The sequence below is a fragment of the Esox lucius genome, chromosome 19, assembly GCF_011004845.1.
Source record: "Esox lucius isolate fEsoLuc1 chromosome 19, fEsoLuc1.pri, whole genome shotgun sequence".
In the NCBI taxonomy this organism is placed as follows: Eukaryota; Metazoa; Chordata; class Actinopteri; order Esociformes; family Esocidae; genus Esox; species Esox lucius.
In genome coordinates this window covers 38,465,549-38,601,181 of record NC_047587.1, presented here as the reverse complement: position 1 = coordinate 38,601,181, position 135,633 = coordinate 38,465,549, and the positions used below count along the sequence as shown (strand labels likewise).

At 42.1% G+C, this 135,633-nt stretch overlaps 6 protein-coding genes across 9 annotated transcripts in view; 3 read left to right on the top strand and 3 right to left on the bottom strand.

Annotated features, from left to right (window-relative positions):
- Positions 1 to 3,069, bottom strand: part of coro2bb (coronin, actin binding protein, 2Bb) — a 21,119-nt gene extending 18,050 nt beyond the window's left edge. The window contains exon 1 of the mRNA XM_010884269.5: positions 2,917 to 3,069. The gene's annotated coding sequence lies outside the window, so the exon portion shown is untranslated. The remainder of the gene's footprint in view (positions 1 to 2,916) is intronic.
- Positions 3,070 to 13,993: 10,924 nt separating this feature from the next.
- On the top strand, positions 13,994 to 48,513 carry itga11b (integrin, alpha 11b). 3 transcript variants are annotated; one of them, XM_010884268.3, is made up of 30 exons: positions 13,994 to 14,071; positions 20,179 to 20,290; positions 23,668 to 23,777; positions 24,121 to 24,212; positions 24,310 to 24,424; positions 24,524 to 24,651; positions 24,957 to 25,105; positions 25,364 to 25,508; positions 25,722 to 25,887; positions 26,157 to 26,227; positions 30,619 to 30,763; positions 30,858 to 31,006; positions 31,807 to 31,950; positions 32,105 to 32,308; positions 33,796 to 33,926; positions 34,037 to 34,200; positions 38,574 to 38,716; positions 39,671 to 39,781; positions 40,124 to 40,209; positions 40,833 to 41,040; positions 41,400 to 41,495; positions 42,847 to 42,923; positions 43,800 to 43,883; positions 43,964 to 44,054; positions 44,173 to 44,286; positions 45,266 to 45,349; positions 45,593 to 45,703; positions 45,887 to 45,982; positions 47,163 to 47,276; positions 47,707 to 48,513. In XM_010884268.3, exons 1-30 carry the CDS (start codon positions 14,023 to 14,025, stop codon positions 47,785 to 47,787), a joined length of 3,570 nt encoding a protein of 1,189 aa, XP_010882570.1. In that variant the 5' UTR covers positions 13,994 to 14,022; the 3' UTR covers positions 47,788 to 48,513. The 3 variants fall into 3 exon arrangements, with proteins under 3 accessions (XP_010882570.1, XP_019896108.1, XP_019896109.1); XM_020040549.2 differs by lacking the exon at positions 13,994 to 14,071 and adding an exon at positions 20,027 to 20,072; XM_020040550.2 differs by lacking the exons at positions 13,994 to 14,071; positions 20,179 to 20,290 and having other exon boundaries at positions 23,712 to 23,796.
- Positions 48,514 to 49,274: 761 nt separating this feature from the next.
- Positions 49,275 to 53,709, bottom strand: fem1b (fem-1 homolog b). The gene is made up of 2 exons (XM_010884267.4): positions 52,874 to 53,709; positions 49,275 to 52,748 (listed from the first exon to the last, which is right to left on the bottom strand). The coding sequence occupies exons 1-2, from the start codon at positions 53,119 to 53,121 to the stop codon at positions 51,113 to 51,115; spliced, it is 1,884 nt and encodes a 627-aa protein (XP_010882569.1). The 5' UTR covers positions 53,122 to 53,709; the 3' UTR covers positions 49,275 to 51,112.
- Positions 53,710 to 55,534: 1,825 nt separating this feature from the next.
- cln6b (CLN6 transmembrane ER protein b) lies at positions 55,535 to 63,861 on the top strand. Its single transcript, XM_010884292.3, has 8 exons — positions 55,535 to 55,933; positions 57,752 to 57,866; positions 58,290 to 58,388; positions 59,155 to 59,343; positions 59,879 to 59,934; positions 60,172 to 60,291; positions 62,936 to 63,064; positions 63,370 to 63,861. The coding sequence occupies exons 1-8, from the start codon at positions 55,875 to 55,877 to the stop codon at positions 63,518 to 63,520; spliced, it is 918 nt and encodes a 305-aa protein (XP_010882594.1). The 5' UTR covers positions 55,535 to 55,874; the 3' UTR covers positions 63,521 to 63,861.
- A 2,018-nt stretch (positions 63,862 to 65,879) lies between these two features.
- On the top strand, positions 65,880 to 96,470 carry calml4b (calmodulin-like 4b). 2 transcript variants are annotated; one of them, XM_034288107.1, is made up of 5 exons: positions 65,880 to 66,017; positions 66,129 to 66,159; positions 67,117 to 67,257; positions 67,369 to 67,557; positions 94,698 to 96,470. In XM_034288107.1, the coding sequence occupies exons 1-5, from the start codon at positions 66,015 to 66,017 to the stop codon at positions 94,829 to 94,831; spliced, it is 498 nt and encodes a 165-aa protein (XP_034143998.1). In that variant the 5' UTR covers positions 65,880 to 66,014; the 3' UTR covers positions 94,832 to 96,470. The 2 variants fall into 2 exon arrangements, with proteins under 2 accessions (XP_034143998.1, XP_010882568.1); XM_010884266.3 differs by lacking the exon at positions 94,698 to 96,470 and adding an exon at positions 70,268 to 71,414.
- rxfp3.3b (relaxin family peptide receptor 3.3b) lies at positions 72,834 to 74,860 on the bottom strand. Its single transcript, XM_010884265.3, has one exon. The coding sequence runs from the start codon at positions 74,748 to 74,750 to the stop codon at positions 73,533 to 73,535; it is 1,218 nt and encodes a 405-aa protein (XP_010882567.1). The 5' UTR covers positions 74,751 to 74,860; the 3' UTR covers positions 72,834 to 73,532.
- Positions 96,471 to 135,633: the final 39,163 nt, after the last annotated feature.

Here is a 135,633-nt window from a genome sequence, read left to right as displayed (position 1 = left end):
AACGGACCTCTCACTGAGCCACTTCTCTACCCTCCCTCACCTCTGGAGGTCCTTTAATATGCCTTTAATGGGTCACTTCCTGCTCTACCTCAACCTGTGAACCCTTTGACATTTCAATCCGTGTGTCTGGGGTAAAGTGAGGCGACAGATGTTCCCAGTGATCCAGACCTTCACCCTTTCTAAAGCCCCCAAAGGTTGTCAATTGGTCTTATTTTGACAGCTCTAAGGTAGATTGAGCATTTCATTAGTCACCAAATGGACGCAAACAGGGTTTGAACCCCCGGAACTGTCCAATGAGAAATATTCCTTTCAGTTTTCTTAGCAAACATTATGAAACCCATTTTGATTGCTTGCCCAAATGAATACAACCCAACGGATTCCCACTGTGCCCATTGTGGGGTCAGTCCAGCCCTGTCTTCTAGGCACACCTATGGCTTGAAATGCTCACATTCAGTGTTAACACACACACATACACCAGACCTGCAGTCCAAGTATACTAGACACTTTAAGTCAGTGGTCAGTCAGCAGAACAGTGACCATCTCCACCGTTTTCATGGTTTGGCCAGGGTTTGGTCACGGTTTATACCCCGGGATAGGTCAAGTATGTTCTGTGTATTTCCTGGTTGATGTCATGCCATTGTTGCAAATATTTTCAGTTGGACAATAGCCTTTTGTCCAACTAGCTCTGTGGATTTCCTGGTCTTCCTCCCCAGATGCTGCAGGCCAGACTTTAACCTCCTAGTAACTTCTGAGGGAGTCGAACACAATGGTCACACAAACTCCGTTCCAAATTAAAGCCTAATGACCAGGACTGAGCCAAGGTAACAGTTAACCCAAAAGCAGTTTTCCTCTTTGAATTAAACTTGAAAGGGAAACTCCAAATACAGAAAATATGTGTTTGTGGACATCTCATAATATTTCGTAATGATTAATAAAATTTTCCTCCAAGAGATTGATTAATACTGCTTCTGCATCACTGAGTTGTCATAGACAATTCTGATAAGATTCAGCATCAGGTCATCAATGCTGTCCTATATCTTTTCCTGCTTCGCTTGGACAGTTTGGAATATAATGGCAGCTCCCTTTCCATTCAAATTAGCCTGTGTCTCTTTCCTGTGGTACCATGTCCCTGACAGCGATCCAGACCCAAAGTCTGTTAGACAGCAAGGTCACTGAGTACTGAGTGAGGACGACCTGATCTCCACTGTTTATATCAGCCCAAACAGTACATGCTTTTCTCTCCAGAGGGCAGGCCTGCCATTTAACCAAGACAGAACTCTCAACTGTTATATGGGTGCGGCCAGGGAACTGGTTAGTATTACGGATGACGGGCGGCAGGGAACTGACGGCCAGGGAACTGGTTAGTATTATGGATGACTGGCAGCAGGGAACTGACGGCCAGGGAACTGGTTAGTATTATGGATGACTGGCAGCAGGGAACTGACGGCCAGGGAACTGGTTAGTATTATGGATGACGAGCGGCAGGGAACGGACGGCCAGGGAACTGGTTAGTATTATGGATGACGGGCAGCAGGGAACTGACGGCCAGGGAACTGGTTAGTATTACGGATGACGGGCGGCAGGGATCTGGTGGCCAGGGAACTGGTTAGTATTTTGGATGACGGGTGGCAGGGAACTGGCGGTCAGGGAACTGGTTAGTATTACGGATGACGGGCGGCAGGGAATGGACGGCCAGGGAACTGGTTAGTATTATGGATAACGGGCGGCAGGGATCTGGCGGCCAGGGAACTGGTTAGTATTACGGATGACGGGCGGCAGGGAACGGACGGCCAGGGAACTGGTTAGTATTTTGGATGACGGGTGGCAGGGAACTGACGGCCAGGGAACTGGTTAGTATTATGGATGACGGGTGGCAGGGAACTGACGGCCAGGGAACTGGTTAGTATTATGGATGACTGGTGGCAGCCCTGGCTGCGTGGCTAAACACCTGCACTCATCCTTCTGTACTCCACACTGCCTTCTCATCTTATATTTATTTTCTATCTCCCTACCTCTCTGCTCTCTCTCTCACTCACTCCACTTTTCTTTCATGTCTATTTCTGTCTCTTCATCGTGTATTCATTCCCCCCTCCCTGTTCCACTCTTTTTTTGGCTGAATACTGCTGCTCGTTTCAATTTCACAAACCCGCTCAAATGTTTTGTGCTGTTGAGTGTCTCTCTGTGTGTGATGAATATGTTTATGTGTCATTGCACGAAGCTGATGGGGATTTTGTTTCTCACTTTAAACGATCTGTCTTGCAATAATTTCTTTAAGGGGACTAAAACTGCTGTGAAACAGCTGGTAGTGTACATGGACAAAATATAAACCTGTTCAGTAGTCCCCTCAGCCTGACAACTTTGGGGAAGAAAATACCCTGTAGTAATGTAACATCTGAGTGTCAATGTGGCTACAGAAGAGAGCCTGCTTGCACATGAAAATATATGACCTCACTACAGTAAGTCAATGGATTAGAGTCAGCTAAAAGTCTTCAGTGTAAATACCAAACTGATACAATGACACACATGTTATACAGTAAAAAAACACTTGTGATAAAAAAGTGATAAACCTAAAACCCCCCACCAGCCCCCTTGTAACTACAAGGACACCTGTCAGCCTGGTGTCCATGACAGCCTGCTATTTAATCTTTCAGGCAATTTCATGCTTATTGAAAAAGTTGTGGGAAAGACATAGAGAATGTTTCGATAAAAAGGCCTTGGGCAGGATTTAAACCCCTGTTGCAGCGGCGCAGAGGTGCCTTCCGTTGCTGGACTACCCCAGGCCTCCTGACTGAGCCTGACATTCACACTGCACTCCCCGGGAGCTGTTTCCTCCCTGACTCCTATCGATGCGCCTTGACTAAAACAGTGAGCGCTTTCCCTTCCCCAAGCCTCTCCTCTGACCGGTCTGCTGCTCACCTTGGGTCCCGTGGAGGCGCCGTGCTGGGATCCACCACCGTGCTCTTATTCCACCAGGAGTCCTTTCACTCAGACGGATGCTCCAGCCACACGACGACAGAGAGAGAGAAAGGGGAGCAGGAGAAGCCTGGCTGGGGGGGGGGGGGGGGGGCACTGATGTTGCGCTTTCCCTGGCTGTGTCAACGGAGCCAATAGCTGCTGCTGTTGTGACTATACCGCTGGCCGCCCGCGACTGCTGCACTGAGGAAGGAGGCACACGTGGTCACTACAACAGGAAGAGGTCCCCCTCATCTCCTCCCCTCTCTCATCCACTCATCCTAATCTCCTCTCTCACAGCCTTACTGTAGCTCTGCCCTTCACTGGCTTTTGGAGGAGAGAGGAGAAGAGAGGAGAAGAGAGGAGAAGAGAGGAGAAGAGAGGAGAAGAGAGGAGAAGAGAGTAGAAGAGAGGGGAGTGAAGAGGAGAGATGGGAGGATGTCTAACGATGTGGGAGTATATGGGAAGGTGAGATAAAGTGAGGATTGGACAGCAGAGAAGAGTCTTCTCTATCTCCCTACCTCTCAGCTCTAGGGAGGGAGGGAGATTGGACAGTGTCTTTCAGTGAAATGGTAATATTGTGAGTAGTTTTGGCTTGCAAGCGGTGGGCCGTTGTTCAGTTTTCCGTTGGCATGAAGAGCACTACAGTACTTCCCCAAGCCTTCCTGAACTGACAACTGAATGGCCACTGGCAAGCGACACACAACCCACTCTCTCGCACGTAATCCACAAGTCCTCTCACTCCTCTGGTGCCTCACTTTTTGTGACGGTGTTCTTTTTTAAATTAAAATATTCTGTCATATTTAAGAACTTCATTATGATGACATTATTAAGATAAAATACGAATCCAATAATTTTATTAAATACTTAGTTAAAAAAAGTATACCAGAAAGGAGAATTTCAGCATGAGATGTAATGCGTTGGGTGTGGAATTGCTTTTAAGAGACTGTATTTCATTATGTTTTGAAAACTTGTGATCCTACAGGCAAAATGTGATGTTATGATGCCGCCCTGTGGTGGTTTTATGAACAACAGGCATTCTCATTTGCAAAAAAGTCTTAATACTCTGATAAGTACCTCTGTTACCGGAGACTTGACCCACTCTAAAAATTACACAAGACATGGTGCTGCTTTCTTTGCGTCAATGGTTGTAATGACATAACAGTACAGAAATATATATTCAGTATATCGAGTTACATTAATCTATTAGTGATGTTTAGAGAGATTACACTCAATTTAGTTACAATTTATATACAACAATACACATGAATTACATCCTCTTTCCAATACAAATCCCTTAAAATTACTAAATTCTGTTGAACTCATCCCAACTGCAGGTTATCAAGATATTACTCTTAGTATGCAATAATAGACATTCCTTTGTTAACACCATCTCTTTTTCTATCCTCACTCAAATTAATGGATCACTTCACTCATTTCTGAATGTGTATTAACTAACTAATTGGTAACATTCCAAAAAATTAAGATATTCACATTATTGTGCACAAACATTTGTACTTAGCTAGCTAACATTTACTCATGCTGCTTGTTCTGAGAAACACGCTAAGTGAAAATTAGCATAAAACACCAGCAGCTGGGATTAGCCCACTTCAAACAATTCATTTTAACATGACTTTGTCAAATTAATTTACTCAATCTAATGGTTAACTTACAGTTACTATGGCTAGTTACCAATGATAGCACTTTTGTTCATCAACAATCCTACTCCCAAAATATTTACCCCGTATTAAACATGTGAAACCATCAATGAGGACAGTCAAAGTGTGACCAGAAGGGTCAGACTCACTACAGCACCAGTGTCAACACACAAACTGGAGATTGTTTGCCATTCAGGCCACCCTAGACTCCCATATGGACACTGAAACATATGCTTCTTCCATTCTGGATTACATTAACATCTGCATCAACAATGTCACCACTCATAACCTAATAAAGACCATCCCCAACCAGAAGCTGTGGATGAACAGAGAAGTCCAACAACTGCTGAAGGCACTATCACACTTCAAGCTCGGAGGTGGACCCAGATTGACACAGGCGACTTGTTTCAAGTTAACAATGATTTATTTTTTGGTGAAGAAAACACACAAACACACAAGACGAACTGGCACAGGATGAACACAGACCTACTGGCTAAATAACCAAGTGATTAATGGACAGATGGGAGAGACCTGGAGCGGGTGGGGCAAGACAAAACAGGTGAATATATTCAGGCCGTGACTGACCCTAACCCTGCGACGGCAGGAGTCAGCCAAGACATAGGAGTTTCCCAGCTGCTTCTCTGCCGGATACAGGGGAATTGAAAACCTGTCTCAATTCAGTGGTCAAATCCTCATAACAGTGGCAGATGGAGGATTGTTGTTCCCAAATCGCTGCAGCCCATGCTCTCGCCCTTCCCGACATCAATGTGACGAGAGACGCTGTTCTGGAGCGCTCTGTTGGAAACATAGATGGCTGCAGCTCAAAGATTAGGGAGAACTGCGAGAGAAACGAACGACAGGTCCCAGGATCACCGTCATAACGCTCTGGAGGTGGTAAGCGAGGCCCTCTGGGAGCAGTCGGGGGGAGGTGCTGTCAGAAACCGAGGTGCTAGGGGTGACCGGAGGAGCTGTGGTGGTCTAGCAGTGTCTGAAATTGTTACAGTAGAGAGTTGAGGTCCTGGTCATGATGTTCTTCAGTTTTTCCATGACCCCCTGAAGGAGTTCTTGCCTCCCAATGGTGGCTCCCTGGAGACAAACAGCGTTGCGTAGCTGCTCTGAGTCTGCTGGGTCTGTCATGAACAGATCATACTATCACGCTTCAAGCTCGGAGGTGGACCCAGATTCAGACACAGGCGACTTGTTTCAAGTCAGCACAGGTACAGGCAACCAGGCAACCAGGCAACCAGGCAACCAGGCAACCAGGTGTCTCCCATCTGGGGAGATGGGAGACATCTGGATTGGGTGGGGCAAGACAAAACAGATGAACACAATCAGGATGTGACAGGCACGCGACACTGCTTTCAGAACCAGTGATGCGGAGGCCTACTGCTCATCCAGGGCCAACCTGAAAAGGGGCATCAGGATGGCGAAAAATGACCACAAACTGCGGATTGAAGAGCACTTCAACAACAACAACTTCAATGCATATGGCAGGGCATCCAAGCCATCACAGACTCCCGGCCAAAGAATCCTACCCCCACAGCCGACAAGTTAAACAGGTTCTACTCTCGCTTGGACAGGGACAACCAAGATCCAGCCATTAAAGCTGAGCTCCCCCCAGACGACCTCCGCTTCAGACTATCCATCGCAGATGTGTCGTCTGCACTGAGCAGGGTGAACGCACGCAATTCTGCTGGTCCTGAAGGCGTCTCCGGGCGTGTGATCAGAGCATGTGCTGGGCAGCTGGCTGAGGTCTTTACTGACATTTTCAGCCTGCCACTGGCCCAGGCTGTTGTCCCCACATGCTTCAAGGCCGCAACCATTGTGCCAGAGCCGAAGCAGTCGACTGCGTCAAGCCTGAGTGACGTCCGACCTGACGAGTCAGCCTACAGGGAGGAGGTCAAGTGCCTGGGGGCATTGTGCACTAACAACAACCTGGCCCTCAACGCAAAGAAAACCAATGAGCTTATTATGAATTACAGGAAGTCTAAAGGCTGCAGCGTGTGTCCAGATTCAATTTCCTGGGTGTCCACATCTCTGAGGACCTCTCCTGGTCCCTCAACACCTCAACCGTGTTTAAAAAGGCGCAGCAACGCAAGTATTTTTTGAGGAGACTGAAGAAGGTCCGTCTGTCTCCCAATATCCTTGTGAACCTTTACCGCTGCTCAATCAAGAGCATTCTGACTAACTGTGCCACAGTGTGGTTTGGTGGATGCTCTGTGGTCAGCCGGAAGGCCCTGCAACGGGTGTTGAAAACTGCCCAGCACATCACTGGTGCCCAGCTCATAGCCCTCCAGCACAAGCAATGTCTGCGTAGGGCGCGTGGCATCACAGGGACCCTTCACACCCATGCCACAAACTGTTTGCCCTCCTTCCATCAGACAGGTGATACAGGTCTCTTCGTTCCTGCACCAGCAGGCCCAAGAACTGTTTCTTTCCAGCTACTGTAACCCTGCTGAACTCAGCAATAACCAAACCCACCCGCCCACTGCTTAGTACTGCCTCTCAGGGACCTTGTTGCACTACTCTCCTTGCACTATTCACTGTTACTGCTGGACTCTGACATTGCTTTTCAAAGTCCGATCAGGACGTTTTCAATTGTTACATGATCACATCCACCTCGGGAACCTCACTGCTGCATTTCTGTTGCACATGCTACCTTGCACCATCAATTGCCTTCACTGCACATTTAGAATAACCATTTGTACTATTTGCCTTCATTGCACATTTATAGATCCCACCTATAACAAACATTGTTTGTAATCATTTCACTTGTACATTTTCTGACCTCCTCTATTTGCACTTCTGGTTAGATGCTAACTGCATTTCATTGTACTGTACTTGTACTGTTTAATGACAATAAAGTTGAATCTAATCTAATTGAAAATGTAACTGGTGACAGTAGGGTGAATTAGAATGGGAGATGAAGAGTATTCTGATATCTACAATAACATATTTTCTGCTCAGAAACAGTTGAATATCTCAAAACCCATTAGACAGCACTTCAACTTGCAACAGGGCAATGACCCCAAACACACTGCTAAAGCAACCAATAAGCTTTTCTGGGTTAAAAAGTATTTTGCATGTGTTTAACTTGACATGTTTTATTTGCTGAAGACAAATGCAAAAATGCTACAAAATAAACAGGTTCTGAAGGTGGCTTCAATATAGGCCTAATAGAGCATCATCAGGGAAGATACTCAACATCTGGTGATGTTTATAGATCACAGACTTCAGGCAGTCATCTAATGCAAAGGATTTGTAACCAAATAATAGATATGATGAATTTATTATTAACAATATTTCAATTTGTCCAATTACTTTTGCTCCCCTAAAATTGGGGGTAGGTGTAATTTCTACCAGGTTAATGGTTTATAGATGTAAATACCCTGTGTAGCTGACAGTCAGCACTTTAACGTCTTAGACATTATTTAATTTCATGTCTTGGAGTACAGAGCCACAACAATGAAACTTAGGTCACTGTCTAAATACTTACGGACTGCATATATTTACTTTTATGTACTTTTCTTATTTTTATACTGCAACCTTACTGTAGTCCACATGGAGGCTCTGGTCTCTCTCTTTCTCTCTCTCACTCTGTGCTAACCTGAAACAAAATATCCCGTTTTCTGGGACAAACTGCAGCACAATATTTCACATGTGGTAGCAATTAGGAACCATCTCTTATTAATGCAAAATAAAATAAAATTACTTGAATGTATTTTGATATGTCCTTCACTTCTGCCCTGTTATAAAAACATATTTTATCAGTAATATTTATTTGAGAGGTTTTCCTTCTGTTCTAGGATTACATATTTGCAGAATAAAGAAAAAAGAGTTATAGATAACTTGAACCAGATATTGTTCCACAGGTTTTCATAATAAAAGACAGGGCACAACTACATTATTTATGTGGATACAAATTCTCATATTCTATTGGTTTTCTCAGTTTGACTCTGGTAAGGAAAGTATTTCTAGTTTGTGCCATTGCTTATTGACTGGCACAACATCAGTTAGGCCAACCTCTATCCTAACATCTCTCTTGCTTTGGGCATACATGCCTACCTCACACAACATCCTTAGACACAAAGTCTCCTTGGTAGCAGTCGAAAGGCTTATTGCAGAGAAACCTACTTAAGAGGAAATAAATTTGGTCCTAACTGGCTTATCATATTATGACAGAAAACCAGTGAACATTTTATGCTCTCTCTTGAAACATGGCTTTTTCTCATGTAGGAATTTTCTGATTTCTCCCTAATTTCATCACATCCCATTCATATTTATGACTCTGCTTCATTGCAGCAACTCCCAACGGTGTGGTCCAGATGTGTGTCATCCAAAGCACTTACAATGTCGTTCCAGTTCTTATCACACTGCTTGCTGTACCAGGAAGTCCACAGGAGTATCCAAACCAAGGACAGAGCTGGCCAATTGCGCCAGCCTCAATTGGATTCCTGGCTAATCCACTTTTCAGATTCATAGTGCGGAATTAAACATTAGAATATTTTTAGTAGTCCCCCTCACACATCTAAATGTCCTCATAGTATATTAGTCATCTTTCGCATACATGGATCAATCAAAAGTTTCAGGGAGACCATCCTCCATTTTAATACTCTACCTGCATGGTGAAGTTCAGACCAAGATCTTCTTCTTACGTGACGTCAAGCAAGACTCCAGATCAGAAAGGAGCATGTTATTCATTCACAACAGGGCTGGAGTCCGAGGTAGTCACACGTTGAGAGGAACCTCTTATCAGAAGCAGCTGTGATGGGAAGATTTTTGGTCCAAGTTAGCAGGCTGCATACGGATTCCATGTCTTTAAGCCAAGATTGATGACTATCCGGAGTGTCTAGATTTATATAGGAATTGAAGTTCAGAGTTACTGATTTAGATTTTGGATCAATGTTACAAATGACATTGCTACAAGCAAGAATGCTAATTTAGCAATGGGCAAGATTTAAGATTTAGCTCTTATACAGTAACATTCAACAACAGCCTATATTTGATTCCTGCTTTTACAGTGTGGTGGCCACGGGACCAATCTTAAGGGACTCAGACACAAATACAGTGTCATTTAACGCTATCCTATGCATGCATCAACCAAGTACGCGTGCAGCAATACACATTCACCCTTTGCTACCATTTCTGCAAGACCGTTTATGCATGGAATGTGATGTATATGATGATGAATCCTGATTGGAGTAAGAAAGAACAAATTACATTTCCCCACCTCTGTTGTTCATTTAAATAAAGGCTTGTTTTTATATTCAGTGATCAAATCCAGGCTTGCCAAAGTCAGCTCATTTGCTTATAAACCAGCACACAGATTCATATTGCACTTTGAACTGATTTATGGCCTCATGGAGCGTCAGATTCCAATCCGATGTAACAGTGGCATTCCAGTCACTCACTGTAAGACTAGGAGCTGGCCAGTCTCTCACCTAGCCCACCATCGCTGGGCCAGCATCTCTACCTTTCCTTAAATCTTAAAGCCTCACATGTGATCAGCCTTTCCTGGCTAAACATACCCAGGCAAGGACGCCAGCTGTTTGGCAGGGTCATCCAGTGAGAAAGCCAACGTTTTTGACTGTGTCCCATTTCAGAGCAGTTGGTTCAGGTTACACTGCTTTTCTCTGTCCTGGGACTTTGTTTTTAAGAGGGCATAATGAATAACTCTTTATTTGAAGGTCTGTGACAGTCATTAACTGGGTTTATAGTTTTTACTTGGAATATTTGCCCTGTTTTGATTGTGGTTATCATGACCTCAGGCCATTTAGTAAGATGGTACTGTCCTACACTTTGGCTGTTTTTTTTTCTCTTGGCTGTTGTGTTGTCACAGAGACTGTGAAGTATATTTCTCAAATTACATGGTGCAAAAGCTATTATGCTTTGTCTCTGACTACAGCTTAATGTTCAGTATGTCCAAAAATGGTGACAGGCAAATGGATCAGTGTGGGACGTGTGTTCCAAAATCTATGGGTTGTAGTAAAGGACCCCATGTTTCCATGACAATGTGTCCTATTTCTCAATCTCGTCAACTGGCCTTTTAATTGGACTGATTTTCTGTCATTGGTGTAAATGTTCGAAATGCATGTGTTTAGTCATTTAGTAGTAGTAAGTCAAGATTCAGGCTCATCCGTCTGGGATGTCTCTTCTAACTCTGTCTGGGTCTGTAGCCAGGTGTCTGTGAAGGAAGAGATAACTCTGTGTGTTCAGACTGAGCTCATTCTTCCATTCCTCTAATACTTATACTCACTTCCTCCCTGGGTTTTGGCAAAGCAATGCACTGGAACATTTATCACAAGATCATTTGTGGATTTCTATGACTATAGTCAACGCTGACGCTTAATAGGACACATTTCGATCTTGTTCTTTCAAGCACCTGCTCTGGACTTGAGGAAGGTACAAAATAACAATTATGTTTCATTAGGGTGATTTTACCAGGTGTGTGTAAGAACACATACAGATTCATAAGAACACATACAGATTCATAAGAACACATACAGATTCATAAGAACACATACAGATTCATAAGAACACATACAGATTCATAAGAACACATACAGATTCATAAGAACACACTCACAATTTCAGTTTGTACAATTTGGGTTAATTGCCTTCCTCAGGGACAGAACACCAGCCTTTTCACATTGCTGGCCAGGGAACCAGCAACATTTTATTTACTGGCCCAATGGTCTTGACCACTAGGCTACCATACTGCCCTAAAATTGGACATCAAAAAATTATGAGGGGAGAATAAAAGGGGAAGACAAAAACAAATAAAACAAACACATTAAAAAATGATTGTATTGTTATGAAGTTGGCCATATGGTTGATTTAAAATGCAATTCTATATCTGTAGTAGCCCACATGTTTCAGATAATCATACTTTGGAATTCTACACTCCCATTTGTGGCATTGTAGCATTTCCACTGCTATTTCCAAGAGAATGACACCGTTTTCCATTCATTTTCTAGATCAGACGAGTTGTGAAACTAACCTTTTGTCTGAGCGTTAGAAGGATTTTAAGCCAGAACATTTTGTCATAATTTGTCGATGTTGACTAGAGAACTCAAAGGACATGATTATCAATCAGAGATGAGCTAACCCTGGAGTCCAAAGTTGTTGGCCTGCTCTTCACACTGAGATAGAAACACAGCACAGAAGCACCATGCTTACTGATCTCTAGAAACACCAAACTCAAAGCGTTTTGAATATTACCAAAAAAAACAGATCCATATTTGTCCATTAATTTAAAAAAATTGGGGGATGCAGATCAGGTAAGACCGTCAACCTGCCGTTGTTCCCTTTTTACCAACCCTTTTTTATATTGCTCTGATGGTACAGTACACTGCCTGAAAAGGTGCCAGTACTTCCTTCAAGCATGCACGATGTGGCCAGATGCGTGACTGTGCCTGTCTTAGGTTGTCCCAGAATCACAGTTAGAGATGAGTAAGATCCTAATCAGCCCTCCACACTGGCCACACTTCAGGACTCGTAGTGGGAAAGGTTGGAGGATGAACCATTGTTAAAGTGACATCCCCCAGACATCCCCCAGACATCCCCCAAAGCATATGTCCATTCGTTAAAAGTAGCCTATGTTTCCTTATTTAACAGAACACAATACAGTACCACAACTTACAAATGAATAAAAGAATGAGAAGTGGGACAGTAATTTCAGGTAATTGTTTTCTCTTCTCCCAAAGAAGCCTTAACCCAGTGCTGGCTTTCCACTTGTGAAATTGAAATTGGCACACACAAAGAAATGTAAGGGCATAATGAAACATGTTTGGTCAATACAGCTGGAATCCTTAATTTTCCTTATTGCACTGTTGCACCTAAATATAAATTCAGTTCTGGGCATTTTGTTGCATATGCAAATAAAGTGGTCACATGATGGAGCCCTGGTGATGGGTACCAGAGGTTGCTGTGAGTGGTGTTAAAAAAGGGAGTAGTAGGATTATTGAAACAAGGGTATTCAAATCTTAATCAACTGTTGTTTTTGTTCTTCCTCATCATTATTGCATACACCTGGTGTCCCAGTTCTAAATCAGTTTGTCTTTTTACATCTGGAACAGGACAGCATCCTTGAAAGAAACTCTGAAACCTTCATGTGTGCTTCACTGCTTTTCTCTGCACGTGTGCTTGTATCAAACTAGCTCCGCACGGCTCCAGGGTGTAAGTTAAGGACCTTCTGAAATATGGCCTCAAAAACAGTGGCGGTAAAAGTCATGAAACGTCCTCCTGCCTCTGGGAGAATTGGTGCTCCTTTGTTTTCCGAGCAGTTAAATGTCAGAGAGACACGCCACATTGACGTTAATAGGCCTGTTTGTGATGAGCGGCGTCAGCTTGTGTTTTGGTTGCTTGAAGTCACATTTGTAGACCAGACATCTAATCAGAGAAGATTACTTTGCAGAATGACTTTTTTCAGCTAGATCTGCTTTGTCAGTCGGGTTGTTTATGTCAATGAACCATAAACATCTTTAGTCCGTGTTTCGTCCCTGTTACTGGCCTACATTTCAGTGGATTCTCAGTCTCATTGCGTTCCAATCTTGATTTCCACTGGGGAATGTGGAGAGCTGCTGTAATGAATGCAACTATTTTCCAACAGCCCTTGAAGATCTCATTATTTATGCTAGTAAGACAGACAGACTATTTAAAAAGTTGTTCCTTGAGTCACAGTTTACATTTCAATGCCTACATACTGCTTTCAGTGTCGTTGCCCCTCTAGCGGGCAGCACTGTCAAGTCCATTTTGTTGTCCTAGATGGTGCATTATCGTTTATACTTGACCTTCAGATCTGTGGCCAGTACTGCCACTTACCCCCACATCTGGACTGTATTTCCCAGCATTCATTCATTCAATGTGAAAAGAGAAAGAAGAAAGAGAGGGAGGTATTCACACTAGGACCAGTCCTATGAAGTTGCAGCCACAATAAAGGTAGTAAAATGAAGAAAAGGGTGTCAGAGCACAATAAAATCTCAGTTGAGACCACAGACCTCCATCTTTATTAGGCACCTATGGACGGAGATATTTTTAAAAGACACTTTCAGACTGTAAACATGTGATGTTTGTGTGTGTCCCAGTGCGTATCTTGTCTGTGTGAGTGACGTATCGTTCAGTCCTTGTCAATAGTTTTTATAAAGCAAAAGTGTACGTGTGGGCAGGAATCTAAGAGTTTATCCGTGGCTATATGTGTGTGTGTGTATGTGTATGTGTGTGCGTCCACATTGATTATTGAGGAAGAAATGCATCGAGCTGTAAGTGCACCTCTTCAGCTGTGCCCCAGCAATCCAAAGACAGTCCCCTCCTACTTCCCTCAGATATAGCCAGGCTGTGGAGCAGCAGTGGAGTCAAAAAGAACAGGAGACTGGAAAGGAGAGCACGGAACCGTTCCCCTAAACATACACACATGGAATACTGCTTCATTCTGCTGCTGTGGACCTGGGTCCTGCTACCAGGTGTGTGACTTAGGTTCTGAGTGATTGGTTGAGTGGGTGGGTGGGAGGGTGGTTTAGGTTCTAAGTGATTGGTTGAGTGGGTGGATGGGTGAGTGAATGGGTGGGAGTTTGAATGGTTGAGTGGGTTGTTGAGTGGTTGAGTGGGTAGTTCAGTGAGTGAGTGGTTGAGTAGGTGGATGGGTGGGTGGTTGAGTGGGTGGGTGGGTGGTTGAGTGGTTGAATGGGTGGTTGAATGAATGGGTGGGAGTTTGAGTGGTTGAGTGGGTGGTTGAATGGGTGGTTGAGTGAGTAGGTGGGAGTTTGATTGAGTGGGTGGGTGTTTGAGTGGTTGAGTGGGTGGTTGAGTGACTTGAGTGGGTGGTTGAGTGGTTGAGTGAGTGGTTGAGTGTTTAAATGGGTGGGTGGGTGGTTGAATGTGTGGTTGAGTGGGTGGTTGAGTGGTTGAGTGGGTGGTTGAGTGGGTGGTTGAGTGAGTGAGTGGGTGGTTGAGCAAATGAGTGGGTGGTTGAGTGAGTGAGTGGGTGGTTGAGTGGGTGGTTGAGTGGTTGAGTGGGTGAGTGGGTGGTTGAGTGGTTGAGTGTGTGAGTGGGTGGTTGAGTAAATGAATGGGTGGTTGAGTGAGTGAGTGAGTGGGTGGTTGAGTGGTTGAGTGGGTGGGAGTTTGAGTGGTTGAGTGGGTGGTTGAGTGACTTGAGTGGGTGGTTGAGTGGTTGAGTGAGTGGTTGAGTGTTTAAATGGGTGGGTGGGTGGTTGAATGTGTGGTTGAGTGGGTGGTTGAGTGGTTGAGTGGGTGGTTGAGTGGGTGGTTGAGTGAGTGAGTGGGTGGTTGAGCAAATGAGTGGGTGGTTGAGTGAGTGAGTGGGTGGTTGAGTGGGTGGTTGAGTGGTTGAGTGGGTGAGTGGGTGGTTGAGTGGTTGAGTGTGTGAGTGGGTGGTTGAGTAAATGAATGGGTGGTTGAGTGAGTGAGTGAGTGGGTGGTTGAGTGGTTGAGTGGGTGGGAGTTTGAGTGGTTGAGTGGGTGGTTGAGTGACTTGAGTGGGTGGTTGAGTGGTTGAGTGAGTGGTTGAGTGTTTAAATGGGTGGGTGGGTGGTTGAATGTGTGGTTGAGTGGGTGGTTGAGTGGTTGAGTGGGTGGTTGAGTGGGTGGTTGAGTGAGTGAGTGGGTGGTTGAGCAAATGAGTGGGTGGTTGAGTGAGTGAGTGGGTGGTTGAGTGGGTGGTTGAGTGGTTGAGTGGGTGAGTGGGTGGTTGAGTGGTTGAGTGTGTGAGTGGGTGGTTGAGAAAATGAATGGGTGGTTGAGTGAGTGAGTGAGTGGGTGGTTGAGTGGTTGAGTGGGTGGTTGAGTGGTTGAGTGGGTGGTTGAGTGGGTGGTTGAGTGGTTGAGTGGGTGAGTGGGTGGTTGAGTGGTTGAGTGTGTGAGTGGGTGGTTGAGTGGTTGAGTGGGTGAGTGGGTGGTTGAGTAAATGAATGGGTGGTTGAATGAGTGAGTGGGTGGTTGAGTGGTTTAGTGGGTGGTTGAGTGGGTGAGTGGGTGGTTGAGTGGTTGAGTGTGTGAGTGGGTGGTTGAGTGAGTGAGTGAGTGGGTGGTTGAGTCAGTGGGTGGGTGGTTGACTGAGTCTATAAATATAAATAACAGATGAATGTAGAGCAATGTGTCAGAGAACAAAGAGTGACAAGGACTTAGTTGCTACTAGCAACACGTGTTCGGACACAGGTTTGTGCGTGTGACTGTTGGAGTCAGGAAGAAGGCATATGAGTGGCAGGTTTGTAATTCTGCGAGCGATAGTGAGAGAAACGTCTATGTGGGTGTTTCCTGTCAAACAGATGAGCAGGTGGGATTGTTTTGTGCTCTTCCCCAACTGAAAAGTTAACAGGCGGTACGGATGGCAGCAGTAAAAGAGTGTGCGAAGCAGCGTGCACACGTTTCCACCTGCTTTCCTCTAGAGAAAACCATGTGAGATGAGCCAACAGCATGATGCACTAATCTGGCAACTATTGCACTCTTGAGAGCCTCTGTCTGTCAGGCTCCACTCTAGGCATCCCATTGGGATTATGCAAGGAGGAATGATGCTTTCTTATCCAAGCGCAACTCTCAGAGTTTCCACTCAGTATCGAGATCTGGCTTTTCGTTTGATTGTTAGTCGACGAGTTCTGTAGAGTCACACGCTTCTCAATCGACGTGTTGTGAGTAGGAAAACAGCACAGCTCGATCCCGGTTACATCATTAGGGTGCCTGTACATTTATTGGCAGCTAGTAGGTAATTAGCTAACATGGCTAATCTGGACAATTATAGGGAACACAATCCACTTGTAATGCATGTATGTAATTAGGCACTGAACAGAGTGGGCTATGCGTGCCACTAGTAATATATATTTAATGGTTTGTTTTAAGCATGATATTTACCTGCTCTAGTATGTGCTTTCCATGTTTTGTCCCGAGTGTGCTTTTTCCCCTCATTCTGAATAGATTTTTGCTGAACGTGTTCTCACAGACAGCAGTGTCTGTTGGAAATCACAAGAGACTTTGCAACACAACTCATTCCAATAACCTGTTGACCAGAGCTCCACTGAGGTGATTAAATGTGGTCCTTAGCATTCAAGCAGAAGGAGTTCACTGCCGTAATGAATGCGGGTTGATTACTGGGGGAAAGGGGGAACAAGGTCAAAATCCCCTGACTGCATACAGGTTTTAGAAAAAAAATAAAAGCTGTTAGTTTCTATTGACCCAGAGACAGGGAAAAATAATGTTTAGGGGTTGGACCCATCTCAATCAGGCTATGCCTCTTTTTAACAATGTTACTTTATTTTTTTAATGAACTCACATCTCTACAGTAAAGCCACGTTTGGAATAATGGGCAATACTGTGATGCATAAAGACCAAGGAATCCAATAACTCCTAACTAAGCCGGTAGAGGGAGTGCAGTAGATGCCTTATTGTTTACCTACAAAATGTTCTTACTGATTGGCTAGAAGCTATGGTAAATCAGACGGGATAACACAAATTACTTGTTTACTCTTCTTAGTAAATTGGTAGCTAATGTATAATAACCGTAAGGCACTTCAGGGGTTTGTGGTATAGCAACATACCACAGCTATGGGTTTTATCCAGTCCCTCTGCAATTTGTCTCGCATAAGAACAGCTTTAGCTGTAGTATATTGGCTATATACTGTATGTGGTTTATTTTCTCATGTAAGAAATGGTTGTACTCACTTTATAGCTTATTACTGAACTTCTGAAAATGGGTTCTGAATGAGATGCATTCCTCACTCATACAGGTGTGTTCCATCCTATCAGAGACGGGTGCCGAGGACGAAGTACCTGCCAATGAAAACTGATACTTATTGGCAGTCTTCATTTTACTTCTCTGTATGCTCCTGTCATCGATAAGGAGGCCATGCTCTACTGATCGGGTTGGGGCAGGTCTTGGCGGATAATCGTATTAGTTTGTGTTCCTTTTTCCTGGTGACTTGCTGGATTCAAATCCAGGATTTAAACAATAACTGAGCTCAAGTCCAAGCCTGAATCCAAGGAAGCAAATTGATTCTTCTTTGTTTAGAGCAGGTTCATCATGTCAGTGTGGTTTACCGAACAGCATCCATGACACCTGGGGAAGGGGGGAGGTCACCACAGGTCACTGTTGTCTGTGTACGGCTGCTGTGAGTGATGCTGTACCAGCTGTCTGGGTCCTGGTTTTACTGTCCGTCCGAAAGTGACTGAGCCTGGGTTTAATTATGAAGGTTCACTGTCTTGTGATATTACTGACAGAAATATAAAGAATATGTCCCATCACTCTGTCTCTCGGTCTCATTCTCTTTCGCTTTCTTTCTCTAGCATCCATTTAGAGGAGAAAGTATCTGACATGAAGCTGAGTATCTTGCGAAAATACAATTGCAAGATAAGGAGTTTCCACCTGGGGCTATTTATGTTTCTCCATATCGCAATGTAATGTTACCAAGCACAACTGCCAATTAAATGTCTTTAAATAATTGCATCACATTGTGACAGCCTGGCAACATTTAGAAAAGTATGCAATTATGAGAATGAAAAAACTACAGAAAAACTTGAGACAGCTTCTAAAAAAGGATTACAAATGTATAAACACTTTTCAGAGCCAGTCAGCATCATTCAAATGTCTGACTGCTAAAGTTAGTAGACAAACTGCCTTGCATTGAAAGGTATTCTTTGTGGGAGTCAAGCCATTACTTCTACAGACTTTCTTAGGTCCAATATCTAGTCTGGACCTTACCAAGGTTTCGCCACAGTGCCAAGTTCCCCAGACAGCTCAGATAAATTAAATTCCTTCATACAGAAGCACATTTTTCTCTGGCATTACCACACACAACCTCAGAGCACAGAGTACCTAGAAATCATCTCGTTTCCCCCCATGTTTATTTCCCCAGGCAGCCAAACTGATCAGAGCTTCCATCGTTGGCGACCATGCAAGACACAGTTAACTGTGTTTTTTTAAACAATCAGGTCATTTGTACAGCTGGGTGGGTAGAGACCAAGGACCTCACTGTGGTGAGTATATCAGGGGCCAGATGTCTGTATCTCTACTCATCATACGGGACCCATAGCTCAAGTTCATTTTCCTAACCATACTCCGCTACGGTTCCTCCGCTGCCAACTATTCAAACCGGGGCAGGAAAACATCCCATTTATCCCTCGGTGCTGAAGGCTCAGTTGAGAGAAGTCTCACATTCCCATTTTTGTTGTTGATACTCTCAGCAAGTCACACTGTGAAGCAAAAAGGACAACAAGGTAGGTTTCGTGTTGGATTATGATCCTCTACGGTTAACGTGATGAATTTCAGGACACCAGCCTGAGTTCTGAGTGAATTTGAATTTTTTCCTGAATAATTGGATAGTATTGTCTTGTTTCTGCCCGAGGAGGGACTTCTCTGTTTGATTAAGCATGATTACTTTTCAAGCTGTTTCTCTCCTTCGTTCACTCTCGTTCTTTCCCTCCTTTTAGAGTTGCCAACAGCCTGTAATTTCTGTCACTCTAGTGAGTGATGATACAATTTGTTCCCATCTATAAATTCGGACATAGACGGCAAGAGAACAACATTGCCCAGCTCTGTGCTGTGTGCCTTTTTAGCAGTTAAAGTTGTCTGTACATTTTAATGTGCTCTTGTGAAAAACCTACTCTGTTTTATTTACACAATTCAAGTGTCGTCAGGACGACACTGTCTGGCCCAGGTTGTCTTGCTGGACCCATCCATAACACACTATTCTCACTTAAGAATCCTGCAGCACTCAGATGCTAGGAGAGTCACATAAGAATGAATAGAGGCAGAGGGCAATTGAAAGGAAGTCAGATCACTTTGACCCTCTTACTGTTTGCCAAGGGGATGTTCTTTTCTTCTACACCATATATTTCTACTTTTTACCATTTCCTGCAGTGGAAATTTAAACTTAAAAGACCAAGTGACAAAATCATTCTAATGGTCCTTTTCTGTTTGGCTTGGCTGGGGAAAAAAAACGAATAGTTTTTCTCTCTTTTTTCTCTCTTTCAAGTGACCTTTCCTGATAAACATTTTAATTAAAACCTGCTGCTACTGTCCCAGTGTGTGGCGTGTGCCTATCCAGAGCTGAAAAAGAGAAAAGTTAAAGGAGGAGAGAAGAGAGGACGAGAAGCAGTCTCTTCAATGAACAGTCTGTTCCTTGATCAAATTTAAAACGGGGGAGGGGGTATTTCCTCCTGTATTCCCTTCAACGCACTGTAATGACTTTAGCTTGTCTATCGATACGCATGCCTCTTGGCTGATCATTACCAGATGTTAATCAGAAGACCTCCGCTTGATTACCAGTGGTCAGGTTGTATTCTGTCACAAATATACATCAAAAATATCATATACAGGAGCAGTAATTAAAGTGCTAACTGACATTACAGCTGCTGGGGCTACCTTTGGCTCTGTGTAATAAGTGTAAATAACTTGAAGGCAATGACTGAGCCTCCTTGCAATTTTCACTTTGCTAATTTTGCTGCCAGTGACCGGTAAGCCCATTGAGAGCAAAATGTGGTTCAAAAGCCAAGCAATTACACTAATTCAGTGTGCTTTGTGTGTTTGTAATGCTTATTCAATGCTCTGTGTGTGTTTTAGGCATGCAGCACTGCTTCAATTTTGACACAAAGAAGTATAAGATCATTGAAGGTTCCAAGGAGGCCCAGTTTGGCTACACCGTGCAGCAGCATGAGGCAGGAGGACAGAAGTGGTAAGATATACACATCCCCTCTCTTTCCCTGTCTCTAATGTGGTTACCATGCTGTCGGAATATATATGTTTCATGGCAAATTAATGTTTTTTTTTAAAAACAAGTTCTCAAACTTTTTGTGGGGATCTCAACACTTATCTCACAATTTGATTGTAGGCTTAAACTAGCGTAACTGAAACAAGTATAACTGGTAGGAAAGCTGATTCAGATTTGCTAGCTTTGGAACCCATCTAATCCATGGAATGGCTAAGCCTTGAGACTGGTGGAACCAGCCTCTCCTTGATGCTAGGATAACAGAGTCCTTTTTGAAACTTGTGACACCCAGCTTTTTTTATTTAAAGATTATCGAAATTTCACACCGCCCCTCATCACTGGATTTCTTCTAACATTACAATGAAAAGTGTCTAGAATAATAATCTAAGATATAATGTAATATTTAATTACATTAAAAAAGTATACAATTATGTAACTATGGTAATACTAAGGGAATGATCTCTTGGAAATGTCTGCCCACTGCTAGAAATGTTAATGACCCAAAGAGGCACTTCTCTAAAGTTGTGGGAAGGTAACTTATCTTTTTTAGGTAACTTACATAGCAGGCATTCAAAAGAACTTGAAACATTGTAAGTGCAAGATGTCCCCGCATTAAAGATGATTTATGGTTGTTTCTCGCTGAGAGACGATGTTCGTATTGGAAGTAACCCGGTCCATGTCCCAATAGCTAAATTTTTTCCGTGCTTCATCAAACGCGATACACATGCATGAATGCTGGCACACACACACACACTTCAAACACACCTTCACTGTGTCTCTATGGCACTGAGAGGTTTGTGGTTAGTATGGATCCTTGGCACCTCTTCACATCTGCTGTCAGGGAGGAATAAGTTAAGCCTGACAGGATAGCACATCTCTCATCTTAATGGCTCTCAACTGCTGCTACTTTCCATGGGAATGGACTTCATGTCCCTTACCTAAGATAAGTGAGCTCATGATTTTAAACCATGTCCAGCTGGATTTTATTCTTACACTATTATAGTGATACATTATGATTTGTCAACCTAATAGTTTAAAAGCTGCAAGCTTCATCTTAAGTCAGTGGTCTTGGAAGAGTGGATTTGATCGTTCATATAGTCGAAATAGCCTCATGTCCCCGGTCCTTTTCCTGTTTTCAGACTAGGTTTCAACATTTTCAGACTGGAAGTCTTTCCGCCATGAGAAATATCTTGTGGTTGTTCCAGGAATGCAAACTATTTGGCCCTTTGAAGTAACAGGTAAATAAGTGGAACGTTTTTGCCTTGGTCTAGCAACCTGTTCACAAGAATCCCTGAGGCCGTTGATGACTCTGGAAAGTATGCGTTGTGGTCGTTCATTCCCAAGCCCCCTTCTGTGCATCCCATCACCGGCCGATTAGTAAAGGGAGAAAAACAAACTGCTCAGAGCAATGGCAAGGAGTCGTTACTCCACAAGCAAAGCCTGGATTTTCAATGGAGCTTGAGGAATATAAAAAACATTATCTTGTCATAAAAAGTATGAGTCAACTTATGCATATTTCTTCTAAGCAGACATGGAATTTATCTTTAAAGCTTTGACCTTTATTTGGCCCTCTGTAAATGGCAGAGAGGAACATATACAGACTTGTTTCCTCTATAATTTGCACAGCATGTAAACCTGAATGGTCTCTCCTCACACTTTTATGGAGTTTATCCGTAAAATATTTTTTAAATATTAAAGAAAATACCATTGGCCCTTAACAAGCTTCTAGTCATCTTTCTATCTGACTGACATTTGGGTTGTTAATTACGGACGATGCCAGACTTTCAGAAAACTCTGAGGGATGAACAAAAATAAGCCTGTAAACTCCTACCTGCTATTTCAGATCAGAAACCAAACGCAGCAGAGTAGACATACTGTAAACATTGTTTAACAGGGTCAGGTGGCTTTGATCCGCTAACTCAAGTCAAAAGGATGGTCACATGGGGAGGTGGCCATGGGTTCAGCGCTGCAAGAGTGTTTGTTAAGTTTGTTGACCTGGATCTGTGTTTGTTTTGGTTCTGTGAGTTAGTGGGTTTTGTCTGGAAGTGGGTTTGTGTTTTGTCTCTTTTTTCACTTTTGTCACAGTGAGAAAGATAACTACAAGAGCCAAACTCAGGTTTGACATATTGCTGCAAGTTCAAAGCTTCATCCCAGAAACCCATAGCAGGGAAGGCTACTGCATTCACATTTGAGACTAGCACAAGTGTCGTAGTCTGGGAATGGTTATCATGAAAATTGTTACATGAGGTTGATCAAAGGATTACACCACCAAGACCAACACTGGAATATGACAGTGGATTTATCACATGGGACAGAATTAAACGTGAAGTCCAGTAATATCAAATCAAGAAAAACCAAAGCAAGACATCTTTCACCAACTCTGAGCTACTGAACACCAAATGCATTCGGTTTCTGTTTAGCCATTCTGACCAGAATTGTGAATTACTCACACTGTGGGGGGAATGAGGATTAACACACGAGCGAACAAATCAATCTTAAATGGGTTAGCAAAATCTATATATTTTGTTTTATGTGAAAACTGCAACACATTTTGTATAAACAGAATGCACACAACCCATTATGAGGTTTAGGATGTGGTTTGTCATTGCTCCGCAGCCGTTTGATGTGAATGTGAAATACATTAGCTGATGAGGGGTTATGGCTTCTTTGGTATGCCATCAAAAACGTGATTCAGGCATTTCTCAGCACTACAGTGCCCAAGGCCCTTTCTGTTATGTTTACTTCCATTTAGCACTATTCCCCTTTTGACACATGGCCTGGGTTTTCACAGCTCCTCTGGAAAGTGTGGAATGCTGAACAAACCCTTGATGCCACTAGATAAGGCCTTTCATGTGGCAGTACGTAATAACTGCCACTTAATGATCGACTCCAAGATATGCCATCCAATGGTCTTAATAACAGTCATATTGAAAGTAAATGTTGACAGGGTGACCTAAAATGACACACAGTAGTAAAAACACTATTCTCAGTCTATTCTCTTTTGTTGATAAAAGATCAGCCCTCATCCTTGGCTATTTCCAGAGTCTGTCTGAATATTTCAATGGATGAATTTTTAAACTTCGAAATGGCCGTCCATTTAGTTTCTTCAGCAACACGTGACCAGGGGGCCCTGCGAGCTATTGTATATGGCTGAGGAGCTGGTTTGAGATTCCTAGAATATATGAATCGGGGCCTACTTCCATCCTCCATCAGTCCTCCAATGCATAAGGAATCGAGGAAAGAATTGAGAATGTCCCACACACTTTCCCCTGTACTGTATATTCCCTCTTTTATCATATAACAAATGATCAGGAGACATGCTTTGTTTATTTTTGTCATTCCAGGCTACTAGTTGGAGCTCCCTTTGAAACCAGTGGCCAACACCAGACAGGCGATGTGTACAAATGCCCAATGAACATGCGTGCCAAAACCAACTGCACTCGACTCAACCTAGGTATGACTAAGGCAGGCAGGTAGGCAGACAGACAGAAAGACAACACATTGAATTGATTCTCCAAATCAGAACACACATACACACATACTGTAAAGGATTTCCTGCCAGTTCCGACCAGGTGTTTCATTGGATTAGAAACACCTGGCAGGAGATTTCAGATTGAGAGCTCTCACATGGTTGACAAGTCCAGCACATACAAAATACACCTCTACTACCTGAAATACCCACTGGGTGTTATGTATGATGAATTTGCAATATAGGCCTTCCAAAGAAGCATTAATCATATTTACTAGATAATTAATTGATTGTGATATTTATTTTCATTTATATTAAATCCTTGAAGGAAAGGTATCCCTGAACAATGTGTCAGAGCGCAAGGATAAAATGAGGCTGGGCATGACATTGACCTCCAACCCTACGGACCACAGCTTTGTGGTGGGTGATTGATCTTCACTGTTGAAAATATTGATTTGACAGTGGATCTATGGTAAACCAAGGTTAAATGTTGTTTACCAATTGCTTTGGCCTCCAGACCTGTGGTCCTCTGTGGTCGTACGAGTGTGGGAGCTCCTACTACAGCACTGGCATCTGCTCAAGGGTGAATGAAGGTTTCAAGTTCTCCAGAACCATCGCGCCAGCCTTTCAGAGTAAAGAAGCCTACTTATCACCACCATTCACTCACATACAACTCATAAGACCATAGTTACTGAAAGTTACTAAATTAATTATTCCATTATTTCTTTCAGGGTGTGAGACCTACATGGATATAGTGATTGTTCTAGATGGGTCCAACTCCATCTACCCTTGGTACGAGGTTCGGGACTTCCTTGTCAACATTCTGCAGAAGTTCTACATTGGTCCAGGTCAGATCCAGGTGTGTTATCTGAGATTCTGGTGATGAACAGTGTGTGTATACAGTACATCTAAGAGTAGGTAGGAGTACAAATGGATGGCATTTAGGGGCCATGTAAGGGCGGCAGACAGCCTAACAGGTGATATCATTGGTCTTGCAACTGAATAAGAAGCATGGCACTTAACCTTTATTGCTGCTGTGACTTGCATTGCTGTACAAATCTAAGATTAGCTTTTTTCCTCAAATCTCATCAGTGGGGGAAAATGGTACTTGACTTAAGATCAGCACCCAAGGGCAAGTTAATAATGGAACTCCTATCTTTACAGGTCGGAGTGGTGCAGTATGGGTCAAGGGTGGTCCATGAGTTCGCCTTGAATGACTTTCGCACTGTGGAAGAGGTGGTCGAAGCAGCCAAGACCATTGACCAGCGGGGAGGGGAGGAGACGCGCACTGCCCTGGGTATCAGCGTGGCACGGTATGGCGAGCTGGCCGGCTGTAATGTTAATTCTCATCCCAAGACTCTCAGTATCACTTTCTGTAGTGTTGCCTTTCAAGCATTGAGAGCTCAGTTGTTTTTAGCAACCAAAGGTTTCCAAATGAATTTTGTTGGGGTTGTGAGTAAGGTTTATTCATGATAACCAAATGGATCCTGTACCTGTTAAAGGTTACTGAGCAACCGTTAACGAGCCTGGTCATCCAGGTTAATGACTGAAAAAACACAACCTGTTCACAGGACAGAGGGATTTAAACGTGGAGGTCGGAAAGGGGCCAAGAAAGTGATGCTTGTGATTACGGACGGTGAATCCCACGACAGCCCCGACCTGCAGAAGGTCATGGAAGATTGCAATGCGGATAACATTACCACATATGCCATTGCTGTAAGTCAGTCACTCATCACATTCCCCTGGAACACTAAACATCCATTCTCTGTTCCTCCCATGTCCATTATATGTCATACAGACAAATCAATTTCTGCATCCATTTTCTGCTATTCCATGGTTTTTCCAGATCATGTGTTCGGTATTCTATTAACACTGGATGGTATTTCCTGGCTCTGTTTGGTATGAACATTTCATATTATTTCCCACCAGGTCCTGGGCTACTACAATCGGCGGGGGATAAACCCAGAAGCCTTCTTGAAAGAGATAAAATATATCGCCAGCGATCCTGACGAGAAACACTTCTTCAATGTGACAGATGAATCTGCACTGAAGGACATAGTTGACGCTCTGGGAGAGAGGATCTTCAGTCTAGAGGGTATTGCCCTTTTATTAAAGTTTGTTGTCAAAGGATTGTGATCTAAGAAGGAAACTTTTGCACCTCAGAACAAGATGCATTCCCTCCCCGTATCTCAGATTGAAGACAATCCCTGAAAAATGATTACGATGGCATTCAAAAATGTGTCTAATGCTGGTTTTCCTCTTGAATGACTGAAGAAATCCGCTCTAGATGACTCTCCATTTCAGCATTCGATATTGCAAATCTGTGTGTAGAAATACGGTCTGTTACACATCTGTTCTCCACAGGAATGAACCCTAACGGGACGGGGTTCGGCCTGCAGATGTCTCAGGCAGGCTTCTCATCACACATTGTGGAGGTGAGTTTCTGAAGTTAGTCATTCCAGGGCAACCGTCTGACATGGGATCTGGTGTTGTGTTATCTGACTCTTACTCTATGCATCTGAGTCGTGCTATTAATGGAATGGATAGAAAACTGGTTTGAAGGGTTTTCATTCCACATTCTTCCCCGGATAATATCACGGCTGGGAAAATTTGAGGAAGCAAAATGAAATTCAAATGATTTTCACAGCTTTTCAATGAGGAAACATTTAAATTTAAACTGGATTTGGTTAACTTTTTGAATTCACTCCAAATCTGGTTGAAGGAAGGAGGAATTAGTCAGTAGTTGGAGTACGTTAAAGATCTTTTGGAACAAGAAAAGGAACCAGGCAAACCTAGTTCAGTCGGCCCGCGAATGAAAGGGATGTTGCTGCCAGCACTGGATTTATACCTGGGTCTCCCGTGTGAGAGGTTGTGTCTTTAATCACCACACCACGAAGCAATGACACTGCGTGTCAGTATAGCGTCTCGACATTAGATAATTCTGTTAAGCATTAAAATCACGCCAAGTTTGAATATTTAGCTAGACACCATTAAGCATTGTGTTAAAGTGACTAACGTTTCTTGTTAAGTTTACCTCCACCACAAACAGCGTCTATGAACTGTACGGCTTTTGACACTGGCCATTTTAACAACTTTTTAGCCAATAGTAGGTTTACTAGTGTCTATTAACTTACTACTTGGAATAGTAATAAGAATTTAACAATTGCTAGTGAGACTGAAGATGAACTTTACACTGCCAAATCTATTTCATTTCATGGCACAACAACACTTGTTTTTCCTTTCATTCATTACTCCAAAAAGCATGCACGGATGCGTACTTTGAAAATCCATCAGAAATAGTTGCAATATAACTGTAAATAATTGTATTTTAGTCTTACTATAACATAGCTTCTGATGGTTGTGGCCAGTTTTGTCTATCCTGAACAAATCCTAATGCATAATTTGCTTTGACTGATGAAAGGCTCGAACACCAGAGAGCTGTATGTAATAGAACAGTGGTTCCCAACCAGGGGTACTAGGACCCCTGGGGGTACTTGGCCTCTCCACAGGGGGTACTTGAAAAAAAAATTTACAGCAGGAAAATAATTAGTCTGAAATAAGTTTAAATTGCTTCTTAAACCGTTTGAAACCTGAAATACAATAAACTTATTGCATTTCTTGGATTACAGGAAGGTTGTCTTGCAAAAGGGGATCAAATGAAAAGATTTTACACCAGTTTATCTGGGTATAGGAGCTAAGATGGACCGTGTTGTACAAATTATTTTTGTTTAAAATAGCATGGAGCACAGCAGTGGATACTGGAGAAAACAATATCACTGGGAAAAAGAACATAATACTTCACTTTTTTGGATTTTAGCACCAATGGCAATTTGAGAATCAGGGGTTTATAATGTTGTGGAAAGTTTAAGAAAGGAAAAACAGTTCAGTGACTACAGATGGGTTTAGTTGAAAGCAGAGCTTGCCAGATAAACACACATGCACATTGTTGTCTTGTCTTCTTCAATGTCAGATCTGATGTACATGCTTAAACAGCAGTTAAATGTATCAAATTAAATGACTGCACATGTGTGCATACACACATGCATTAACACTCTCATGCACATAGGTACAAAAACCTTAACAAGCCCACACATCAGCACAGGCACACACAGCAATTGTTTTGAGATTGTATTTGGAATGTCGTTGTGATGGACCTATAGGTTTGAGATCCTAGTATGTTCTAAGTATGTGCTTTAGTACAACTCAACTTAATAGAAAACATGGACTTGGCTGACATGAATAATATTGGATATTGTCTCTTGATTACCAATCTACTCTTTAGGTGCCTCTCTAAATCAATAAACCATATTAATAGCATCTATATGATAATATTTTTTTTATTATGTACTTTTCAAACCTTCCGAATCTCGAAGACACTTCAAAAACCTAAAAAGAAAACATTTGGCAGTGGCAGGTGTTGACATAGATCATGGTCTTCCACAGACGACAGGGTGTTGACATAGATCATGGTCTTCCACAGACGACAGGGTGTTGACATAGATCATGGTCTTCCACAGACGACAGGGTGTTGACATAGATCATGGTCTTCCACAGACGACAGGGTGTTGACATAGATCATGGTCTTCCACAGACGACAGGGTGTTGACATAGATCATGGTCTTCCACAGACGACCGGGTGTTGACATAGATCATGGTCTTCCACAGACGACAGGGTGTTGACATAGATCATGGTCTTCCACAGACGACAGGGTGTTGACATAGATCATGGTCTTCCACAGACGACAGGGTGTTGACATAGATCATGGTCTTCCACAGACGACAGGGTGTTGACATAGATCATGGTCTTCCACAGACGACAGGGTGTTGACATAGATCATGGTCTTCCACAGACGACAGGGTGTTGACATAGATCATGGTCTTCCACAGACGACAGGGTGTTGACATAGATCATGGTCTTCCACAGACGACAGGGTGTTAAGCAGTTGTAGGCTAAGCTCAGTGGCTGAACGCATTTTCAGTTTCAAGCAGTACATTCAACCTATGAGACGAGCTGGATCCTGTCAGACCTCTGCATCTCCTCACACCACAGTAATCTCCAGAAACTGGAGTGAGTGGAAAGATACTAGTTTAGAAGCCTCTCTGTGCAGTGTGATCTGTTGATGCATGATTAAAACTTTTGCAAAATAATTGCTAACCTATCCAACGAAATAGGTTCAGGACCACAACATATATTTTAGCTCAGTAAAACCATTATTGAAAAAAGTGTATTACAGAATTCCACAGTATGTCAATACATCGTGGAACTCCACAAACATAGCTTTATGTTTGCCATTTTCCTTTGTTTCCTCATCTGTTTTACTACTTTCTTGTTTCTACTTTGGCCATTGTGTTCCCTTCTCAGAAGAACATTAATTCCCCGTCACAACTTGGGCTGTGTCTTAATACATTAATACCTGTTAAATCCTCTCTGCTTGTTTGCTGAATTCCATTTAAAGTTTATTACAGGTCTGTGAAAGGGAGATTAGATTATCCTCTTCCATGCTCTTTGAAAAGAATCTAAGAAATAGGACAGACAAAACAAGGATAAGATGGCTAAAAACCTATAAAATTGCAGCCAGTCAAACAGTCCACGTCGACAGCCTAGTGATGAATGAGTGAGAGAATACTTGGACAGCTTTGTTGCTGTCTTGATTTAGCCTTGACTGTAGAATTGGCTGAAGTCTGTCTACGGGCATGTTGTCAATCTTTCAAGTTTTATTAGTAATTTCACATGGGCGTGTGCAGCCCTGTGGAACCCTGTTGAACCCATTTACTCTTAATCTTTTACTTTTTTCTCTCTTCCAAAGTATTAGCTTTGATTTATCCTAATGTGACAAATAGTTTTCCTGCTTTAATCAATTTACTCAATTTAAGGGAATGGCTTTAGATAACTTTCATTGTAACCTTCTACAGTGAGAACTACGCTATTGCCAGTTGAAAAAGTATATTTACTTCGGTGACTACTAGGTTTAGGCTGGAAACACTGTAGCTGTTGAAGGGTTTTATAGGTTGTTGAGGAGATGAGATAATATGAGGTCAGCTTTAAATCTGTGGTCAGTATTTAGTGTTTTGCGTTGGTTCTTCAGGGTTCCTTATCTACTGAACCAGAATCCCTTACTATAGTATGATACCTACAGTCTGGCCTAGTCCCAGGTCTGATTTTGTCACTTTGCCAAAGGTCATATTCAAGCCACATGAGCATTAAAGTCAAACAGATCGAGGATTGGGTGAACATAAAGCACAGTGACAGTGGTGAAAGCATTACTGAAGACTGAGACAATAATAAAACAGGACATTTAAACAGATCTGTGGATCGGACACCCATGCCTTCCACAGCAAAAGAGTTTGGCAGGGCTCAGTGAACATTCCCATTCGTCATGAAGTCTAAAGGAGCTCAGCACACACTACCAGGGATTTGATCATTGGCCATGAACCTTAGTTTAACTTGCCCTGTGAGAACTTACGATTTGATGACTGTGACCTCTGTATGTGAACGTATAATGTTGAGTTTGCTCTAGTTCATAACCATCTGTATATGGTGTATATAGCTCATTCACAATCAACTGTGATGTGTGTGCAAGTGTTAGTATTGCAAAGGTATAGCCATGATGGCAATGCATACGACAGTGGAAACATTTAACGCTGACTTTTTGTTTTATTGCCCAGTGCTTTAGGCCAATGGTTTTGTCATTTTACTCTGAAAAAACAGGTTAGGAAGTGGAGAATTGTTATGATATATTTATCTGTCCATCGTTATCAGAGTGTTTGATCCCTCTGTATGGTTGCTAAAGGCTCAGTTGGAGAGTGACAACAGGTTTCTCTTTAGGATGGCATCTTGGTTGGGGCTGTGGGGGCTTATGACTGGAACGGTGCGGTCCTGAAAGAGACCCGCCATGGAAAGGTAATCCCATCTAAGTCCTCCTACCTAGAAGAGTTCCCAGAAGAACTGAAAAACCATGGGGCTTACTTGGGTAAGTGAATGAGAGAATGGCATAGGCTGATGAAAAATTGATGGACAAATGGAAAGACGCACAATACTGTAGTGTCCTTGTGTCCATTGCCCAGGTTACACAGTTAACAGTGTGGTGTCGGCAAAAGGCAAGCGGATATATTTGTCTGGAGCCCCCCGATTCAACCACACAGGGAAAGTCATTGTGTTCATTCTGAAAAACAACGGGAATCTCACCATCCTGCAGTCACTCAAGGGCTACCAGGTGATACACACACACAGTTTAGTTGAATACAAGTGCAACAATGAAAAAACCTTGGCTGACAGGGAAATTATTGAGTTGATTTGCCCGAAGTCTCTGAACAAACATACACTGGCATGACACACCGACACGCACACGCTGGCTCTACATGACAAGTTTGTGAGCACACGTGCGTAACACATGGGAGGTTCTGTTACAATAAGTTCTAGACTGGCCCGTCTAGATGGTCTTCCTCTCACTGGCTCATGTGCTTCTCATCTGCATGCATCCAATCACAAACAGGGTTACTACTGGGCGCAGACGCATCGCCCCAGGGCAACGGGCTCCCAGTAAACCTGGGCTAAATACACCATGTTAGACCAGACTGTTGCTTGGGGAGAAAGATAGAGAGAGGAGGGGGAGTCCCTGCTGTGCATTCCAAAGGGGACATTAGCACTGCAGCACTCCTGTGGGATTAACTGTGGCTGCCGTGGTCTTTTCTGTGGTAGCCTGGAGCCACAGGAGCTAGATTTACTGTAAGCCAGTGCGGCTGGGATGTGTTAGGATATGCATCCTGTCTCAGTTGGGACCCCCTCTCTTACTCTCCTTCCTGTCTGGGGGGGTCCATGGGCTAAAATAAGATCAGCGATTTGACACAAAGGGTTTTTTTCTTTCCCTGGATACTACGGGCAGTAATTGTTAGTTAACCTTTTTCTGAGTGTGATGTGGTTGAGGTTGAATGTGAACATAGATGTAAATGAATCCTTTTGATGCACCTTTAGACGGCATTTGTGGTTTGACTCTGTGATGTGGCGTGTCTGCAGATTGGCTCCTACTACGGCAGTGAGCTAGCTCCTTTGGACATTGACGGGGATGGTGTGACAGACTATCTCCTGGTGGCAGCGCCCATGTTCTTCAGTAAGGGCTGGGAGAGGGGCAATGTCTACATCTACAAAATGACAAAAAGGGTAAAGACCAGGAGAAGTGACTGGGAGTGCCATGTCATGTAAACATGAGCAAATGTACAGAATTTCCACGTCCCTATAAATGTACAGCTGTGTGTAAATGTTGTATATGTATTCAGAAGACACCCATGTGTCTCTCTGTTTCTTCTGTCTCCAGACCCTTTTTATTTTGGAAGGGTCCCTTGAAATTTCAGACCAGAACCAGAACTCTCGTTTCGGCTCGGCAATGGCAGTCATCCCTGATATGAATGGTGACGCGTACAGGGAGGTGGTGGTGGGGGCCCCACTGGAGGACAACCACCAGGGGGCCATTTACCTTTTCTACGGGCAGCTCAGTGGCATACAACCCAAATACAGACAGGTGAACTCAGTAATTATTATTTGCTCTGTAGGAGGTTGGTCTGCATGACTTGAAGGAAGGGAAGTGAGTGTCATTCTGCTGGAAACAACTTACGTACATCCATTTCAGTAAATTACATACATTTTCCAAACCATGCAATGATAGTGATTTACTTCTGTGTTGGGGTTTACTTAGTCCATAGGGAGGTCAAATTATTCGTATACAGTATGTGATTAAGGTTCTGATTCCTCAGAGCAACTCTTAGCAGATTGGGGACAGTTGATATTATTGGAGCAAAATGTCTTCTAAAGCACATTTTGAATCTCACTGAAGCAGGAACTCTAGATTGGAATCCTTATGCACCAGAAGAAATGCAATCTCTAATCTTCTACTTTAATTAAGCTCACAGGGGCCCAAGCCCCCACAAGGAGTCACTAGAGCACAATGAGGCAAGGCAACCATATTTGATTGCTAACCCCCAAATCCATACACAGCAGGTCAAATGCAATGTCCTACACAGCACCCCTCAACAGAGCGCCCCTCAACAGAGCACCCCTCAACAGAGCACCCCTCAACAGAGCCCCCCTCAACAGAGCACCCCTCAACAGAGCAAATCAATGGTTGTAACAATGTCAACGCTTAAGACTAGATTCTTCTAGATTCTTCAACAGTAAAGTAATCCATTCTTCTTGAAAATTGTCCTCCATCAGTGGCTTTCATTTTAATTGTAGTTAAATTCTTGGGGATGAGTCACTGTTGAACACCCACGGAACAGAGACACATATTTTTCAACAAAAGATCACCACAAGTGCATAGTATAAAAAAAAAATTTCTCCGTATTCAGTTGTAAACGATAACTCTCCATGGTATCCTAGTAATCCTTTCATCTCAATTCGATTCATGCGGAAATACATTTAGATATACTTCAGACAATAAGTACAGCCTAGACCTGGTCACAAACTCATAACCTGGATACACAGACAGTTGCGCTGACCACTGAGCTACAAAATTACACGTTTTCTATATAAAACTATGTAAGCACACATGTTAATGGACCTCTCAGGTCTCTGCATGTGCAAATCAAAGTAATTTTGAAAGTGGTGGTTCTCAACAGTAGGACACATCATTCATTCAAGTTTTGCCAAAATATGCATAGTAGGGCCAGAGAAATCACCAGTGACAAACCTGTGAATTAGCAAATGAATAGACTGAACCTGTAACACCCCCTTTTGATTGCACTGGAGCGGGACAATAAGCTAAAGTTGACACCACGGTCCTCAGTAAACCTTTCCAGTCAAATGAGATTAAAACATCCTGAAACCCTGACAAACAACACAAAATACCAGCAGTGAGACAAAGGGAAGACTTCCACTATTCCTGCAGGGGATTCATTCAAGGAAGCATTACTCTGTATTCCTCTGACTAAGTCTTCATTTTCATTGTCTCACTAACTGGCCTTTTCTCTTAACTTTTATTCATTTTCTCTCATTCCAATTTTGCTCACTCAGAGAATTTCTGCAGCAGGCCTCTCTGCTGGTCTGCAGTATTTTGGCCGTAGCATTCATGGGATGATGGATGTTAATGAAGACGGGCTGGTGGACTTGGCTGTGGGTGCATTCGGAGCAGCAGTACTGATCTGGTTTGTTCAGCAAACTTCAGCACACTCCCATGATACTACTGCAGTCTCATCTCTCTCACTAACACACACACTCACTGATAATGGCCGACATGCTCCCTCTCGCCTCTCAGGTCTCGCAGCGTAGTGCGCATCCAAACCAAAATTACCTTTGAACCGGAAAAGATCAACACATTCAACAAGGACTGCCGCAGGGGAGGCAAAGACGTCACCTGCATGTCTTCCATTGTGTGTCTCGGCCTGGACGCCAGGACTCCGTTGCAGAGTCACAGAGTTGGTACGTTCTGTCAATGTGGACTTCATTTACAGAACCAAACCTTTCGGAATGAGGTTGCGCACGTGGCTTCATCTAGATTTCGTCTGGAGATCTAGTTTGTGTTTATTGTGCTTTCTGAATGTTTCCAACCGTTTTTCACATTAAACATTGTGGGGCGCAGTGAGACCAACCGAATGCCAAGTACAAGAGTACAAGAGGAGTGTTGTTTGCATAAAGACCACCTAATTCTCTCTGTTACACATTGGGATTTGTAATAGGTAATATGATGTGACTTGAGATATTGAGATAATGGGAAGTAATGAAACTTTAATCAGTCAGCTGAGTTACCAAAGCTCTCAAATCAAAACACCATTATGAAAGAAACAGTATGGTTTGCATTTGGACAGTACAGTGCTTTTCAGTAGATTTGTGTGCTCTGTGTTTGCATGGTGAAACTTACCAAATCAACCACGTGTGGCTCCATCACCACTGCGGTGAGTGTTAATGGCAGAATTCACCCCTTTGGATTAAAAATCTGCCTTAAATCGCATGTATTCTCTGTGTGAACAATTAGGAATCTGCATTGATTTTGAATCGCTTAGTTGAGGTAGTTGAGGAACCCACCCCAGTATAAATATGTTTGTATTGTAAAAATCTGGTCTTTAATTATGTTGCAGTCTACTACAACAGTATGATTCACAGGTAACAAAAGTGTAAGATTAAATGCATTATGTAGACATGTGAGTTGGTTAGAGTATATAATATATGGGCAGGTTTGCATCTTGTTTCTTGACTGAGGGCCTAGAGATTGGCTACTTTCTGAAGCAGTGAATAATGTTACATACAATAGCTGCCCACCTGCACTTTGACCTTTGATCTCTATTAGCGCTTTTAACTGCTGCACACAGGTGTTTAGCACTTTCCCTGATTTATAAACATGTTCATAGGTTCGCCCAAATAGCTCAGATGTGAAGTCACTGCCACACGGTTTAGTTGGGTCTTTGCAGACAGGGGTTCAAATCCTAGTTAAGGGACACCAACAACCCCCAGTAACCTTACATGTGACAAAGGGTACTGGGATGTTGGTGTTGGACAAGTGTTGCCTTGCTTTTTTTTTGTTTTCTAGTGAGTGTTGTTGGTAGGGCTTGCTGTGAATGTGCTGTGAATGTGTTGTCCTCCAAATGCATAGGTGCTGACGAGAGCAGCGTGATTTGAAGCAGAACAACTTAGAAGGGTGTGCTTCAGAGGAGAAATGTCTCGATATTAGACAATTTAGCATGCCAGGACATGCTGAGATGGAGTTGGGAGAACATAAAAACGTGCATATGATGTATTGTAACAGCAGTAAATCTGCCAGTCGGTTAGTGCCGTGGCCGATGCTGATAGCATTTCAAACTGATGTCGCTGTAAGACTAAGTAGTTACAGCAAGAACCGCAACTTTTGTGAGGCAATGGTAATGATGCTTTGTGGGGGGTTATGTCCATTGCATTCAGAGGATTGCTGGTTTGAACCCCACTTGGGGCAGTCAGAACAAAACTGTTGCATTGCTGTGGTTACCCAGATCACCCAGTTTGTGCTCTGCCAACCTGTGGGGGTTGCTGTGGAGAAGCAGGAGGTCAAAAGGGGTTGAGTGTAAAAGTGTGAAACAGCTCGGTATTTGACACTGGTAGCATTTCAATCAGTTATGTCACTCGCTAGTAATTGTTGCCATTGTGTTCTGAGGGTAGATGGTTTAAGCCTGCAGTCGAAGCAAAACTGTTAAGGTAGTAAAGTAAAAATAATAATGTTGATTTATTACTTTCTAAAAACCTCTTTGAGAGACATCTAGATAGAGATAGAGGATGCGACTGTTTAGGGTTAGCGGTCATTGTCGTGTCTGTGTGTAATTTCTACCAGATGTGTGGCTTGGGTCAGTCAGTTTTCACCATGGAAACCATTTTGCCTAATTTGCTAAGCCCAGCTTGAGGGAACTCTTTAAAGTGCGTCAGTCAGCAGTGCAAAGCCCCGGAGAGGAGCTTAGAGTGTGTCAGTCTCCCTGTTCCCTCCCATCCCTGCCCCCCTCTGCCCTCCCCTCGTCTGGTTCCTATCAGACATTAGTGCATGCATGCACACACAAACACTATCTCTACATAAGTAGTGGTAGAGCAGTGTAGCCCCTGATTTATGTCAGGGCTACAGTTGCATGCTTTCAAACCTACTTTTAGATGAAAGCAGCACCTGACAGAGACAATCCACAGTCTTCACTTCTCCTCCTCAGAATTCTCCCTCCCGTCTCTGGAGAAAGGAGAAACATGTCGTTCATGCACATACATACAACTAACGTCACAAAGTTATCACACATCATATTCTCCAGTGGTAATTCAACACTGATGTTGAATTCAAAACAGGGACAATGTTTACATTGTCACATTTACTGTGGTAAAGAGGGATAATTTTACACTTTGTTAGTGTTAATGGAAATAACACCAATGCCTAAGCTCCCTATATGCTATTGCTAGCTTGCATACTATTTGTAGAGCAGGAATGAAAAGTAAACTGTTTCACTGGTAATTTCTTTACCTGGAGACTCAATAAGGTGGGAATAGATGTCCAGGTAGGACACCTCTGGCCATAGAGTGGGGTTATTGCACCACTTTAATGCTGGGAGACTGAATGGACAAGGGTTCAAAATAATTTCCAAAGCATTAGATATACCATGGAACACAGTGAAGACTGTCATTATCAAGTGGAAAAAATATGGCACAACAGAGACATTACCAAGAACTGGACGTCCCTCCAAAATGGATGAAAAGACGAAATGAAAACTGGTCAGGGAGGCTTCGAAGAGGCCTACAGCAACATTAAAGGAACTGCAGGAATTTCTGGTAAGTACTGGCTATGTGCTACATGTGACAACAATCTCCCGTATTCTTCATATGAATGGGCTATGGGGTAGGGTGGCAAGACGAAAGCCTTTTCTTACAAAGAAAAGCATTCAAGCCTGGCTGAAGTTTGCAAAAACAAACATCAAGTCTCCCAAAAGAACATGGGAAAATGTGTTATGGTCTGATGAAACCAAGGTTGAACTAATTCCAAAAGGTATGTTTGGCGCAAAAACAACACTGCACATCACCCTAAGAACACCATACCCACAGTGAAGCATGGTGGTGGCATCATCATGCTTTGGGGCTATTTTTCTTCAGCTGGAACTGGGGCCTTAGTCAAGGTGGAGGGAATTATGAACAGTTCCAAATACCAGGCAATTTTGGCACAAAACCTTCAGGCATCCATTAGAAAGCTGAAGATAAAGCGGAAGTTCACATTTCAGCACAAAAGCGACCCAAAGCAGACATCCAAATCCACAAAAGCATGGCTTCACCAGAAGAAAGTTAATGTTTTGAATGGCCCAGCCAGAGCCCAGACCTGAATCCAATTGAAAATCTGTGGGATGATCTGAAGAGGGCTGTGCACAGGAGTTGCCCTCACAATCTGACAGATTTGGAGCACTTTTGCAAAGAAGAGTGGACAAATATTGCCACGTCAAAATGTGCCATGCTAATAGACTGCTACACAAAAAAGACAGAGCGCTGTAATAAAATCAAAAGGTGCTTCAACAAAGTATAAGTTAAAGCGTGCACACACCCTGCAACCAGGTTATTGTGAGTTTTTTATTTTTCCCCCTCAAATATTTCAGTTTGTTTTTCAATTGAATTGTTCACGTTATAGGTCACATTAAAGGTGGAAAAAGTCCTCACATGATTTATCTTTGTCTCATTCTTTTTCTCATTCACAAGAACCTAGCATTTTAACAGGGGTGTGTAGACTTTTTATATCCACTGTATCTTGTGCGTTCTATGGCAGGCTTTGAGGACATATATTGAGTTGACATTGATATTTTTGAGTCATTTATGTACTCATTTTATTCTGATGGTTCTCTATTAGTGTTGTTTCATACTGCTATTTTACATGAAGGTCTATGGCTGTTTGTTGTCCGCCAAGGGGCGGGAAGTTGTTGCAAGCCCAAGCTCCCGGATATTCCGGTCTGATGTATACTGACATTCTCACATTCAACCCTGGTTAACACACACTGTGATTCTTTTACACAAATAATTGCTAAATTAGTACTCAGAGTTAATTCAACACCAAAATCAAAAACAGACTTACGATTCATCTGGGTTCTTCTTGTTATTTGTCAGACTTATACCGTGATGAATTTCACGGAAAGATATTGTGTACACCTATTGTATTCAGAGCATGTGGTAAGTAGAATTATATTATACAGCTGTCTCCGGTTGATGAGATTCAAAGTTGGATTCCCTGTGTGCCATTAACTTACATAAACCTGCTAGGACTTGGCTCAGGCTGGTGAGTCAATACAACTGTTCTGTTTCAGACTCTCTTTCTCTTTGGTCAGGTGTGTGGTTCAGTGTGCTGATAGATGAGAGGAGGTACCCTCCCAGAGCCTCTCTGAATGACAATGACAGACAGCAGCAGACCAGGAACCTGACACTCTGGCGCAAAGAGGAGTCCTGCGAAAACATCCAGTTCTATGCACAGGTGACGACACTGCCTCAGGCAAAGCACCTGCAAGTACAATTTGTTAATCAACAATCAAGCTTTAGTTCTACATGAGATTTTTTGGGAAAATGTAAAACTACTTGCGCAGACTTCTGCACCTGGCGGCTTTATTAAAGCTACCATACCATAAATGTACGGAATTTACATATCAACTACATGCAGGTGATTTTAGCGTGGGTATTGAATGATGTTTGACAGTGGTATAGCCTACATATGCCATATGAGCGAGTGGTATGAATAAATAGTGCATTGCCTCGTGTTAAGTTGATTTAGAACATTATCCAGGCTTTGATTGTGTTGGCTTTTAATGTAGCCTTAAAATTTTGCTGATGGATCTTTGAGGCTTTTTGAAAACCCCCTAAAGTGAACTTCATGTTGTTACAATGACTTGCTAGCTGGCACTATTAAAATCAGAGGCGGTATAATTATTTCAGCACAGTAATACAGTTTAGTTGTTTACAAGACGGTGAGGGGGAAAGGGTGTACCATGTGACTGTGATATAACCAATTAGATCCCAGGAACCTCCTGCTGCCATTTTTGACATTTCTGATTAGTGAGGAGAAAATACAAAAAAATCTAATGTATTCCATTATTATTATTATTTTTTTAAATCTATGCATTAAGCCAGCCTCATTGGGTGAGTCAGTAATCAATCTGAATATCTGCACATATGCTGAGTGTCTGCGCATATGCTTGTCGGCATTCATTGCACAAGTTTCTTAACACCATCCCAGGTGCGTTGTCAGCTTACAAAACAGACAGGGCTAACCAAAAGAACATCCAAGACTCGGATCTGGGTTCGCCCCTGAAACTGCATACATTTTAATGAAGACCTACACGTTTTTTTTTCCCTACTAGAAATAGAAATACTACAAGGGACAAAACCTGTGTGTAATTCAGTTTCTATGGTTCTGTTCACCTTAATCCAACAGGAAACTACAGACTACGGTCATCCCATAGTGTTTGTGGTGGAGGTTGGACTGCAGAGTCTAGATGAAGGCCCAGTTCTGGACCATAGCTGGCCCACCACCTTTAGGACTGAGGTGAGTGGTAATTGAATATAGAGCAACAGTGCTTAGAGCTAAAGTACCACGGGATAGCACATAGAGCTACATTACACAGAGCTAAAACCACCTAGAACTGAAGTAAATACAATTATTGTGCATACCAATACAGTACATAAAACTTCAGTACATATAACTACAGTATCCATATTGCACATGCAGATGTCTATGAGATAATCCTATATTGCTTTACTGCGGTAGACTTTTTGCACATTTTGCAACAGAGAACAGATGTTTCTGATACATACATTTGCTGAGGACAGGACCTGCTGTTTGGCTTTGGACCAGTCTATGACATTATATTTCCTACTACCACTGTAGCTCCCCTTCTGGAATGGATGTGAAGGAGATGAGAGCTGTGTCCCTGATCTTGTCCTGCAGAGTCACACGGACCTTCTAGACATTAGGTGACTTTAAGCCCTTTAGAAACACACACACAATTCAGTAGTACTAATCAAGTAGGAACACAAACAAAAATTCCATCTTCCTGAATCCTAACGCTAACCCTAACCGTAATAACCAAACCGTTATGATTAAACTTAACCTAGCCTTAATGTCAAATCCTAATCCGTTATGACTAAACTTAACCTAGCTGTAATGCCTAACCCTAATTGGAAGTTTCACCCTAAGCCTAATCCTTCACCCTAAACCTAACCCTTTAAGCCAGAAAATCATGTTTTTCCTAGTGTGGACATCAACATGTGGACAATTTTTCTTGTTTTACTTACTTTCTGGACGTTCACAGAAGGTATGTAAAACATGCTTACAAACACAAGACACAGACACTTGGTGACACTCTGACATGGTGTCTGTATGTCCAATCCTAAATCACTGTCATGTCCCATCTAGTTTACACTCAGTTGTAATAGGTGGAGTTTTCACCATAGTGTGCCCACTCATCTGATGCTTTCAGATGACAGTGGAATGCTCTGGCATCCCATAGTCTTTGAATCATTTTACAAAGAACGTCATTCTCTGGATCAGACCATTTTGCACAAGTGTTCATGTCTGTCCTCCTGTATGGTCAAAGGCAGTTCTGTGAGCTGAGAGAACGGGCTATGTGGGCGCTCTGTCGCCACCAGGGGACTTTGGTGGGCTCGACGGAAGGCGTTGTGGAGTCGTCCCGCAGGAGGCTGGTGGTAGATGCTCGACTGGACAACCGAGGAGAGAATGCTTACGGCACCACCCTCAACATCTCCCACTCCAACAACTTGCTCTTCTCCAGTCTTATAGTGAAGGTAGGAGTAAAATGATTGACCGTGTTTTGCTTTTGTGTACTGTCACTTCAAGGTTCAAATCACTTCAGTGACAGGAGAGGTGAAACACTAATCCTTGGATTATCTAGAACTACGGTCACCTAAGGGAAGACTGAGGTCTGACACTAATGGGTTTGAGTCACGCACCAAAAAAAAAAAAATCCTGAACATGTACCTGAACAAGGCTAAAATAAGCAGCAAGCTTCAAACCCAGTAGCGTTGTACTGAGTTATCAACCACTGGAGTTTGGTAAGGCACGTTATGATACATCTATCTGAAGACAGAAAGGATAACCGCTTGGTGATCAAACAGGTCTTAGTCAGCACTCTTTCTTCCTGCAGGACTCTGACGCCCAGATTGAATGTCGTGCTGAGGACAGGGAGAGGAACGAGAGGATCTGCAATGTCAGCTCACCCTTTATGAGGTCACTGGCCCAGGTAGCGCACCTGATCCACAGTGTTACTGGCTCCTGCCCCTTCAGTTTATTTCCCTCACTGCGTGGCCTTGCCAACTCAAGAAGTTACGCAAGGCTCTGTCACACTTACTGTTACCCTGCCAGCCGTTTAGCTAGCAGCATCTAAACGTGGTTTAGCCAACGCTGTTATTCAGCTGCATAGGGACAGATTTATCCTCTTGACAGGGGATTTAAACCAGGTACCTTGCAGTTACAGGCCTTATGCTCTAAACACTTGGCTAATTGGGAGCTACAGCAGTTGTGCCAGTTGTTAACATTGTTTGGTACAAGAGTAAAGACAGAACTTTAGCATATACATTGTACCAGGGAAGGGTAATAAACAAAAAACGGATGCAAAAACAATACAGTTAACAGGTAAAGTCCCCTGAACAAAAGGGTATAAAATTGCCAGTTTGAATTCTCTGCCCAACACTTAGTCATAGTGTTGCAGTGGTGATATAGTGTTCCATGGTGTTATTACAACTTCTTTTACCGGATTCATTCTGTGTTCTGGCTGTGAGCTGAAATGGCCATTGTACTGCAGGATGTTGCTTCCTAGAAATCCCTAACGCTCTATTCCGAATTCCTCAGAATTTCCTACTGTGCCGAGGCTCAATGGAATATGTTGCCATTCGTGACTGAGATTGGGAGATACAATGAATGAGTCATCAGCGATATGCAGGGAAAATAAACAGCTTGTAGAAGAATGAGGTTATTAGTGATGTTTCGGTCAAAGAACAAGTAATGGAAATACCATTTTCCATCACGATGCTTCAGGTGATAAACATGCTTTTTATGGTGATATTTTGTTAAAGCCCTTTTTTCTCCAAGGGACTCTACAGGAAAGCATCAGAGACGGTAGTGGCCCCGGTATAGTGCCTGAAGCACCTCTTTGGAGATCTGAAAGGAACTAATTGCCTTATTGTTGTGTAGGTTCCCGCTGGCTCTCCTTTGTATAGCCGTATCAGGTGGAATTTGACTGGAGGCCAAGACAAAAAACTGAGATGCAGCTTGTTGCTAGTAAGACCTTAATCTAACAGGCGTTCAATGGGATGCCTGAAACTAAATCTCCCACAATATGATGAGAATAACAAAACCATTAAATTCAGAAAATAGGAAGAGTTAAGATGAAATCTCGCTTTGTTAAGGTTCAAAGACAGAAACTGCGTGTCTGCTCTCTTCCGGGACAGCAGAGGGTGGAAAGCTTTTAACGTTTCTTAGTCTATATTTGCCTATATGTGTAACTCAGTTTGTCAAGCTCCCCATAGTAAAATGGGTGTATGGAGGGGTAATCACTCATTGTATACTATGTGTATTTTGTATGTTTGTCCCAGGTGTCTTTCCGGCTGGAGTTTGAATTGAGTCACTCTGTCTTCCTGGACCATGTGAGGGTTGTCCTGGACGCTGCCAGGTGTTATACCTACATAGTACATTAGTATATTCATAGACATACATACTGCTTATTTACATATACAAATATTTTTAAAATATTTTTAATGTAATATATACACCATCATTTAAAAATGTGTATTGAAATGTATGTACATCGGTAAGCGGTAAAGTGACAGAGGTTAAAAAAGTTGGGAAGTTAATGCTAAAAACTCCTACATGTGTTCAACTGTCTGTATAAGAGCAGTATAGGAACATACTTTATTACTACATCCTTTTAAGCTTTTGTTGCACACCTAAATGGTCAGGAGTTCATCCTACAGCAAGATAATGACCCAAAACATTCCTCCTGGCTATGTCAGAACTACCATAGAAGAATAGAACAAGACAGTAGGCTTCAAATTCTCTGGAATTAAACCCCATTGAGCTGGTTTGAGATGAAGGGTGAAAGCAAAGCAGCCTACAAGTGCACAATTTTTGGGAAGCTCAGCAACAGTGTTGGGAACTTTCCAAACAATATTTGACTTCCATAGTAGAAAGAATGCCATAAGTGCGTTTGGCTGTTATATCTGTAAAAGGTGGCTAACGTGTTAAAATTGTTGATTACATTTCATTTAACAAAACGATTCCATGATTTATTTTTTGTCTCCAATTGTTTGTTCTATGCTTTAATTTCAGAGCACAATAAGATATGAAACTGTGTGAATTTCTACAAGAACTGGAAACATTTTGGTTTTACCAGTAGTGTGTATCTGAATCACCTCCTCTTATAATAAGTGATATGTATAACATGGTTAGGGACAATTTCATTTAAGTCAAGTCCATTTGGACAATAAAGTGAAATAAATGGAGTTATTAAAAAAAAGTTAATTATTTCATGATGATTCATACTTTATAGCGACGGGGAGGAGAAGAACCCGGACGACAACAGAAACAACATCTTCCATCCACTGAAGTATGAGGTGGACCTCCTGTTCACAAGGTGGCTTTTGAAGACCTTCTGAGGTTAATTAAGTTATTATATAAAGATATTTTAAATCATCCACCACTTTTCTCTCCAAGGGACTCCAAGCCTCCACGTTTTGAGATCAACACAGACCCCTCCTGGAAGAAAGTTGACAGCAGTGGACAAACGTTTAACCTTACTTATCATGTGAGTTCCCCACACTCTGCCTTACAAAGGACACACCCACCAAGTGCCGGTTAAAGCTACTGTTTTGGCTGTGATTTACAATTCAGTGTTTTTACCTTTTTCTTGTATCAATGTACAGATCCAGAATCTGGGTTTCTTCCCAGTTTCAGACTTACAGTTAACTGTTGACGTGTTTGCCGTTACCATGGGTGGTAACCATCTACTCCAGATTACCAATATCGACATTGACCGGGTGAGGGGACGTTCATTTAAATATTTATTAGTATTGTCGCAGTGTGTCAACAGTTAGTATGCTCTCCACAAACCCAATGTCATCTGGTGAGTCGACAGACTTTTCACAGATGTTGACTATGATTTCCCTTTCTGAGATAGAGTTAACTTGAGTCCCTTTTTGACAAACTGTAAAACGTGTTTATTAAGGGATTTTTACCTCAGCAGTCTTTACAAGCACCTCAAACCACAAAGAGCATAAATCCTGCAATGCACAGGCAGAAGCTTAACGGATAGGAACAACTCCAAGGCAGGAACCTAGAGAGCAGTGCACATTTGCCATTTCTTCATTAGACACCGTTCCTCACAGCAGGAAACCCCGTCAGAAACAGGAAATGTGAATTATTAGATTAGAGTTAATGGATATTTTTGAGGGCCTGGACACATTTTTCATTTGTGAAAATAGTGTGTAGAGGGGATGTGAGTCCTCTTCTATCTGTATCTGCTGTAGGTCTGCCTGTGTCTGTACCTGCTGTAGGTCTGCCTGTGTCTGTACCTGCTGTAGGTCTGCCTGTGTCTGTACCTGCTGTAAGTCTGCCTGGGTCTGTACCTGCTGTAGGTCTGCACCTGCTGTAGGTCTGCCTGTGTCTGTACCTGCTGTAGGTCTGCCTGTGTCTGTGCCTGCTGTAGGTCTGCCTGTGTCTGTGCCTGCTGTAGGTCTGCACCTGCTGTAGGTCTGCCTGTGTCTGTACCTGCTGTAGGTCTGCCTGTGTCTGTACCTGCTGTAGGTCTGCCTGTGTCTGTACCTGCTGTAGGTCTGCCTGTGTCTGTGCCTGCTGTAGGTCTGCCTGTGTCTGTACCTGCTGTAGGTCTGCCTGTGTCTGTGCCTGCTGTAGGTCTGCCTGTGTCTGTACCTGCTGTAGGTCTGCCTGTGTCTGTACCTGCTGTAGGTCTGCCTGTGTCTGTGCCAAACTATGACAGATTAACGCTCTCCTCACCAGGCGGTCAGCTCTGACTGTGTCCTACCGAGCAGCACAACTCCGAACCACGTTTCTCCTGAAGATCTCTCACACATCCCACAACTGGTAAGTCTTCCTCATGTCTCGTCTGCTGTGGTAGTGTACACTCAAGTACCGCGGCAGATCGCCCTGGATATGAGCGTCTCCCAAATGACTGAAATGTCATTCATTCCAGAAACCGGTTAAAAATCCCATGAGTATGGTGTTATTTTAGTCAGTTTTGTGACTGGTTATAGTCCATCTGTGTATGCAGCATGTTGGCTGTCAGGACAATGTAATGTTGACCAGAACCTGTTTGGTGTTGTACAGAATCAGTCCAACAGCAGGCCACTGCCAGTCCACTGCAGTCTCGCCCTGCCTGCATACAAGCAAGTCCGAGTGACAGTCAGCGGGTTGTGGCACCTCCAAGCTCTCCTCGCCGTGAGTTTCACCTCACGTCTGCACTCCACTGGCATTCACAACAATACTCATCTTTCTCAATAAATAAATGGCTCCCTAGCCTTCCCAAAGTAAAGGACTGTCAGATCCAATCTTTAACTTGACTTTTGAGGTATTTGTTTATTGCAGTGGCAGTTCTTTCATTGTCAAACTCTTTCCTGCTAGGTGAGGTTTAAAACTCTGACATTGGTTACAGCAGCCTCTGTTGAGCTGAGTCCGTCCAGTCCCATGTTCCTTCATGAGGAGAAACCAACAAGACACGTAAGACTCCGACATTCCAACTAACACTTCATTAAAGCTTGTTGAAGTTGTCTGGTTTGAGTGCGATGTGAAGTCTACTTATAGTAGGTCAGGGTTCAATTCGATCTTGGATTATAGACATAGAGACTTTCAAGAGGCAATTGTTGATGTAACCAGCATAAACAGCATTTACTCTAACCAGTATGTCTGCAAATGAGGAAAATTGCCTTTAAAAGCTGCAGTAGCTCTAACTTGGGATCAGATTTATTCCTGGCTGTAGTCTCCAGGTTGTATGTGATGTTTGGCCCACAATTGTTTGGCTTGTCAGTGCAGTGAGGCCTTACAACCTAGAGGACCAGGAGACTGGAATGTTTGCGGTTCAGATATATGTGGTTATGGTGCCACCTTCTGACAAAAAGGGATTACTAATTACATTGCTGTTGTTTGCCTTTCATTGGCAAGGTAAAAAATGTAGGCCACATTGAACCACAGGTTTAAACTTATCACCGGTGTTGTGGTGAGTTTGTTTTATATTCTTATATACCAAACACAATACTTAGAATAATGCAGTGGTTCCCAACCTGGGGCCCGAGGACCCCTGGGGTTACCTGAACAATTCACAGGGGGTTCTTGAGAACTGTCATGACACCACATGCGTAGTAAAATTAACATGTGGGGGTACTCAACCGAGCAAAGTTTTGTTGGTGGTACAGTAACTGAAAAAGGTGGGGAACCACATTTATATCCAAAGCAATTTAAAGAAAAAGGTTCATTGTGAAGATTTATTGGTAGCATGTCATATTCAAAATAATCCCTCCTTCTGAACCTTCGCCATTCAGCCCACATATGTTGAGTTCCTCATGAATGCAGTCTTGGTGAACACAGTTGGTTCCGTTGAAAGGTGCACTGCCAAGCACAACGGGGTACCAAGTTCTTCCTAGGCCAAGAGCATTCCCTAAAGACGTTGTGAGTCCTAAGAGGGTCGGAAAGATAATGGACTGAGCAGAGGGGACGTTCAGTGAGATTAGTGAAAATGTGTGCTGGTATGACCTATACTCATGACATGTCCCTTTAAAATCCTCCTGTTTTTAGACCACCTTAGAATACAAAAGAATTTCAGACCACATTGACCTTTACACCTGCTCCGCAAAGTCAACCCAGCCCAGACCAGTCCCTGAGTCCGTTTTCATTTGCCCTCTAGATAATCCTGGAGATGAGAAAAGAGGAAGATTACAGGATTCCTGTCTGGATTATAGTGGGAAGCACGCTGGGCGGTCTGTTGCTGCTCGCCCTGCTCGTCTTGGCCCTGTGGAAGGTAGGGATGAATCAACACCACCCTGCACAAATCAGCAATCTCAAACTAGCTACCGTGGGTCATCATGAAATGGATGACCTGCTTCCTCCAGTTTCACGGCTGTTTGAAATCGCCTAGGCATTTGTAAAGGTACTTTTCTATGTCTAATGTATGGGGTCTGCCATCGGCCACCATGATGGTCCCAGACACCTAGTGAAGTGTTCTGATTTTACTCTTTAAAAAAAGACATTATGATCATTTCTCAGTATGGTTAAGAAATAACATTATTTTAAAATTCTGTCTATGGGATTATTTGGGTAACAATTGGATGTGTATGAAATATTTTTTACATTGTTTTAGCCGCCCTGACAAACATTGATCCGTGGTTCAAATCTAGTTGCCTGGGGTAGTGGCTCCCAATTTGGTTTCACTTTTTTCTCCGTCTTCCCAGTTGGGATTCTTCAACAGGCAAAAACAGCAGAAGGACGAGGGGGGGCAGGTAGCCAATGGGAAGATGGCAGAGGAGCGGTAACCGTGGCGACAGTGCAGACCCAAGTCAGCACCATCACTCAGGGACCCCACCCCCGCCCAGGCACCCCCAGACTGTCGTCCGCTTGACAAATGCCTGAACAGTACCTGTCTTGCACTGCTGAGCACTCTCACTCACTGGTTTGAGATCCACGCATCTCCCGCTGAAGAACCTGGATCAACTGACCCCCTCCGGGCCAGATTGAAAGAGGTCCTGGTTACCAGTTGACCCCTTAGAACCATTGTCTTTAACATCGCAAAGCCAAATGAATATCTGCCTAAACCAGACCAGTGACCACAGAAAGTGTGCGGTCTTCTGTGTGTTTGTGTGTAGATATGCCTATTAAGAAAACAGGCAACGTGTTGAGGACACAGAAAGACCTTTATTAGCTGAGGATGTCCTTATTTTGACCTTTGTTATTGCGCTCCTCAGATATTCGACAGCAACTCGCCACTCATTTATTTTGGGGGGAGAAAATGTTGCTCACAGATATTTTATATTTTATTAGCAAATGGCATGTTCTATAGCTGATGCACTTTGTTGTATAAAGAGAAACTTGAATTTTGTACATAACCAACTGCCTTCACAGCCTACTTAAGTTGTCGAAGACTATCACAAAACATGGCATTACTATAGAATTACATAGTAGTTACAATGTTGTCTGTATGTACACCAGTATGAGGCCGCTTGAAAATGTGGATAGCCACATGTGGACAATCTGAGCACAAGATCTCCAGGAAGATGCAATAATGGCCATGTAAAATAATAAATATATTAAAGCATGCCATGTGGTTTAAAGAATTTAAGCTCTCTGTCATCTACTGAAATGTGTTTATGTTGTGAGCTAACCCGGTCAATACCGTCACCCCTGAAAAAGACACAATGGTGCCTTCAACCAGCCAGGTATCGCTTGATTTCACGTCTAACTGAAAACCCATAAGGGCAGAGAAATACCAATACTGGAAACAGGACGAATTGGTCAGCTTTCACGTGCAATGACGTGCGTGCGTGTCTGTGTACCTCAGGGGAATCATCTGTTTTGGAGAAGATTTAAGCCCACCGCGGCACTGAATCAATTCCGAGGCCATCTGGTGCAGCTGCTATGTAGGTCACTGCATGCAACAGGGGGAACATTTTGGAACTACCCACTCGGGTCGCCGCCGCCGCCACATCACACTCCCTCTGGAGACTGTAGTGGACAAATGTTAACACCTTTGGTAGTGTGCTGGGAAGATGAGCCCAGTTTAAAGCAGTTCTGTTGTCATATTAATAAAGGGAGATATTACACCTCTGTAAAAAAAGCAGTTTGTATTAACTGAAAACATTAATTGCAAGTAGAAAAGGAAAGTGTCATATAAAAAAGTACAACAATGAAAACCATTCCAGTCCAACGTAATTCATGATATAAATAGCTTTGCTTGAACTTGGATGGCTCCATTTGATTACAAACATATAAAATCATCTTTACTGTAAAATGAGAATGAAAAATCTCAAGAGGTCATACATTTATTGGGAAACAGAGCTTTAAGAACACAGTCTTTGCAGCAAGTGTACAATGGCAACATCTTTAATGTCTTCAACACATGAATGTGCAAGTCCTTCCAACAGACAAATGTAAACTGATGAGGAAAGAAACAGTTAAACTGTCTTTGGGTTCAATTGCATCCACAAGTCCCCTACTCAGCCCAAATACAAAATATTAAAATAGAAATTCCTGTTATATACATTCTCCACTCATGAGACAAAAAAAATAAAAATAAGTAAAACATACTATCATACAGTTAACTTCAAATATGATCAAATCAATAGATAGTTTAAAGACTCAGCAATACCCTTCTAGTAGAAAGCAGACTGAATGATGACGCCACTATCACAGTATTACTTGGATGAAACGGGCAGATATCCCCTTTCGTCCTCAGCTTTAATCTCTGACCATCTGAAACCCGAACCAGCGACAGACATGATCATTGGTTATTACAGACAAATGGTTACGTGCATTATGGGCTGTAGACCTACACAACTCAACGGGACACTCTGGTCCTTCCCTCTTTCTCTCAGCATGCGTACACTCACACCCACACAAGACCAAGAGGATGGAAGACATGCTCAAAATGTCATTACCAGCAGCATCCATTTTAAAGCCCAACGTGGCGATGCTCAAGCAAAAGTCTCCACACACAGAGCTGCCGATAATACATCCTCACACTGAATCAATGCAAGTAAGGATGTCCAACCACCCAAATGTGTTGGCTGAAAGGAGATATCTAGGCCGGCTTATTCCAAAAGGCTAAATCAAAATACAACAGTGTTACAGCGAGTTACAGAGACATCATCAACCAGTCATCATTTGTGTAAAAGAAAGCTCATTTTACATCCGTTTCTGGAGATGTTGCTTTTTTCATTAAAAATATATCTTCAAATATTCCCTCTTAAATAAACATATAAGATTGGTAATTGTGTGTGTGTGTGTGTAGGGGGGGGGGGGGTTTCTCCGGTTGAGTATAAAGTGCGGTCCAGCAGTTGTCTTTCTAAGTTGTGTGTTTTACAGAAGAATCCCATTATTATGAATCAATTATCCATCTTCAGTTGGGAATTAAACATCGGAAAACAATCAGGCAATGCAACTAGAAATGACAATCACAAGGCCAAACAACATCAGAATACAGACATCAGTGGAGCCAACAAAAAGTCACAGGAAGTCAATCATGGTCTAACAAACTTTGACTGGCTGCTTTCCAAAGATGTGCTGTTCTAAGATACACTCTGTTACATAGATTTTAAATACTACCTTCTCCAGGGCCTTTATCTCACTGGTGCTCATTCACTCGGTAACGCACGCACGCACGCACGCACCCCCCATAATCAATGTAACGTAGCGTTAAAACAACACAGCACCTTAATAAGGCGGGGAGTCTGGGACACGTGGATCCATGCAGTACAAGCAGCCAGACACTCCTGTTGTGGCTGATGTGTGGATGCTCGGCTGTGCCAAGTATTCTCTTTGGAACACTCTGGTCAAGTGAAAGCGCCAAGCGGGCGGACAATTTACCCAGTCTGCCAGTGAACACCTGAAATGACAGCAGGTGATGTGCAAGGGGGAGTATACGGGACTGCTGCTGGCACTGGCAACTCATACTTACCATGGCAAAACAGGAACCGTTGTTAAGAGGAAAACAAAACAAGTGTTTGAGATATTCATAATCACCGTAATCATCCCCAGCCAGCACCGTTAGAATTTCTCAGAAAACAACTTTGAAAAGTAAACTGGAACAAGTGATTGTTTTTTTTTCTTTGAATTGTTTTAAAAAGCCTCCTCCAGTCAGGTGGATCAGTGGAACTCCACAAACTCTTCCAGGGTTTTGGGGATCTGGTTGCGGTAGGTGATTCGATGCCGGCGCACGGCTCGCGCCGCCAGGCACTTCAAGCTCATCTTCATCTGGGTCTTGAGCAGGATTTCCGACACGCCCGTTGTGGTCTTGTCCAGCGGCGTCTTCATCTGCTTGTTGGTCATGTCCGTGTGGGCGCCCGCCTCCACCAGGCTGATGATGATGGCGTGCAGCGTCAGGAAGTCGCTGATGGGCCGGTTGTACTGCACGATGACGTGCAGCGGGCTGTTGCCCTCGTTGTCCACCGCGTTGGCCTGCGCGCCACACTCCAGCAGCAGCTTGGCAACCTGCGCATTCGGGAAGCTGCACACATCGTTGGTGTGGAAGTCGTCCACTGGCGTGCTGGAGCTGGTGGCCAGGTGCAGCAGGGACGAGCCGTCCCGGGAGCGCGGGTCCAGCCGGATCAGGTTGTAGATCTGCTTGTTGACACGGGCACGCTCCTCGTCGCCGCAGGTCGTCTTGGTGCTGATGCACGCCAGGTAGAGGAACGTAAACACGTTGGACTCATAGTTGTCCAGGGCCGCCGGCAGCTCGGCCTCGGGCGCAGTCTCCACCCTGGCCATGCTCCGCTGGATCTCCAGCACGCTGCAGCGCAGCACCTGCTCCACCGGCTCGGCCCCCACCGGCTCCTTCAGGTGCACCATCTGGGAGAAGACCTGGGCGAAGCGCAGCAGGTCCTTGTGCGTGTTCCGGTTGCCCTTCTGGCGAAGGCGCAGTGCGTGCAGCCACAGCCGTATGCACCGGTCGAACTCCATGTTGTCTGCGTACACCGCGCCGCGGTAGATGATGGGGTGCGACACGTCGATGTTGTCTGAGCCCAGGATGCGCTCGCGAGCCATCAGGCCCTCCATGTGCAACGCGTCGCGGTCCCCCCGGATGGCCTCCAGCTCACGCGGGCTGCGGCACTCGCTCCGGCCGCCGTAGGCCTCAACGGGCGGCGTGTGCTCCTTGGTGATGACGGCGCCGGGGTCTCGGTAGCGCTCCAGCATGGCCAGGTACAGGTAGTGGTAAGTCTTGAGGATGTCGTAGTTCTCCCGGTCGTTGGCGAACGACGCGCCCAGCAGCTCCAGGGCCTCGATGCGGCTGCGCGGGTCACAGTCGGCGTGCAACAGCAGCAGCTCCACCACATCGGCCTTGCAGCTCTCTGCCGCCACCTTGAGGGGTGTCATACCGTGGCCGTTGACCACCATGGCCGCCTGGCAGCGCACCAGCTCCTTGACAATGTCCAGGTGGCCAGCCTCAGCGGCAAAGTGCAGGGCGGTGGCCCCGCAGTGGGCCTTGGCGTTCGGATCGGCGCCGCGCTCCAGCAGGAAGCCCACCACGTCGGTGTGGCCCTTGTAGGCGGCAATCATCAGGCATGTGTTGTCGTACTTGTTGGCGATACCGATGTTGGCCTGGTGCTCCACCAGGTACTTCACGATGTCCAGGCGCCCGTCGAAGCAAGCCGCCCTCAGGGGTGTGGAGTTAGTGACAGTGGTGTGGTTGACGTTGGCCTTGTGACACACTAGCTGGCGGACAACCTCAAAGTGCCCAGCACCAGCTGCACACCACAATGCGGTGGCCCCGTCGATGACATACCTGTAGAAGAGATGGGTGGAATTTACTGACAAATTAATTCTTATTAAAAACAATGGCAGCAGGGGAAAAAGGAGCAAACGTACGAAACCAAATGGTGAGCAATAACTTAATTAATGAATACAAACCCGTCAAATCTGACTGTACCAGTCTGTTCAGTATCCACCCTGTAGTGATCCAGCAGCAACCTCACAACTTTGTCATGTCCGTTTCGAGCTGCGATTATGAGCGGGGTTGACCTTTGACCGGCGAGGTGGGTCACGTAACTAAGTAAATATCGTGTCTCGGCCTCGGAGTGATTGAGAAGCAGGGCAGCTAGCGTAAGGACTCGACCCTCAGCGGCCGCTTTGTAGACGTACCCGGCAAGCGACTCCATCCAAGCCCAGCAGGTCGCCGGCACCTCCGCCTTCTTCGCAAGTCCTGCCCACTAGATGCACTCCAACGCAGTCCGCCTCCCATTAAAATAGCGAAACAAGCTTCAGCGTTCACATGAAACACTCAACTAAGCGTGGTTGATAATTCGTTCGACAAAAACCCATTATATCAATGCGCCAAAACAAGCCAAATAAATATTAGTTTGTTTTGTTCATCTTGGGTAACTTTTAGATTCAAAAATCTACTTCACTGTCCCTCTTTTCCGGTGGGACCGAGCAAGGTAGAGCTGCGAGCTAGCTAACGTTAATGCATCAGTTTAGGCTGATAGCTAGAACAGAGTTACGCTATTTAGCTTAGCCAGCTAACATGCTAACGTTCAAGTATTAGAATTTGAATATCACCAACTTCATGCTGTTGATTCTAACTTGTCTTTAATTATTTTTTTCAGCAATTTAAAGTAAGCGAGGTCAACAACCAAAGTTATCGTATAAATGCCACAAATGTAAATGATTTGAAATCAGAGCACAGCTACCTTTAACCTTTGCCAACCAAAATACTTGCGAAGTGACTGTTCCCTCTCAAATGTATCCGACCAGAAACGATAAACTACTATGTTAAACAATCCGGGTTTGCTCTTAAGGCGTTTATTGCTTTTCTTGCAAGCAGGCTGCAAATATGGTGCACATTTAAGCGTATTTGATTGGGTTTTAGATTATCATACATATAATTATGTTTTAAATATAATTTTAAATAACAGGTCAGTGATGAGGACAGCATTTATTGTGTTTTGGGTTTTACAGGTGTGTTTGAGTTTAGTAAACTCAGTCTATACATGCTAATGGTCTTATCCTTTGTTCGAAGAAAACACGGGGTGAAGTCAGATTTATATAAAAGATTCAGACTTTTATCGTCAATACCTCGTCAATGAAACATGTCAGAATAAAAAAAAAAAAAGGTTTTCCAATCTCCTCACGATAGCGAACAGGAAACTAAATGTTTTCATAACGGTGACATATTGACGTTTTAGAGAAGAAAAAATGGTAAAACCCAGCTTTACTTCGCTGTCAACTGTTTTAAGGGACCGTATTAAATGTGCAACTTTATTTGTTGCCTGTCGATGAAAAACGGCAATAGCTCTGATCCATTACAACTTTCATCTATATAAACAATTATACACACTATATGGCCAAAAATATATTGACATCCCTGCTAATATTTGAATTCAGGAGTTTCATCCACATCAATTGCTCATAGGCAGGGGTGTAGCACAGAATTCTGGGCCCTGTACATTTATTCAAGATTCAAAAATGTTCAAGGGCGCCTCAACACAAGCTCTTCCTTTCCAGTAATGTTGTCTTCTTTCTAGATTGATTTAAAAGGCTTGTTATATTTCTTTGTTTTATATTTATATTTGTTTGAATCTCATTTTTATTTAAATTGCTTTTTGTTGAAAGTCGGTTTCCTCATCACAAATACAATGCAGCACCCAAAAGGGATCTTTTCAATAAATATTGGAGGGTGAAAACTATCTGCTCTGAGAAATTACTTCTCTGAATATAGACATGTGCAAAATACAGTTTGGCTATATTCCATAGTGTGTTTAAAAGTGTTTAAAATTCTTAGTACTGTTAATATAGTTGGGAAACTGTAACAATTCACTTTCCGATGACTGAAAAAACAAAATAATATCATGAATATATCTTCCATACCACATCATTTTGTTCAGGAATGGATTTAAGGTGATAATAAATTGCCAAATTCTAAAGACAAAATGTAAAATGATATTGATTGTAGGGTGATGGTCCCTGAATTTATGAGCTGGTTGTATTGCTGAAAGTTGTTTGTATTACTCTATATTTATATTTAAGTTATATTGCGTTCAAGCCATTGACAATTATTGGTGGAGAAATGCAATTAAAACTATTGACTTGAATAAAAGCCAAAAGCTGTAGACATGTATTTGAATAAACGTCAATAAAATTATTATTAACTTGACAAATTACAATACTGAAAAAAATGTTGACGGTAGGGCACATAACCACGAACTCATCATTGCTGTTTAGAGATATGTCTTTGTTTTTTGGTTGCAAAGCAATTGGCGTTTTTCAATTAACGCTACAATCATAATACTATTCTCAGTTACGGTCCGTAACTGAGAATACAGGGAGAATCAGCCATGGAAATTAATGTGTCGTCTTTTGAAAAATGAACGCTAAAGACAAAAAGCAATGTCAGCATATTTAGAAATGTAATGGTTGTCCTCCTGGCAGGTTTTGTTGATATTGGTTATCAAATCCGGATCTTTAATAATAGCTAACTTTAAACAAAAGTGATAAAAATATGTTTGTACGAATTATCTACGGGACTTTATATACACCGAGGATTCAACTACTCTTTCGTCCTACATAAGTAGATTATAAGCAATTATTGATAATTTTAATATTTGGACCGCTCTGCAAGGCATTATCTGTTATACTCAGCCAAAGTCAGAGATTAGGTTATGTCCCTAATACAAAGGGGAGGGAAAATAGATTAACAGTTTAGCTGCATAAGCAGGGACCATTTCATTTGAATTTACACACGCAAAGAACTGGAATATGCGTTTTTAAATATTTTTGCGTGAACTATTGGAAGGTGTGGGACATAGTATTTCCTGTGAGATATCGACTATCATCATCCAATTGAATCAACGGTGCCTGTCATCTGGAGTAGTCGGTCGGAAAGTGAACAGAGAATCTTCACGGCTCAAGTGAGATGCACGCATCAATGCGGAAACGGCAGAACGCTATGTCGTCGTCGTTCTTTCTTCCTAGGTTTGAAAACACAATTTTATTATTATCGGGTGGTTCAAATCCTGAATCCTGATTGGCTGACATCACACCACTTACTGATCTAATTGTATTGACAACCGCGGTTTATAATAGTAAAGAATCTCAGCGTTTAACAGCACCCCTTGTGCCTTATTGCTTAATTATAGCATTAGAAAAAGTTAATTATAAAGTAATGTCTTAACTCATATTCAAGTTAATTGCCTGCCATTTGGTTTTCCCAACTCGTGACCCCAGACATCTATTGACATTACAAAGAAATCTCCTCCATGAATGTCTGGATTAAACATTAATGTAGCCTATTATTCATTATTTAAAAAATATTTATATTAATGGGCTTGTCTGCTGCAATTGATTTTAGTGGGAATTCCATTCCTTCAGTGGGATTGCCAGGGCCACATCTAGTGATCCCTGGATCTGAAAGATCATCTCAGGGTTATAGCCGAGTATACAGGTTAATAAGTGTAGTTGGACCACAACTCTAGCATGAAATACTTCAGTTTTTTTCAAAAACCCACATTGCTAGGAGAGACCATTCCTTGCCAGTGCTACTGCTGCCTTTCCTCTGCATCTCAGAATATTTGACCTGCCTGCCTTGTGCTGATGAAACTGGCGTGCAGGAGTCTATTCATTCACCATTTGAAACTGACAAGTCGAATGAGAATAGAGTTGAATCTCCTGGTAGCGCCAGGGTTGGAATGGGGAGATCATGTCACAGAATAAAGGCAGGCCCTCATCTGTCACCCAAACCCCTGCTTGTCTCCAGCAGGAAAAAGGGCACATACAGTGTTCACAGAGCCCTCTGTAACCACAGTCTTCCAACAACCGCCGCTGAATGTCCCCTAAAGCCAAATGGGTTCAGCATGTGATGGCATGCGTGGAGCAGGCAGTGGGTCTCTCCCTCCACTTCATTGGCCGAATTAAGAAACTAAACCTGGGGGAGATGACAGCAGTTTTGTTGTTTTGCTGTGTTCTTGGACATGTTTATGTTGGGGCCAGGAGGAACGGATGTGATTAATAAACGGTCATATGATCGGCCTGATATATGAAGGAGGAAGCGCCTTTGCAGACCTGTAGATAGAACCCAGCCAGGTGTATTATAGGCTATACCCCCTCCCTATGAACTCCCCTTTACATCTGTTACTTTCAACAACCTCTTTCTGCCAAGTTAACACTGACTCTAATCCATACAGCCTTCCTTTAAAGGCCCAGTGCAGTCAAAAAAGTTATTTCTACAATACGCTATTGAAATAACAAAAAATGTAAAATGATTACAAAAACCCTTTTTGCATGTCCTTTGAAAATGACTGTTTGGGTGGGATCTGGCCAAATGAAGTCACAGGCTGATATCATTAAAATAGATGAATTGCTGTTTAGACCAACCTATCATCAGACTTAGTCTATGGCCCTTGTAGGCACAGTTATTTATTAGACTTAAAGTTGTCCATCTGATTTGGATTCTGTCTAAAGACTAGCCATCAGAGTTATGTTAAGGACATGCATCCCACAGGAAATTTGTGCACATAGCTTATTGGATATACATTATTGGAAAAGATGATGACCTCCATTTAAAGCATTATCGCATTAAGTCCACATAATCCAGATTAAATTGTAAATTTACTTTTATGTAAGCCCTTGTTAAAGGGCAAAAACATGAACATTTGAAACACTTTATACTCTCAGTTCACTCAGCAATTGAACAAGGCTGTATAAGGTTTAGCTCCTGAGCCAAAAAGGGTTGGAAAACAATATTGTCACTGTACTATTGATAAAGACCGTATTTGTTCTTCTAACACACAACAGGCCTGGATCCAGAGACATGGAATCCTGTCGGCTGAAGCCCCAGTTCCACCTGGACCTGTGGGTCGGTTTCACTATCCAGAACTGGTTGCTGGACTTTGGGAGGCCCATTATCATGGTGAGTGGATGACGTGCAGTAAAAGCTTCAGTGACTCGAATAAGAATGCCTGTCTTGCTATTCCATTTATAGGGTAGATGACCTTTCAGGACTCAAACGGTTCCATAACATAGGCCTATTTCATCCGCATCATCCATGCTGGCACTGGAACAGTATCTGAACACTCAGCGAGTACACTCAACGAGTACATTATAGTAACTCTGAACCAAATATGGATCACATGGTACTTTTAGTGTCATATATCAGGTGTTTGTTTCAATGAGACCCCCTCAAAGCACACAAATGCGTAGACTATTACCATATAGCTATTGTTTCACCATGTCATTTCTGGTGACACAATAAATGAATACAATGCTTATTACATGTCCCGGTGGTGTATGAATAGCTTTCTACTCCTCTAATTTATACACTGGATATTCTCAGATGATCCTCCCTCTTGATTGGTTCCCGCTGAACAGGCCCAGTGCTGGGGACTACTTCCACATGGCCTACAACATCACCACTCCGTTCCTCCTTCTCAAGGTAACTTATCGTGGCACACAGTGAACAGGGATGTGTTCAGTTGGCACACAGTGAACAGGGATGTGTTCAGTTGGCACACAGTGAACAGGGATGTGTTCAGTTGGCACACAGTGAACAGGGATGTGTTCAGTTGGCACACAGTGAACAGGGATGTGTTCAGTTGGCACACAGTAGCGACAACGTTTCAAAACAGACAGGAAAACAAGGGTTTATTTGAATCTGAGTGATGAGGGAACACTACTCAAACAATGGCTTCTGGTCAGACACTTTTTTTGATTACAAGGAATGCTATAAATTTACTGAGATGAGCTTGCCTAAGCAGATGCCAGCTCCATTCGGTCAGATCAGTTACTGACATTTGCAGTCGTATGTGTCTAATGGGAAGATATGTCCCATCTGAAATTCAACTCATTCACAAGTGCCGCTGATCGAGCTGAAATAGCACAGCCAATCGGTATTGGGATAAAGTGTCCTGAAGAAGAGGTGGGCAGGACAGTTGGGTATTGAGCAAGGCTGTTAAATTGAACCAGAAGCTAACCTGTATGTACCTTCAGGTCTCCCATTTCCTTGTCTAAACTGTCTCCAGAAGAAGAATTTCACAGTAGTATTTCCTGTGTAAGCAGTTCCATGTGGAAAACAGATGAAGCGAGACTGGGTCCAATTGGTTGTAAATTAAAGTACTTGTGTTTGTTTGTGTCTGCGAGTTCGTTCGTCCGTCCATGTCCAGTCTGTCTGTCTGTTGTAACCCTTTCCCATCCCTTTCTAGCTGATGGAGCGTAGCCCCAAGACCCTGCCCTGTTCCGCCGTGTATCTGTGCATCATCACCTTTGTGATGGGTGCCAGCATCCACCTGGTGGGCGACTCCATCAACCACCGTCTCCTGCTGAGTGGCTACCAGCTCCACCTGTCTGTCAGAGAGAATCCAATCATTAAGGACCTCAAGCCTGCCTCACTGGTACTCCATCATGACACTGCCTCTCAATATCTCCTGCCATACTAAATTATTAATTGTACCATTATGAGCAGTTGAGGATGTATTGTGGTATTATGTCATTTTTATCCTTTCTTCCCATGATGTTATAAAGAGGTTGTAGCGACCGAATTTCATGGCGTTTTATCTCTTAATGGTTACAAGGAGTTTTGTCCACACCCATAACCCACACAATAACATACAGTGTGGCCTACAATTTTTTTTTTTACCTTTGAGTCATTTAGCAGACACTCCTATCTAGAGTAACTTACGGGAACAATTAGGGTTTAATTGTGTTGCATGAGGACTGAATGATCTAACCATTAACCTATCTGCCATTTGCCCATTGTGTATTTTCAGTGAAATACAGCAATAATTATAGTCTGTGTAACCTTTGACATTGTGTTTACTAATTTGATAGACTTCTTCTTAAAGGAAGGCGAAAATTAAATATCAGTAGTCATTAGCATGACTTGAATGAATACAGATATGATATATTTTCTGTCCCTGTCTTCCACAGATAGATTCATTTGAGTTGCTATACTACTATGATGAAAAGATTGGCCATTCAATGTGGTAAGTAACATGAATATACCACTCTGCTGTGTGCTCAATAGCATCTTCACTGTATAGCACCCAAAGCTGTGACTTTCAGATTAAGATGAAATACTGCAGATGTTAAAATGAGTCATGAATGCAGTGACATGATGTGTTAGCTGATTATCAGCATTTTAATCACCTAGTTAGCCTTCCTCAGGGAAAAAAAACACTTAATGTGATTGAAAATTGACCCTAATCTGTTCTGTTTGCCAGGTATGTTCCCTACTTCCTCGTTCTCTTCCTCTATTTCACCGGCTGTTTTACATACATCAAGGAGGAGAGGATGCCGCTCACTGCCTGCCTTCTCCTCGCTCCCAGCGCCGTCTACTATTGGTCAGCCTCCTACCCATATCTAGTGTCACATGATACAGCCTGTAATGCTTCAATGTTGGTTTTCTTTCCTCATCCACTGTGGTTTAAAACAATGACTTAGCCCTGGGCACAAGGTGGGGCACCTGTCGCATGTGTGGCTGTGTGTGTGAGACAGAGAGAGAGACAGAGAGATGGAGAGAGCAAGGGAGGGAGGATTCACTGTGTGTTCTGTCTCCTCTCTTGTGCATTATTCACCATGGCAAAGCTAACTCCTTGAGGCTTACCCTCTAGATTTAGAATTATTTATGGACTGAATTCACAAAGTCCCTCTGCTGCTGTAGTTTTGTCTCTTTGCTTGTCGCCCAAATGCTGCTCGAAAGTCACACCCTGGAAGTGTTAGACAACATTTTATCCAAAGTCCAAATCAAAGGCATGAAAAGAATTTCAAAGGCATTGAATGTTGTAAGTGCAAAAGTGTCCAAAGGCACGTATAATATGGTATATATTACATGTTTTTAGTGACATTTTAAATGACTTTTTTATTCTTTGTGTATTTGAAGGGTGATTTCAAGGACATATTAAAATTTAAAATTAAAAACAAGTCCTGGGTTAATAAAATAACACAGTGAAGAATCTGGAGAGCAAATTTTCAACCCCATGACTATGGACTTGGTAAGTGTCTGAGAGACCCCTAAGGTGAAAATATAAACCATGTGGTTTATACACTGAATGCTCAGTTGCTGTTTCGTATATGAGACTGTATACCATAGGTATGACAGAAAGTTACTTCGGTAACACTTTCAGATAAGGGTACATGAACTACCATTAAGGAATACAGTAGTTAACATGGATGAATGATGAACAAAGACCTAAACAAACGGTTAATAATGATAACCCCTACTTTAATAATGATTTACAAATGCATTAACTAACAGTGTGTTGTCATTTGATAATGTTGATACAGAACATGAACTCATGTCGTTAGTTAGTGATTATCAATGTATGATAATTCATCAGTTTACTTAAGGGGACACAAAAGAATTAACTAATGGTGAAATATCAGTTATTAAGGGTTTATAGCTACCAATGGTAATTAGTTAGTGATTGTTAATGTAGAAAAATTAATCACTTTCCTTAAGGGGACAAAAAAGAATTAACTAATAGTGAGGTATCCTTTATTAATGCTTTAAACAATACAATTACTAAATTAAATTATATTAATCCTAGGGATACTGTCAGGAGTGTTATTTTAGAAAATAAAATGTTCATACTGTACTGTAACAAATTTGTTTTTTTTCATAGGAAGGAACCACCATCTTACATTCAACATGGGTTTTCTGTCTAGCTCATAGTTATAAAATTACTATGCTTTTCCAACTCTCTACATACACTTTAACAGGCAAGTATCGAAATGTCCAGTGTACTTTTGTACATTACCAACCTGGATAACAGGATAAACTATGAGAAATAAAACATGGCTTTTCCTTCAAGAGTTAACAGAACGCGCAGGTGTTTGTTTGGATCGAATTCAGTCCCAAAGCAAAGCGATCACGTCTCTCTGCCCCCTACTGGCCAACCATAGTAAGTGTCCTTTAATATATGTAATGCATCCCCATTTTAAACAATACATAACCCTAAATGCGACCATACATTTTGTGCGCGTCACACCTATTTGAAGTATCCAGCCTACCTTAGTAATAATGGTTGCCGCACTGTAATCATATTAACAAATTGAATTATCTTATTAATAATGTATAGTACTTAACCTATTCATGCAAACAACTAGCTACATGAATGCATGTCCTGCATCAATATTAAACAATTACAGTACAAACTGTTTGTTCCTGCAAAAAAAATAGTTCATGTCCTGTGTCAACATGAAAAAATGACACTACACACTGTTTTTTAATGCATTTGTAAATCATTAAAAAAGTAGGGTTTATCATTCTTAACTGTTCATGTCATTGTTCATCATTCGTTCATGTTAACTACTGTATTCGTTAATGGTTATAAATGTACCCTTATCGGAAAGTGTTACCGTTATTTCTTTATGGCTCTAAATGCATTGGTAAATTGTTTATAATTGCAATAAGGCACCTCAGGAATTGATGATTCATGCCCAACATACCCCAGCGAAGAGCTGTATCCGATCACTCCACATTGTGTCATTCATAAGAACAGGCATTAGCCATGGTACCGATCAGCCATAACATTATGACCACTGACAGGTGATGTGAATAACACTGATAATCTCATCATCATGGCACCTGTCAGAGGGTGGGATATATTAGGCAGCAAGTGAACATTCTGTCCTCAAAGTTGATGTGTTTGAAGCAGGAAACATTGGCAAGCATAAGGATCTGAGCAACATTGACAAGGGCCAAATTATGATGGCTAGACAACTGGGTCAGAGCATCTCCAAAACTGCAGCCCTTGTGGGGTGTTCCCGATCTTCAGTGGTCAGTACCTATCAAAAGTGGTCTAAATAAGGAAAAGCGGAGAACCGTCGACAGGGTCATGGACCTCCACTCCAGACATATGCTCTGCAGAGTTTCAAACAAAAGAAACCTAAATGTAACATTGAGGGACTTCCTGCACCTCTCTGATAAGAACCACACCACTTTGTTTCCTATCGCCCTAATGAACACAGTCCTGTTCTTTTCAGGTACCTGATCACAGAAGGCCAGATCTTCATACTCTTCATCTTCACCTTCTTCGCCATGACAGCCACAGTGATGCACCAGAAACGTAAAGGCTTTGTCCCTGACAGCAATGGCCTCTTCCTGCTCTGCAGGTATGAAACAGTGTTTTCCTTGCATAATTCTGTTTCCCCAAATAATAAGTAACTAAATGCATTTCATAGGGTTTAGCATGATTTGGACAACAAATAAAAATAATTGTGTTGATATTTATTTGCATTGGTTTTGAGCTTCAAACACTTAACAGTTCCAGGGGGGAAAAACACTAAGCCTTGATTTATGTCCTTCCTTGTCCATGTTTATGGAATAAGGAAACTAACATGTAACTTGTTTAAAGGGATTGTTCACCCAAAATGAGAGACCTTGGAAAAATTCACTTTGAATAAACTTGACTCTACAGTTTCTCCATCGCCCTGGGTCTGGTCTGTGTCTGGGTGGCTTGTCTCTGGAGTGACCAGGTCCTCCGCAAGAAATATCGTGGGGTCATCTACATTCCGGAGCCTTGGGCCTTTTACACTCTGCACATCAGAGACAAGGGGGTATCAGTTTAAGCAAGAAGAGGCAATAAATTGCTTCTCTTGATCATCCATATTAAAATGAGCACCTACTTGGAATGCAAGGGCATTTGTGGATCAGTGACCCAGTCCGACTGCTGTGATGTCAAACTTAAACACGCGCAAGTGTGGGCTTGTGTGGGTGATAAACAGGAATAGAATGTGAGTTTATTATGCATAACATAAATAAATATGAGGTACTTTTGGAACTGTGCCGCAAATCTTTTTTTCCTGCCAATGTACATAACATTTATTTTTTAGCACATGAAAGAGCAAATATGTAATGCAATTCCTTTGTAAAATACAGTATTTTTCAGAGTGGAGACAGGGTGATTTAATCACAGGAAGTAGTTCATTGTTATTTGATTGATTGTAAGTCTTACAATAGTAGGAAGAGCTAAGCCAGACTGACATTGGTTGGGCTTAATACTATTTTGTGGTAATTTGTTATTCTGAATTCCATATTAAGTAAATTTGGGAAACAAACTAAAATACACATTCAGAAATTGAAAAGGCTCAAAGTGTCATTCAGATTCATCAAGGATCTGAGTTTGTCTTATGATTTTCACCACCAACACTATAGACCTAAGGACATTTAGATGAAATGTTTTAATTATTGACTTGACTAATTCAGAATATTTTGAAAATGTTTTTCCTTCTAATACTCTTATTTTATCCAACAGTTCCAACTGTTTTGTTTTTGTAGAATTTAAGAAACATGTTTCTTCGTTATTTTCCTATATTTCAATCAACTGCATATTTTAAACTGTATTGTCTTTGTATATACAATATATGAATGACTTCAGTGTCTGTGTTGTTTGCGCAATCCCAAGTACTAGATATTTGAATTGGGAAGCCTGAACCTGGTAGCCTCAAACTGTTAGAGAAAGGATATTTTCTAAATCTTACTATATTTGTAATTCCCATTCAAATGTATTAATAATCTGGAGTTCACTTTATAGGCAAATAGTGTATGTAACAACAATATACACTCACCTAAAACATTATTAGGAACACCTGTTCAATTTCTCATTAATGCAATTGTCTAATCAACCAATCACATGACAGTTGCTTCAATGCATTTAGGGGTGTGGTCCTGGTCAAGACTATCTCCTGAATTCCAAACTGAATGTCAGAATGGGAAAGAAAGGTGATTTAAGCAATTTTGAGCGTGGCATGGTTGTTGGTGCCATACGGGCCGGTCTGAATATTTCACAATCTGCTCAGTTACTGGGATTTTAACGCACAACCATTTCTAGGGTTTACAAAGAATGGTGTGAAAAGGGAAAAACATCCAGTATGTGGCAGTCCTGTGGGCGAAAATGCCTTGTTGATGCTAGAGGTCAGAGGAGAATGGGCCGACTGATTCAAGCTGACAGAAGAGCAACTTTGACTGAAATAACCACTTGTTACAACCGAGGTATGAAGCAAAGCATTTGTAAAGCCATAACACGCACAACCTTGAGGCGGATGGGCTACAACAACAGAAGACCCCACCGGGTACCACTCATCTCCACTACAAATAGGAAAAAGAGGCTACAATTTGCACGAGCTCATCAAAATTGGACAGTTGAAGACTGGAAGAATGTTGCCTGGTCTGATGAGTCTCGATTTCTGTTGAGACATTCAGATGGTAGAGTCAGAATTTGGCGTAAACTGAATGAGAACATAGATCCATTATGCTTTGTTAGCACTGTGCAGGCTGGTGGTGGTGATGTAATGGTGTGGGGGATGTTTTCTTGGCACACTTTAGGCCCCTTAGTGCCAATTGGGCATCGTTTAAATGCCATGGCCTACCTGAGCATTGTTTCTGACCATGTCAATCCCTTTATGACCACCATGTACCCATCCTCTGATGGCTACTTCCCGCAGGATAATGCACCATGTCACAAAGCTAGAATCATTTCAAATTGGTTTCTTGAACATGACAATGAGTTCACTGTACTGAAATGGTCCCCACAGTCACCAGATCTCAACCCAATAGAGCACCTTTGGGATGTGGTGGAACGGGAGCTTCGTGCCCTGGATGTGCATCCCACAAATCTCCATCAACTACAAGATGCTATCCTATCAATATGGGCCAACATTTCTAAAGAATGCTTTCAGCACCTTGTTGAATCAATGCCACGTAGAATTACGGCAGTTCTGAAGGCGAAAGGGGGTCAAACACAGTATTAGTATGGTGTTCCTAATAATCCTTTAGGTGAGTGTACAGTATACGCTTATACATGTCTATAGCTCTCTTAGAACTAGTAGGCTACATTTGTCCAGCTCTACAGCAAACCAAGTGGAGGGTATGCCGTTTAGCCAAAACGAATTAAGAACTGTGCCTTTATTGTGACTGTCCGACCTCTGATGGTGAACCGAGGTACAGTGGTAGTTGGTGCGGTGTCTAGTTCACGGTACGTGCTGGTGGTGACATGGTAACACTGTATCAGTTTCGCGAAGCTGTATCTGATACGGTAAGTATTCCCGAGAAGCAGCAACCACGATGGTGAGTTGTTCCGGTATAATTGTTGATGTACAATATAAGTATAATTGTAATGCAGCCGGCTCCAGGCATTTTTACATAAAGAAGTGAAGTGCTTTTGTTACTTTGTTTCAGGCAAAATTCCTGACGCAAGATCAAATAAATGGTAAGGCGCGCGTTGGTATGGCAAGTCTTGCGCACGCGACGTTGACTCGGATAAAAGTTAGAATTGTAGGCGATGTGGCACAGAGCACGATTATCACTTGTTTGAATCGTATTTTTTATTAAATAAATATTGACAATCTATTTATGATAACACTTCAGAGTGTCGCCGATCTTTGTAATTCAATACTGGATTGCCTGGAATCTCATAAATTGTTAAGGAAACTGCAATCTTTTGTTGTTTTGCCGTAGCTTTACCAGGGCTACTTTGCTGAATGTTGATGTGAATGGAGGTTGATTCGAAGTAATTTTCCGTGTGCCTGCCACAACACAATGCACCATTTGTGCCACTGTTACTGCTGAATAGACACACAATGCTCAGTTTATCACCATTCCATAATTTCTTATTTTGTGCAGCCATGTTGTCAAATGTCTACTTTTAAATATTTTAAACAGTTGAAAATATTTTGAGTTGTGGAGGTCTAGTGTGTATACCAACACATACTTGATGCCTCCCTAGGTAAAGCACATCTATGTTCTTCTGTGTTTGCCTTTAAGTAGGCAGCATGTGCTTCTCTGTGAGATCAGAGCAGATCCTGACCGCAGTAATCCCTAATAAAAGATTAGCTAGCGGTGACTGCAGATACGGCCTCGATTAAGGCTAGCCTGTATCTCTCTACGAAGCTTATTACAACCTAGTTCAGTCATATGTGTAACAAGGTTATAGTTTAACCCATATAATTAGAATAATTAAAACTGTCAAAGCATTGACTATTGACATTTGACAGGCTTAAAATGGCAGACACTCCATCTGTTCCGGCATGATTTACCTCAATCGGGATTTCTACTCATTATATTTCTATTTCACCTCTAGGCAAAATCCATTAAATGCCTAGACAGAATTACCTATGGAAAAGGCGATAACAGGTTTTTGAGGAAATGGCAAACTTCTTTTTCACAGAATTCAAAGAATGCTTCTCACTCTATGACAAGAAGCACAAGGGAAAAATTGAGGCCAAGGACCTGATCACAGCAATGCGCTGCCTTGGCGTCAGCCCCACTTTCATCGAAGTGGACAGACATCTGCAGACCTACAAGATAGGTAACACGTCGCCTGTCTGTCGGACTGCTAAACCCTTACAATCAATCTATTTACCAACCAACCAATGAGTGCATAAATCGATCAAAGACTCTCCCTGTTATGTACCATTAGATAAGAACGGGGAGCTGGACTTCTCCACGTTCCTGACTATCATGCACCGCCAAATTCAGCAAGAGGACCCCAGGGCAGAGATCTTGGAGGCCATGAGGATGACGGACAAGCAGAAGAAGGGCTACATTCTTGCCTCAGAGCTCCGGGCCAAGCTCACCGGGTTAGGAGAGAAGCTCACTGATAAAGAAGGTAAGGGTCATTAACACTAAAGTTAATATGCAGGGGAGTCATGGAGGACAAGTGGTCAGTAGTGTTTGCTCTAAAGGGTTCTAAAGGGTTATGATGCCCGAGCTACAAAGGTGGAAAACCCTGTTTTTGTATTCCTGAGCACAATCGTTAACCCTAATTGAATAAAATAGTCGATGTATCATAACCCCCATAAAACCTAGCAACAAAATATGACACAGTTTCTTTTCACATTTCACCATTCATTGATCCCATCACACATTTTGGAATATCTTTAAATATAGTGTGTGTTTTATTTAGGCTTGCACCAGCTCTTTATTATTGATAACCATGTATATCTTGTGGTGACGTTTGTCAACATACGTTTGTCAACATACTTGCTTCAATTAGCTCTCTGTATATATTTATAAAATATTAAGAGACCACTGCAAAATTATCAGTTTCTCTTGTTTTACTATTCATAGGTTTGTGTTTGAGTAAAATTCACAGTTTTATTCTATAAACTACTGACAACATTACTCCCAAATTCCAAATAAAAATATTGTCATTTAGAGTATTTATTTGTAGAAAATAACCAAGAAAAGATGCATTGTTTTCAGACCTCAAATAACTCAATGAAAACGAATTCCTTTTTCAACAACAAAATTCAGAAATCAATATTTGGTGGAATAATCCTCATTTATAATCACTGCTTTCATACGTCTTGGCATGCCCTCCACCAGTCTGTCACATTGCTGTTGGGTGACTTTCAAATAGCTTGGCTTTGTTTTTATGACTTGTGACCATCCATCTTCCTCTTGATCAAATTCTAGAGATTTTCAATGGGGTTCAGGTCTGGAGATTGGGCTGGCCATGACAGGGTCTTGATCTGGTAGTCCTCCATTAACAGCTTGATTGACCTGGCTGTGTGGCATGGATCATTGTCCTGCTGGAAAAACGATTCTCAGAGTTGTGGAACATTGTCAGAGCAGAAGGAAGCAGGTGTTCTTCCAGAATAACCTTGTACTTGATTCATGCAGCCTTCACAAAGACAAATCTGCCTGATTCCAGCCTTGCTAAAGCATCCCCAAATCATCACAGATCCTCCACCAAGTTTCACAGTGGGTGCGAGACACTGTGGCTTGTAGGCCTCTCCAGGTCTTTGTCTAACCATTAGATGACCAGGTGTTGGATAAAGCTGAAAATTGGACTCGTCAGAGAAGATGACCTAACTCCATTCCTCTATGGTTCAATCCTTTTGCAAACTTCAGCCTGGCTCTTCTTTGCTTCTCGTTGATGAAGGGCTTTTTGCTAGCTTTGCATGACTTCAGCCCTGACACTAGGAGCCTGTTTTGAACCGTCCTCGCCGTGCACTTCACCCCAGCTGCTGTTTGCCATTCTTTTTGTAGGTCAACGGTTGTTGAGTGACATTTGAATTAGTTAACGGTCATCTCGGTCAGTGGACAGTTGTTTTCGCCCTCTGCCAGTCTGTAACTTTGTTGTCCTCAATGTCTGTTGCTTGATATTGTTCTTATGTCATTTTAGACATTTTCAGGATGAAAGCAACTTGATGCTCACTGTATCCCTCTGCCAGTATAGCCAGAATTTAACCCTTCCTTTCCTCACTCAAAGCTTTTCTTTTCAACTCTTTTGTCATGCTGAATAGTTATTATTCTATTCAAATTGCCTTTGAGGTACTACTTGCACTGTTTTTCCCATCCAGCTGGTCCTATTGCAATAGGATAGTGATGATCACGGCAGTGGTTTTTATACTTTTCCTCGTTAAATTAGATTTGGTTCAGGTAATCACCTAATCACTACCTCATTACGTAAAATGAGGTGTGCCTGTGTTGGAATTTAACAGACACTGGAATGGAATGGCTGCCATACATGTAGAGATGCTGATTTAAGAAAAATTAGGAGTGGTCTCTTCATCTTTTTCAGAGCTGTATTTGCTTATATTTAGCCAATATTGATAAATGTGAATTTACATGGTTATCAAAATAGCAAGGTAGTGTAAACCAACGAAGCACAAAACACAGACCACATTTGAAGTGGATCTAAAAATCCCCTATGGAAAACAGTGTAAGAACGCAAGAGACGCTTTTCCAGTTCTGAAAGGCATTATGGGGATTATGACTCTTTTAGTTAATTGCTCCCAGATTGTAGCTGTAAATATGCTCTCTTAGCATACTTACCTGGTAAAATAACTGTAAAATAAACAAACACACCACACGAGTTCAGAGCATAATGATGTCCTTTATGGTTGTTTGATTAGATCCCACAAATCCAAAATGACAGGTGTTTATTACCAACTTGACGTTAATACACATGCTCTGTTTACATACTTGAAAAACACTTCAAATTTGACATAGCAGATGTAGATATAATGTGTGAAGTCATTCAAAGGCCGTTGATGAAAGAACCAGATTTGATTAGTTAATTATTAGTTAATGAGTTTATTCTTGTTTCAGTTATCATTGAACATCCATTAAAAGCTTAAGGTTACAGAAACCACTAGTTAGAAACAGCCATTAAAATCTTAAGCGTCCACTAGTTAGAAATCAATTGAAGTAAATAGGGTGTGTGATCATGTTTAAAAATAACATCTCCAGATCATCTAAATCAAGTAAATATTTGTTTTGATGTTTCTTTTGATTAGAGCATAAAAAACAATAAACATAAGTGAAATGCTCCTTAAAAGTTGTATGGGTGTTTGCTCACTTCCCGCCAGTTGACGAATTGCTGAAAGAGGCTGGTGTGGGACCAGATGGACATGTTCACTATGAGAAGTTTGCCAAAACCATTTGTCTTCCTTCATCAAACTACTGAGCAGCCTTCCAAGCCACTCACAATCGTACTGTATTGCAAAAATGCACTGTCTCAGACCCACTGTCTGCTGCCCACTAACCTGTTGAGTTTCAAACCCATTTCTACTTTTTAATTCATAAGCTGTCTGATAAATGTTTCTGTTGTTTTTATTTTTTATTTTGTTTACAGTTTTATTTCACATGTATAGACTTGAATGTTAAGGGAAACACTGGTGTGCCTGGTTGAAAGTTCAGACAAATACTAAGTAACGTTGTAGCTCATCACTTATTGAGGAAGGACATTTTGACTGACACAGCAGGAACTCATTTTATAGATATTTACTCATGTAAATGTGTAATATTTCTATGTGAAAAAGCTTTTGGCTTTTGATCAAAGATATGAACAGTGATGCCATCTTGTGGCTCACTGTGTGTAATAAAAGTGCATTTAGATCTCCAAGCCACCTAGGCAGATTCCCTGCAAAATACAACATGAATTTCAGACAATGTTCTCAATTGCAGTGGTTGAAAAGTTATTATTTTAATGCTGAAATATATAATAACAATTATTATTATGATAATTATGGTCAATAATTGGAAAAGAAGATATGGTATGTTTTCAGTTACTTTTATTGCGCATCTATTGTGTATCTGTTGTATCTTGCTTGATTTGCTTTTTTAGTAATTAGGGAAGTATAGCACCTATGAGACTTCAATCTCAACATTTGTTTTCCATTTTAACCTAATAGATTACTTCTTTCTGATCAAGTGCTCTTCTCTCCAATGGCTGTTATTATGGCAATGCAAACTGCCAATACTCGGAAGTGTGTGTGTGTGTTTGTGCATAGCCCTGAGGAGCCCTTAACGTCATTGAACGTTTTCAATAGTTCCCAACCTCCCCCATGTCTCCACTTCACTAACACCATATGGTTAAATATGGCATGTACTTTCAAATATCCAATTTCTGCAGATCTTTTCTATACTTATCGATGGAAGCAATTTTGCATGTGGCAGAGCACTAATGTTATGACATTTTACTGAGTAGAGATTAAAGACTTGACTTGCTGCTTAGTTTGTTTTATGATTGATTTATTCACCACAGTGGCCCCTCAGTAGACCCACTTGGTTTTGGAGCTACTCTCCTAATGTATTTGGACAGTGAACATTTTGTTAATGTGGTACTCCATTTTGGATATAAGATGAGCTGTTCATATGCGGGGACAGAACACAATGTCACATTTTATATTAAAAAAATATATAAGTATCTCTTTTACCATTTAAAATGAAAGCACTGTGCCAGGTCCCTGGTTTAAAGAAGTCATTTGGACAAATTCTTTTTTCAAACAGTAGTATCTTGTTCCATATGCATTTCACACAATGACTGCATCAAAATCATGATGCTAGGTGGCTGTATTTAAAGCTTGTTTAGGTTTTGCTTTTTGCATGATGTAAATGAATGGTAAATAATGTGAAGTTTTTCACTAACGTTTACATTTTACATTTATATAAATTCACTGATGGTTTAATCCAGAGCAATTTAAAAGTACAGAGTATACTGCACATATTTTCATACTTTGTCATATTCACTGTTTGTCTTCTGTAAGAAAGCTTTCTAAACACAACCACTACACACTATTACATGTATGTGGATGCTTGCATGATTAAGGGTAATCATAAATTAATTGTATAGTAAATGGTGATGAGTCAGAAAGTTACAGAGGGACAAAAACCCCCACCACAACAAATGATATAGTCTGATAAATCTAAACGGTTAGAAATGTTTTTCCGATGCTTCAGTAACAACTTTCTCATTTATCGTAATTTGTGATTAATGTATAGATTTTTTTGCAGGGTTGTATTTATATGGGGTCAAAAACATTGCATATTTAACCATTCAGTTACTGTTGGGAAAGACATAACCCATAAGAAACTGCGAACTTGTGGGGTTACAAGCTTGGATTCAATCATTGCATGTTAGGAATACAGGTTGAAATACTATACTGATGACTACTTTGATATTAAGCCAATTAAAGTGATTGTATAAATTACATTATTAACACTTCATATACATTTAATTGAGGTCAAAATAATGTGCTATGAACACCATCAGGCAATTCACATGTAGGCTAATTAAATGATTATGTGGATATTGGACAAGCCTACATTACATACTGTGTATGAATGCATATTAGAATCAGTAATATTTTGCTTGAATAGAAATTATTGCTTCTAAATCTCCGGCCTGCAGGAGCTACTCCTACTCTCCTAATGTATAGAGTATCCTGAAGAAATGTGATGCATTCACCTGTGTTTTCAGGATGTTTTATTAGGTTTTGAAACAATCCTATAGTACTGTTATTGGCGTTTTCATATTATATGTCTACTTATTTTTTTACAGCAATCAATCTTAAAAATGTAGTCAATTATACAATTTCCACTAGACTACCTTCACATTATTTAATTGGAAATAAGAATCTGTTTCCAGTTCTAGCTTATTTTGCTTTGGTGCCAGAGTGGCTAACATATTAAATGAGACAACCATGAGAAATAATTTTAATGCAGATTTCTTGTGGACATGTCAGTCGTTACATTCAGTTAGTGAAGAGTGCACGTATTTCACAAGCATCAGTCACAGCAATCTTTACAATATACATAACATATGTTATCCTTGGTATAGTTACTCTAATGACAATAGGAAATCACAGTCTTGCAATAGCATCTCTCATTCTGTGAACTACTCAAAATATCTGTACACTTGCATTGTCCTTTCCAAATTGGAGATACAATTACTTTTCAAAATAAACATACAGTATATCAGACTTTTTACAACAAAGAGCCATGGCACAAGCAAACATTCTGGATTTGAAAAATGAAAAAGCACTATATAATTACACTGTAGCATTGATATCAAAGATCCAGTTAAATGTATTTGTTTAACGTAGAATGTACACGAATAGAAGGCAACCTTGAAAGAGACATATTTGCATGGGTCAGTTGGAGTCTAATGCGCAGTTTGGCACATGCACAGTTAAACCTCATAAACAAAGAATCCTTTGAATCTTTTAAGTTTATAAATGTCAATAAACAACTATTTATCACACGTATTGAGTCGCGGATAATACATGTAACACGACTCTCGATAAATAAAGAGCCTCTATCGTTTATACGCAGGGTCGTTGGTTTTACTCGTTAAGATACCTTTGGTTGGTTGTCCGAGAATGTGTCACATTGCACATCTACAATGGATAGTCGACATAGGTCGGTGTTTATGACTTCCAAAGGGATTACTACTTGGGTGTCATCGTGGATATTGGCTTTTATTGTTGCAGAAATGGCACGTATTTGGCAGCTGTTCGCAGGTGAGGAAACCCGCCAGAATAAATCCTTCAACATTTTCCTAAACTCTCTTCGCATGAGGCAATATAAAACCGGATTCAAGCAACTATTGGCATGTGCCAGGCACACAGTCACAGGGAAGACATATGTGTGAACCATGTAGTAAGACTTGTCCCAGTTCACTAAATTGAATTTGACCAGGACGCCCCAGAAAGTAATGGCGTGATTTGGCATCCAACACAAAAAGAACGAAAGAACCACAATAGTGACTGATTTTGTGACTCTGTTACTCCGTTTGGAATGGTTATTGTTCATACTCCTAAGGCGAACAAATCGTAAGAGCATCAAATAGCATATGGTTACAATTAGCATGGGGAAAACAAATGCAATTAGAATTTTTTGTAGGTGATATAAAGCCAGCCAGTGATGGCCCTCGGGGAACCGCAAAAGGCAGAGCTTTTCCCCAGCGATGATTGTCACATTAGAGAATATAGCCGTTGGCGCAGTGGCCACAGTGGCAGAGACCCAAAGTACTGCGCTTACCCATCTAACCGAACAATATCTGTGTCTTGTCCGGTCCTTCAGGGCTGAGGCTACGGACCAGTAGCGCGTCACACTCATAGCGGTGAGAAAGAACACGCTCGCATACATGTTCATAACAGTAACGGATAGAATGATCTTGCACATCGCGTTCCCAAACGGCCAGCTGAAGTCCAGAGCGATGTCCACCGCCCAGAAAGGCAGTGTTAGGACAAACTGAAAGTCCGTCATGGCCAGATTAAGAACGAAAAAGTTTATGGTGGACCTTTTTCTCCCCCGTCTCACTTTCATCAAGAAAACTACTAGCAAATTCCCAACTAAACCCGCCGCGCAAACGACGGAATATACGATTGATATCATAATTCGGAGCGCCGGGTTGCCGTCCGCGGTCACATCAATATCCTCCAGGCTGCTGAAGCGGTCCGGGTCTGTGGAGGACCGGTTATAAGAGCTGATGTTACTGTTCCAGATCTCCCCCATTCTGGGCAGTTCAGGTGCCTTTACGAGCACCAATCTAAGTGCCGGTTGCATATCAACCGTTTTGTTCCAGTAAAATATATTTAAAACCAGTTAATGATATATAGTTGCAAACATCGCATGGTCGCGCAAACGTTAGATAGGTCCAAATTATATATTTTAAATTCTGCATCTTCTCAAGTTGTGATGATCCGTGCGCCCCAACCGCACACTGGCTTTTAAATAGGCAACAGTGCCAGAGGAAGCGCCACCCTACTAGACCACGATTGGTTAACGTTCCTCAGATTGACATGGATGTTTCATGCCCACTATTAAAAGGGTCTGCAATTGAAACAATATATTACAGTTGACCTGTGAAAATGAACTCAATCGACTGAATAGGCCAAGTTTATGGAGAACGATTTGCCTAATTTAAGTTAACACTTATTAAATTATATACCGTTCTAAAATTGACCAGACGATTGACAGTGTATAAATGAAAATTGCAACAGCAGTCACATGATCATCCATTTGAAATATCCGTCACTAAAAAGTCCAACCTCGCAAACCAGTCATCGGTTGAGAGTACAAAATGAGAAACAAACGATTCCCCTCTATTAAAACGAGTACACCCCCCTCCCCGAGCGACCCATCGGGTGCACTCCTGAACCTCATTTTGGCTGGAATGCCGGGAGACGGTCAGGTTACTGTTAGACAGTGTGAACTATTTTTTTAATGTATTTTTGGAGGAGCTTGGCCATTTGAATGGAGAGATCTTGTGACTGTTGTTTCCCAATCAGATCAACTGTGGCGCTTGTCCGTCAACCTGTTGAAATGTAATCTGATAGGCAATGGAACTGTTCACTTCTGAACTCCCACCCTCTCGCATTTCATCTAACCCAGGGGTGTCAAACTGGTTCCACGGAGGGCCGAGTGTCTGCAGGGTTTTGGTTTTTCCTTTAGACTGGTTCCCGGTTCAGACCTAAACAACCAGGTGAGGGTAGAAACTAAGCAATTACTGACCTAATTAATCAATCAGGTACAAAATGAGAGCGAAAACCTGCAGACACTCGACCCTCCATGGCACCAGTTTGACACTTCTGATCTAAACCTTTGTCGACCAGTAGCCGGGATTACATTTGCGATTAAACAGGTACATATAAGTACTACGACATTGATTGAGCACACTTTAAAAGGGCATATGGATCGACTAGATATTAATAAGAGCAATTAAATTGACTAAATTGTGACGCTAATATATCCTCTCCATTTACTACAAGTGTTTTTCCCTTCTCTGTCGCAAACAGGTGCTGAAAGGACATCGATGCGCAACACCTCAGTGTTCAGATGATCACATTTGCAATTATACGTTTGTTAAAATCACGAAACAGTGGAAGGCTACAGTATCGGCATTAAGTAAAAAAAAGGTTCTGTTGGAAACAAATAATTTTTAAAAGCAGCAACAACCTTTTTTGTTGAAGCATATAATTAGCCCCACAGCTGTGACGGGTGGATTAGTCTCCCCAGTGGGTGTGCTATCTCCCGTTTTAATTTCACATTTTAACTTCCTACGCCTAAAAAAAAATCAAGATATGCAAATATAACAGCTGTCATATTTGGGGTTATTCAAACATTAGCCCACCACTCTATCAAGCTGCAGATGACAGGTCGTAGTAACTCTTGTATTCCCTGAAATAAAACAATTGTCATAATTATATGGGAACATTATGTACAATACATGGGAGGTTGTGTCATGGTACCCTGGACATCATATATACTTCTCTTGTTTGCTGGGTAGCTGCAACAGCCTAGCTACCATTTATTTAATATATTTTATCAACCAATTATTTCTGCAGGTTATTTAACTCAACATCGGCACTGTACCCTCGATTCCTTTAAGTGCCTAATGGGCTGCAGTAAGGGCCTGGATTGGCTTTTAGCGTATTTACACCATAATGACATCTAAGGTTGTAGAGATTAAAAAAATGAGGATTTAATAGTTCACGATGAGATCCAGGTGCTGCCCAATCATGAGCCTGTTGTGTTGTAGCCATGTGAAAAGCATTATTCTTAGATCTTTTAATATTCCATCAATAGTTCCATATTAATCCATTCATGTTTGTAAAGAAAATATAAATTTTGTATGTGCCAATTCATCACAAACACTCATGCCCCTGGAGTGTATGAATTACAACTGCACGCAATGTTTTATTTACCAGGATTTTAGAGATCTACTACTGATATGATCATTTGAAATATCCTTAATACTGAAGATTCCCATCTTGCAAATCCATGATTGGTTTACAAGACCAAATATGAGTTACAGGGATTATATCCTACGGAAACAAAGAGAGCAAAAATAATCTACCCACACCTTATAATCAAATATTATTCAGCATATAAACACTCTTAATAGAAGTCAATGACTGCTTCCCTTCATTCTGCGTGAATGTGTGCATACTCATTGTTTTATTAATATTCCACAGCTAAGAGCTCTTCTTAGGCACAATGCTGCACAATGCATTGTGCCTAAAACCAGCTCTTAGCTGTGGTATATTGACAATATACCACAAAGTCTCGAGATGCCTTATTGTTATTATAAACCTGTTACAGTCTTAATTAGAGCAGTCAAAATTAATGTAATATCTGTGGTATACGGTCTCAAATAGCATGGCTATCAACCAATCAGCATTCAAAATTCAAACCACCCGGTTTATAATACAATACATACAGAATATTGTTCTGGCCCAATCTAGATACAAAAAATTATAAAGATCAGATAATTTCGAAATGTTTTCTCTTTACTTGAATGAAATACTTCATTCTCTCAAAAGGCCAACTTTGACTGGCGGTTTTATGGATAATGACCATCTTCAAGTCTAAGTCACGGACCAGCTGCCATTCAATGTTTTTCCCTTTCCTGAGCTGGCACACCTGATTCAGCTTGTGTACTTACAGTATTATCGCTCCCTAGGTTAGTTGAGTTAGATGAGCAAGTTCAGGGGGTAAAAATGTGAAACATCTGCCTTTTCCAGAGGAGAGATTTGAGAACTGCTGGTCTAAGTCACTGCCTAGCAGAACAGCTGCGTCATGGGTGGCCAGGTGTTTGAAACCTTGTCTCAGCACACCAACAGCGCCAGCAGGGGGCAGTGCAGATTTTCTTGTCACTCTTACGACTCCTTGCGTTAGGACGGGACCTGGGAGCTCAATCATGGTTATTGACTGGGGAATCGATTACCACCAGCATGTGTGACATTAGTGTTAACAGAAGTAGAACCTGTTAAGATTTACATCAGAGAACATGTCTTGAACGGGATCTAGGACATCAGAAAATGGGACAGGAGAGAAAAATCTGTAAAAGAAATATATACGGAATATCAGACAGTGTGATATGTTTAGTACCATGTTGAAACCAGGTGTCAAGCATTAACATACCAAACACAAGTTAAGTGATGCATTTCATTATTGTATGAAATATCCTGCATGTATTGGAATGGGTAATAGATTATATTATATGGACAGTATCTCTTAGAGCTTAATGAATATAAAAGGACATGACCATGGTGCCTGCCTGAGGTGTGAAGGAAGCCTTACCAAAAGTTTTCATTCTGATCTTTGGGATGACTAAAAGGTCTGTGCAGTATGACAGGCTTTTACATGAAGACTAAGTAAAAAAAGAAATGCCTTTCTAGGCTTCTATTTTTGACGAATGACTGTAAACAGCATACTCCAATGTGAAAAGCCTTTGTTTAATTATGCTCCTTTGGCAAATGTATTGCGCTCATCTCTGTGATGATGTTATGTATTCTATATAATGTCAACAGAAATGCTGATGACATGTAATTAATATTTAGTCTTCAAATGGTTATTGAAAGCAGTTGCACAATGAGCCCTTGTTGTTTCTTGAATACATTGGATGGGTTCATTGTAGCTAGATCATTTTAATGAATTAGCTGTCCAGAAAACACGACATAGCCTTCTACCTCATTAATAGACACATCATTTTAAACTGTCTTTTCACAATGACAATTACACTGAATGAACCACACTTAAATGCACATCAATAAGTCTAGGAAAAATAGGTGAACATGGGAATTTTGTATAGCCACAAGCAACCAAGGGGAAAGTGAATTAGTTTGTCTAGAAATCTAGAGCGTAACCAAAAACTCAACAGGAAAGAAAAGATGAATAACAATAAAGTCAACAAAGAGTTGAATAAGAGTCCAGACCAACTTTGACCTTGTTATTTCTGTGCAAGATGACGCTTGTGGTAGCCTTGTTTATGCTTCTGAGGAATCATGGCATCAACTGTATAGGTCTGAAACAGTGTGAAATGGAAATCTCATGTGTCAAACCTCATTTGTCTGTATTGATTTAAAGTAACCTACCAGATTTCCATTCGAGACACCGGAATTGGCTGTCACCTTAAGATTCTTCAGCACATTCCAATACGACATTCCAATTTTGAGAGCTAATAATCCTAAACTTGCACGTGTAAAATTTGCTTGGCCCACAGAAATCAGCTTGGCAACCCTGATGGGGTCCCTACCTATTGACGCTAATTCTCTGTCAGTCTATAGTATTTGCTTAGTGAGTCCATGTCAATGTTGCAGGTAGGCTGCATCTATTACACGAAGGACAATGTTGTAGCATGTGAAAGTTGAAGGGGACAGCTTCAAATAAAAGCCCTCAGGCCAAAAACATAAAGGACAGAATAAAGCTGTAAATAAAGTCAATTTTTCCAGGCCTAGTCCAGTGGAGATTGGCAGCGCAACCCCATACAACCCTCCTTCTGCAGGGGAAGATCATTCCTGTAGACCAGAAACAGAGGCAGGAGAGGGGGAACAAGGAGACAAACTCATATCCTCACAAAAACGTGACAACCAACGTAAAATTGTTTTATGATTCATGTAACTATGGGAATGGAAAATGCATTATGATACTGGCCAGTATAATTAATGATAAACATAGAAACTGGATTTACGAGTTATTGGATTGGAATAACTATTCATTTTGCCCATTGGCACTGTAGTTAAAACTGCACTAGGTAGGACTTTTTCAGTAAAAAAAAAAAAAAACATTACAGCATTTTGCAATTACTCACCTGAATGAAGTTCATAAATCCTAGACAATTGTAATGAACAGATATGCAACCAAATACTAATAATAAATGCTTATGGTTAGGGGCACTATGAATAAAAAATCTTACAGTCTGTACTTCAACCTCATTGTTGTTTGATTTCAAATAAAAAGTTCTGGAATATAAAGCCAGAAGAAGATCAGTACATTTCCTAATATGTACACAGGGCATTTTCCAAATGGCTACACACTAGGTAGATACTGTATTTCTTTCATTAATGCAACACCAGTTTTATGAATGATCTGATGTTATATAGTCTCATTTGGTTCTGTCACGGTTATGTGGCAGGACATGAGGTGCAGAGCTGTTGTAAGGCAACATTCCTTTTAGTCATTCTTTAAAACCAACAAAAGGCGCAGTAAACCGCGAACTGAAAGCATACAAACAATGATCCACACCAAGGGTGGACAGAACTGGACAGAACTGAACAGGATCCCCAATTAGAGGCAACACAGGGCAGCTGCCTCTAATTGGGGACAAATGAAACCAAACCTAGAGGCACCCCTGCTGTCAAGCCCTGACTATCATACCTAGACCAACATAGAGATAGCTAGGGGTATCCCAATAGACAGGACCTGACAGTTTCCATTTATATCCTGTACCATTAGGCCCTGATACACAGATTATCTCTGGTTTAATCCCATTAACAGCCTTTATTCGCAATTCCAGGCTTATTTTCAATTTGTTTGTAACGGTCTCGTCATATAAACCCCAAGGTCCCCTAATGAGCCCTGCCTAGGGACGGCTTCACTGGTGCACCTGCAGCAAGTGAAGGGATAAGTGCTATGGCCAGGCTCCAGATTTTTGTGTCCATGTTGCTTCACAGTCATTTTAAATCTTGGAAGCCAGGCTTATGCGACTTGCCAAAAGGATTTGGAACAATATTTTAACCTTTCAGGTTTACCTGACCCTGGTACTGAACACAGATACTTCAGGTATGAGGCGAACAGACAGTCTGGTTTGTGGCAGCACGGTGCCATGGGAGAGGGCAACAGAGTGGTCAAACCCAGTTGCTGTGTGTGGCATATCAAGGACATCTTCCCTGATCTGCATGGAAATGATGTGGGCTTTGCTCATGTCTGGATCTTTGACATTGTGCAATACTTTTTTTTTCTAGAATGTAAATTAATAGATAAAACTGTTGTTTTTACTCATTTTGATATTCTATTTGTTGTATTTTTTGTCACTAGTTTGAATCTTCAATTTGTTTTAGGTTTTGAGTTATTTTATTCATAGCTATTAGGGGTGTAACGGTACTCAAAAGTCACGGGTACCAAAAATATTAAGTAATGGTTCTGTACGATTTTGGTACAGTGGAAAAAGACATGCAAATATAATTTTTTTTACAATTTATTACGAAGTTATAAACTTTGCCCATTGTCACTGTGGTTAAAGCTACACTAGGTAGGACTTTTTAGGAAAAAAAAAAAATTAGGCCTACAGCATTTTACAATTACTCACCGGTCAGAAAGCAGTTCTGCCCCAATACCCGATAGAGAATGAAGTTCCAAATAATAACATGCAAAATAGAATGACCTGTTCCAAAAAAGTGCTAACTCAGAGTTCGACATTATTTTTAGCCTTGCTAACGTTAGCCTAAGGTTCCTGGTTGCTAGCGATAGATAGCTAGTCTAATTCTTCTTTCGTTTCTTTGCAGTTTTCGTAGTGTATGCTATAGTAGACAGTTTGAGTCTCCAGCTGCCATTATACTTTCTTACAGTAAGTACGCTCCCTATGGCGTACTTATGCTATACATATCATCCCGATAAAATGTGAGGTCACAAAATAAGCCAAGAAGGAAAGCTCGCCTCACAAAAGGCGATTGGCTGGAATGGGATTGCTGGAACAGAATTGTCTGGAAATTAGCTGCAGGCTCCAAAAATTATAAATTGACTTTTCACTGGCACTGTACTGTCTGTGTTGCTAAACAACTTTTAGAGGGCCTTGTCACCTTACACAACATGTTTATATGGGAGAAAACCTGAGTTTATTTACTGAACAAATCCTACTGTACCTAGTGGAGATTTAATTGGAAAGCCAAACGGGAGACCTGAAGGATACGGGAGGTTCCTCAAGCGCTGGCTGGTCGTTTGTGTTCGCCATATTTATTTAAGAGGCTGCTACTTCTTTTGCTAAGTTACAGCTCCAAGATCCATCTCCAGGGGGAAACTCTGAGTTTAAAATGTTAGTATCGAACCCAAAAATTATGTGTGTGACTATATGTGACTTTCGGATTACAATGCATACAGAAGCAAATGTCCTGTACTGAACAGTATGGTACAAATAAGTGTACTGTTACACCACTAATAGCTATGTACTACATACATTAACTAAACTCTGAGCAATACCGGTTTAATTTAGTTTCACAGTTTTTCTGTTTAACTTCATTTCCACTGAATAAATCAGGTAATTGATTATACTGTCTCTCAAGAATTTGAACTTAAATGCAATTTCATTTCTACGTTTGGGAATTTACAGCAAGATAACAAGTTCAGAGGCTCATGGACCAGGGAACGCCCTCCATCTCCTAGATTATGAGGGAACAGTGCTGGCTCCTGCATGGACACCACCTCTGCAAATCCGTCCATCATTTCGCAAACGCCCTTTTGAAATATTCAGTCAGAGCCTAAAATGGATGCTGCGGCGAGAGATGACTGAGGATAACCACATTTGGGAACTGATACATTCCTACATGCTGTGTGCAAGATTCCCCAGGCCTCTACTGGCTTCTGGCCATTTAAACTTCTATGCGGCCGAAGTCCCTGGTGCCTACTCACCGTCGCCAAAGAGGCCTGGGAACAGCAGCCATCACCTTACCGATTTGTCATCGAGCATGATGGTGAGGATGGCAGCACATAGACGAAGCACAAAGCTACCAATTAACGACTTACAACCGGCCAACCCGCCTCTGTGAGTTCCAGCCAGGGGACAGAGCACTCTTGGTGCTGTAAGCTGTAAGTTCTTGGCTTGTGGCATGTTCACAGATGGTCACAGATCACAGAGGGCCAGTGAACTACTGGGTTTGGAAACCAGGGTAGCAACACCCTGAGCAGGTATACCTCGTTAGCCTGTTGAAGCAATGTCAGGGGCCACCGTTCAATTTCTCTGCCCTTTGAAAAATCATTTTTAAATAAAAAAAAAAATTCTTGATGATGTAACTGTTATATTTCCAGGCAAGATGGTTATAGTCAAATACAATACATTCATATAATAATGAATGTACATTTTCTGAAGAAAAAAATTCTTTTTTATACTTCTGTTCTCTTTTTCTTACATTCTCTGATATGATCGTCATTATCCACCTTCGAGTCTCAGGGAAAATATATTAAATATACCACAGTTTTGCCTAGAAAACAATGAATGGATCAATCATTTACTTGAATGGTCTCTCCAGCTCTATTCATTGTATTTGTATGAGTTTTGCTATCTAATAGGTGTAATCTAACAACTAAAGAAACAGTAAGAAAGTGCCAACTACCAGCTGTAAATTCCTGTCTTTGTGGCATGTCATCACGAAGGGTGTGTGCTGAAATTACACTGGGACAGAATCAGAGGAATTCTGCAGCAGTATAAGGTATGTTTAGAGGCAGTGACTAAGTCCGTGGCACCAGCCTAGGCCAAGGAAGTAGCCATGGATGACAGGCACAACTTGTAGCAAGGCAAAATAAAATAGTGACCGGACAAGGATTTTCAGATTTCACTGGGTGTAATTTCACAGACAGTGTCAAACGGCAGGTCAATCATGAAGAGGCTGACAAAAGGATACAGTTACATTTCAGGAAGTTCGGTGGCCATGAACAACTGACTGATCCTCATGTGTAGAGGCACATCATGCCACTTCTGTTGCAATGCTATCCTATATATAATCTTCCACTTGTCAGGGGAGGTTATCTGAAGACTGGTCATCTGAAGACTGGGAACATGTTGTAACCAAAGGGTGGCAAACTGCTCCCTGTTTGCTGTTGAAAAGAAAGGTGCTTTCATCAGGTTGATGATCCGTTTGGGATCGAAATGTTGTCAATCTGTGCATTTTATCTTCCTAAATGTCTTTGTTGGAGCATTATCAGAGTTGCGGACTCTCTTCTATCATTACCAATATTTGTCTGTCCTGCACCTGACGAGTTGGATGTGCATGTTTACACCTTTCAATGTTTTCATAGTCACATGTTAAAATAAGGGTTAATAGGTATATGCATGGGCTCGTCAAAGTAGTCTGGTTATATGCAGCCTTTACTGACAAGGTTTTCTCTTTCCAGAAATAAACGTGTTAACTTTGTTACATATGGATGTAAGATTAAAGGAGTAGAACTGCGACATGCACATGCTTAAAAAAAGGTTTTAAGTGCACATTTGTCTGTGGATGAGATGGGATCAATATGGTTGCGGAGTAAGCTCATTATTGCAAAGGTGACGTTTCCCCTTTCACCACAAATTAACTTAAATCTAGAACATGCTATTCAAAGGAGGTGTTCTATTCATGTCACATTTTTTTTGATTAAATTTTTTTTGATTACACTATGAAAAATTTAATAGGATTAAAGATTTCAGGGGACTCTCCTGAACATTAAAGTTGGCCCTACCAGTGATGTTCATAGATGACGCTACAGGGTGTGTCAGAGATTTTGCAATGTTCATGAACATAAATTACCTGTTCTGGGAACCTTAGAACATTACTAAGGCAACACTTTTGCAACATCAAAGGTGTTGTATAACTGTATCATTGTACAATCATCACCACAATTGGACAGTTTGTGTTATAACAATGTTTGCTGCAACCTATGTGAACTACACTATATAAATCAAAATGTTACTTGTTGATGCAGTTCGTCCATGGCAATACCGTAAACAGTTTTACTTAAGGGTTACTATAATGTAGTAACTGTTTGTAATCAGCTAATTTTTTGCCTATCCTTTACAAATTCGAATGCCTACTTTGTTTGGTCCGTGGCGAGGATCAAATCCCAGGCAACTACAGTGGGGAGAACAAGTATTTGATACACTGCCGATTTTGCAGGTTTTCCCTCTTACAAAGCATGTAGAAGTCTAATTTTTATCATATGTACTCTTCAACTGTGAGTGAGGGAATCTAAAACGAAAATCTAGAAAATCACATTGTATGATTTTTTCTATAATTAATTTGCATTTTATTGCATGACATAAGTATTTAATACATCAGAAAAGCTTAATATTTGATACAGAAACCTTTGTTTGCACTTACAGAGATTATACGTTTCCTGTAGTTCTTACAGAGATATCTGTTCATATGTTTGACCAGGTTTGCACACACTGCAGCAGTGATTTTGGCCCACTCCTCCATACAGACCTTCTCCAGATCCATCAGGTTTCGGGCCTGTCGCTGGGCAATACAGACTTTCAGCTCCCTCCAAAGATTTTCTATTGGGTTCAGGTCTGGAGACTGGCTAGGCCACTCCAGACCTTGAGATGCTTCTTACGGAGCCACTACTTAGTTGCCTTGGCTGTGTGTTTCAGGTCGTTGTCATGCTGGAAGACCCAGCCACTACCCATGACCAGATGGTCATTGGCAAACTTCAGACGGGCCTGGAAATGCGCTGGCTTGAGCAGGGGGAACTTGCGTGCGCTGCAGGATTTTAATCCATGACAGCGTAGTGTGTTACTAATGGTTTTCTTTGAGACTGTGGTCCCAGCTCTCTTCAGCTCATTGACCAGGTCCTGCCGTGTAGTTCTGGGCTGATCCCTCACCTTCCTCATTATCATTGATGCCCCACGAGGTGAGATCTTACATGGAGCCCCAGACCAAGGGAGATTGACCGTCATCTTGAACTTCTTTCATTTTCTAATAATTGCGCCAACAGTTGTTGCCTTCTCACCAAGCTGCTTGCCTATTGTCCTGTAGCCCATCCCAGCCTTGTACAGGTCTACAATTTTATCCCTGATGTCCTTACACAGGTCTCTGGTCTTGGCCATTGTGGAGAGGTTGGAGGCTGTTTGACTGAGTGTGTGGACAGGTGTCTTTTATACAGGTAATGAGTGGAGAACAGGAGGGCTTCTTAAAGAAAAACTAACAGGTCTGTGAGAGACGGAATTCTTACTGGTTGGTAGGTGATGAAATACTTATGTCATGCAATAAAATGCAAAGTTTTTTTTTTAAATCATACAATGTGATTTTCTGGATTTTTCAAATACTTGTTCTCCCCACTGTCTCTAACCACTATGTTTCTTAATAATGTGTAGTCAGTCAGTCAGGCACTCCCTCACTTAGCAAGTGACAATCGCTCTTCTTGGCTGGCTCCGATTACACTTTCCTGAAAAAATTCACAGACCTCAAGGCATAGTAGAACATCCTCTGGTACCCTTGTTTTGTTGCAGCATGGTCTTGAATCCAGCTCCATTCAGACCCCTAAACAATTCTTCTATTTTACTGAATTACAATTAACATTTTTGGCACTCAAAATCAATTACTGGAAGGTGACAATTTTGGGGACACACCATGATAAATAGCATTATTAGTGTTTGATTTAAGTGTAAGCAGTTTTTTTTACAGTAAGCTTTCATTCATAGTGTGTGTCAATCTTGAGCAAGAGGAAGGGTGGCAGTGACATTCATTGATTTTTTTTTTGTGCAGCCTCAGAAAAAATGAAAAGTTGAGAGCACTGAGAATTGGAGTACCTGTAAGATGATAAAAGTATACAATTGCACAAGAGATGAGTTAATGTTTCATGATATATTAATCACTGCCATCTTCATTGGTTAGTAAACCATTCCTGAACATCATGGCAAGAAACACCACTTGTTTTCTGATCATATTTATTCCATGTTTACTCTGGTGTATTCGGGGTAGTAAAGAGAGAGAAGGAGAGGGAGAGCATGAGGATGCCAACAGGGCAGGGAGAGCAGGTGACATGGAGATGAGTGAGAAAAGGAGCAAATATTGATGACCGATCTGATATCGCTGTGTTGGTGTTGTTCCTACAACATCATCATTAATGTTGGCACAACTGAGGTCAGGTTTAGGCACAGGTACTGAGGTTAGGTTTAGGTACAAGTGTCTCTGAGTTTAGGGTTAGATCAAGGGGTGGGGGGCTGGGGAATATTCTATTTTTGGACTGGGGTAACCAACTAACAACAGGTCAGTTGGTCCTTGAGCAACATTAATTATGATGTTGCAGGAATAACACCAAAACGCCAATATCAGATCATGCAAATATTGATGGTTACATCAGACCTCCGGCATATTTGGACCCCCCCAATGTTGATTCCATGGCTATGGCCTTGTATCTAGGCCTTTATTATCACAAAATATAATAAGTGTACTATCAAAGCACTAAGCACTACTCTTTGTCTTCCTGCATTGAAGTATCTATTTGTGTTTAGCACAGTATCTAGGTGTGTAACCAGAGCCATTGCATTGAGCTAATTAGCCATCCGAGAGCAATTATTTTTTACTATTTGACTACTCATTTTCCTAGTTTTTTTCCCCCTAAAGTGTCTCATTTTTACAACAGACGTAGGAGCTAATGGACGATTAAAAAAGTTATTTTCATATTTCTGGCATTTCTGGCTGCGGCATTTTGAATTAGTTACTAGAGCTGATCTGGGCTATAGATTTCTTTAACGGGACAAAATGTATGATTTTTACTGTGCTAGCATAAAATCAACTAAAAATGACCAGTAAGACATCTGCAGTAAATGTTTCGACAAAATTAATCAGAGTGACTGACGTATTCCCCATTTAAACTTTCTCGCCTGTCCGTCAATCGGCATGGACTTTTAATCTCCTTTAACTCACTTTAGACACTTGCTGTACTCACAGTAATCATCCCCACTCGCAATCACCCTGGCTATTCTATTACTATTCCGGTCTCGTTCGGTAAGGGAAGACAAGAAGACATGTTGTGTTATTGTTTACAGGAAGGATTCTACACAGTGCCCCATTAACTAATGTTTAGGCTGAGGTAGTTTGATTAATGTCAGTCTGGGCCGTGCACACGGGTCGGTGCAATTTGCTACGGGATAGAGGAGAATACTTGCTATGCTAGTCAACGCCAGCGAGCACAGGTGAAAATTACGAGTACACTTGACTCATGATTCCAAAAGTTCGCAAAGATGCTGCTGTGATTAGAATGTAAATCAATATTAACACTCTTAATGTTCGAACAAGGCTCAGAATGCAAAAATGCATCTAACTAAAACGTTTACGCTACTTCACAAATTAAAAAGTGAAACGCCGTTTTCTGTACATGCCTCTACCCCCCATCCCCACTACATCACTGTCGCCCTGCCTTTTCTGGGCTACCCAGGAAACTGGGATTGTTATGCTGTCTGACAAATGGCCAATAATGACAACACAGGGAATGTGTACATTACTTGCTTCTGGTCCCTAATGCTGTGTCCTCTGACTGAGACAGATGTTTGTTTAATTAAGAACAGCTGTGGCTAGCGGGAAGGATTCTGTCAGTCTTCCCACTCCATCAAAGTCCACAGTGGGACACTATTGTGATAAAAAAAAATATATATCTAAATGTCTAATGCCCATCCAATTTACATTACACTGGCCTTAGTCTCATAATTACATTAAACATTGGCCGATTCAAAATAACAACTGCCTGCAGGGCAACAACTGAAGGAGCTTCATCATTTGCACAGAGAATACTGCAGAGTTCCTGTGAACTTTGCAGCCTATCTTTCTCACTGGAACAGAGCAGCTAGCAAATGCCAGATTCATTACCAGTCCTTGGGACATTTTTATCAATACTTTGAAAAGCAGATGATATCAGAAATGATTATTATTTTTATCAGGAAAGTAAACTATTTTGTATTGTTATCAGCGTGCCTTGAGCAGTAAAGTTTGCCAGCATTAAGAAGATCAAAGCTCACACGAGTCTGTATAGAAGATGGGCTGAAAATTAAATACATGCACAAAAAAATTAATTATAAAACACAGGAAACTGCTTAGTCATACAGCATTATGTTTGTTCATAAAGCTATTGTACACAATAGACCTAAAACATAATTGGTCCTCCTTAGACTGAGCAAGAGTAATGGTAATGCATTTATCCTCAGGCAGTGTCAGCTAGATAATGCTGCGTCTAGCCTACAAACCATTTCTATACCATCTAAGATAGAGATATCTCACGTCCCCATTCTCACTATCTACATTATAAATTAACGGAGGCTTCTGTTGCATGTTTTCAATTTCAGTCAGTGGAAGGAAATAATAACAGAAAGATGTATATATTTATTTACAGACAGTGTATTCAAGGACACTTCATGTTCCCATATGCATCTGATTGCTCTCAGCAAGATTCTGTTTATTTTGTTTGAGGACGTCTTAGGTTTAAGGAGAGAGAAGGGCACAGAATATATGTTGTCAACAGTTTAAATGGAATAACATTCACACAGAGCAGCCACAATTTAAAACTTTGTACAAATCTACCAAAGTACTCTCAAAAGTCTCACAGTGGCCCCTGTTATAACAGCCATTCCTACAGACTAGTGTAGAGGCATGTTGGGACAGTACACACTGTCCTCTGCTGATTTATACAAACCAGACTCCAAAAGGAAAATTGTCACCTCCCTTGAAATCTTAAATCAGACTGAAGGCATCATTGAATATTTTTTATGTAGGGCCAGTTGGCTTGGAGGACTCTCATACACCTGTGTACAGATGGACTGTCATGGACAAAGAGTAAAAAGGCCCTAAGTTCTGAAAAATTAGGTTGTTTCCACTAGCATTCCACTAAAATTGCTATATTCTCAGAAAATGCTAGAAAGATTTGCCATTTATTTTAATTTAAGAGAACACATTACTAAAATACTTTTGGGTGTCTGTTTGCTAACACCTTATGTGACATACAGGCTAAACTCCCTTAGTCATCTCCATGCCAAGAATTAAATATGAAGTAAAGAAAGCCTTTGCTGTCACCAAGCCACAAATGTTAGCATTTGGAGTTTGCTAAATGTCATTGGAAATTTGATTGGAACCAACACAAAATTGGTTCACTGACCATAGGATCAGGCTTATGCAATGACAGTCACAATCCCCTGACCTAATTATCATTGAGAACATATGGGGTGACCTGAAGAGGAGAGTCCACAAGGGGAGGACTCATCAAACTGGTGCAATGGCCTCAAATCTCTTCCTATGTGTCTCCCAGCTCATCAAACATTATAGGAGGCAGAACTGTTATCTTGTCAAAGGGAATTGCAGGGATGTTAAGAATTGTGACATGCATGTTTTTGAATAAAATAATGATTTCTTGATGACAATTGTTTTTTTTTCTCCAAGCACTGTTCACTCAATTAAACACTAGATTCATGTGATTATTTTTTAGTATAAGAAATACATGTTTTTCATATTAACCTATGGTACAGGAAGATCCAACTTTGGGAAGTGCATGACTGGTAAACCAAACAGAAAAGCACGCTTGTTGAAGTTTAAACATACAATGGCATTACTATCAGTAGAAGACTTTGCCTTTATAACGGTTTTGGAACCATTTAGACTGTTAAACTCATGGGTTGATTATCAATGGCTGCCAGTCCTGACATGAATGGATACTGCCATCTAGGGATTACTGTATATTTCTATGGTTAAGCTGTCAAGTTTTCCTTCACAACTTCCACAATAATATTGCAGGAGAACCATAAGCTACAGTTTGGAAAGCAAATGCCTACTGCTGAAAAGAGAAACACTAATCTGTCTGTCAAACCTATGATTTCTTAATCCGGGTCAGACTGCAGAAACACAGCTATAATACATTTTTCTGTTTATGGAATTACAAAATAAGTAATGCTGTAATAAAAAAGAATATTTTCTGCTCTGGGGCCTCTGCACAAATAGTAACTCAGATATTAGTCATCTTGGTAAAACTATTGATATAGAATCAGTTTAGATACACACTTGTATTTAGCATGTCATACATGTCATACGACACTATTGCCAAAATAATGTTTGATAGAAACTGATCACTGGTTTCTGCCAAAGGCACACTAGTGCTCAAGAATCTAACAATGCAGTGATTTGATGAGATCTTGTTATTAAATGGCATAAGTATCCATTCCTAAAAGGTATTTTTTTCTGATGTTTTGAAGTTTAATTTATTTTAACTATGTGCCTACAGTGAAACTGAGACACCTTTGGCTGACACATGTCAACTAAGCACAACAAGCAAAATCCATTAAGAACAGAGATCGAGATGAAGGTGTCTCCAAAAGATCACGGCTATAGAAATTGCAACATCAGCCATGGAACAGTTCTGCCTCTATGCGATTAGCCTTTCAAAGGAGGGTAAAGATATGTAGAATTTTACGGTGGCCCAAGCATCACTTTCATTGAGCTAGTCCCAAAGCCTCTGGCATTTTGGACAAAGGCAAATAGGAAGCTGGACCTTGGTATGACCGACTTCTTGTGTGTTTGTGTGCTGAAGAAATACATAGTCATAGAGCCATGCATGCCCCTGTAGGATTGAGAGTGAAATGGAAACTGTTGGTCTCAGCTATCAAAGGGCAATGTTTAAGTTTATCAATAGCAACATAAGGCTTTAGAAAAAGAGCATCTTAACGTTGTAAATATGATAAGATTCAACTTTACTCTCATTGAACAGTACAAGTACAGACCAGATCGGCTTTATGACCTACAATAAAGTGTATGTTCGGATTCACAAACTCCTGCTTTTTGGCATTCTGAAAAAGGGAAATTCCACAACTGTATAAGCCACTCCCAAGCAATTACTTTGCTTCCCCCGGGTAGGGCCACAGTGTCACCAGACCCCCCCCCCCCCCCCCCCCGTCTCAGTTCCAAGGTGTTACGCTGCTATATTATTTTCTCAATTTCTTAATTTTAGGAGGAGATGAGGTCCTGGTCCACACCTGCGGATTACCTGGTTTGGGGGGCCCGTTGCTGTCCCTGTCCTTGTCCACCAGTTCATACTTCTGACCTAGTCCAAAATCAAATAGACTCTGGATTTAGCCCAGAGAAATGTATAAATTAGTCCAATTGGACTCTTAATATCTCACCTGGCACAGCCAGAAGGGGACTGGTCACCCCTCTAAGCCTGGGTCCTCTCTAGGTTTCTTCCTAAAATTCAGCCTTCTTAGGGAGTTTTTCCTAGCCACTGAAATCCAACACTACTGTTATTTGCTCCATGGGGTTTAAGGCCGGGTGTCTCTGTAAAGCACTTTGTGACAACTGCTGTTGTAAAAAGGGCTTTATAAATAAATGTTATTGAAATGCATGTACAAATGGCAATTCTAAATGTGCAAGAAGGCAGTTTAAAGGTGCATGAGCAACTGAAATGCAGGAATAGCATCAGTGAGGTTCCCCAGGTAGATATGTACATGTAGCAGCTGAAAACGTCCTTGTCAGACTTTGCCAAGCAATGTCAGAGTCAGGCAAATGCAAATAGAAGAGGGCAGAACATTAGTATAGGGTAGAAATATTGAGTATAATGTTAAAAGTGGGATGTTTAAAATTACAATTCAATTGTTACATGAAAAAGGATTTTTATTCATATAAGGCAGTTTGATATTGACAAAATATAATATCACAATATATTCATGTGAAAAAGTCACTCTTCCTTTGTGACCTCCCAAGTAGACCAGATTTGTACAGTCTCTTTCTGACAGTTGACTCATGCACTTTGACACTGATTGTTGCAGAGGCCTGTAGATGCCTTGATGTCACCATGGTGTCTTTACCGAATTCTGCGAACATCGTTCTATCTGCTTTGGCCTGAATTTGGTGTGACAACCTTTCCAGTAGACAGGCCAGTGGTCTGGAATGTTCTCCATTTGTAGATGATCCGTTTGACACTGGAATGATGAAATCAATTGTGGAAAGGTGGAAACTTCTATTTGATTTGAAAACGCTTTGAAACCCCTCCCAGACACTTGGGCATTAATAATCTTTCTTCTGAGGGCCTCAGATAGGTCTGTTGATCTTGGCATGATGTGTAACCGCACACCAATATGGTGAAGACCAATCCAGAGCAAGTTTCTAATCTTTATAGAAGGCTGGAACCTCCCAGGTTACTCTAATGATTTTCCAACCATTTGTATCTGTTTTGATGAACCTGACTAAAATGATTGCCTTTTTATGTGATGGTAAAGATAAGGGTATACTAACTTTTTCCACATAAGGACATTCTTTTTCAGTTTATTTTAACTGCATAAATGTTTTCATTTGGGTCCAAATATGTAAAAAATGGAGGGTCAGCTTACTAATTCACCTAATTGTATATTGTTTTTCCCCTGCTGTAGGCCTAACTTTTTTACAGTATACTTGTTAATGTGCACAGAAGTATGTATTTGTTCGATTTTATTCTTACACAAAAACACAGAGAAAACGCAATGAACTACATTCCAAACAAAAAAACTAAACAAAAGAGAACACCAATACCTTTTCCACACTGCTCTCACCAGACAAACCTCCCCCATTCCTCCCCCTCAAAATGTTCCCTCCTACGTTTACCCCCCATTCCCCACCACCACACCTGTCAGCCACTCATCTTCTCCACTTTATATATCAGACCGGCACAACCGGGAACTTTGGCTTGCAACACATTCCAGACCCTTTTTGGGGGATAACAACCAACACTCACCGTAGACCTTCATGTAAAATAGCAGTACAAAACAACAATAAGACCAGAATTAAATTAGTTTATAAATGACCCAACATTTTTTATGACAAGTCAATATATGTCCACTAAGCCTGCCATAAAACGCACAAGACACATAGAAAAGATGAATTTGGTCCATCTTAAATCATGTCCATTCAGTCTCACAGCATCACACTGGTGCAATAACCCTCTAATCTATTCCTACCTTATCAAGTCTCCAGGTAAACAGACTACCCGTGAAATAGTTTACTTTTCATTCTTGCTCTACAAATAGCATGCAAGCTAGAAATAGTAACGTGCTCTGGCAACTGATCTAGCTAGCTGCGTTTGTCCAGCTGGTGTTTTACTGGTCAGCCTGCAGCTAATACGTTGAGTAGGTGACACTGACAGCAGTACAGCAGGACAACAAAAGTAATAGGTACAAACGGAAAGAACTGATTGCGCCAAATAGGAGAGGGGAGGCTGCCAAAACAAATTATCACTCAAATTATTGCATTGTCTCTAACTGCAGGGTATTTGTCAATCTGTTGAGCCATGATTTTATAGATAGGACCTGATTCTTTTTCAAAAACATCCTAATGAGTGTTGTTTATGTGGCTTGGGTAGTCTGTTCACAGCCTCTGAGACTCCCTGAGTAATCAAAAGTGGGTCTATGTTTACCAGAGTCTCAAGGACGTCTGAGAGGCTTCCAAAAGTTACAGACCAGATGCTGTGCAGGTTAAAGCACAGGGCAAAGCAGAGGAGCAGTGTGCCCTCCACAGGGCAAAGCAGAGGAGCAGTGTGCCCTCCACAGGGCGAAGCAGAGGAGCAGTGTGCCCTCCACAGGGCAAAGCAGAGGAGCAGTGTGCCCTCCACAGGGCAAAGCAGAGGAGCAGTGTGCCCTCCACAGTTTGACACTTGTCACATAAAGCAAAGCTATCCAGGAGGATCTTATGTCATTTCCTTTTTTAATACTGTAATCTGTGTAAGTGCGCTTGATTCTGTCTGGGTGTTTTTTGTCTGTTTGTTTCGGTCTCCCGGCAACGAGATAGGGGGCGGCACATCTGCACTGAGGTGTTTTCCATGCCCAGCTGCTCCCTATACACAATCACCCACCTGTTCCTGTCCTGCTAATCAATAGTGGTATTTAGGAGGACTCCTGATGTTTCGTCCCTGCCGGATTGTCAAGTCACCTCAGTAGGTTTATTGTGTGCCAGCATAACTACATGCTTCGTTTGTGCCTTGTCGTTTCGTGTTCGCTTGTTTGTACCTGTCTCATCATTCTGTTTTCCGCTCCCCACCCAGACATTCCTGCCCCGGGGCCTTCGCCTGCCTTTCCTAGATTTCCGGAACTGGGTCTGGCATTTTTACATCACAGAGCAGGAGGTCAACCAATGCTGCAAGATGGATGTCAGCCTGGATGGGCTCTCTCCGGCTAGACTCACCACAGACCACCATACCCCTTTTTTCACAGATTCAACATGCCAATAGATCCCAGGTGTCCATTAGACGTCACAAGTAATTCCATGAAGCCGTAGGAGGTTTTCCCTCCTACTATGTGTTGAAAAACATTTTGGTCGCTAATCCTGACCATCTCAAAACATCACTGTTGCTTCCCTTGCAGTCTGCCTACAGAACCAACAGGTATGTGAACGACTCTCAACATGGGCCTCCTTCAATACCTCAACAATTCAAAAAGGACACTGTGGACTTTAGCTCTACATTCAAATTAGCATTTAAAAACTCCCGACAGACAAGCTTATCCAGCTGAATGTGTCCAGTTCCAACGCAGCATGTAAAAATGGGTATGCACATTTTGGGATCTTTATCCCTGAACACTGTTTCGCTGAAAGGATGCAAGTTTTCACCACTTTACTAAGTCGACACTAACGACTGTTATTCCAACTACTCAAGTTTGCAGATGACACCACTTGGTCAGTCTTATCACTGATGGCGATGAGTCCATGTATTGTGGGGAGCTGGAATTCCTTGTTTTCCAGAAGGCCAAGAAACTTTATTGTTTATTTATAAAGCTGTCCAACAGAAACTTCCAAATGATCTTACCTCCAAAATGATATTGAAAAACATCCCTTATCAAACACGATCGCAAGATAGGATAGTTTTCGAGATTCCCCTGGGCCAAGTCTAAGATAGGTTCAAATTAATTTTCCACCTGTGCCCCTAAAACTTGGAATGATCTGCAAGATTACCTTTACCTTTATGCATATTCTACAACTATAAATCTGTGAATGTGTACATTGACTTTACAAGTACGCATTAGATGCGCTCACCTCTCATAACTGATTATCATGTCACTATGGATTGTGTATTTTGTCTCTTTGTTATCTACTACTAGCAGTACCATTAAACCAGTAAAAGTTTGTGTATTGGCAAATGAGCACCTTTTAGGTAATTTAGCAACTTCTGCTTTGTTCATTTTCCCTCACCACTCTTGCCATACCCTCTGCCTCTCAGCCACTCCCTGCTGCTACAGTAGAACTGGCCAATATAATTTTCAAACCATAGCCAATACAGGCCGAAATGTCACTGTTGTTAAAGACAAGCACAACAGGCTGCATAGAATACAGAACACAGGTAATAAGTTCAATTCTTGTTTTCTAAAATATGTAATCCATTGTATTTCAGGAATCAACCAAAATAACACAGTACTGAAATTAAATAAATGTACTTTACATCATGTTGTTGTGTTTAACCGTAGAATGTTTGCGCTATGCATGTGAAATACTTAGTTATGATACGTGAAACCCAGTGTATATTACTTCAGGCAACTATTATAAGCAGAACACTAAGAGAAACAATCACGTTCATGTTCTAGTAACTGACTTTTTCTGCTGTAGGAGTGATCACGTGACTACGTCCCTTTGGCTAAGATCTAGTTCATTTATGGTCTTACCAAATGTGTAATAGAACTGTAGCTTTTTCTTGTGTGTACAGTGTTCAATTACATATTGTAACATTGTTAATAATTATCATTGTTACAGGAACCACACAATTCTTCAAACTCATTCACATTCAAACGCTCACGGTCAAACACACACCCACATCCTCATCCCACGTCATTAGGTCAGCCTGTTAAAGAATAACTTGGAATAAATCTAGTTTGAAGAACTTCGGAGTTTGCATCATCTTTCTGACAGAAGATCTTAGCCAGTTTGGGTACAGCCAGATCAGCATTAGTACACTGTCCTTCACACCATACAAAATCATTCCAAATACATGCTTCAGTATGAGCTTACAGACTGCAGTCTTCCATTCAAGCCACAGGCTTTCAGTCGATATAAACTCTGGAGACTGAGATAGCTATTGTAAAAAGGTTGATTAACAATATCTTTGCAGATTTGGACTTCGGCTTGGGGTCATTGACTTGTGCTCGGGGAATGTAGATCTTCATACAATTGCGTCTCAACAGATAATTTTGTAACGAATTGACATCACGGCAAGAAAAATTTAGCTAGACACCATTAAGCATTGTGTTAAACTAACGTTTCTTATTAAGTTTAATGGCTTATTAGCCAGTAATAAGCCTACTAGTATCTTACTACTTGGAAATGTCATAAGAATTGAGCAATTGCGAGCGAGACTGAAGACAAACTTTACACTGCCAAAGCAATTTCATTTCATGCCACGTACATTTTTTCTTCATTCGTCAATGAAATGGATACAATAACTGTCAATGTAGGTGACGATAACTGTCTTTTTCGTCAAGTGAGAAGAAGACAGAATCGTGGAAATCCCTCTTTTACAGCGCAATTATTAAAATTAGGTGTGCTAAATGAGAGTTGGAGAGAAAGCCTACAGGACATTATATCTCCAGGAACAGGGTTGAGCAGCTCTGACCTTGATGGTCTTTGCCTGTTGCAGACATTAGATTTGACTGTAATATAGTGAAGTGGTCCTGGGGTATTTGCACCAACCACTGCTTCTCCAGCTCAACGTCAAGCGGGAAGCCATGCATACTTATAACCCCATTGAATTGAGGTACAGTGCAATGTTCTGAATATTTCTTTACTTGTTTAAAAAAAATAATGTTCTTAAATATATTTTCCAGAGTCTCAATCATGTTTATTCAGGTAGCTAAAAATGCGCCGTCAGACGAATGTATACAACAAATGCGAGCCGGAAACAGGCCAGCAGTATTGTTTTAAAAGGGAGGTACGTCACCATCCTGAGCAAGTAGCCCAGGTCATCAATGAACCGCCAAAGGCACACTTGCTGTTTGTTTTCAATTGAGGAAGAGGTGTTGTGTTGAAGCAATTTCTATGGCCCACTATGTCACTCTCCTCTTTCTGGTGCAGAACTGTCTAGCTGTTGAACCCTCTTACCTTGCTGATCTCTGTGAACTGAACTGACCTCTGATTGGTTGCAATGTAGCCAGGCAATTATGATCATGATCTGGACATATCATCCAGCAAATCAGCTTCAGGCAATTACCTGCTTATTACAGACACAACCAGCTAATGAAGGACCCCCTCTCCCCACATCGCTGGCTAGCCATAATCCCCACAACATACTCCAAACATCATCACACTAAATTCTAAAGCTAAAAAGTATTTTGCTGATATAAGCACACAAATGATGACAGCAGGCTTTCCCTTGATCTGAATGTACATTTATGTTGTGATCAGAGAAGCCACGGTAATACTCAGCCCTATGGAGTGCAGTCAGCTCACCCAGTGCTTACTCTGAAATTTGCGAGGATCTAAACTACTCTTGTTTTATACTGTGCCTGAATAGAGTAAACAATATCACAGCACCTCACAGATCAGTTTGATAAAAAATACAATCACTAAATGCAGATCCTCTCTTCAGGGACCCCCAGACATTTCACTTTTTTTGCTGTAGCCCTGAACAGGCACACCAGACTCACTAATCTAGAGCTTGATGATTAGCTGAAAACTGTAATCAGGTTTACTATACATTTCATGGCCGGACGTTCCTGAGGAGAGGGTTGAACCCCTCTGCACAATGTGACTATATTTTCTTAAGGCCTAGGACCTATTCACACATATTCATGGGAAAGGAAGTCAGTTTTTCACATTCATTGCGTACAGCAATGACCTAGTTGCAGTATGGAACATAAATATGTTATGCAAAATGGAATGATATGAGAATCACATACATATAGTGGAAACATGGTAATATAACTGAACGCTTCAGGCTGAGGGGCCCAGAATAAATTATACAATGTAAAGACAAAAAGTTTGCTGATGATAGCTCAAAGCTAATAAAAAGAAAGAAAGCAAGAAAGTAAATGCAAATTTAAGAGCCTAATGTTTGCTCTCTTGTTCACATCTGCCTTCTCCTTTCAGTTTTTTAACTTTTCAACTTTTTTGGAAAGGAAAGAAAAAGTTGCATTGGTCTCTTAATTTTTTCTGGAGCTGTATATGCTCCTCATACCTGGATCAAATAATTTAATAAAACTCAATAGTAATAGTAACCGTGTAGCTGGTCATTTAAGAACATTGCTAATAATGCCACAGTTGTGGTATCTATGATAATGTGTGCACTCACTACTGGAAGTCGCTCTGTATAACAGTGCATACAGGGCCACTATGATAATGTGTGCACTCACTACTGGAAGTCGCTCTGGATAACAGTGCCTGCTATAATTTGCATATTCACTGTCCTCTCCTTGAACTGCCACCTTAACGTGGTGGAGGGGTTTGAGTACCCGAGTGACCCTAGGAGCTATGTTGTCTGGGGCTATATGCCCCTGGTAGGGTCTCCCAAGGCAAACAGGTCCTAGGCGATGGGTCAGACTAAGAGCGGTTCAAAAACCCCTTAATGAAGAAGAAAATTGTGTGTCCTGTGACGTCGCCCGGCATGGCGCAGCCGGGGCCCCACCCTGGAGCCAGGCCCGGGGTTGGGGCTCGTTTGCGAGCGCCTGGTGGCCGGGCCTTTCCCCATGGGGCCCGGCCGGGCCAAGCCCGAACGAGCGACATGGGGCCGCCCTCCCGTGGGCTCACCACCCACAGGAGGGACCATAAGGGGCCGGTGCAGAGAGGATCGGGCGGCAGTCGAAGGCGGGGGCCTAGACAACCCGATCCCCGGACACGGAAACTAGCTCTAGGGACGTGGAATGTCACCTCGCTGGCGGGGAAGGAGCCTGAGATGGTGCGTGAGGTTGAGAGGTTCCGACTAGAGGTAGTCGGGATCAGCTCTACGCACGGCTTGGGCTCTGGAACCACACTCCTTGAGAGAGGATGGACTCTTCACCACTCTGGAGTTGCCCATGGTGAGAGGCGGCGGGCTGGTGTGGGTTTGCTTATAGCTCCCCAGCTCTGCCGCCATGTGTTGGAGTTTACCCCGGTGAACGAGAGGGTCGTTTCCCTGCGCCTACGGGTCGGGGATAGGTCTCTCACTGTTGTTTGTGCCTACGGGCCGAACGGCAGTGCAGAGTACCCGACCTTCTTGGAGTCTCTGGGAGGGGTGCTGGAAAGTGCTCCGACTGGGGACTCTATCGTTCTACTGGGGGACTTCAACGCCCACGTGGGCAACGACAGTGACACCTGGAGGGGCGTGATTGGGAGGAACGGCCCCCCTGATCTGAACCCGAGCGGTGTTCAGTTATTGGACTTCTGTGCTAGTCACAGTTTGTCCATAACGAACACCATGTTCAAGCATAAGGGTGTCCATCAGTGCACGTGGCACCAGGACACCCTAGGCCGCAGGTCGATGATCGACTTTGTTGTCGTTTCATCTGACCTGCGGCCATGTGTCTTGGACACTCGGGTGAAGAGAGGGGCGGAGCTGTCAACTGATCACCACCTGGTTGTGAGTTGGATCCGATGGCGGGGGAGGAAGCTGGACAGACTCGGCAGGCCCAAGCGTACTGTAAGGGTCTGCTGGGAACGTCTGGCCGAGTCTCCTGTCAGAGAGATCTTTAACTCCCACCTCCGGCAGAGCTTTGACTGGATCCCGAGGGAGGTTGGAGATATTGAGTCCGAGTGGACCATGTTCTCCACCGCCATTGTTGAAGCGGCCGCTCGGAGCTGTGGCCGTAAGGTCTCCGGTGCCTGTCGAGGCGGCAATCCCCGAACCCGGTGGTGGACACCGGAAGTAAGGGATGCTGTCAAGCTGAAGAAGGAGTCCTATCAGGCCTGGTTGGCTTGTGGGACTCCAGAGGCAGCTGACGGGTACCGACAGGCCAAGCGGACTGCAGCCCGGGTGGTTGTGGAGGCAAAAACTCGGGCCTGGGAGGAGTTCGGTGAGGCCATGGAGAAAGACTATCGGCTGGCCTCGAAGAGATTCTGGCAAACCATCCGGCGCCTCAGGAGAGGGAAACAGTGCCCTACCAACGCTGTTTACAGTAGAGGTGGGCAGCTGTTGACCTCAACTGGGGATGTCGTCGGGCGGTGGAAGGAGTACTTCGAGGATCTCCTCAATCCCGCCGTCACGTCTTCCATTGAGGAAGCAGAGGATGAGGGCTCAGAGGTGGACTCGTCCATCACCCGGGCTGAAGTCACCGAGGTGGTTAAGAAACTCCTCGGTGGCAAGGCACCGGGGGTGGATGAGATCCGCCCTGAGTACCTCAAGTCTCTGGATGTTGTGGGGCTGTCTTGGCTGACACCCTGTGCAACATCGCGTGGCAGTCGGGGACAGTGCCTCTGGGATGGCAGACCGGGGTGGTGGTCCCTCTTTATAAGAAGGGGGACCGGAGGGTGTGTTCCAACTATAGGGGGATCACACTTCTCAGCCTCCCCGGGAAAGTCTATGCCAGGGTTCTGGAGAGGAGAATACGGCCGATAGTAGAACCTCGGATTCAGGAGGAACAGTGTGGTTTTCGTCCAGGCCGTGGAACACTGGACCAGCTCTATACCCTCTACAGGGTGATGGAGGGTTCATGGGAGTTTGCCCAACCAGTCCACATGTGTTTTGTGGATTTGGAGAAGGCATTCGACTGTGTCCCTCGCGGCATCCTGTGGAGAGTGCTTCGGGAATATGGGGTCCTGGGTCCTTTGCTAAGGGCTGTCAGGTCCCTGTACGACCGAAGCAGGAGCTTGGTCCGCATTGCTGGCAGTAAGTCAGACTTGTTCCCTGTGCATGTTGGACTCTGGCAGGGCTGCCCTTTGTCACCGGTTCTGTTCGTAATTTTTATGGACAGAATTTCTAGGCGCAGCCAGGGGCCGGAGGGTGTCAGGTTTGGGGACCACACGATTTCGTCTCTGCTCTTTGCGGATGATGTTGTCGTGTTGGCCCCTTCAAGCCAGGACCTTCAGGATGCAATTGGACGGTTTGCAGCCGAGTGTGAAGCGGTGGGGATGAAAATCAGTACCTCCAAATCCGAGGCCATGGTCCTCAGTCGGAAAAGGGTGGCTTGCCCACTTCAGGTTGGTGGAGAGTGCCTGCCTCAAGTGGAGGAGTTTAAGTATCTAGGGGTCCTGTTCACGAGTGAGGGAAGGATGGAACGGGAGATTGACAGACGGATCGGTGCAGCTTCTGCAGTAATGCGGTCGATGTATCGGTCTGTCGTGGTGAAGAAAGAGCTGAGCCGCAAGGCGAAGCTCTCGATTTACCGGTCAATCTACGTTCCTACTCTCACCTATGGTCATGAGCTTTGGGTCATGACCGAAAGGACAAGATCCCGGATACAGGCGGCCGAAATGAGCTTTCTCCGCAGGGTGGCTGGGCGATCCCTTAGAGATAGGGTGAGAAGCTCGGTCACCCGGGAGGAGCTCAGAGTAGAGCCGCTGCTCCTCCACATCGAGAGGGGTCAGCTGAGGTGGCGTGGGCATCTGTTTCGGATGCCTCCGGAACGCCTTCCTGGGAAGGTGTTCAGGTCCCGTCCCACCGGGAAGAGACCCCGGGGAAGACCTAGGACACGCTGGAGGGACTATGTCTCCCGGCTGGCCTGGGAACGCCTCGGTGTCCCCCCGGAAGAGCTGGAGGAAGTGTCTGGGGAGAGGGAAGTCTGGGCATCCCTGCTTAGACTGCTGCCCCCGCGACCCGGCCCCGGATAAGCGGAAGATGATGCAATGCAAAAAAAAAAAAAAAAACAATAATCCTTGCATAATGATAAATTATTGTAAAGGACTAGGGACGAGAGGCAAGGATCCAATAGCAGAAGGGACTTTATTAAATAGAAAACAATGATGAAGGGCTGGAATAGGGTGACAACAATGGTTTATAAGAAATAACAAACGACTAAGAGACACTAACTAAGACCTGACATGAACTGGCAACACATAAACACAGACTAATGGTACACACAGGAAGTGCAGCTATACAAAACACTGGCATGAATGAAAAACACATAAACAATTCACACATTACATTAACAACTCATACCCGCACTCTGAAACAAATACAGGGCTACAATAAATAACCCAGCTGTGGTTATGGGGACTTTCCTGTTGCGGCCCCAGTGCAGCTTCGTCTTACAGTCCGCCACTGGCCCTCAGTCTCCATCTACAGTACTGTGCAAAAGTCTTAGGCCACACAAAACATTTGTGTAATGCAATGTATCTGGGCATTGAGTGTTTATTTGCTTGCTATAACATTATAATAAATACAAATACAAGCACAAATACATATTGCAAATCAACAATAATGACTTGTGAGGTAATTGGACACTGGGCAAGTTGAAGACAGAAAACTCAGTGGAAGGCAAAGGAAGAGTTAAGGCAAATCCTACGAGAAGGATTTACCACAGGACTACATGAAGAAATGACACTAGTATCTAGCAAAGTGAACTGCTTCAGTTCTGAGTTCTAAGGGAGGCCATAAAAATACAGATTTGCTTTTGCTAGTTTCATTGTATTAATGTTTACTGCAATGTTATACATTGTATATTCTAAAAATATTAGTTACTGTTTAGAGAAATAGCTTCAATTCATATTTTAGAGTGACCTAAAATGTTTGTACAGTACTGTAAATTAAGAGAGGATGGTCTTCTATCTCTGTGCAGATCTTTTCACTTTTGGAATTGCTATAACCTTTTTGACATCTGTCGAGTTTGTGCATCAATGGAGTAGAGTGGACTTTGTGGAGCAATATTGCCTTTGTATACCGTTGTATGCACCTGTTGTATCTCTATGTAACAGTTGTGCTCAAAAGTTTGCAAACCCATGGAGAATTGATAACACAGCTCTGGAAAACATTAAGAGACCACTGCAAATTATCAGTTTCTCTGGTTTTACTACTCATAGGAATGTGTTTGAGTAAAATGAACAGTTTTGTTTTATTTTATAAACTACTGACACCATTACTCCCAAATTCAAAATAAAAACATTGTCATTACCTTGATTGAACTGGCTGTGTGGCATGGAGCATTGCCCTGCTGGAAAAAACTATTCTCAGAGTTGGGGAATACAGAAGGAAGCAGGTGTTCATCCAGGATAACCTTGTACTTGGCTTGATTATTGCGTCCTTCACAAGGAGAAATCTACCCGATTCCAGCCTTGCTGAAGCATCCCCAGATCATCACAGATCCTCCACCAAATTTCACTGTGGGTGCAAGACACTGTGGCATGTAAGCTTCTCCAGGTCTCCGTCTAACCATTAGACAACCAGGTGTTGGGAAAAGCTGAACATTTGACTCGTCAGAGAAGGTGACCTTACTCCATTCCTCTACAGTCCAATCCTTATGGTCTTTTGCAAACTTCAGCCAGGCTCTTCTTTGCTTCAAATTTTTCTAGCTTTGCACGACTTCCGCCCTGCCCCTAGTAGCCTGTTATCAAACCGTCCTCGCCGTGCACTTCACCCCAGCTGCTGTTCACCATTCTTTTTGTAGGTCACTTGATGTCATTCTACGGTTGTTGAGTGACATTCAAATTAGTTGACGTCATCTCGGCCATCTCACCTCTGCCAGTCTGTAGCTTTGTTGTCCCCAATGTCTGTTTCTTGACCTTGTTCTTATGAACCACCGTCTTTGAAATGTTCAGGATGGAAGCAACCTGACACTCACGGTCTCACTCTGCCAAGTAAAGCCAGAATTGAACCTTTCTTTCCCCTACTCAAAGCTTTTCTTTTCAACTCTTTTGTCATGCTGAACAGTTCTTTTTTATTCATATTAACTTTGAGGTACTACTTGCACTGTTTTTGCCATCCAGCTTGTCCTATTGAATGTTGCTTAAATTTTATTTGGTTTAGGTAATGACGTATTCAGTAACTTATTAAATACAATGTGTTGTGCCTGTGTGATGCTGATTTAAGAAAAATTAGGAGTGGTCCCGAAAAAGCAACGTGGCACCCCCCTCTCCATCCTATGCGCCACCCACTCATGGGAGGAACCGCTGGGGTCGGGTGTGCTGCCATATGGGTGGCAGTGAAGGCCAGGGGCCTCGACGGATGAGACCCGGGTGGCAGGGGCTGGCTCTGGGGACGTGGAATGTCACCTCTTTGTGGGTGAAGTAGCCGGAACTTGTGAGGGAGGTGGAGCGCTATCAGTTAGATCTGGTGGGGCTTACATCCACTCACAGTCTCGGTTCTGGAACCGTACTCCTGGATAGGGGATGGACTTCAATCTTCTCTGGAGTTGCCCAGGGTGTGAGGCGCCAGGCGGGGATTGGCATACTCACAAGCCCCCGGCTGAGTACCGCTTTGTTGGAGTTTACCCCAGTGGATGAGAGGGTCGCCTCCCTACGCCTACGGGTTGTGGGGGGGGGTCTCTGACTGTTGTTTGTGCATTGTGATGCCAATTATATCGATCAGAACTCTTTAAGAAGGAAGTACAGAGACAAAATACTCTTGGCACAAATTAACAGTTTATTAAATCATTTGCAAATGAGAGAGACGCGTAAAATGCATACCAACATAATCGTCCGAGGAGTCTCTAACTCTATATAGCTCATTCAACAGTATATATCACATAGAAAAGGGGTGTGGTAAGATGCTGCCATCTGTCTTGTCACATAAGAGAGTTTACCCAAAGGGCGGGCGTGATAGGGAGGAACGGCCTCCCTGATCTGAACTCGAGTGAATTTGTTGTTAGATTTCTGTGCTAGTCATGGATTACCTATAACGAACACCATGTTCGAAGATAAGGATGCTCATAAGTGTATGTGGTACCAGAGCACCCTAGGCCGAAGGTCGATGATTGATTTTGTGATCGTGTCATCGGATCTGAGACCGCATGTTTTGGACACTCGGGTAAAGAGAGGGGCGGAGCTGTCAACCGATCAACATCTGGTGGTGAGTTGGGTCAGGGGGTGGGGGAAGACTCTGGACAGACCGGGAAAACCCAAACGGGTAGTGCAGGTGAACTGGGAACGTCTGGAGGAGGCCCCTGTCCGAAAGATCTTCAACTCACACCTCCGGCTGAGCTTTTCTGGCATCCCTGTGGAGGTTGGGGGCATTGAACCTAAGTGGTCGAGGTTCAAAGCCTCCATTGCCGAAGCTGCAGCGGGGAGCTGTGGTCTAATGGTCTTAGGTGCATCAAGGGGCGGTAACCCTCGAACACCCTGGTGGGCACCGGTGGTCAGGGAAGCCATCCGACGACATCCGGAGACGGTTGCAGTATACCGACAGACCCGAAGGGCTGCGACCTCTGCTGTGAAAGAGGCGGATGTGGGAAACAGCGGTTGTGGGAAGAGTTTGGGGAAGCCATGGAGAAGGACTTTCGGTCGGCACCAAGGTGTTTCTGGAAAACCGTCCGCCACTTCAGGAGGGGAAAACGGGGAACTATCCAAGCTGTGTACAGTAAGGATGGGACACTATTGACCTCAACTGAGGAGGTAATTGGGCGATGGAAGGAACACTTTGAGGAACTCCTATATCCCACTAACACACCCTCTATAGTGGAGGCAGAGCTGGAGGCTGATGGGGAAGCATCGTCAATCTCCATGGCAGAAGTCACTGAGGCATGGCAGAAGTCACTCCACAGTGGCAAAGCTCCGGGGATTGACGAGATCCGTCCAGAAATGTTGAAAGCTTTGGGTGTGGAGGGGATGTCTTGGATGACACGCCTCTTCAACATTGCGTGGGAGTCGGGGAAAGTGCCTAAGGAGTGGCGGACCGGGGTGGTGGTTCCCCTGTTCAAAAAGGTGCCAATTACAGGGGTATCACACTTCTCAGCCTCCCTGGGAAAGTCTACTCAAAGGTACTGGAAAGGAGGGTTCGGCAGATAGTCGAACCTCAGATTGAAGAGGAACAATGCGGATTCCGTCCTGGTCGCGGAACAACCAACCAGCTCTTAACTCTTGCAAGGATCCTGGAGGGGGCCTGGGAATATGCCCATCCTGTCTACATGTGTTTTGTGGATCTGGAGAAGGCGTATGACCGGGTCCCCGGGAGACACTGTGGGAGGTGCTGCGGGAGTATGGGGTGAGGAGGTCCCTTCTGAGGGCTATCCAATCCCTGTACGTCCAAAGTGAGAGCTGTGTTCGGGTTCTCGGTAGTAAATCAGACTCGTTCCAGTTGGGGGTTGGCCTCCGCCAGGGCTGCGCTTTGTCACCAATCCTGTTTGTAACTTTTATGGACAGGATATCAAGGCATAGTCGGGGTGGGGAGGGGTTGCAGTTCAGTGGGCTGGGGATCTCATCGCTGCTTTTTGCGGATGATGTGGTCCTGATGGCATCAACGGTCTGTGACCTTCAGCACTCACTGGACCGTGAGTGCGAAGGGGTTGGGATGAGGATTAGCACCTCTAAATCTGAGGCCATAGTTCTCAGCAGGAAACCGATGGAGTGCCTCCTCCGGGTAGGGAATGAGGTGTTACACCAAGTAGAGGAGTTCAAGTATCTCGGGGTCTTGTTCGCGGGTGAGGGGACAATGGAGCGGGAGATTGGCCGGAGAATCGGAGCAGTGGGAGCAGTATTGCATTCGCTTTACCGCACCGTTGTGACGAAAAGAGAGCTGAGCCGGAAGGCAAAGCTCTCGATATACTGGTCAATTTTCCTTCCTACCCTCACCTATGGTCATGAAGGCTGGGTCATGACCGAAAGAACAAGATCACGAGTACAAGCAGCTGAAAAGGGTGGCTGGCTTCTCCCTTAGGGATAGGGTAAGAAGCTCAGCCATCTGTGAGGAACTCGGAGTAGAGCCGCTGCTCCTTTGCATCGAAAGGAGCCAGTTGAGGTGGTTCGGGCATCTGGTAAGGATGCCCCCAGGACGTCTCCCTATGGAGGTGTTTCAGGCACGTCCAGCTGGGAGGAGACCTCGGGGTAGGCCCAGGACTAGGTGGAGAAATTATATTTCGACACTGGCCTGGGAACGCCTCGGGATCCCCCAGTCAGAGCTGGCAAATGTGGCTTGGGAAAGGGAAGTTTGGGGTCCCCTGCTGGAGCTGCTGCCCCCACGACCCAATACCGGATAATCGTATGGAGATGATGTACGTACCATTTGTAAAATAATCATGAGTGAGCAGGCAAAACACGTCTTTTATTTCTTATGGGATTCACATTCAACTGTAGGTCATACAGAATGGCACAATCATAAAACAAAATATGGGAACAAAGAAAGAAATGAACTGACACCCGTTCAAAAGTCTGCATACCCTTAGTTCTTAATACTGTGTATTGCCCCCTTTAGCATCAATGACAGTGTGCAGTCTTTTGTAATAGTTGTCTGTGAGGCCCCAATTTCATGCAGGTGGTATAGCTGCCCATTCGTCTTGGCAAAATGCTTCCAGGTCATGCAAAGTCTTTAGTTGTCTGGCATGAACCGCAAATTTGAGATCTCCCCAGAGTGGCTCGATGATATTAAGGTCAGGAGACTGTGATGGCAACTCCAGAACCTTCACCGCTTTCTGCGGTAACCACTGGAGGGTCAACTTGGCCTTGTGCTTAGGGTCGTTGCCGTGCTAGAATGTCCAAGAGTGTCCCATGCGCAGCTTTCGTGCAGAAGAATGCAAATTGTCTGCCAGTATTTTCTAATAACTTTCATCTTGCCATCAATTTTAGCAAGATTCCCTGTGCCTTTAGAGCTCACACACCCCCAAAACATCATTGAGCCACCACCATGCTTCACAGTGGGGATGGTATTCTGTTCACTATAGGCCTTGTGGACCCCTCTCCAAACATAGCACTTATGGTTGTGACCGCAAAGCTCTATTTTGGTCTTGTCACTCCAAATTACAGTGTGCCAGAAGGGGAGGCATGTCAAGGTGTTGTCAGGCATACTGTAACCAGGCTTTTTTGTGGCATTGGTGCAGTAAAGACTTCTTTCTGGCAACTCGACCAAGCAGCTCATTTATTTCAAGTATTGTCCTATTGTGCTCCTTGAAACAACCACACCGTCTTTTTCCAGAGCAGCCTGTATTTCTCCTGAGGTTACCTGTAGGTTTTTCTTTGTATCCCAAACAATTCTTCTGGCAGTTTTGGCTGAAATCTTTCTTGCTCTACCTGATCTTGGCTTGGTATCAAGAGATCCTCGATTTGCAAGGCATTGGATATCTTTTTGTATCCTTTTCCATCTTTATAAAGTTCCATTATCTTGTCAAGCAAGTCTTTTGACAGTTGTTTTCTGATCCCCATCGATCAGTACCTAGCCTGCTCAGTGCATCCACGTGAGAGCTAACAAACTCATTGACTATTTATACACAGACACTAATTACAATTTTAAAAGCCACAGGTGTGGGAAATGCACCTTTAATTGCCATGTTCACCTGTGTGTGTCACATTGTAACAAGGCCAAATATTCAAGGTTATGTAAACTTTTGATCAGGGCAATTTGGGTGATTTCTGTAATCATTATGATTTAAAAAGGAGCCAAACAACAATGTGATAATAAATGGCTTCATATTATCACTATACTTAAATAAAAGTATAGTGATCATATTTTGGCCAAAATGTCACAATTTCTGCCAGGGTATGCAAACTTATGAGCACAACTGTAGAGCGTCTTACATTGTTCATTGCATACATTTATTACACAGTACTTTACTATTATGTGTAACGCCTGCTCCACCTGCCTTGTCGGTGTACTAACCGCCCCTGGTGTCCAAGGGCAGCAACGCACCCCTCCACACACCTGATCCCAATCGCCTATTCAGTTTCGTATTGAAGTCCCGGTTCTCACTGTTTCTGCATGGATTGTCATGTATATGCGTTTCTCCAGTAGGCAGTGCATTGCTGATAATAAGCAAGCAAAACTTTAATGCTGTCTCATCATTTTGTTTTCCCTTTTCGCCTCAACGTTTTTCACTCACTGCCCTTCACATTATACAGTTTGTAATTAAATTGGAGGAGAGGGATATGAGGGCCAGTTTAAAAATTACAGCAATTGAAAATGTGCTTAAATTGAATTGCCCTGTAAATAGATGCTATGCTAAAACAATGTAAGACCAGGCTATTAGCAATTGCTGGGAGATCAGAAACCACAGTTAGATATGAGTCCCAGTGTAAACATGTTGGCAGGACATTGGTGTTAACACCCCTAATCTTAACTTAATTGCCATGGTATTTTTAGTCACCAGTCAGTCTTAACACATCAACCAAAACACCCTACACAGAGCAATGTCCCTTTATGGACCTGGGGCATTGGCATTTCATCTGCTGGCCCTCCAATACCACTTTCAGAAGCATCTGGTATCTGGTGTGTGTTGAGGCTGGTGACAAACATAGGGAGGTTGTTTCATCCACCTTATGCTATTAGCTTTATGGGTTTACCACTTACCAGATGGTGCCCTGTTAAAGCCAGTGTTCTCATGCACAGCTTAAATTATACCAACCAAGTTGGCCTTTGATTACACAGCATACATTTGGAAAATGTCTCGTCTGTCCACCTTGATCAATACTTCTGCAGCACTGACAGCTTTGTCGACATGACAGCTGGGCTGGAGTTCTGAATGTATCGTGTGACAAAGCATTGGTTTTCATATGCTACTGCTTACAACTACTTAGAGTTAGGGTTAGAGTTAGATCAGTTTCAACCAAATTGCACATCAATCAAATCAATCAATCAAAATTTATTTATAAAGCGCTTTTTACAACAGCAGTTGTCACAAAGTGCTTTACAGAGACACCCGGCCTTAAACCCCAAGGAGCAAACAACAGTAGTGTTGAATTTCAGTGGCTAGGAAAAACTCCCTAAGAAGGTCGAATTTTAGGAAGAAACCTAGAGAGGACCCAGGCTCAGAGGGGTGACCAGTCCTCTTCTGGCTGTGCCGGGTGAGATATTAAGAGTCCAATTGGAATAATAAATACATTTCTCTTGGCTAAATCCAGAGTATATTTGATTTTAGACTAGGTCAGAAGTGTGACCAGGTGGACAAGGACAGGAACAGCAACGGTCCCCCCAAACCAGGTAATCCGCAGGTGTGGACCAGGACCTCATCTCCTTCTAAAATTTAAAATTGGAGGAAACTGAGAAAAGTTAGTAGTACATCCCTCATGTCCCCCAGCACAATAATATAGCAGCGTAACACCTTGGAAACTGAGACGGGGGGGTCCGGTGACACTGTGGCCCTACCCGGGGGAGGCCCCGGACAGGGCCCAACAGGCAGGAAATCAATCCAACCACATTGCCAGGCATCAACCAAAGGGACACCCACCAACCGCAACCCCCCTGAATGAGGGCCGAGTATTGCTAGTAGCGTACAGCCCAACTGCACAAGTGCGCAATAGAGAGTCAACAACAAGCCAGTGACTCTTCCCCCGAAGGGCATTGGAGGGAGGGCATCCCAGTGGCGACGAGAGCCCACCTGGCAAGACAGCAAGGGTGGACCGTATCAAGCCTACTGGTCACCTTCACGCCCCCGGGCCAGGCTACACCTAATTATAAACCGTGCTGTAGAGATGAGTTTTTAGTAGACACTTGAAAGTTTGCACTGAGTTTGCATTTCTAACCTTAATTGGCAGATCATTCCACAGGAGTGGAGCTCTATGAGAAAAGGCCCTGCCGCCAATTGTTTGTTTAGAAATTCTAGGTACAATTAAAAGGCCTGCGTCTTGCGATCTAAGGTTACGTGTAGGTATATATGGCTGGATCATTTCAGCAAGTTAAGTAGGAGCAAGTCCATGTATTGATTTATAGGTTAAGAGTAAAACCTTAAAATCAGCCCTAACCCTAACAGGCAGCCAATGTAAGGATGCCAGGACAGGAGTAATGTGTTCAAATTTTTTTGTTCTAGTTAGGATTCTAGCAGTGCAGCACTAATTGAAGTTTATTTATTAATTTGTCTGGATAACCAGAGATAAGAGCATTGCAGTAATCTAATCTAGAAGTAACGAAAGCATGGATTAATTTTTCTGCATCAGTTTTTGATAGGAAGTTTCTAATTTTTGCGATGTTTCGAAGATGAAAATAAGCAACTCTTGAGACATATTTTATATGTTCTTCAAAGGAGAGGTCAGGGTCAAGGGTAACGCCAAGGTTTTTTACAGTTTTTTGGGATACGACCATGCAGCCGTCGAGGTTCACAGTGAGATCTGCTAACAACGCTATTTGTTTTTTGGGTCCTAAAAGGAGCATTTCTGTTTTATTTGAGTTTAAGAGCAAGAAATTCTCTGTCATCCACTTCCTAATATCTGAAACGCATGCTTCCAAAATAGCTAATTTAGGGGCTTCTCCATGCTTCATTGAAATATATAACTGTGTGTCATCAGCATAACAGTGAAAGTTAATATTGTGATTTCGGATTACATCGCCCAGAGGGAGCATGTATAGTGAGAAAAGTAATGGGCCCAGAACCGAGCCTTGAGGAACTCCAAAGCATACCTTTGACTTGTCAGAGGATATGCCATCCACACTAACGAACTGATATCTTTCAGATAAATAAGATTTAAACCAGGCTAGAACATGTCCACGTAGCCCAATATTGGTTTCCAGTCTCTCTAAGAGAAGGGAGTGATCAATAGTGTCAAAAGCAGCACTAAGATCAAGAAGCAACAGGACGGATGCGGAACCTTTGTCTGAGGCCATTAGAAGGTCATTTGTTACCTTCACGAGTGCAGTCTCAGTACTATGATGGGATCTAAAACCAGACTGGAATATTTCATAAATGTTTTTTGTCTTTAGGAAGGCATTCAGTTGTTGGGAAACACATTTTTCTAAGATTTTTGAGAGGAACGGGAGGTTCGATATTGGCCTATAATTGTTTAATATGTCGGGATCTAGATTAGATTTTTTTAGAAGAGACTTAATTTCCGCAATTTTTAGTGAGTTTGGTACGCATCCGGAGGAAAGGGAGCAATTTATTATGTTCAGCATTGGCTGACCTAGCACAGGAAATAACTCCTTAAGTAATTTTGTAGGAATCGGGTCTAGCTGAGAGTTTGTGGGTTTAGAACTCATTACAAATTTTGTAAATGTGTCGAGCGATACGGTATCAAAAAACTCAAGTGTCCCCATTGACACCTGATCAGGGAGGCTCCGGAAATTTTCCGGACAACCGAGATTTTTAGGACCATAACTATTTAGGGATTCAGTTATTTGTTTTCTAATGGTGACGATCTTTTCATCAAAGTAGTTCATGTATTCATTACAACTAAAGTGAAGACCCACTTCACATGCTAAGCTTTGCTTTTTTGTTAACTTTGCAACTGTATCAAAGAGAAATTTTGGATTGTTTTTGTTCGCCTCAATCAGGTTGGAGAAATAAGCTGATCGAGCAGACGTGAGTGATTTTCGGTATTGTACTGTACTGTCTATCCAGGCTAGTCTAAATACTTCCAACTTGGTGGAGCGCCACTTTCGCTCCAATTTTCTGGAGGCTTGCTTAAGTGCTCTAGTATTGTCGGTGTACCAAGGAGCAAGTCTCTTGTTGCGTATTTCTTTAGATTTTAGTGGTGCAACTATGTCTAATGTATTTCGCAGTATTGAGTTTAGATCCTCGATTTGATCGTTTACAGATTTATTTACTCTGTCATTTAAGAGCGAACTAGTAAGAATATCAAGGAATTTATTTGTAATCCGAGAATTTATAGTACGGCTTTTGAAACTCATTGTTTGGGGGGCAAGTGAATTTCTTGTTTTAACGGTAAATGTAATAAGACAGTGATCCGATAATCCAGGATTTTGGGGGTAAATTATTAGATCTACAATATCTATTTCTCGTGACAGGACTAAATCTAAGGTATGATTGTGGCAATGTGTTGGACCTGAGACATGTTGGATGAAACCCATTGAGTCGATTATGGCTTGAAAGGCTTTTTGAAGAGGATCATGGGGGTTTTCCATATGGATATTGAAATCGCCAAAAATTAGAATACTATCTGCCATGACTACAAGGTTAGACAAGAATTCTGGAAACTCATTGAGGAACAATGTGTATGGCCCGGGGGGCCTATAAATAGTAGCTATGTAAAATGATTTATCGGCCTGGTTAACTTTCATGAGTAAAACTTCGAAAGAATGAAACTCTGTGATATGTTTGAGAGTAAGTTTATATTTACTGTCATAAATATTAGCGACACCCCCTCCTTTTCGGGATGCACTAGGGATATGATCACTAGTATAGCCAGGAGGAGAGGCCTCATTTAAGGCAGTGAATTCTTTAGGCTTTAGCCACGTTTCACATAAACCAATAGCATCTAGTTTATGATCAGAGATTAATTCATTTACCGCAACTGCCTTTGGAGCAAGAGATCAAATATTTAGGAGTCCCATTTTGAGATGCGAAGTGATACAATTATTTTTATTTTTGACCGAGGTGGAGGAAGGCTTTATCTTAATAAGGTTGTTTTTGTTAGCACTACCTTGTTTAACTTTTCTCAGCCTGGAACGAGTCACAGTGGCAATAGGTAAAGCTGTACTAACTACTCTGGCTATGCTATTGACAGACTCCACTATGCTAGCAGGCTGGCTAACAGCCTGCAGCCTGACCTGCACCCTATCTCATGTTAAAGCTATAGGAGTGAGACTCCTGTCAATGTTCCTAGACAAAAGAAGAGCACCACTCCAGCTAGGATGGAGTCCGTCGCTCCTCAGCAGATCAGGCCTGGCCCTATTTCTGGGAGAGTCCCAAAAAGAAGGCCAGTTATCTACAAACTCTACCTCCTGCGACGGGCAGAACTCCGTTTTCAGCCAGCGATTGAGTTGCGCAAGTCTGCTGTAGAGCTCGTCACCACCCCTAGCTGGGAGGGGGCCAGAGACAATTACTCGATGCCGACACATCTTTCTAGCTAATTTACACGCTGATGCTATGTTCTGCTTCGTAACCTCTGACTGTTTCATCCTAACATCGTTGGTGCCAACGTGGATAACAATATCTCTGTACTCTCTATACTTGCCAGTTTTAGACTTCGCTAGCACCAACCCCAGATTTGCGGCTACGTCGGTGGCTCTGCCCCCCGGTAAACAATGTACGATCGCCGGCTGATTCTTTAGTCTAATACTGCGTGTGATGGAATCGCCAATGACTAAAGTTTTCAGTTTTTCAAGTCCACCGGTAGAACATGCCTGCCGACCATTCCCCTCCGAAGACGGCTCGGGTCTTGACTCTGACTCCAGTGGGGAAAACCTGTTCAAAGTCTCAGTTGGTTTTAGCAACGATTCAGGTTTAACTGGTCGACGGCATTTCTTCCCAGTGACCAAGAGAAAGTTATTGCCCGGCTGCAGGAGCTGTGCCGGGGGGCTAACAAAACTATCGTTTCTACCTGGTGGCACTGACGCAGATTTTTCTATTTCTACACTAGCATAATCCTTGCCTGGCATTTGCGTCAGAAGCCGAGCCTCTAACTCTGCTATCTTTAACTTAAGACGAACATTCTCCTCCATGTTGTTGCTACAACAATTACAGTGAAAAGGCATTGTAATGATACTTAGCCTCGGGTGTTCAGGGGTGAGTAGTTCTGTTAATTATGTCCAAAAAGAGTCCCGGTGTAGAAAAGTTGGGTAAGAGGTCAACAGATAAATATTGTGTTGGTAAAACTCTAAAATAGAATTTTGACCAATTAGTTTATATCGAGTAAATTCGAAAAAGTTTGGCAGGTAGCCAGGTAGGTAACAGCAGGCAGGGTACAGCACGTCAACAATCCCACAATGCAGTTCGTCTCAGCAATCAATCGATCATAAGGACATCATTCAGTGCTAATAATGTAGCTCCATGGTAAGAAATCAAAGATGCAAGAAAATGGCTTTGCGTAATGCCAGACTGTATGCTTGTCTCTGCAGTTCCTGAACTGTGGTTACTCCCCCATGGAGATCTAGTTGTGAGAAAAATTGGATAAAGCAATTTCGTAGCAGTATGCCAAAGCTTGATTTTCTTCAAGGGGAATGCTTCAGGGTACTTGGTGGCAAAATTACAAATGACCAATATGTCTGTTCTATCTATTATATCTGGTACCAGTCTTAGCCCATCAGAACCCTCCAGCAACACCTATGCTGCATAAACTCTGAGTCAGTTGGAAGTAGGGCTTTGATGTACCAATACCATGGCATCACGGCATGACCTGATAAACAAAACAATGTGACATTCAAAAGCAGGGCCTTTTCAAGAGATTGTTTGACAATCAGATGACAACATAATTACTGGTTGTGTGATACCACACAAAGGTAATATACGATAAATGTTTTATGAATCTGTCCTACGACTTTTCCGATCACAGAGATCATACACAATTAATAGCTTTCCATGGCCTACTTCTATATACACACACTGTACTGGTCAAAAGTTTAGACACACCTACTCAATCAAGGGCATTTCTTTATTTAAAACATTTTCCAGGAAAAGTTTAATAATTGTGAAGATGAAATAACACATGGAATCATGTAACCATGAAATGCATTTTAATCTGTTTAACACCTTATTCACTATTATTTTACATTGCGGAATATAAAGAAATGACAAAGTTTTGACTGGTACTGTACACAAAATGTGCTAGAGACGGCATAGTTTTGTACTGATAGGAAAATAAATGTACTTTCACAATTCACATGTTGTCTACATCATAATGATGTGATAGCCTACTGGTGATGTTGTTTCTGGAAATATTTCCGTGGCTAAATATTCCACAATTTTACAGACACACTTGAAAGCTCCAATTACTGTCCGCTATTAAATACAATGGGCCTTGTTTTAAAGAAATTATGTCATTAGCTTTCTTTCAGTTATGACTTGACAGGTGTTTTGGATATGGTTGATGCAGATAATCCCCAATTATCTCAAACAACACCACAGAACTCAACAGTGTTCTGGTCAATTATCTCAAAAAACGTCAGAGAACTCAACAGAGTTCTGGTCAATTATCTCAAACAACCCCACAGAACTCAACAGTGTTCTGGTCAATTATTTAAAACAACACCACAGAACTCAATAGAGTTCTGGTCAATTATCTCAAACAACATCACAGAACTCAACAGTGTTCTGGTCCATTATTTAAAACAACACCACAGAACTCAACAGTGTTCTGGTCAATGATTTAAAACAACACCACAGAACTCAACAGTGTTCTGGTCAATTATTTAAAACAACACCACAGAACTCAACAGAGTTCTGGTCAATTATCTCAAACAACACCACAGAACTCAACAGTGTTCTGGTCAATTATCTCAAACAACACCACAGAACTCAACAGTGTTCTGGTCAATTATCTCAAACAACATCACAGAACTCAACAGTGTTCTGGTCAATTATCCCAAACAACACCACAGAACTCAACAGTGTTCTGGTCAATTATCTCAAACAACACCACAGAACTCAACAGTGTTCTGGTCAATTATCTCAAACAACATCAGGGAACTCAACAGAGTTCTGGTCAATTATCTCAAACAACATCACAGAACTCAACAGTGTTCTGGTCAATTATTTAAAACAACCCCACAGAACTCAACAGTGTTCTGGTCAATTATCTCAAACAACATCACAGAAATCAACATTGTTCTGGTCAATTATCTCAAACAACACCACAGAACTCAACATTGTTCTGGTCAATTATCTCAAACAACACCACAGAACTCAACAGAGTTCTGGTCAATTATCTCAAACAACACCACAGAACTCAACAGTGTTCTGGTCAATTATCTCAAACAACATCACAGAAATCCACATTGTTCTGGTCAATTATCTCAAACAATGTCAGAGAACTCAACAGAGTTCTGGTTTATTATCTCAAACAACATCACAGAACTCAACATTGTTCTGGTCAATTATCTCAAACAACACCACAGAACTCAACAGAGTTCTGGTCAATTATCTCAAACAACACCACAGAACTCAACAGTGTTCTGGTCAATTATCTCAAACAACATTACAGAACTCAACAGAGTTCTGGTCAATAATTTCAAACAACATTGTAGAACTCAACTCAAGTTCTAGTAAATTTTCTCAAATAACATCACAGAACTCAACAGTTTTCTGGTCAATTATCTCAAACAACACCACAGAACCCAACAGTATTTTGGTCAAGAGCTGGTCTTATTAGAGGTAGATACAGGTATGTTATAGAAAGTGGATGCAGAAGCTTGTGGGAAGGCTGGGTGTTAGAATTAGGTCTATTTGGTGGTTTGACACAGAAACAAGTGTGATTCATTCAGTATCGATCAGTTGAAATATGATCCCTTCCTACAGGCCATATAAACAGAGGAGCCCATAGTCCCTTCCAGCACCACAAGGTAAGCCGCACGAAGAAGGTAAGTGCTGGACACTGCAATATGTGAAGTTGACCTGCTGGTCAAGAACACAAGGAGAAAGTAGATTAGGTGCTGAAAATGTGATGGAGGTACTCCCTTTGTATGTGAAACATGAAATGCAGTGTTATCCTGCACACAGAGTGCATTTAGCTCTTTCAAGTGCTAAAACGCCACCCAGGAGGGAGAAGAGGAGGGAGTAAGAGGGAAAAAGAGAGCGGGCGGATGGGTTTTATATAACTTCTCAATCTAAATGTCTTTGGAAAAAACATTGCTGGTATGTACTGAACTCTGCTCTGCACTATGTTCTCCCACTTAAACCCCCACAGGGTTTGTTGAAACTATTTCAAACCCTGTGCATTGTGATGGCAATTTACAAATTCCAAATAGTTCTATGAAAATGGTAGGTAAGACAGGAGAAATCAATTGCGCAATAAACGGTTTTAATCTTGCTTGCAAGGAGAAAGTATACAGGTTACAAAGTAACGGTGGATAGTTTCTAAATAAAAACATCATTTCGACAGTATTTATTACATAGGAAGAAGGGGTGTGGTAAGATGCTGCCATCTGTTTCATGTCAATCAAACACCTTTCCCTTTGTTCTATCACACACGTCAAATGCTATCTTCCCCCACCTTATCCTTCCTGCCATAATGTTTACTGTAGTGTTTACCCAAAGGGGCCAACTGACCTTACTGCCCCCTGTTGTATCTTCTCCTATCCTATCCTAAAACCCACTGATCTCCATCTGGACAGACAATAGATGCCCCTATGCAAATACCAGGTCCCACACATTCCTGTACCTATCTTAACAGTGGGACTCCGTCCTTTACCCAGTGAGAATACATTGTATAAGAAATTTCCACAACAGCATTCAAAATAATTGGTCTTGAATATGAACATTTAAGAATGTTTTTATTCATGACCTTAGAAGCTCATTTGATGTTACAGTTAATCTTGGAACACTTTTACATATCGCATATGTGTTCAAGGAAAGGTTATGGTGTTGAAAGCAGTTCTGGAGTTAGATACCAAATGTTGTCATATTCCAAATTTGTCTCTGAATGGGGAAAAATATCCCTTTAGCTACTTAATAACATAAAAATGCAGGGTAAAAAAAGTGAAGGACATTTTCATATGGGACTCTATTCATTTTACTATAAATTAAAGCTATATCCATTCTTACTCACTAAAATGGGTCCACAACGAGATGCACAATCATTCAGAAGTTTGGGGACACATAGAAATGTCCTTGTTTTTGAAAGAAATGCCCAGTTTTGGTCCATTAAAATAACATACAATTTATCAGAAATACAGTGTAGACATTGTTGTAAATTACTATTGTAGCTGGAAATGGCTGATTTACAATGGGATACCTACATAAGCGTACAGAGGGCCATTATCAGCAACCATCCAAGTTATAATTTCAAGAGGTTAATTGATCATAGGAAATCCCTTTTGCGAATATGTTAGCTCCACTGAAAACTGTTGTGCTGATTAAAGAAGCAATAACACTGTCCCTTTTTGGACTAGTTAAGTATCTGGAGCATCAGCAATTGTGGGTTGGATTATAGGCTCAAAATGGCCAGAAACAAAAAACCTTCTTCAGAAACAGTGTATTCTTGTTCAGAGAGATGAAGGCAATTCCAAGTGAGAAATTGCCAAGAAACTCAGGGAGAGTTCCAAAGAATAAGCCATATCTTGAACACATCTGCTATCAACTCACCCCAGGAGGAAGGCTTGCAGGTTCCAGAATATTCTGTGGATAGCCAGCAGGGCCAGCTCTACCCCTGAACAGCTGCCCCTGATCAGGACCTCTTGAAGAGAGGTAAAGATGCGCTGAAAGGTAGCAGCTCTTCCGAAGGATAAGGAATATTCATTGGGAGAAAATCCTGAAGTTGGAGAAGTGGAGGCTGGAGAAGTGGAGGTTGGAGAAGACAGAAGAATGAATTTTCTGAGGATGCTAAGATGAAATTGCCTTTTCCTGGTTGCCAACAGTTGACATAAAATGTGTGTTTTTCAAGAAAACATTTGCTTAATATTCCAAGAAATGTTGTGAATTTCTTCCCTCTTTACAATTTTCTCTATTTTTGTCATTGAATGTTTTCAGATCTTCATTCACAATGTAAGATAAAATAATCAGAACCTGATTGAACAAATAACAATTGTATAATTACTTATTTTACCAGAAAAGAAAAACATTAGAGGAAACATTTGAAGGAAATAAAAAAAACAGACAATGTCTCATTATTATTTGTAACCATATCTTGAAGGGGCTTTGGAATCAGGAAAGGGAAATGGAAGAAGAATTTTTTTTTTACAACTGTTCTTTTCCAGTGTGAAACTATCCTCAATATAGTATGTACGTACACCCTAATGCATTGAAGATTTTGGTCGAAAATTACTTGTTATAGAGAGCCCTGGCAGATTGGAAAAATCATGGGGCTTTGGAAAAGGATCCACTTCGCTATAACTGGCAAACTTGTGTTGTGAAATGGGATATTTTAAGACGCCTGTCTTGGATGATTCTGATCTAGTATTTCTCAAGCTATTGTGATACGATACCCTCAAAGCCATCATTAACCTGACCGAGAGGATGTATGGTCAGAAACACCACTGTTTCTTCCTGTTTGAGGCCCAAGCGCACATTGATGTGCTAGTTTCACCCCTGACACTGCCTGACATGTCCACATCCATTGCCAGTGATTTGGGTTCAGAAGCTGTTCTCAGTCAACAGACAGAATATGTAGAATGAGTAATCACTTCACGCTGCATTAAAGGAGCTGAATGCCACTAGTCCACATCAGAAAAGGATTTCTTGTCAGGAGGAATTATGAGCATCCAGATCATGTTTCAAAAGTCCCTAAGAGGGTGCCATGTCCTGCTCCTGAAATTGATCCCAGTCATCAGAATCAAAGCATTGGGGTAGTAGGTACATATCTGACACAAAGAGGCAAATGACTACGATAAATGCAGAAACAAGACGCTGTCTTTGGTGCTGATGACTTGACATATGATTTGGATTGCCATGTTTACTGACTGGATCATCAAGTGAATTTAGTTACTGCAAGTAAAATGAGAAAGGGATGGTCATAATGCTTCTTGTGATTATCAGAATGTGTAACAGGGTAAAGGGGAAAGACAGAGGGAACAGGCACAGTGCCAGTGTTGTGGGCCCTCAATGGCTTTTATTAACAGATACTGGACTGCAAACACCCACAGGGTACAGCATTTAACTCTTCTTCTCATCCTCAAATCCTGCTGCCCAGAGCTGCTTTCATGGTGGCCTGTTTATGCTTACCCTGATGAAGGCGTGATATGGGGAAGGTTGTGCCCTGCCAAGGAGTGGCAGCCAAAAGTATAACAGTTGGGCGGCATTCAAGGACCCCGATTAAAGTGACATAGGATAATTATAATGCCACAGCGCTGTTTTTAGTTTGTGTTAATTAACCAGCTGAAGGAAGGTAGCTAACGTTAGCTTGCTACGTATGTCTAGGCATTTTACTTTTCTAAAGTAAGCTAATGAAAGTAGCGACCTAATACATGTTTTCATAGATGCTTGTGTAGCTAGCTAGTAAGCCAAATACTATGACTCCAGTCACGATGCACAAAAGTTTGAGGTCACTAAGAAATGTCTTTGTTTTCCATGAAACATATATAAGTTGGATTGGCCTGATGCACACAAATTGGATTGGCTTGATGGCCACTTCATACGTACCGTACTGTCAACCTGCTCCCACAACATTGTTATCTATATGGGAGAAATAATGACAAGATATAAAACTGCAATGACAAGGGATGTAGAAGTAATTTAGGTTGTCTCAAATCTGAGCTGTCTCATTGTATTGTTTGTGTACATTGTTTAAGCCTGTGGTTTGTTGGCTGAGTTAGAGGAGTTCAGATAGATAGAAAAGCCAGTGGCTGTCATCCAAGAAAATGGGAAAGTTTGCCAGGAAAGAGAATAGTACCCAGCGTTCCAACCCAGAACATAGAGACATATTGAAAGATAAGCACTAAAATAATGGCAGGCACACCGGTAGAGATTCCTGTTGTCCAAAGAAGAAAGCAAACAGACCTCTGAATAGTAGGAAAAGGGAACCAGAAAGATTGTAATTAAATGACAAAAGGATAATTTGAGTTTTCAGTGTGTGAGGAAATGGACATAATAATAAAGAATTATAAGGAACAAAAGTGATAAAAGACAGGAAAAAAAGATAACATTCCCCAAAGCAAGGGGAATGTTGAATGAGGATGATGAGCCCCAACGTACAAAGGTAAACAATGCTCACTGGTATTGGGAGTGGTTAAGATGAAATGGGAGGTAGACATAAAAGATGAGGAAAGACTGTCATTGACCTCCACCTCAGTAAAAGACAAAAACCAAGGAAAATATCCTGAGCTCCATATTGACTGTTATAAGGATTTGTTGGGAGCATTGAAAGAGTGGAGAAAAGAGAACTAGAGGAGAAATTAGCAAGAGAAAAGACAGTTATCAGAAAAGGCCTATCAAAGGGAAATACAGACACTTGGAACAAGGTAGAACAGATACATAGACAAAAGGAAAGAGAGGTGGAGGAAGAAGAGGAGTTAATGTGGGAGATAAGGCAGGAGGGCCTGGAGAACAGGGAGCATAGGGGTAGTGGCTGACCTAGGACAATATAACAGAGAAGGAACAGAGGGTGGCTGCGAGAGAAAGACACTGAAGAAACCTGAGAAATATGGAGGAATGAACCCAATCTTGGTAAAAGGACAATAGGCACATTATGTCCCTTGGGGTTTGCAGGATCTGGTTGTAAAGCTGCCAAGTCTACATGAAGGAGCTGGGAAATGGATAACAGTGTTTGAAGAGCAGACCACAGGGAATCTGAGGGCAGTGGGGGACCTACAGCTTTTGATGGTCAGAGTGATGGGGATGACCAAAATGCAGAGTGTGTTGACCAATGGAGGCCCGAGACGGATGATGGGAACAACTGCAGGGGATGGACAGACCTTTGACCGGTACCGACCACAAGTGTGGAGCGCTCTAAGAGATGAATACCCGGTGATTCAATGAGGTGATTGGACTGACAAAATCCATACCTCACAAAGAATTCCAAGATTACCCCATCCACACAGTGGACAAATACAGACAGAACAAGCAGACTGGCTGAACAAGGGAAAGACAATCAGAGAAGGCTAACCCAGATGCAACTGGATGAGTTGACAAAGAAGGAGAAGAAAAAGACTCAAGCAGCAGGGACTCCTGTGACCATCCCCAGGGAAGGCACCATGGCACCGGTCATCCAGGGAAGTCCACAACCATCACAACAGCCACAGGCCCAACAAGTGCTCCAAACCACACCAGTAGTGGATGTGTATACACAAGCTCCCAGAGAATGGCAAAGCAAGGGCCAGGGAAATGGTAAAAATAAGCAGCAGATAAGACCAAAGTTGGTCCAACTGTGTCCAGTATGGTGTAGCAACCTGGTCAGGAGACAAATGTGTCATTAATGTAACAGAAGTTAAAGGGAAGTTGGAAATATTGGTTGAGCACAGCGATAAAAAACAAGGAGTCTTTCTTGAGCTATTCGTCACTAGCTACCCAAATGGAAGAAAAACACAAAGGATAGAATGGTGCAGTCATGATGAAATAGGCTCAGGAGGTACTGAGGAAGAGGCAATCATCCTTGGATAGCTGAGAAATATGACTGGTATAAATGGGCTCAATACACAGCCAGACAGCATAATGTAGATAATTGTTTAGTATGTTCGAGAGCAGGGCAAAGAAACATGGCTGTGGTAACCATTGAAAAAGGGTGGAAGGAATGCTTAGATGAGGCCAGTAAGGTAAAAAAGGTAAAAAGGGCATACACACCAGATCCAGAGGATATCATTGATTCAATAGGTCAATCTAGAGGTTTCCCGAATGAGTTCAAGGCTAGAAGTGCGATCAATGCAGGTTTTGAGTCCATATTTGTTTGGATAACACCAACAAAAAATGATGGGTAAATTATATATTCTATAACCAACAGTGATTCATCAATTACACAGATGCAGTTCCGACAGCCCTGGGTGAGCAGTTTCAGGCTACAATGAAAAATGGCATGGCAGAACAGACAAGCTCTAGATTGGATCTTAACAGAAAAGGGTGGTGTTGGCATTATATTTGGTGAGTAATTTCATACTTTCATTCTGAATAACACTGCCCCAGATGGTTCATTTAGTCATGACCGAACATAAGAGTTAAAAGACAATGCAGGCAGGGATGCTCACACTTGGGACTGGCTTGAATTTTCACTGAGACGATGGGGTGCTATTCTTACTAAAGTAGGGATTAATATAGGAGTAGTGTTAGTTGTATTGGCTGTTGTAGCATGCTATGTAGTTACTCTCCTTAGATAGTTTTTGACCAAGACTGCCTCACAAATGCCTTCCTACTGCTGATGGCCCAGTGGTCATTCCACTTCTAGGACATCCTGGACAATATATGGACAGACATCCCTGCAATGTGAAAGGAGGACCTTTCAACTGCCCATATGGAAACCCGGAGTGTGAATGGTGACTTAAACCATAAGCTGGATGGACCTGCACTCTTTCGCTATGAACACTGTAGTAGCTCCGGTGATGAACGGTGAAACAGACAGTAATCCTTCTATTCCGATGATGGACGGTAACCCTTCTGATTGGACGGTAACCCTTCTGATTGGAAGGTAACCCTTCTGATTGGAAGGTAACCCTTCTGATTGGACATGCCTTAAACATCACCCTTGCCTTTTTCTGACTTATATGTATAAATACTGTAGTGAAGGAGATTACAAGAAGATAAAAGTATTCAGAGATGGGCATTGTCATTACCCAGACTCCTTTTATTGTGCTTTGTGTCAAAAAGGGGACTGTGATTTATGTGCTGAGAATGATTTTTCTCCAATATGAATAAGGTTTTGAGCTCCTAGGTGGCTGGTAGCCAACCTAGCATGAGGAGATTGTGTCACTGTTTTGGAAAGATTTTGGGGCTTATTAAGCCCCAAAGGGGGGAATAAATTGAGGTATTCCTATAAAAATGTATCTGTTCTCTCACAATTCACACACTTCAACAATGTATAATATTGTACAAATTTGCTGAGCTGATGTATTGATTAATGATACCATTTATAGGAGAGTGAGAAATCACTAGCTACCTCTGTGTTGATAGTAAAGTACTGAGTTAATGTATTTAGACGGTAGGAAAATGCAAGATGTGTTAACACAGAACTAAACTAATCAAAGGAACAAGACCAGGCTGAATGAGACCATAGTCATATGTTACCCTAAGGTCAGTTATTTTGTGAGATGTTGTCCCACCTTCTTGTTCATACAAAAGGAGGTGTTTCTGAACTGTATGACAGATAGACTGTCACTAATCTTGAGTTAGTGTCTTTCTGCCTCTATTTGCAAATATTAATAAACTGTTAACTATTAAAAACATATTTTTGCCGGATCGTGTAAGCGGAGCCGGCCTAGAAGAGCGAATGTCTCTTACTGAGTGAGTGCCTGACTGACTGACTATCCCTTGTTAAATAGCATAGTGGTTAGAGACACGTACAACTGCAGGTCCCGCATTCAACTACTGTCCCCATCAAAATACATTATGCCTTAGGATTTGTTCAGGACAGACAAAAACCTTGCTGGCTACAACCTTCAGTAGCTATGTTATAAGAAGTCTAAATCAAACAGTTCTGATGGATATTAGGATTTGTTCAGGATAGACAAACAATTCACTTGATGAAAAGGTTATCGTCACCTATATTGACAGATACAGTATCCAGGGATGGGCAGTATTTATGATACATGGATTTCAAATACAAAATAGTATTTTGTAATTTGATAGGGGTTGATGAAAATGGCTTTGTATTTTGTTTACTTTAGTTTTTTGTATTTTGTAGTTTAAAAATACTGTGAAATACTTTGTGTGAAATATACACGATGACATCATAAAAATGCTGCCTTTGATTGGTGCCTAACCAGTAATTTGCCCAGACTTGTTGAGATCAGAACATAAAATTAGTTCATAATTAATCCAAGTTTTGTTCATTTTAGTAGCCTAGGCTAAATCATTTAACAATTTACATAATGTTCTAGCTAAACATTTGACCCGAATAGCAGCTCTCACAGTTAATGTAAGCTCGCTACTTTCAGCCAATGTTAAGTTTTTGTCGGTTGTGCATGAAAAAAATTAATATCTGTGTTGTACAACATTACAATTTAATGCCACAATAGGGTATAACTTTTTAAATTCACACGTGCCTTATTGTCATTAACACTCAATCAATCGTAGGCTTACTCTCTCACCCACACACACGACTGCTGTTCGGTACCGGGATGAAATCCTCATAGCCATTGTCAGATCTTACGCTTGTGCAGTGGGACCTGGGTTCCTCTTGGTGCAGGACAATGCCCAACCTCATGTGGCCAGAATGTGTTGGCAGTTCCTGGCTGACGAAGGAATTGATGCCCTTGACTGGCCCTCAAGTTCTCCAGACCTGAATCCAATTGAGAACTTCTGGGACGTTATGTATTGGGGCATCCGACGCCGCCAAGTAGTGCTTTAGACTGTACAGGAACTCACTGATACCCTGATCCAGGTCTGTGAGAAGTTGTTCGGCAGACCAGATCGGCTTTATGACCTACAATAAAGTCTATGTTCGGATTCACAAACTCCTGCTTTTTGGCATTCTGAAAAAGAGAAATTCCACAACTGTATAAGCCACTCCCAAGCAATTAATTTGATTGGGTTAACGTGTTTTGAGATTTTACAGATTTTTTTTTTCCTCTAAGAGTTGTTTAGTAGCACAGGCAGTACAGTGCCAGTGGAATCATTTTCGATGCATTCTGCTACTTTACAGCCAATTCTGTTCCAGCATTCCCGTTCCAGCCAATCGCCATCGGCAAGATGGGCCTTCCAGAGGTGTGACTTTCACCTTGGTTTATGAGAAAGCACATTTTACATTTTACCTGGAAGATGTATTTAACATAATTATGCCATAGGGAGAGAAGTCCGCTAAATGTAAGAACCTATATTGGCAGATTGCGAACAGGACAACAAACTGCCAATTCCTCTCTTTTCTACTACAGCATACACTACAAAAACTGCAAAGAAGTGAAAGAACACTAGCTCTCTATAGCTAGCAACCAGGAACCCTAAACTAACGTTACCAAGGCTAAGAATAACGTCGACCTCTGAATTTATTTTTTTTTGGAACAGGTATTTTCATTTTTCATATTATTCTTCGGAACTTCATTCTCTATCAAGCATTGGTGTGGAACCACTTTCTGACTGGTGAGTACTTGCAAAATACTGTAATTGTTTTTTTTTACTGAAATTCTTACTTTTAAGAGTCTAGTTGAGGATAAACTAAAACCTCACCGACTACACGCTTCAGTAGCCACATATAGTATAATATAGTCCAGATGTGTACCAAAATCACTAAAAATACCGGAACTAAAACATTGTCACTGGACCCCCCTGTCTCAGCCCCAAGGTTTTACGCTGCTATATTAATGTGCTGGGGGAGTAAGGTCAGTTATCCTTCTTCACTGTAAAACCTTGTAAACCTAAAGCACGAACGCTCTAAATTTTCTTGTTTCCTGCTCCATTCAAACTTAGGAGGACATGAGGTCTTGGCCCACACCTCCCGAGTGCCAGGCTCTAAAGACTCATTGCTGCCACTGTCCAAAGTCTTCCTGGTTGTTTTTCAGATCAAGACCTGAAGATTCCAGCTACCAGTCTGATAACCACCCCCTCAGCCCCCCCTCCACCCGGTTGTCCCTGTCCTTGTCCATCTGGTCACGCTTCTGACATGGATTAGGTTTTATAGACTCTGGACACAGGCCAAATACTAACTATTACAACTTGTACCCTTAAAATTTAGGTTTCTTCCTAAATTTCCTACCCACTGTGCTTCTACATTTTGTTGCTTGCTCCTTGGGGTTTCAGGCTGGGTGTTTTGTAAAAGCGCTTAGTGATTACTGCTGATGTAAAAATGGCTTTATAAATACATTTGATTGATTGATTTAGTAAGCCAAAAGTAAAACAGTTTGTTACGATGGACGAACTGTAGCTGACTTGTCTAACATCACAAACCACTTGACGTTTTGGACCCCTTGTCTTGAAACCTTTTCGTCTTTTTTGTTTCACCTAGGAAAAACAGTTTAAAGTGAGAGCAATGAAACATTTCTTTCTCCCAACAAATTCGCTTGATTAAACTTTGTGAAGAAATTAGTTAACTACAGAGAAAACTAACAATAAAAAAATATTGAGTTGATTGACAAATACATAAGTAGTATAGATATTTTTGCCATTACCGATGTTCTTAGAGTTGTATGCAGAAAATGAGGATGTCACACCACTACGCTACTGTGTGGCTTATGGTGGATGTCCATCTGCTTTTGGGCTTTTCACTAAATTCGCTCATCGCTAGCCACTTGTGGGCTTGTACACTATTTGTTGTGTTTATCAATGCCAGGAGTTTCCTACCTCCTGTTGCTAGCTAGCTGGAACAGCTACACAGTACTAGTGGTAGTATTATGTCAATCCACACAGGTAGGATACCTGATAATTAGGTTAATGAAAATCTAAATTGCTGTATAGGAGATATAGCAGCTGCTGTAGCTATTACTAGTAGTGTCGTAGGAGCTAGATGTTGCAATGGATGAACTGCAAGCGACATGTCTAACATTATAAATTGCTTGTGTCTTGAAATACTGCACTCTCACTCAGGAAAAGCAGGTTAGAATGAGGGCCACGAAACATATTGCTCTCTCCCAACTAAAGTGCTTGATAGAACTTGAAGGTGAAAAAATACTAGGCCTATGTGAAGAACTAACAAAAAATATATAATATCTTGATTGACAAACAAGTAGTAGACATATTTTTCCCAACACCAATGTTTCTAGAGTTGAATACAGAAAATGTGTCTTCTCATTTCTGTTCCTCTTCTGTTTATTTTTAAGTTCAACTGTCTTAATAATACAAATGAATATAGTTAACTGAAAACAAATCATGAAAATCGGTTAATGGTCAGTGTTTTGATTACTGTATAGCTATTAGATAGCCATCTACAGTAATATTTTTTTATTATTCAATGTGTTAAATTTTTGATTTACAAATGGCGTTGCATACCATACACAAGTTTCAGATTAGCACAGCTAAACAGTATTGGGCACTTCTCACAACAAAGCTGGCATTGGCCCATAAAGAGCTGCTATTCAATCCCCCTCCCCTGTTAACCACAATCACTTCTACTCGCAGCCTGACTGGGTTATGTCGTTCTTGACCCTTACGATTTGTAGTTATCCCTCATCTCATAAGATCTTCGTATGCCTTTCTTTCCAATCTTTTAGTTTTGTTTTATGTTTCTTTTCTACATTTCTGTGATTTTCATTAGCAATAGAGACATTTTGTGCTTGTCCGTCCATTCTGAGTGGTGCACATAAACGGTTATTCTACGAGTGCCTATTATTAAATGTAATATTATTGTTAATTAGCTTGTGGAACCAGTTGACTAAAGAACAAGCGTGTCCAATAATGATTTTATGTATATCCATTTTGTTTTTCAAAACGGTCACATATGTCTTTTTGGCTATAGGTTTCAATTGATTTGGCATGGTTTGGACATAAGGCCCCACGGTTGCAAAATCTAAGCAAAAACTAATCCATGAGGTTGAAGGAACTGTCCATAGAGCACAGGATTGTGCTGCGGGACAAAGATCTAGGAAAGTAATACCAAAACATTTCTGCTGCATTGAAGGTCCCAAAGATCAATATGGACTCCATCATTCTTCAATGGAAGAAGTTTGGAACCACCAACCCTCTTACTAGGACTGACCAAACTGATCAGTTGGCAATATGGAAGCTATTCCTCAGTAAAAGGTACAAGTAAAGGGGTCTGAATACTTTCGAAAATGCATTGTGGTGCATTTATTATTTTTGGGTTTTGAGTCCAGTGAGATTAGAAAATATATCTAGATCCTCAATGAGTCAGCACAGCAATTCCATTTTTGGATTTATATGGAAACGTCAGTCATTTTCATACATGGACAGTACCATACCATACCATACCATCATCTTCCGCTTATCCGGGGCCGGGTCGCGGGGGCAGCAGTCTAAGCAGAGATGCCCAGACTTCCCTCTCCCCAGACACTTCCTCCAGCTCTTCCGGGGGGACACCGAGGTGTTCCCAGGCCAGCCGGGAGACATAGTCCCTCCAGCATGTCCTAGGTCTTCCCCGGGGTCTCCTCCCGGTGGGACGGGACCGGAACACCTTCCCAGGAAGGCGTTCCGGAGGCATCCAAAACAGATGCCCACGCCACCTCAGCTGACCCCTCTCGATGTGGAGGAGCAGCGGCTCTACTCTGAGCTCCTCCCGGGTGACCGAGCTCCTCACCCTATCTCTAAGGGATCGCCCAGCCACCCTGCGGAGAAAGCTCATTTCGGCCGCCTGTATCCGGGATCTTGTCCTTTCGGTCATGACCCAAAGCTCATGACCATAGGTGAGAGTAGGAACGTAGATTGACTGGTAAATCGAGAGCTTCGCCTTGCGGCTCAGCTCTTTCTTCACCACGACAGACCGATACATCGACCGCATTACTGCAGAAGCTGCACCGATCCGTCTGTCAATCTCCCGTTCCATCCTTCCCTCACTCGTGAACAGGACCCCTAGATACTTAAACTCCTCCACTTGAGGCAGGCACTCTCCACCAACCTGAAGTGGGCAAGCCACCCTTTTCCGACTGAGGACCATGGCCTCGGATTTGGAGGTACTGATTTTCATCCCCACCGCTTCACACTCAGCTGCAAACCGTCCAAGTGCATGCTGAAGGTCCTGGCTTGAAGGGGCCAACACGACAACATAATCTGCAAAGAGCAGAGACGAAATCGTGTGGTCCCCAAACCTGACACCCTCCAGCCCCTGGCTGCGCCTAGAAATTCTGTCCATAAAAATTACGAACAGAACCGGTGACAAAGGGCAGCCCTGCCGGAGTCCAACATGCACAGGGAACAAGTCTGACTTACTGCCAGCAATGCGGACCAAGCTCCTGCTTCGGTCGTACAGGGACCTGACAGCCCTTAGCAAAGGACCCAGGACCCCATATTCCCGAAGCACTCTCCACAGGATGCCGCGAGGGACACAGTCGAATGCCTTCTCCAAATCCACAAAACACATGTGGACTGGTTGGGCAAACTCCCATGAACCCTCCATCACCCTGTAGAGGGTATAGAGCTGGTCCAGTGTTCCACGGCCTGGACGAAAACCACACTGTTCCTCCTGAATCCGAGGTTGTACTATCGGCTGTATTCTCCTCTCCAGAACCCTGGCATGGACAGTTTTGTTGGTAACACTTTATTTGATGGGGTGTGCATGAGAGTGACATGACACTGTCATGATACTGTCATAACCATGAGATGACACATGAAGGAATCATTTTGAACGTTTATGAATGTTGTCATTAGGTATCATTCGGTTGATTATGTCATTTTTATGCAAGGTTGACATTGTTTGGGATGTCTTTGTTATGACAACTGGACATTTACTGAGACAACATAACCTGCCAATGTCTTTGTTATGACAACTTGACATTAACTGAGACAAAATATCCTGTCAATGTTTTTGTTATGACAACTTGACATTAACTGAGACAACATAACCTGTCAGTGTCTTTTTTTTATGACAATATGACAGTAACCAAGACAACATAACCTGTCATAAACATAATTATCAAACTTGAAGAAACTATTTAGCCAGTATTCTGTCTGCCATAAAAGGAACTTTGCTGATCCTGAGACTGGTGCACATACTCAGCATATTGAGCATGCATGGCAGAAATACAAAGTGGAAATATGGAGTCATAAAGGCACTCCTGAGTCACTGAAGGTTCACCTCAAAATGATAGTGGCACCACTAGTTAGCCATACGCCATTATAATGGTATCTTGGGCAGACATTTCCATGATGTGAAAAAACAAGTAAAGTTAATATAAACGTTTTTTGCAGGACCATAGTTTTTACAGTAATTTTGTTAATGTTGATGCAGGACATCCATTCATGTAACTAGTGGTTTGCATGAACAATAGGCTAAATAATATACATTATTCAAGAGATAATATACATAATCCAATTTGTTAATATGATTACAGTGCGGTAACCATTATTAAAAGGTAGACTGGCTACTTACGTCTTCAAATAGGTGTGACACATACAAAATGTATGGTCATGTTTGGAGTTGATATAGAATTTTTATGGGCACTTTTATATTGAAGGACACTTACTACGGTTGGCCTATAGGGGGCAGTTTGACGTAGTCGTGTTGCTTTGGAACTGTCAACGATCAAAACTCATGCGGGTTCTTGTAACTCTTCAAGGAAAAGCCATGTATTTCTCATAATTTTTCCTGTTTTCCTAGTTAGTAAAGTACAAAACTACACTGGACCTTTAGATACAGTTTGTTAACTTGCCTGTTCAAGTGTATCTAGGGTTGGAAAAGCGTGGTAATAGTATATCTATGACAGAGACCCATGTCTATGTTAAATGCCATGACGGTAGTGCATTCCTTTGGAAAAAACGAATTTGTTACTGTACTGTACTGAATTGTTTTTTTCTAAAAACAACACTCCAGACAATATCCCTGGGATTAATAGAATAGAATTTCGTAACTGTATTGTTTAGGAACTTTGCGATCGTTGCACTGTAAGGGTTAGCGATTAGCTAGTTCCTTGTTGTTAGCTGGCTTCGGTTGGTTATTAGCTGGTTCCAGTTAGCTGTATGCTAGCTCCAGTCATGTACTTGTCAGTTCCGGGTAGCACTTCGATAACTTGCCCATGTTCTATTTGTGTAAACATGAAGGTAATTTGTTAAACTATCTAGCCTACTTTATAAATAATATTTTCAATGTGATTATATTATGAATAGTTTATATTACTTAGGCTATTGTTCATGTAAAGAACTAGGTACAGTACATGAATGGATGTCCTGTATCAACCTTAACAAATGACAGTACTAACTGTGTTCTTGCAAAAAAACTACATGAGTTTGTCCTGTGTCAACATGAACAAATGACACAACACTCTGTTAATGCATGTGTAAACCATTAATAAAGTAAGGATTATCATTGTTAACTGTTTGTCCATGGCTTGTTCAAGATGTGTTCATCAATGTTCGTTCAAGGTAACTACTGCATTTGTTTATGGTTGTTCATGTACCCTTATCGGAAAGTGTTACCAAAGTAGGATTGTTGAAAGTAGTTATTTATTTTAGGAAACATTTGTTGTGCAAAAACAATTAAGGAAATGTATTGCTTTTGTTAAGGTATTTAAAAGCATTTGGAAGACTTAATGACATTTTTATGACAAGTCCAAATTGTACCACTGTACTTGAGGTCAAGAAATATATGACACTTGTGAATGTATTTGACAGTGTTACAACACGTCATGACAACTTTATGACAAGTCCAAATTTTACCACTGTACTTGATGTCAAGAAAAATATTAATGACACTGTTATAAAAGTCTTTGACAGTGTTACAACAAGTCATGACAACTTTATGACAAGTCTCAATTGTACCACTGTACTTGACGTCAAGAAAAGTATTCATGACACTTATGAATGCATCTGACAGTGTTATAACACATCACAACATCTTTATGACAAGTCCAAATTGTGCCACTTTACTTGAGGTCAAGAAAAATATTCATGACACAATTATAATGGTCTCATGACAACCAATTTCAAAACCAACCACATATGACAGTTGTATTTAATGCTAACACATAAAGCTAAATAATTTCTGCACAGGGTGTGTGGCACCATCAGGGACCCCTTCATATTCATGCCACAAACTACCCTCCTTCCATCAGGCAGGTGGTACAGTTCTCTTCATTCCCGTACCAGCAGGCTCTGGAACACTTTCTTTCCATCTGCTGTAACCTTGCTGAACTCTGTGACCCATCACCAACCATATCCACCCTTTGTACTACTGGACTCTGACACTGCCTTGCCAAGTCTGATGTTTTCAGTTGTTACAGGTACATGTCTACCTCGGGAACATAATTGCTGCTATCCCTGCATTTCAGTTGCACATGCTACCCTACTTGTTGAATCTAATCTAATGTTTTTATGGTTAATGTCAAGTTGTCATAACAAAGACATTGACAGGATATTTTGTCTAAGTTAATGTCAAGTTGTCATAACAAAGACATCCCATACAATGTCAACCTTGCATAAGAAATGACATAATCAACCGAATGACACCTAATGAGAACATTCATAAACGTTCATAATGATCCTTACATGTGTCATGTCATGGCTATGACAGTATCATGACAATGTTATGTCACTCTAATGCACACCACTTCAAATAAAGTGTTACCATTTTGTTTATAGTGACAGGATGTCTAAACCCTTTATATTCTTATTTATTCAGATTATAGCTAGGATTACAATGGCTATAATGAACATTATACAGAAGCTAGCATTGTTAGTGTGGAAAATAAAATGTTTTGGCTCATATCTTTGAAACAGATCTTGCTGTGACCTGGGTCAATGAGCAAGTAATTAACAGATCATAGGGGTCTCTGTTAATCTGTTAAAGAGATATTGGTTTGACATGAGTATATCCTTGTGTCTCAATTGTACCAACAATATATAAAATCTGTCTGATTAGGATAAAAATTATTTATGCATTTTTCTGTTTAAGTGCTATGCATTTTGCTAAAGTCTTCACATAAAACATGTGATACGGAGAAAGCCTCCATTTCTTTTAAGTTAATTGGATCTTTATATTTCCAAGCCGGATAGTCCATTTTGATTAGTTAGACCACAGGACAATTTTTCACTTTGCCTCAGTCCATCTTAAATGAGCTCGGGCCCAGAGACGGCAGCGGCAGTTCTGGATCTTGTTTGTATATGGTTTCTTCTTTGCATGGTAGGCTTGTAACTTGCCTTTGTGGATGCAGTCACATACTGTGTTCACAGACAATAATTTTCGGAAGTGTATCTGAGCCCATGCAGTGATTTCCACTACAGAATCATGTCTGTTTTAAATGCAGTGCTGCCTGAGGGCCCAAAGATCATGGTCATCCAATATTGGATTTTGGCCTTGTCCTTTGAATACAAAGGATTCTCTGAATCTTTTAATGATATTATGTACCGTAGATGGTGAGATCCCCAAACTCGCAATTTCATGTTGAGAAACGTTATTCTTAAATTATTGCACTATTTACCCGCGCAGTCTTTCACGGAATAAACCCCTGCCCATCCTCACTTCTGACCAACCCATCCTCTCTGTAATTATCTTTTAATACCCAATCATGTAACTGATCTGTTGCCAATTGACCTAATTAGTTGTGTGATATTCCCTACAGGTTTTGTAGCATTACAATATCTTTTGTTGCCATTTTAAATGTGCTGCTGGTGTCAAATTTAAAGTGGGCATATATACACTCACCTAAAGGATTATTAGGAACACCATACTAATACTGTGTTTGACCCCCTTTTGCCTTCAGAACTGCCTTAATTCTATGTGGCATTGATTCAACAAGGTGCTGAAAGCATTCTTTAGAAATGTTGGCCCATATTGATAGGATAGCATCTTGCAGTTGATGGAGATTTGTGGGATGCACATCCAGGGCACGAAGCTCCCGTTCCACCACATCCCAAAGATGCTCTATTGGGTTGAGATCTGGTGACTGTGGGGGCCATTTCAGTACAGTGAACTCATTGTCATGTTCAAGAAACCAATTTGAAATGATTCCAGCTTTGTGA

Bases quoted from the DNA above. Each gene is read 5' to 3' on its own strand.
- itga11b (XM_010884268.3), top strand. From the start codon at position 14,023: ATGGAATACTGCTTCATTCTGCTGCTGTGGACCTGGGTCCTGCTACCA. The intron at 23,778-24,120 runs GTATGACTAAGG...AAATCCTTGAAG, and splicing joins CTGCACTCGACTCAACCTAG to GAAAGGTATCCCTGAACAAT. The intron at 25,888-26,156 runs GTATTGCCCTTT...TGTTCTCCACAG, and splicing joins GAGGATCTTCAGTCTAGAGG to GAATGAACCCTAACGGGACG.
- fem1b (XM_010884267.4), bottom strand. From the start codon at position 53,121: ATGGAGTCGCTTGCCGGGTACGTCTACAAAGCGGCCGCTGAGGGTCGA. The intron at 52,749-52,873 runs GTTTGTATTCAT...TCTCTTCTACAG, and splicing joins GGTACAGTCAGATTTGACGG to GTATGTCATCGACGGGGCCA.
- cln6b (XM_010884292.3), top strand. From the start codon at position 55,875: ATGCACGCATCAATGCGGAAACGGCAGAACGCTATGTCGTCGTCGTTC. The intron at 59,344-59,878 runs GTACTCCATCAT...TGTCTTCCACAG, and splicing joins ACCTCAAGCCTGCCTCACTG to ATAGATTCATTTGAGTTGCT. The intron at 63,065-63,369 runs GTATGAAACAGT...TTGACTCTACAG, and splicing joins GGCCTCTTCCTGCTCTGCAG to TTTCTCCATCGCCCTGGGTC.
- calml4b (XM_034288107.1), top strand. The intron at 66,160-67,116 runs GTAAGGCGCGCG...TCTTTTTCACAG, and splicing joins GACGCAAGATCAAATAAATG to AATTCAAAGAATGCTTCTCA. The intron at 67,258-67,368 runs GTAACACGTCGC...ATGTACCATTAG, and splicing joins TCTGCAGACCTACAAGATAG to ATAAGAACGGGGAGCTGGAC.
- rxfp3.3b (XM_010884265.3), bottom strand. From the start codon at position 74,750: ATGCAACCGGCACTTAGATTGGTGCTCGTAAAGGCACCTGAACTGCCC.